This window comes from Enoplosus armatus, chromosome 5 (genome assembly GCF_043641665.1).
Source record: "Enoplosus armatus isolate fEnoArm2 chromosome 5, fEnoArm2.hap1, whole genome shotgun sequence".
NCBI lineage: Eukaryota > Metazoa > Chordata > Actinopteri > Centrarchiformes > Enoplosidae > Enoplosus > Enoplosus armatus.
In genome coordinates this window covers 19,467,995-19,612,173 of record NC_092184.1, presented here as the reverse complement: position 1 = coordinate 19,612,173, position 144,179 = coordinate 19,467,995, and the positions used below count along the sequence as shown (strand labels likewise).

The 144,179-nt window shown below is 40.2% G+C and overlaps 1 protein-coding gene across 1 annotated transcript; it reads right to left on the bottom strand.

Moving 5' to 3' along the window:
* Positions 1 to 71,350: 71,350 nt before the first annotated feature.
* si (sucrase-isomaltase) lies at positions 71,351 to 132,391 on the bottom strand. The gene is made up of 47 exons (XM_070905222.1): positions 132,268 to 132,391; positions 131,816 to 131,901; positions 131,470 to 131,590; positions 129,644 to 129,753; positions 129,184 to 129,335; positions 126,532 to 126,703; positions 125,970 to 126,069; positions 125,207 to 125,319; positions 124,966 to 125,091; positions 122,592 to 122,723; positions 121,964 to 122,083; positions 118,790 to 118,903; positions 118,174 to 118,258; positions 117,401 to 117,518; positions 114,851 to 115,022; positions 113,156 to 113,272; positions 110,626 to 110,780; positions 108,319 to 108,403; positions 104,308 to 104,364; positions 101,460 to 101,584; positions 101,112 to 101,200; positions 100,879 to 100,928; positions 100,161 to 100,352; positions 97,780 to 97,929; positions 97,434 to 97,640; positions 97,099 to 97,253; positions 95,708 to 95,876; positions 92,881 to 92,977; positions 92,184 to 92,296; positions 91,717 to 91,842; positions 90,247 to 90,375; positions 89,934 to 90,050; positions 89,734 to 89,796; positions 89,388 to 89,504; positions 89,210 to 89,300; positions 88,929 to 89,067; positions 88,050 to 88,183; positions 87,880 to 87,914; positions 87,107 to 87,223; positions 81,739 to 81,887; positions 80,887 to 80,971; positions 80,725 to 80,781; positions 79,710 to 79,834; positions 79,148 to 79,236; positions 77,061 to 77,110; positions 74,370 to 74,540; positions 71,351 to 71,428 (listed from the first exon to the last, which is right to left on the bottom strand). Exons 1-47 carry the CDS (start codon positions 132,389 to 132,391, stop codon positions 71,351 to 71,353), a joined length of 5,478 nt encoding a protein of 1,825 aa, XP_070761323.1.
* Between the last annotated feature and the right edge of the window lie 11,788 nt (positions 132,392 to 144,179).

Below are 144,179 nucleotides of genomic sequence, written 5' to 3'. Positions count from 1 at the left end.
TCTTTCCTACACGCATACATACACAGATCATCCAGTATATATCTTGGACTTTGACTAAAATTGAATTTGGTACATGCAAACACACACACACACACACACACACACACACACACATAAAAGTGTAAAATATCAAGCCTATCCAATGCACTTTGACTGCAGTTGAGTAGCCATGTGTTGAAAGGTTAGGTTGTGCATGTAAATTAACCAACAGTAACAGTAACCTTTATTCCACAGACCCACCAACACAGTATGAAATCAACTTCTGAACAAGAGATATTTTGGGCAGTGGAAGATACTGTTTTACTAATCAACAACTAGGCAACAATGTGCGATTCCTCAGATGCATGCATGTCTTTTAAGACTTTGCATTAAATCAGTAATTAGTTAATTTGTCCACTTTTCTGTATTTCAGATTTACATTTAGTTTTCTTCTTTGATGAAAAAATGTAATATATTTCAACATAGTTATTGTTTTGTTTTTTCATTGTAGTTTTTGTTGAATTAACACTGTTACATGGAAAACTATTGTTTCAAATATATCTTTTTTCCTCAAAGCAAAATACCTACCATTATCACCACAGCCCAATGATTGCAATGGAGATATAACAAGGCTCTATACAGGCTTGTATGTGCTGAGCCACTCTGTTTGTGCACATCCACTAAATCTTCAGTGGAGTGCAGTGGCAGAGTGGTAACTGGTAGAAAAATTGACTGATTTCGAGAGTGAATATTCTGATCGAGTTCGATAGGATTCCACCCATCATTGATGTTAGTGGTAAAGGACAAACAGTGCATAATGTTTGGTCAATTGAGGGTCAGTGTTTTGGTTTGCACTCGTGTCAAGTGGTTTGTGGGCTGTTTACTATAGTCAGGGCTTCTGGGATTTTTGGGGCCCCTTTGTAAGATTTGTGATGAGGCCAAGAACTGAGATGCCAATTTCAGGATCCAAATTTTGACATAAGTTCCCTCTTATTACTTAATTAAAACTGTCTTGTTTCTTTGTGCATGTGAATTGAGCATTCATTTTGGCCCCAAATGACAAGACATTTGCCCCTTTGTCTGTCTAGCAGACCTGCTATGTTTGGCCGAGTTTTTGTCATCTCTCTTTCTGTCTGTAACCCTCTCTCTCTCTCTCTCTCTCTCTCTCTCTCTCTCTCTCTCTCTCTCTCTCACTATCTCTTCTTAGAGATACTTGTCGTCAAATGAATTATGTATGAACTGGGCTGTGCTGTAGTCTTTGGGGAGAACAGTAAAACATGCATCCACATCCTCATTCATAAGCTTTGACCCAGATTATGCTAATATCCCCACCCTGCAAACACAACAAAATAAATCCAGTATAACCCCAAAAGCCTGAAAAACCAATATCACAACTTTGCAATACAGTGAGGAGGCATACGTTTTATTGTGTGTGTGTGTCCTAAAAAAATATGCTGTATCTCTTTTTGTCTTGACATAGAGCAACTCCCTATGCGCACACACACACACACACACACACACACACACACACAGCTGCAGGTGTGCATACACACACACATACACACACACACACACACACCGAGTAGGGCATGTTTGTGTGGGTCCATGACATCCAGTAACTCATCCCAGTCTGATTGGCCTTAGTGGAGGGGCATTGTGGTCAGCAGAATAGAAACTGCTTACTCAGTACTTTGTTGAGGTTTCTTTTTAGTTTGTTGCAGATATGAGTGACAGGAGGGTTAGCAAAGAACCCCATGGGTCACAGACCCAGAAACAGTGAAATGATATTACTTCTTCTTGCAGTGTGTTTGTGTGTGTACTGTAGAAAAGAGAAAAACATGACAGGCAAACAGAAAGATAAAGATTACAATGATAACTTCATTTGTTGTTTGCTGTTAGCGGTTTATTGAATTAAAATGATGCACCTTAATGAGTTGTGTGACATTACAATAATTATCAATTATTGCCTACTACATTGTAACCTACGGTATATGTGTTAAATATAAGCTGTCCTGACCTGAGTGATGTAGTGTTAGAGAAATATGACAGCAGATGTCTGGGGAATTATTTCCATGCATTGAATAAACAGTGTAGGTGTAAAAGCTGTTAATTGTTGTGGATGTTAATCAGTTCAAAATTAAACTACAGGAGAATGAATAGTGATGATACACTTTTAGAGAATTCATCATTTCTGTGTAAATCTGACCTCTGAGCAATTAGTAAAGTGTTGATAATGCTGTGAAATAAAATTGACTTCTTGAGTGTTAACATCTCAAGCTCCAACAGGTGTAAGACCACAGAAAACACAGAGAACTGGAGAGCGCTAGATGCCTGAAATTGAAAGATATCCACCCCCTTGAATGGTGCATTAAGTTTAGACAAAACAACGGAGGGACAGTTAACATAGTCCACATTAGAGGTGTTTACGTCAGACACATGCCACTTGTTTGGCACTGCTCATCATGTCTTTCATAGCTCCTGCATATTTAAGCTTAGCTGAAGTACGCTTCGTCTCATTTAGAGTCATGTAATTGCCCCAAAAGTTAAAATATTCATCAGACTCATAAAAACATCACCATTTTACTGCAGGGAGAGGATGAGCTATGCAAAAGCCTTCTGCTCGCCCCTGAAATTGTACATCTTTAACAGGGGATAACACTCTCTGTGAAACTTAGTGGCTTTTCATGTTTTGGAGAAAATTGTCACGTCATGTTGGTAAATTCTCCAAGCGGCCCCATGCAGCATTTGTGAATTACAGGAGAAGCAGAGTGGAAATGGTAGACATGGCCACAGGAAATGTTTCAAGGAAGGGGTTAGTTTTGGAGAAAATAGTCGCTATGAATGTAATTAAATTTGAACCTGAAGCACACATTCTTTGCAATGAAAATATTGCTATATTCATGCTGTATAGTTGCTGAATGATTAGTTCTTAGGGTCATTGCTGTGCAAATGTCTACTGGTGCTGACACTGTTGATTTTTCATTGCTACAAAAGCCCCTTTAGCAGCAGCTGGGTGTTGGATAATCAATCAGTCCACCAACCAAGACGCACACAAAAAAAATAAATTCCAGAAATGTTTTCTAATCGATTCCTAAAACAAACATTGGTTACAGTTTAAAGTCAAGAGCCATCCAAGATGCCAACAAAGACAATTATTTAGTAACGTAGTATGTAGTATTTAATGATTTGTAGGATGTATTTTATCCTTTGAGAGCAATCAACATGCAATGAACAGTTGCCTTTAGATGTAAAACATGTTATTACAGAAAACTCTGATACATGGCTGTGCTGTAAGGGATTAAATTTGATTCAAGACAATGAGATGTTTGTCTGCAAACATTTCTGTCACTGTAATTTCATTTAGGTGGAACAATCCCCAGTCTGTTTTATGATGTCTGAAATTGTGAAAGTGGTCACAAATGGTCACACTGATAAGTAGGTATTAGTTTGAGAAGAAAGGGTGAATGGTAGGTATTATTATCTGGTATTATTATTATAATAAAAAAAATAGAAATACTCCTATTTGCTGACAGCAGTGATGATGCAATGCCAATGACAGTTATAGTTATGTTGACAAGATGAATAATTTCCACTTCTACAATGCGAGTGTTAATGAAGAGATGACGGTGACAGACAGGATGACTATAATTATGACAAGAGAAGCAACTTCTGTAAATCGTAATGATTGCAACCACAAAGACAACTAAGAAAAACACAAGTGAAATGATTATATTCATGAAAATGATGATGGTTTCAATGACGACCGCAATGATGGCAGAGATGCGGGCACACGGCAGTAACAGTTAAGTTGAGCTGTAGCAGCCACTGCCAAGCATTACTCATCTTATAATGTAATGAAAGTGCCTGGTTCTAATGTTCAGTGCTTAACCTCGCCACGAGGCAAGGGCAGCAGCACAGGCAAGAACTGACTAACCAGAACCAAAATATACAGTGACTTCATCTATATGCTGGCTTACTAACACACTTAATGACAAGGACAGACATGCTATGCCAATATTAATGATGTATGTACGGTAGGCATGCATGGGTGCAAATGCATGCGTGTGCTAAATGGATGCACAAAATATTAAGATTGTGCTCTCTTTGTCTCTTGCCTTTTGTCGCTCTATTATGTACATCCACATGCATTAAACATTTCAAACTAATCTATTTTTGGTTGGGGCACGCAAGGTTAAAAGATGCACAGCAGATGGGAAAACCACAGTGGTTCCCATCAGGGACTAATCCTCTCTTTCGCTTTCCCCCTCACCGTCTCCTCTTTACCCATCCTTAATTCTAACCATCCCATCTCTCTATCCATTTGTTCATTTATGTATCCATTCTTCATTAACATACCCTCCATTAATCCCTCCATCCCTCCACCAGTGCCTTTACTTCCCCTTTTCTCAACTTGATTATCAGATTATCATTTGGCTTTGGTGAACAGAAACCACAAAATGGAGTATACAAAGATTATATAGATCAATATACAGCAATTAGCACATAAATACATGGGTTCGTAAATATAAAAATGTCCAGTTCAAATGGAGCTGAAATAAGCTGACCTGCAGCACAAGGTTGAAAAAAGTTAATGTTTTTCAATGTGTGAGTACTGCATTTCTTATATAGATATGTTGCCTTCTGGAAAGACAGCAAAATGCTTTTATGTGAAGGAAATGATGGCTTGAGAACCTACATAATTCACTCTCAAGTAAACATTTGATGTTGGAAATGAGGAGCTGGGGGATTTTAACTTATGGCCTTTTGAGTGCCTTGCAAGAATGTCATGATGGAGATGTACTTTAGCATGATTAAAAGGTAAGACCATTAGAGATTTGCTAATGTTTGACCTGGGAATGGGAGAAGAGACTTTTGATGTTAGCAGGCTTTTACAGTTTCTCACTATGTCCGGTTTAGAGAAAACAGTAGTAAACAAATCAAAGGCATCCTAATTACTCACATTTACCTTGCCCTTTAGCCCCCCTATTACTAGTAGTCCTTTCAGACATTACAAAGGTGTATTCATCTTTTTAGTCCTATGAATCATCAATGATCTGACATGAGTAATTTGCTCCATGTCATTGCAACATGAGTGACTCGTTATTAATTTTACCATGAAATTATCCTATTTCAGAGAGAATTTTTTTTCACATTTCACCTTTGCCGATATGATTCAATTGCACATAGCAAAATATTGCTAATGTCTCACATGTACTCCACCACACAAAATAATAGGGTTCCTTCTTCCTAGAGAGAAAGAGAGACAGTGCAAGCTGTTAATGCTGATGTGTTTGACATGTACTTGAATGTAGCTATTATACAGTAGGTGAGCACTGTAATTTGGTTAAACTCATTCTATCATGCAAAAAGGTATTTCAAAGTCAATTTAGAGTATTTCAATTCGGATGAATTAAAATTGAAAGCCTCATTTTGTATTATTTACTTATTTACTCATTTCAGAACAGCCCTGGGATTGTATGACTATTCATGAATTAGAGTTATTCCTTTTTGTGTGAGTGTAGTTAAATATATGCCTCTGCCAATTAGTTTTCCCCCCCTAAGTGTGTAATGTAGGATGCATATCCACTCTTATTCCCATGTAACAGTGGTAGCCATCACATCAGTTACCCATTTTGCACCTTATGGAAGCATCTTCCATTAGTCCAGCAGACACTTTGCCTTGGGAACTTGTTCTTTCTCTAATGTTCGGAGTGAAACTGGTTGATCACAAGACTCTTCTGGCAGCTAATAATCAAACAAGCCTCCGGAGCAATGTTGCTGTCATAAATAAAATGTGAAAGCGGAACTTTTGATAGTCACATCTGTAGCCCATGTGTGGGGCTGTGGGGGCCGTTGCCAGACCATTTGTGCCATTGGCCTCTTGAGGGTCTGGGAATTTGCATGACTACTGTCTGGATCTGGCAGCCTGAACCCCTAGAGAGGACCACTTTGCCTTTAAATGCTATGGCTTGCTAGTTGGGTATAAAATCTGACAACCACACGAACACACATATTTAAGCACAAAGTAAGAGATGAAATGATGTACACACATCATTAAATCTCCCTGTAAAGACCATTAACATGGGCTTAAAGCCGCAGGGTTACAGCATACAGCTTATAAATGCTTTGCTATAGAGCACACCCACACACACTCGTGATGCTTCAATGAACATTGTCTTCTGATGTCTTGAGATGAGAACATCTGACCCCATTGGATGCTTTACTTGCCTTGGCCCCTTGGCCCCAGTTTTATGAGCCTAGGGAACTGTGGATGATGTGTCCCAGTCCCTTTGATTTGTCTCACTTTCGTGAACAGTGATGGTCTGTTTCCTGGGGCTACTATGAGAAGGATATGGAAAATCCCTCCTTGTTCTCCCTTGATGGTAGATAGTTGAGGTGCGTGGAACCCTAAAAAGAAACCCAAGTCCTAACAGAAGCGGTCCATAAGAAAAGTCAGACAACAAAGTATCCGCTCAGAGATGAAGGGCGGACTTTTGAAACATAGCAGGTGGCACTAAACCATTTGCAGATTTCCATCCAAACCATGTAATTGTAGATCTGCAGCAAACTGAAAGTCATTTATTTATGGCTATTAGTTGCAGAAAGAAGAAATAACACACAAAGATCGTGTATCATTCAATCTCAAAGAAAAGAAACTGACCAACAGAGCAATAGAGAACATTACAGATGAACCATCAGTTTAATATGTTTTCTATGGGGAACCAATTTCAGACATACCAACCATGTTCCATTACATTTCAACACACTGAAAAGTACTCTCCGTGACCTTGGAATATTCAGACCACTTATGTTTTAGCTCTGTTTGCATGACTTTACAAAATCCATGCTGTTACTTTATTTCCATTTGCCCATCTTTTACACCCTCTGGCTACTTGGCGAGTGAAACAGTCCGTCTTTCTGTCTGAGCACTGATAGAAAGACGAACAGATATCTCGAGCACAGGCTTGACGTTGTGGAACTCATATCTCTCCTTTCTGCGGAGGTTGGGCTCTTCATCCCCAGAGCCTAGAGATAGGCTAGTTGCATCTGAGTCACTGCTGGGGGACGGCAGGATAGGATACTGGAAGTGTGCTCGTGTGTGTGTGTGTGTGTTTATGGCCACCCATGCCTGGCTTTAGGCCCTCTGGCTAGCTGCAGCTCAATCTGCAGCTGTCACTCTGCATGGAGTGGGATGGATGATTGACGTGTTTGTGTGTGTGTGATTTGTTGTTTAGGAGCATCTAGTGTGTGTAGAACTCATGGTAGGTTGCAGGCAGAAGTAGGACAACTGTGTGTGTATGTATGTGTGTTGTGTGCGTGTGTTTGTGAGAGAGAGTACCTGCTGCAGGACACAGCAGGACAGTAGTGAGCAGATGGAGTGTTTGATCCAGAACATGGCTGAAGGCGGGTGGGGTGGGACACACACTCAGTCACTCTCTCTTCTCTCATACAAACACACGCCGGCATGAAGATAAATAAAACTAAAACCTAATTTTACATAACACACACAGAGACACATACGCACACATGTATACACTAGCACATATTAGCAAACTCTATAATCACTGTGGTACAACATTTTAGATATTGTTTGTCAAAATGCCTTTTCCTGTACCAGATCAACAGTATATAAATGAATCAAATATATACATACCCAATATATAAAGTAAAGTAAGTAATGCGATGATTCAGTGTGTATTCCTATATGTTACTGATGTCTAAAATACAAGTCCACATCATTTGAAACTTGTCATTTAATGCCAGAAGCACACACGTGTCAGGGCACATTAAAAGCCCAAACAGAATATGAAGTATAATGTATAGCTTAAAATGAATGTGGAGTCTTTTGTGTGTTATTTTACTTACCAGTCTCTCCAGCTAGAGCTGGTGTGTGGAAGACATCCTGATGCTTTTACACCTCAACAACCAGTTTGTGTCCACTGAGACAGCTTCAAGATCACAAAAGATGATATGCACCCAAGGTAGAGTAGTTGAGATTTTCCAATGTGCCAATGGAGCTTGAGAAAAAAATATAAAAAATGCTGCTTTGGTCTAGAGCGCAGCTGGCAGCACTAAACAATAGCAAAAAATTGATGTGATGGATGCTGTCTGCTTTATTTGTAGTTGGTTTGCCCCTAAGTAAGATGTGTTTATGCATTAAACCTGCAGCCAGTAGAAAAAAGATTTTGACATATTTAAGAGTCTACATGGCATTAAAGTATTTCAATACTTAATGCTACAATGCATTTCAACATGACTGAACATGATTTTTCAATGGTTTTACAAAGTTGTGAGGGTGAACCTCACATCTTCCGCAGCAGGAGATGAACATTGCTTGTGGAAAAAGCTTCCCCATCTTTAAGTGGAAAGTCCCCCAGGAAGTTGTTTTCAAAATAGTTCTTAGGTAAATTTATCAAGGCAGAGGAGTGTGCTCCTGCCTGTAAATATTTATTTTGCTTGTGTGTGTGTGTGTGCGCGCGCATGTGTGTGTGTGTTACTGACTTGCTGCACCATATACAGCTCTTCTCCGTCCATGGTGACAACAAGTCTCTTACAAATATGTTACTACGCAAAATAAAAAAATGTCCTAATAATGAGTAGAGTTAAATTACTGGAATTAATTATTCTACAATTTATTGGTTCATTCATATATTGTTATTATTTATCCCGTTGGCTTAATACACTCACTGTCTGGCCCTCTTTTTCTTTCTCTCTCCACGCACATAGTCACACACACACACACACACACACATAAACTCTTTGTCCATGCACATCACATTGACAGATATTCCGGGGAATGGATAACATGTGTTTGGTCCAGATAAGAGAGGAGTTATCAGTTTCTCAGTGTGTCTTCCCTTTAAACACTCATCTCTCATAAACACATCATCCATTTCCATAAAGTATGCATTCCATTGCCACAGTTTACCAACAGGACAGGAGGCAAGAGAGCAGCTTAACATCTCTTTAATAGGAATAGATCAACACAGACCAGATGCCATACAGCTGACTCATTAGTAATGGGCAGTAAGTATAACTTCACCAACATGGTAAGAATACCTACAGTCGAAAAGTGACCTCTCAGCCCATTTTGCCTCAATTCATAAATTAGTTAGAGGATGGCACGAAGAAAGATATGGCTCATTTAGTCTTAAGTGCAAGTGACTGGTACCTGCACCTGGAAGGAGAAAGCTTGTACTGGTTATTTAGTGTGTGTGTGTGTGTGTGTGTCTGTGTGTGTGTGTGTGTGTGCAGTGTCTGATGAAATCTGTGACCCCTTCTTCATTGTCCTTTTATTATATATACTCTTCAGTTACGCAAGGTCTTTACAAATTATTCAACTACAAATCTGGTCTAATGTAGTGGGTTTGTGGTGAAGTTGCATGGTACAGATCATGCTGTTATGATGAAATGAGAAATCATTCAGAAAGCTTTCTGCATATTCTGAGGGAAACGAGGGGCTGTTGACAGTTTGAGTTTTGGTTTTGAAGGTCAGTTTAAGGTCAGTGGTGGTATTCCATAACTCGATGATCTAGCTAATTAATGCTTGTGCTTGGATGCAAAGCAGAGTAGCGAAAGTCCTCGGCCATCTCTCTAGTTTTAGAGACAGTTAGGTCCATGTGGTTTGCCCTGCATCACTGTGTGCATCTAATAATTAATGAGAAACATCTAGTACAGGTGAAATGACCTGTGGCGGGCCAATAGAGGAGGTTCTGATAGAGCTTTGCAGAACATTTCTCTAACTGCTGTTGTCTGTCAAGTATCAGTGACAGGACCCAGAGAGGGAGGTGTGGATTTAAACCTATCTTCAACGCTTTTTCTCCTAACTAAATGAGGCTGTACTGTGTTAAAGTCAGTGGGGAAGTCCACAAAACAATTCTGGCGTCAGTGTCTTGGCTTCTCCAGGTAGGAGGTGGGTGGGATGTAATAGTAATAGAGTACTGCTTCACCATCAACCCTTTGATGTTGCTTATATGAAATTGATACTGTTCATGTATAGTTAAGCTTGATGGGAGGTATATCAAAGGTCTTCATTACCAATAATGTTGGCGGATGGTAGTCCTTCTCAGAAGGAGGATTACTGTTTTGGTGTATTGGGCATATCTTGAAGGCCTTCCACATTGGTGGGTGCTCTGCCAAGGAGTGCGTGAATGACTCAAAAAGGACACTGATAGCTGGTTACAACTGGTACTTTATTTTGGACTGGCCTATTAATAACAAATTCCACGTTCTTAGGATGAAGTTGCAAGTTGGAGAAGGTGACTGATGTGATTAGGATTTTCAAAACCTGCGGTAATAGTCATTCAGTCTCTATGACTTAGAGCATTGTAGATGGCTGCAACCTTATCATCTGAGAAAAATTTAATGTTTTCTTTCATTCAAGGTTGCTGCCAGATCCTTAGTGATCCAGTTTGTTATTAAAAGATACTTCTACAATTATATTAATTGTTTTGTAGGTATTTTCGTGTCTGTACAGGTTATGTAGCTAGTAACAACATCAGTCGTCCAGTCATACTTTATTTCAGTAGTCAGTGTGAAGATGGATAGCATTGTGATCCACAGTGTTGAGGGGGGGTTGTATATGTATTCATGTGCCCATGAAGCTGTTGCTCTTTTCTGAACATTTCTTTCTGTGTCTTTAATTTTCTTAAACACGCACATGCACAGGGGCAAAGTATGGTGAAAGGCTGAGAGGGCACATTGTCATCGCAGAGAGTCGCTGGGGAAATGGAGACACTGAGAGACTGGCAGTCATTAGGAAAAGCAATATGGCTACTGAAATTGCATCATCGTTCTTGCATAATAAATGCCTTCTGTTTGTTTTTACGGTGACTACAATCCATGACTATAGCACATTCAATTCAAGAAAAATTATATTAATATATAAAGATGGAACTTCCCTTTATGGTATTCTGATTTCCAACATATTAGTGTGCTGTGGAATGTAACCTATTTACCAAGTACAGAGCACAATGCCATGACAGGAAATTGAATCTTGTCTTTGAAAAATGGTTTCAAGGCCAAAATAATTTCACCTCTGACCTTTGTTGTGATATTTGAGATAATGAGACAGTCAGGAAAAAAAGAAGCTTGGTTAATTAATAAAAGGTTAGACTGCCTCAACAATGGGAACCTGAAGAAATCTGACTGTGAAGTGTCACACTTTTTGTTATATTTAATAAAACAGACGATATCTCCATTAGCTGAATAATAATCTTTACTTACCCATACAAAATAAAATACCCTGTTGTCCTTGACAAAAGATGCAGCATTTTATCTCTACTCATAAAGGATCTCATGGTTTCATCAGTATCAATATTTGTAATAGGCAACGAAGACATGGTCACTGTTCCGGCTGCATAGACCTCATGTAACATTTTATCTATCAACTAGTAACTAACTAGTACTATCAGCTGTGTGTCCCACTTACCTATTTATCTTATACCTATTAAGGTTAATTAAGGTTAACCGAAGGTTAATTAAGGTTAACCTTAATCCTAATACCCAAAATACTATCGATATAATATAAAATCTGTGTATGTTAATATTTAATGCAAGGCCACATCAAAAGCAAAATTTAATTACTTATTTTTCAGTCAAGGTCATTGTGTGATACTGGGCTGCAGTCCAACAGGTTTTAACATTTACATCGACAAACTTGCTAACATTATCGACCAGAGCCCCTTGGCTCAACCTACAACACTGAGACATTAAATTACATTATTGCTTTTTGCAGATGATTTGGTTTTGCTGTCTCCATCAGAATCAAGATGGAGTAAGCAACACAGAGATTAAAAAGGGACATCTCAATAGTTCTGTTCGCACTGCAAGCAAAATAAAGAAAACATTTATTTTATTTTACACTGCCCTTAAGGAGGTAGATGAAATCACTTTGTCAAAGATAGTCTTGCAACAGTAATGATCATGATGTATTACCAGAGAGAGCGTTCAGACACAGAAAACATTGTGAACAGTCTGGACATCAGTACATCCTACCCACAGTTTGCACCAATGAGAATTGGTGGTGGTAGTTGAAAGACTATTGTCTGCAGTGCTACATATATTTAACAGACCGCCCACTTATAGGAACTGCAAGAAAGAGAGCACAGAGCCAAATTGGTTCATCTTTCCTTGCACCACTTCCAGAAGCCCAGAAATTGATCACAAAACATATGAAAGTCGAACAAAAACACAGCTTTATTCTGTCTAGCCATGACCGAAAAACAGCTGGCATAGGGTAACTGTTGTGACCAAGGCTGTCCGACCAAGTCCGTGGCTGTTGTGGTTACTTTTGCCAAGGATGTGAAGTCTAGACTACAAATAGGTGAGGATGAGTAGCTACATACACAGAGCCTAGTAAGGTTATATGTATGCATTTGTGCTGGGTTTTTAAGCTTTCCCATAAATGTTATGTCCCACATCCATGTCTCTGTTTTTTCCTGTCACTGTCAGGAAGTGACCAAAATGTAAGGGTGCTTTCACACCTAACCTGTTTGGTTTGGTTAAAAAGAACTGTGCTGTGTTTGCCCATTTAGTGCAGTTCTTTTCGTCTGGTGTGAAAACTGTCCATCAAACTCTGGTGCGGATCAAACATTGAATGAATCATTGGATCACTGAAAAGAAAGGTCTCAGTCTGCTTCGAAGCAAGCAAGTATAAGCGACTTATATATTTAAGAAAATCATTTGGTAACCATGGCAAGTATATGCATCAGTACGTGAGACACTGATTGATTCAACAGTCAAAATCACACTGCAGTGTGTTTTTCATGTATCCTCTGTGTACTTTGGCAATTCATTAAGTCCATTAAAATTTGTGTGACATAGCAATCCCACATAATTTTTACCCTTGGTCCATACCAAATAAAAAGAAAAACACCTGTGAAAGCGACCACAAAATTTACTTGCAATGCTTTGCTGTAAGACAGAGAGGCTGGAAAGTCAAACGATAGACAGCAGCATGGTAAAAACAAAAGCACTCAACCCCCCAAAGAACTTTGAGAACCATGGGAGTCAAAACATCACAATTGTGTTTGGAAAGCTAGAAAATTGTACCAAGGGTACCAAAGTGTGTGAAGAGAATGAAATCTTTAAGAGAGTAACTGGGTATCTCACTGGTTCAAATCTAATTACAATAAATTTCTGTCTGGCGATGAACATTATAGTACAGAACACCAAAAAAAGAAAGTTCCATCAACACATTTATTGGACCATAAAACAACATTTCAGTCCCAAGAGGAAACATTGGTTCAGCAGCTTACTGCCAGCTGAGACCTCTGTGAAGCCAACTCCAGCCAGTGCCCCTTGTCAACTTCACCATGTGCTGCCAGAGACCCAGCTTGTCCAGCCAGACAGACACCTGAGAGCTACAGGAGGCTGCCAACAGACTGCAGCTACTGTCCTGCCGTAACCCTTTAACGCACGCTATTGTCGGCACTTTCTTTCATCATATGATTAATATGGCATGTTCTAAACATGAACAACATATTCTTCACTTTAGGTATCTATTCTGAATTACCCTCTCATATTCAGACACTGATCAACTGTGTTCAAACCTACTGTACATGACTATTTATTTATTTTGATTATAAGTCTTTTTATTCCAAACCACATTTGCCACAGAGTCCTTTGAATCTTTTGGTAATCCCACCACAGCAACTACGATCTATAAGCAATAATATCAATACTGGAGAAGACCTCCTTTCATGTGGTGTTCCCCCTCCCAGAAAAGATTAAAGCCTGCAACTGTATATTATGACAGTGGAGTGCCGCTGACAATGATGCTATATATAGGATATATAAAGCATATGGTCAAGTATTTGAATCCTCATCCTGGAGAATACATTTTGTGGAGAAAAGTGGACCTTGTGTGGATTACCCGAGAGGCTGCCTATAGGTATGGTTTCATCCAGGTAGTATGTAGGGCGGCAGATCCTTGGCACATTATGCTCAACATCCCTTACTGTTCATCCAGGCAGGCATCTCAAAAGTGATGCTGATGAACCTGTGGTGTTATTTCATATCCACAGTTGAGGCAAATATACTGTATATCACCTTAAGGTAAAGTAACTTCTTGATCACACTTTTAACTAAACTGGGATTAGCCTTTTTTTGCCTATGCATTATTTTGAATTATGGAAATCCCAGAACTCCAAGAGATGTCAAAAGGACAACCAAAACCTCCCAAGACTTCGCACTTTTTGAGCTGTTCCAAAATGAGGGCACAGGAGATGATGTCCATTACAGGAGGTACTTATTTGGTCCCATGTCTTAGCATTTCAAGTCTGCTTTACATAAGATGCCTTGCCTCGCAGGGTACATGCGAAGGACTGTATAGGTTGAGAGGAGAAAGAGACAGAAAGGTAGAAAGAGATTAAAACATTGCGGCAGCTGTCATATCCTTTTACAGTAAATGACAGTGTTGCCTGTCTTACTAAACACACCCTAGAGGCATGACGCATTCTTAAGATAAGAAATAGAATAATAACTGTGTACATATGTGTGTGTATTGGGAGAGGTAGATTTATGTCTTTTTGGGACTACATCAATGATGCCTCCTCAAAGGGTAAGAGCAAAAGATTAAATCATACCTGCAATCCTTTACATTTTTGAATAAATGAAAACATTAGCCATTATGTTGTTTGCAGTTCTTGGATAAGAATAAATATGATTGGGCGCAGTGGAGGGAGCACAGGAGCAGAATGACATGTGAGTGTTTGTGACGGTTTAGAATCAGCTGCCAGGTAATCAGACCCCTCTGATTGGCTGAATAGCAATGATGGCCAGCAGGGCACTATAATGCAATAGTGTAATCTACACTTTACTAGAACCTGTAGCACATGGGCTCTGTCACAGGATAGGAAGGCGCAATCTCTTCCCATTGTGAAGCATGAACCAGCATGTCCTCCACTGAGACTGAGAGGGCAGTGAACTCACTGCGTTTTCCTGGGATTGGGAGCGGCTCAGACATGGCAAGGTTGCCCCTCAAAGACTGATCTGATCTGATCATGCAGACACGGCAGACATCCCACCTGAATTTTAGAAAGCTAACATGAGAACGGTGTCGTCAGCATACAAGTGGCATAGACAGCTCTGAAAAGTGATTATAATAAATTATGTGGATTGAAGAGAGGAGGAAACACCTGGAGGAAGCCAGTGGTGGGAGCATGTGTGGGCTCTTCACCTCACTTGATATTCCTGATTGGATTGATACCATGCTGCAGCACTGATATCCAAATCTGCCAGCAAAGACTGCAAAATGTGGTCAAAGGCAGCAGAGTGATCACACACCTTGGGTGCTAGGTATTCATAAAGTTTATTGGAATAATTGTATAATCTCACAAGCAAATTAAGTAAATGCTCAGAGGCATCCATGTTTGTATACTTGAAGGGGGACACCCAAAAATGCACTTCACTTGCCTACATAAAGTGACAAAGATGCTGAAGTGATGTTAGGAGGATGATATTTAAATTATTGATATGATGATATGATAATAGGCTGATCATGACGGGAAAAAGTAGTACACAGCACTACAAAATAGGATACATAATCAATAGCTTTAATCCTGGAACGGTCTGTTGTCTGTGCATGTACATGCATATATATTTGTGTATGTGTGTGCGTGTGTCAGTGCGGATACACGTGTGTGTTGGTCTGTTGAGGTGTGAAAATGTCAGCCTGTCAGAGCAGACGCATCAGTGAGAGCAGGTGTGTTGTGACGGACAGGTGTGACATTTAACTTTAGTTTTTATACCAGAAACTCCATCCATCTCTGTCTCTCTCTCTCTCTCTCTCACACACACACACACACACACACACACACACACACACCCAGAGACATTTACACACACACACACACACACACACACACACACATATACACTTATTAGACTCTTAAAAATCCTTGTGAATTGTTATTTAATACTGTATTATTGGAATTATCACTGCACTATGGACTTCTTTTACAAATTCACAGGCTAGATTTGTGAGGTCTATTAACAGAAACGTACACATCCTTTCATTCATTAATTTGCTGAAGAATTGCATAATCACAACTACTTTTATACACAAAACGTGAAATCACTTTATCATTTAAAAGATGCTAAACAATCCATTTGGTGATGTAACACGTTTCACCGCAGCTAAAACTACCCCATGTAAACAAATGTGTTGTTAGCAGTTAATGGGTTAGATCACTTGAGGTGTGTAATAAAATGATTAGATGAAGGCCAAACCTAAATTTGTATGTATGAAAGCAGGTGATAAGGAACAGTAACAGTGCATCCCACACAGTGAGTCTGTTTCTCCCACTTCTTTTCACCAGCCCTATGTGCAGACCCAGAGAAAGACCAAATTGCCAGACAGGTCAGCTGAAGTTATATGCCAAAACTCCCAGACCACCCAGTACTGCATTCTGCAGTGTATAAGGCCAAAGGGTAAGACAAGCTACTGACAGCAGCCCTGCCTTTCTCCACACTGTGGTTATCAATGTTCAGACAGAAACTGGTATAAAGCGAAGAACATCTGTCTTTCACTCAACTCACGTTGCCTCACCAACATGGGCGTTAGGGTGACTGAGGTACATAATGATGTCTTAGCAGAAAAGGGTGAGAAAACATTATTTTTGGTTACACCAAACAACATAGCATTATCTTTATCTTTTGAAGGTGCAAATTGCAGAAGCAGAAGATCTTGGACAGTGGCAGGTATCTGGGCCTGAGATTCTTGTTGGCACACACTACGCAGCACACTGGCATTACATTGGAGCTGTGTTTAGGGGGACCCTGGAAGGAGTTGTTGTGTTGCTCCCACTTTGCTAAGGGCAAAGCTTTGCACTTAATATGACTGGTAATCAATCCCAATCATATCATCCATCAAGGTAAAAAAAAAGAGGAGCCGGTGAGGGTCAATGGTTACCAAACAAGGACAGGAAGTAGCAGTAACTAATGAGAGCATTATGTCAACAAAGTCATCCTTGAAATTGTTGACAAAACAATCTCACCACAAGGTCCACTCGGTAACTGCTCTGGAGCTTTCGATCATATCGCATGAGCAGATTGCCCAGTCACCATGAAAATGTAGATGTTTGCAAATTTCCATTCAGCACTTTAAGAAATCATCTTGCATGTTGACTTAAAAGTTGTGATTGTAAGTTCTTTCTTGACCTTGGTCCACTCAGTAGCTGTTCTGGAGCTTTGGAATTGCCCGGTCTGCTGAGAATGATTGTGTGATACCATCAAAAGCTACTAATGCACCTTATGGAATGAATGAGCTTTCAGTCATTTCAGTTCACTAGTAATTTACAGTAAATTTGCAATGTTTGTTATGAATATTTGGAAGTCATGAAATCATGAAACACAAACAACAATGTGCTTTACATAAGACATAAAATGCATTAAGACAAGATATAAAGGATACACAAGGCGATATAAGAAGACAATATAAAAAGACATAAATATAATTTAAAAAGATATGGATACAAATAGAAGACAGAGAATAACAATTACAGTGTAGCTACAGTGCAGTGTAAGATATGAATAAATAGTCCCGAATTCAATTTGATAAAAGGCAATGGCAAACAGAAAAGTCTTAAGCCCTGACAAACTGAGAGTCTGAGCAGACCTTGAGTTTTCTGGGAGTTTATTCCAGATACGTGGTGCATAACTAAATGCTGCTTCTCCATTTTTAGTTTTGATTCTGGGGATCGTAAGCACACCTGCCCAGGATGATCTGAGAGGTCTGGATGGTTCAGAACAGAGCAGCAGCTCAGAAATGTACTTTGGCCCTAAATCATTCACTGCTTTATAAATCAACAGTATTTTAAAATCAATTATTTGAGTGAGGTGATCCACTTTCCTGGTCTTTGTGAGGACTCAGACAGCATCATTCTGACTCAGCTGCAGCTGTCGATTTGACTTTTTGGAGAGACCTGTAAAGACAGCATTACAGTATTCGGGCTTCATGATGATGAATGCATCGGACAAGTTTTTCAATATCCTGCTGAGACATAAGTCCTTCAATTCTTGATGTATCCTTAAGGTGATAGTAGACAATTGTCTTAATGTTGCTATTAAAGTTTAGGTCTGAGTCCATGACTACACCAAGAGGTCTGGCTCAGTTTGTGGTTTTTAACATTTGAGATTGCAGGTGAGTTCTTCTTTGGCTCCAAAAACATTATTTCAGTTTTATCTTTGTTTAACTGGAGAACATTTTGGCACATCCAATTATTGATTTGTTCAATGCACTTAAACAGTACTTGCATCAGTCCATAGTCACTTGGTGATATTGTTAGATAAATCAGTGTGCCATCTGCATAATTATGGTACGATTTGGTAACATTTTGTTGTTTTCCATAATCTGAGCTAGTGGGTGCATGTAGATGTTGAACAGAAGAGATACAAAAATGGAGCCTTGGGGAACTCCACGTCATTTTTGCTCATATGTGTAATTACCAATCGACACAAAGTAGTCCGTGTCCTTCAAATAGGTTTTGCCAGACAGTCCCACCCAGTTTTCCAGTCGGTTAAGTAATATGTTGTGGTGGACTGTGTTGAATGCAACACTGAGATCTAATAATGCCAAGACTTTAAATTAAAACAATATGTGTCTTTGAGATTAACTGATCATATGTAAATGTCATTCCAAACCAAACCAAACTTCAGTTACTGTAGCTGACAGGCTGGTGTTGGACAGTGTGTGGTACTACCAGCAGTGTACAAGCCAAAGTCTCAGTTTGGAACAGGACAGCCCTGGGAGAGGAACAGTAAAGCTGGTTTGGAAGGCTGCCGCTAAGACAGCTAAGCCACTCAGATGCTTCAGCACCAAACCTGACACCACCATAATGGGAATTATAGAGGGATACCACACAAATCTGGGCTGTGGAGAGGAGGAAGGGGACTAAAAAGGATGGAGGGTGTAACATGTTTGTATTTGTGTGTAGGGTAAACTCAGTGTGTGTCCTTGGGTGAAATGACGTGTGTGTTAAAAGGGGAATACAGTATGTATGTATGTCTAATGGTATCTCTTATACTTCTCTCATAGATGCTTTCTTTTCAAACTGTCTTTCTCTTGTAATCCTAGGACTCAAAATGCTGAACCTCAAGCATTCTGAGAAACTCTACTGTATGTGTTGTACTTGTGTGTGGACCACAGTATTTGAAGACATAGTGTGTGCTTGCATTTAGCATGTGCGTTGTAGAGACAGAGGCCTCTATCTTTGAGGGCAGTTAAACCTCGATGTTTATCAGTACATTTGGTTGTCTCACAAGTCCGACGTTTTAGTACAGCAGGTACTAAAGGGCTGAAAAGGTTGCTCTTAAAAGTAATTAGCTGTTCTTGTAATTGTAAAAAGTACCTGTAAAATGTAATGAACTAAATCTGCACATTGACAGCCCTGCACTCAGTGGACACTATCAAAGAATATAATGGCTCCACTCCTGTTGACTATAAATAAGAAGATTGGCCAACGTGAGGCTATCACCAAAACTGGGTCCTTGGAGAATTTAATAAAATCTGATAGCAGGGTCATATTTTGGAATAAATAACAACCTGCCAGGTGTGAACATTGCGTGTTAGTAGCTAGTGTGGTGTTGTAATGGTGTGTGTAGTGACATCCTGGTACTCTTTCAGCCTTTTAGGGCTAGTGGAGCATTATTTCAATGCGACAGTGAACATTGCTGCTGATTGGTTGGTTATATATATTTCAGAAGGACAATAAGCCATGACATGAAGCACAAATAATATCAAGATGTTGCCAGAAACAAGACTGTTTTGTAGCTTTTTCTAATGGCCAAGCCAACAGAGTATGTTTGGGATGAAATGAATCAAGATGTAACAGGTAGGAAGTAGGTAGATAGACATACCTGTCATGTAAGGAAAGCTCAGCATGCTGGTGAAGTAGTTTTCACATCCGTTTCAATGGGAAGTGTCAAGGAAAGATGAATGATTGATCAGCATGCTGCTGTATAAGGTACAGGCATATATATCATGTCTTAATCATTTTAACTGGCCTTAACTGTAAAGGTCAGTGAAATTAAACTCCTGATGTTGATTAATTGATGGAAACTCTTTGAGAAGGTGACATTTAAGAGTATTGCTTTTTTACCTGCAGTTGTAGACCTCTGCTACAGTACCAAAAAGTCAGATTACTAAGAAAATGATGCAGGTTTAACATGGAATACCACAAGGACTGCCACTGTATATAGTATTGTATCCTAAGCAGTGTAGGGAGGCAGCTAGGTCTGCACGAGAATGTCCTGCAGTCGAACAAACTACATAACCAAAAGTGTGCAGTGTCAGATCTAATTCAAGTCCTTTCCAGCTGACTACATCCTGTGCATGCATGCACACAGACACTCACAGACTTTTGAAGTACTAAGAGTTTTCACTGTTGAGCATCATTTATTGAACTTCTCCCCACAGGGAAAGGAAGGAGACATCCCACTTAACCCAGGGTAGGTCTCACACCAGGAGTGAAGTCTTTCCAAATCACAATCAAGCATTTACACTTGAGACAAAGTCAGCAGCTTCATGAAACTGATACGCGCCTCCAGTGAATAATTTTGACAAGCATTATTTTGTGTTGCAAATTAGCTAAATACTTATGAAGGAACACACAATAATCACTGCAAATAACTGCAGGTGGCTGCTGTGGAATACAAATAAGAGCCACATGAATTTTTCTTTTATATGAAAAAGAAAATACTGAGACTTGTGTCTTACATACAGTTGAAAGGCAGAAACGTCATACTTTTTGTTATATATATATATTTTTGTTTTGATATATTATGTTGGGTCTGCAATGTATAGTATTGATTATTTTATTGTTGTTGTTTGTTTTACTTTAGCATGAGTCATGAATGCTGAGGGGAAGAAAGACGGTCTCTTAGCTTAATTTGTTGAGTACATAATAATAATAATAATTCCATTTTCATTATATTTTGCCGACCATCTTTGTATTTCTTTCATAAGCTCCCTCTGGCCATGGTGAAAATCAAGCGTGACAGATAACAAATGTGTCTTCACATATTGTAATAATGAAATAATCTCTCTCTTAGTGGTCCTAATCCTTTTAAGTGATGAATGAATTGTTTACAAGACTTTATAAGTGTTTTCATAATACAAAAAAAAATTATGACATATCTATCACTAAAAGATCCTCCTCTCTGTCACAACTTCATCCAGCTCTTAGTATTCATTCAGTTGCCTGCTCTGATTTTTTCCTGCCATATATTAATTCTCATGTCATTTGCGATCCAGCCACTCCCTCCTGCCCTGCAGTAACCCCTTTCCTGCCATTCCTTTCACCTGACCTTCCCCGCCCACTCGCTGACCTGCTTACCATTTCCCTAAACAGCCTGGCAGTATATATACAGTACCAGTCTATCTCCACCCATTCCCTGCCCTCGGATTGATGATTCTCTGCCTGACCCCCATCTGGATAAGTTTACCTGTTTTTGACTGTCTTGCTGGTTTTGACTCTTGCCTGCTTTTGACCACACTGTCTTTGTGCCGCGCTTTTGGGTTCAAACTCACTGTTTTTCTGAGCCTTTATACTCAATGTCATAGCAATCATCCTAAATTCTGTCTCTTTCTATTTGTGTGTGTGCATGAGAGAGTGTACGTGTGTTTCCAATTGTCAGGTTATTAAAATGCTTGACAGCCCAGTCTTTATGCATGGTTTGTTGTTATGTATTCATTCTACATCAAATGCAGTCAGACACAGGCTGTTTAGATACAATAACAGACCTGTTTTTGAATGAACAAGACTATTCTTCCACTGATTTACTCAGACTATTGTAAAAAGATTATAGTACAAAATGATATTACCACTCTTATTTTCAAAAAGTTGAAAAGTCTATGCTTGCATGACAACTTCAGTTGGTCTTGCAGCCTAGATTTTCCTTACAGCAAGGTTGGGGAAGTACTGACCAAAGGTATGAAACATGAAGCATCTTCCAATCCAAACAAAGATGATCTTCTTATTAAATGTATTTAATTAAAAATGTATTTATTTATTAAAGTGGCTGGGTTTGTTAAAGCTGAAACCCCTAAGTTCAAACTACAGAAAAGATGACAGAGAATTTAGCTTTTTGTTTTTGTCATTCAACCTCTTTTTTTGTTGTTGCAAATATTCAATGTTCCCAGAGGAAGAATACAAATGTTTTTGTAGGTCCCATGACCTTTACTGTTAAATGCTATTAATAGGCCAAAATGTCTACTTTCACTTTCCTGTTAAATTAAACTGTAATTATACACATTCATGCTTCCCAAAAGGCGAACCCTTTCCATTTTAGACACTTCAGGGCATCATTGTACCAGCATTACATGTTGGTACATTTTGATAGTGAAATCAACAGAGTTAGGTTGAATTGTATAGAAATTACATATTTTCGTTTTCCGAAACCAAGTCTGTGGTGCCCACCTTCAATGCACCAATGTGGAGCCCAAAATAATAAAAAAGAATGCCAATGAAGCACATTAGCCAAATGTTGCTAATACTGGCATTTGTATTGTATTTTCTAAGTAAGTAAATGGAGGTTTAAAAACAGAAGTAGACACAGGGAGGTAGAGAGAGATGAAAAGGAAAAAAAGGGTAGAAGTATTGGAGAGACAGAGAAGGTGGGGGTGACCAATGAATTCTCAGTGGAGTTCTATAATTACCCCATGCCATTAGACGTGCAGTCTATAATTAACCACCTATTTGGATTAGAATGAGCAAAGTCACTGGGAGAGGAAAGAGATAGAAGAAAGAGAGAGCACAGCTAAAAAGAAGAACGTGTTGTGAGATGTAGAAGACAAGAAGAGCAATAGAAATGGATGAATAAGTGAAAGTGAGAGACTGAAGGCACATTTTTGTATTCACTGAGTACAGAAATTATATAATACTAACTAGCCAGCAAATCAACTATATTCATGCTCGTACTGTCTGTGCAATTTTCTGTGTGTAGAAAAGAGACCAAGATGATTTATTACTTATTTGTAATAATATTTGAGTAATGCTGTTAGTGAGTTCATGGAGGTGAGATGATGGACTTGAAGACAGGCAGTGAACCCTCCTTGATGCTGGTGATGGTGCATGGAGAAATGGATTGGTTTCTATTGCATTATCCTATTGGATATAATGCTCAGGAGTAACCAGAGAAACAATAGAGAAACGCATATTGTTGATAGAGAACAATCACATGTGCATTTAACCATGGATCAAGGGCAATGGATGAATACCACACAGTTGAGCCATTGCATCGCTCGAGGCCTCTATTGAAAGAACGGGTTAATTGAATATTAAGTACTGTAGTTACATAAATCCAGTACTTTCAGTTTCCATCTCATTTAACTAATACTAAATGCTTGCATTGCATTGCTTATGCTTGGTAAACAAATTTTATCAGTTTAGAGAGAGAGAGAGAGAGAGAGAGAGAGAGATGGTCCAAGAAGCAGACATAGGAAGACAGACAGGGAGCGAGGGGCAGAGAAAGAGACAGAAGGAATTAGTGTGTGTGTTGAGGTGTGACTGCCCTGCTCTACTTGACTAATGAGCTGGTGTTAACTCAGAGGAAGTCAGAGCTCATTCTGGCTACGCTTGACCCCAGTGCTAACACTAACGCTGTGTGACAGCTACATATACACTGACTGCCACCATCAACCCCAACTCTATTCATTAACTCCCTTGGCCTGAGTGTGGGTATGAGTTTGTGTGTGTATGCATGTGTGTATGCACCTCGCAGAAAAGTGTATCTTACAAAGTCATTTCATTTTGTCATTTCATCGTGAGTCTGAAAACTGCATTGTCAAGTCAAAATGATGCTTCCTAACTTTCCAGCATTCACCATTGAAAAAGATGCACAGTATTTCAACAATGTTTGCTATTGAAGCAAATAATATACATTCATTCAGTCACTGTGATTAAACGTATACACTGAAGATGTATACTTCTCAGTAATATCTTCTGACAACACCTTTACCTGTCTCACTGGTTACTTCAAAAATTCGGTGCACCACCATGTCAAACATTTTTTAAGACCTGTATTATTATTTGAGGTGACCTTGGGTACTGTAAAAGTTGTTTCTAATGTTTCCAAAATCACAGAAAGGTGAATGTGTCGCTCTCATCAAGCCCATCTGGCAGCCATTACTAGCATAAAAGTTGATAAAGCTACAGTACACTACAAGTGCAATTGCAACTTTATATGACAAATGTTTTCAGCTTGTTTTGAAGTTTTTGTGTCCCCTACTGGCAAAAAAAAATACTAATGTACCTTTAATGTATATTTAAGGGTATGCGATTATTATAGTGTGCTAAAAAAATAAATGTTTTTGTTGTTCTTTTTAATTTATGTAGCACATAGTTTTAGGAATTCAGAGATAGTCTCACTTTTAAAAGATTGGGGAAAAAAATGTGTGTGACAAACAATGAGATAGAAGTTGAATGTCACAGAGTGAGGGACCAAACAGGAGTTTCCCTCTGGTCAATAAAGATTCACTTTATTTCTAGCACATGAATGTTGTGAACTTTCAGATAGCTGGCAGGAGAGCCTGGGGCTAGAGGCATTTGCTGTGTGTTCATGAGACCCCCCCCTCAAACAACTGTAGGTTAGACAGAGGAGAAAGCCCCTAAACTAAACAACTGTCAGAGAAAACTGAATTAGACAGGCTTAAATTTGCATTTACTGCATTATATTGATAGGAATTTCAGCCTCTAAAATGACTAAAGAGTTGAATCCACATTCTTCAGAGACAGTGTCAACAAAAACTGAATATAATATGGTTCTCAAGGGTTGCATTGATGTTATATTAGAAAATTGTAGCTAGCTAGGTTAGTTAGATGTACCTAACTGCCAACAAGATGGTCAGATAAGTAAACAGCAGACAGGAAATTCTATTGGAAAACCTAATTTACTGTGATTTTAAAATCAACAGAAGGATGGTTGGCAAACTGGTTGTAGGTCAGTAAGTTGGGAAAGTAATGACAAGCCAGGGCCTTTTTATTTACAGAGTAGCCCAGAGGTAAGAGTAGCTAAACAATGTGCATAGAGGGCAAACATGGTACATTGTTGTGAATTTGTAGTCATGACTCCCCTGGTGTTGTAGTAGGTGGTCTTCTGTAATAGCTTTGACAAGGGATTGCTGTCAGCAGTGTGACCTGATGAGCTGCTAGTCATGGTCCGTATGGCAGCTCCTCGTTTCCCTTGTGTGCCACCGGCTTCTTGGGTTCAGTGTGCACTGTGCTTGGTGCTGCAGTTGTAATGCAGTAATATGGAAGCTGCATTGTGGGGTGCAAGGAATCACTGTCACAATACATACATACCGTACATACAAACAGACAGCTAAACTAAATGACTGAGAGAAAGAGGAGAACTAGGAGGGAGAAAACCCTGACAGATATACAGACATTCACACAGCCAGTCAGTTGTTTGATGATGACTTGTGTCATAACTTTTCCCATATGGCTTGTCTTGTCTCTCTCATCTGCACCATGGGACAGCTGTATGGAAGCTGGGGATACATAACTATCAGGCTATACATATGGGAGCTGTCTGTTCTGGATACCCCATGGCACATCAAAGCTACAGAATCTACTGAATCATCTTTCTACCGCTGAAGCGGCAGAGAGGAGGAGTTACGACTTGAAGTGTTCTCGATGTGCTGGTGGATAAAAATGATGGTGGTGAAAGTGCATACAGAGGTACATAACCTGGAGTTTTATCTAAAATGAGCAGAGATACATTTATTTAATTACAATGTTGTATATAGGAATCCAAGTTTAGGATTTTTAACACAATTGACTTTTCAACCTTAACTTGAGACCTTGACATGCTAAGACTAGTGACCTGCACAAGATTGAGACACTGGCTAGCCTGTAACTCAAACCTCAGAATAACAGGACAACAATCAGCTGTTAAACTTGGCAAACTGATAACATAGCAACATAAATGATTACATTATCACAACACAAAGTGTCTTACAGTACATGCTCAACAACATCTGTCCTGCATCCCGCCCCTTCTCCTCTCCTTTCTTTATTTCCTTCCCTGCTTTCAGCTGCTCATTTATCCACCTGCCCATTCCACCCTCCTTTCTCACCTGCACACCAGTCCCAACACACAATTTTTATGCATATTTATTCATAACTGCCCTGCCAATCAAATACCTGCCATGCAAAGTTCAGCAAGAGTGAAATACCGCTAATATCCAAACATCTCTAGCCCGCATTTGCATGAAGCCAGAAATAATCTCTGGTGTCAACACATGCCAGATTGGTGACACCTCACTCAATTTGGGAAATGACATTCATTTCATGTGGGACTTTGAAGGCTCTTACAAGAAACAGTGCCTATACTTTAAATCAATTCAAGATGACTATACTTATGAGTGCAGACAGTGTGAGGATGTATTTACTAATTAAATATATACAGTATATGTCTGAGCCTCTGATGCCATATTAACGCATTACATACACCATGTGATGAAGGTCATCGTCTCAGAAAAGAGCCTGAATGCCCTGTTGATATATAGCTTTTAAACATTTTTCAATATAATATCAATGGACTGTACATATCCCAAGATCTTATAAAACAGTCAAGTGGAGAGAAAGAGACATAACTGCAGAAGAGTATTTCCAGATGAAAGTGAAAATTCATACCCTGAGTTATGAGTTACAGATACAGAATATATATGCCGACACTCCCATGTGATTGGTGTCTCGTGCAAACTATGTGCTCGCCCACACAGCTTCAACGATTGCAGTATTTCTAGTTGTAGTAGTTGTGCAGATTCCTGTATTTGTGTGTGAAAGAATGTGCATGCAAAAATCTACTTTTTCACATCATTAGAGCAATTCCGCTCGACTGTGCTCACCAGTCAGAGTGCGATGGCTAATTGAGCTATTTAAACTCTAACTTCATTTGATCTCACAACTTCTCACCGTTGCAGATTTTTATGACTGTTTTGCACTATCCTATCGTGCAATTAGATTAATTTAACTGGTTCGACTGTGTCTTCATACTTTATAGAGTAACATCGCCAAAGTAGCAAAGACCAGCCAGTAGCAGGTGGCTAGTGCAATACCTTATGTTTCATCAGTGGATGACAGGTTTCACAGATATGGTGATGTGGTGAGTTTGCTACTGTTTTGGGGACATGGCAGCATGTCAGTAAACTGCAGATTAAAGATCACAAAGAAACTTTTCCTTGAGACATATAGGCCTATTCATTGATGTGCGGCAATACTTGATTAAGTTTAGTGCGTCTTTGGTGTGTGTTTTGCATTGACAAGTCACCAGTGAGTTGGGCGACACATGGGCCTCTCGATGTCCTGCTTGTAGAACTAGGGTTACAATATATAACCTTTCATATTATCGTTTTTTATGAGTGTAAGTCTCTTTTGGTTGCAATCTCTTTCTGTTCTGTATCTCTCTTTGTTTCTTTCTATCTAATTATTCCTTGGTTGTCACACGAACATACAGCAACACATCCGTGCATGTCCACACACACACACACACACACACACACACACACACACACACTGATCAGACAACACTCAAAGTAACTCAACAGCTCTTTTATCTCTATCTCTCATTCTCTCCTCTGTCCTCGCCCCATCCTCCAATCCCTCCCATTGCCCCTGTGCCTGCTGTTCATCCATGTGTGATTGATGGAGGGGTGCATCCATCCCTTCCTCCGCCACTCAGCACTCCTCTGTCCCCAAAGCTCCTCCATCCTTCTCTCTTACCTGCCGTCACCAGATGGCTCACCACCTGCCTCCAACATTCAACAAAAGCTGCAATTACCCTTCATGTCCAACAAAGGGAAACTCACACTTCAACAAATGCACAGTGCACCCACACACACACAAATGCATGATGAGAGTATCCAAATAAGTAACATAAACACAAAAGTAAACTGTGTGACCATGCACACAATCACACACCTACACACATGCTTTTATTTTTTATGTGAATGATTACTCATTCTAATCAGATCAGTCTGTCTTTGTAAACACTTTGAACTGCTGTCGTCATCTATTTGTGTAATATGACATTTTTCCACACTTCTTGATTTATAATCAGAGGGAATCGACCGGGCTTGAGTTCTAATGCTACTTGCATGGTCTGCACATCATCATTAAAAAAAGTGGATGCCAACACATGAAGTACACATACAAGAGGAAGCAGTTGAGGCATGCTCCTGCTTGTTCCTACAGGAATCCACATGAACATCGTCTGACATCGTACATCATGAAAAAAACCTCACATTCAAGCATATATGCAGTCAAACAAGTGCACACACAAGGACACACAGGGAACATGCACATTTACATACACACCTACACAATTGAGTTAATGATGGGTAGAGGAAGCGAGATTTGTTAGAACTACAAGCCTGTCTTTATACCTTTAATGATGGTTATTATTCTGTCATACTGTGACTTTCACTATGCAGACACCTTACTGACTGCAAGATATTTTCCTCCATACACCATAATTACACATGATTGATTATGCATGTTTGTGTGTGTGTGTGTGTGTGTGTGTGTGTCTGCGTGTGTGTCATGGTGTGTGTAGGCAGTTCCCTATTGCTGCTGATAATTACAGTGATGACTGACAGCTGTAATAAACAGAATCACTGCTACACCGACTGCATTCTGTTGCCCGAGGCTGCCAGAATTCAAGAAAAGAAATGCAAAAATGGAAAGAGCTATGAAATAAGTATCATGACATATGTTATTTTCCATCTTAGACCTTTGTTATTGAAGTGGAAATGAAAAATAAGAGCTGTAGGACCATTGCTCAATATGATATGCATAATCTATATCACCTTTTATTCAGCTCACCTTCCTGCATTTCTGAAAAGGTTCATCCTCCCAGAATGTGGCCTAACGCTCACTGTGCAGTACTTACAGTACAAGCCTGCTATGTGGCGTGTATGTGCAATGCAACAATACAACATTGTTTTAATTAGCTGTGTTCATGTCATATATTCGGATTAGTTGAATTAGTTGTGATTAAAGTAAAACAAAGGCATATGTTTCAACTTGAGGAATCTTTAATTAGACCATCTAAAAGAGCAATCTTTCACTGTCAGCATATTTTTGTAAAAGGTCAAATTCTATCAAAAGACTATCAACAGTATCTGTTGAGGGAGATCCCCTACCTGACATACATTTGACATTCTTTACACTGTCATGTCCATGCTGAAATTGCATGAGCCACAAGGAAAAATTTTAATATTACAAAATTCCTAATGAAAAACACACAAACAATTCAAGTTTGACATTCTTTACACTGTCATGTTCATGCTGAAATTGCATGAACCACAGGGAAAAATTTTAATATTACAAAATTCCTAATGAAAAACACACAAACAATTCAAGTTTGTTTTTGCCCGGTGTCTCTCTCTTTTGTCCCCAAACACGAAATCTATTCCTTTCACCTGTCTTGACAAAATTAGCAACACATTCTCAAATTGTTATTCTCAAATTTCTGGAAGTTATGAATGTCTACAGATTTGTATTTTTGCTTAACAGAATCCTTCACACGTAGGACACAATGCTAACAGTGACTGCTAAGAGTTGTTCCACAAAGAATGATTACTGGCGAAGCCAGGCTAATTTCAGTAAATCCCTCCCCCCTCACAAAAACCTCCCAGAAAGCAAGCATATTGTGCAGTCCTGAATCGTCCATGATGAATGTAATTATTAGGACACAGGACTCAAAGTTATCTGTTATTGTAAGTATTGCTTACTAAGTACTGTACGTTTTTCTAAATATGAAAATATCTATATGGCTAGTTTGGTCTATTCATGCCACACGGTATTTCCTTTAAACTTTCCAAATAACATAATCCAGATATCAATACAGTGCTGATTGACGGACTTGTGGCAAACCTTTTTCTAAGGCTAACATAAATTATTTTTGTGGAATTCAGCTACATTGCCCAGATTTCACTATAGCCAGATTAAACTGCTAATTACATCCTTAAAATCTTAAGAGTATGAAGGTTACCAAAGGCTAAAGTGTGCAACTCCAAAATTCCTCACACTTTGTCCATTTTAGTTCTCTATTGGCCCATTTTCTTTTGCATTATGCGTAAGAACTTTCCTGTACGCGCCAGTGCTTTTCAATAAACCCACTTCTTCGAATTCATACTCAAGTGAACATTGATTTGGCCTTATTGAAAAGTGGATCACTTATTTGATGCATGGCCTCACAATGGCTTGAGCCGTCAGTGAAATGTCCATAAAGAAGTAGAGCAATGAGAATTACAGCAGGGAAAATAAAATGAAAAAAGTCCTCGCTCATGCATGCATCACACTGCCTTCCTTCTCCCTTATTTAGTCAATTCCTGGTTATGATGGATATATCAAATATGATTTATTTCCCCCTCATATTTCACATTGCATCTGAATATATATTACTCCAAAGTGATGTTATTGCTGCTTGCAGATGTGGATGCACACACATACACACAAGTACACACATAGCAAGAAGATGTTTCTCACACAGGGAGGCCAATCAGACTTAGCTGTCTCCTGGTGCAGCAATCAACAATGACAGGCAGACCAATTACATCAGTTAATCATGTAATATCAATTATTCCACTCCACAGATCATATACTAATACTACTTTACATATGCAGACACACTTTGACACATTGTACAACAGATAAACATGTATGTGCCCAGTTACGTAAAGCATAAAATATTAACATGTAACTCAGTTGTATTTAGATTTTCCTTGAAAAGAGAACAGAAAAAAAGTAACTATACGTCATTCTAGTTAACTAAGCTTTTCCCACTGCATATTCTTACAGAACTTAGCCCCGTTTCACACTGGCACCTGCCTGTTTCATAGATTCTCAGGGTATAACCCTGCAAACTCGGGGCTAACCCTACTCTGCAGCAGGGCCAGGAAGCCCAAGGCTAAAGTCAGGGTTAGCCCAATGTGAATGTTCAAGGATTGTGCCAGTGTGAACGTTTTCTTAGCCTGGGGCTAAGTGCTGCGGGGAAGCCTATACAGTTATATTTTCAGAATTAATGAATGCACATTACACATTGTTTTTGTTATCATATTGCCCATGTTACCATCATTTGTTGCCTCTTGTTTCTCATTGTTTTGGTCATATTTCTGACATTTTAATGAACACATTATGAAAACACAAAAAAAGAAAAACATAATGGTTTGGGCAAATCTTTAGAATTTTGTAACTGCAAAATAATCATGCATCTAGGAAGCGATCTTTAAATCTCTGAGGAATTCATCACATTTTGCCAATATTTATAACAATCCATCCAGTATTTTTTTTTGTTGTTGTGCCAAATGGCTATGGGGAGGAAATGTTCAAAAGCATTACCACAGATTTACATTTCCCTCTCAAGTTTACCACACAGTGGTACAGTGTGTACCTACGACTTTACCACCAAACCCCACTCTCCCCTCTGACAACTCTATTACAACACAATCAAGGGGGGGTTGTATGGGAATGGAAGGAATCCCACCAAGCTGAGATGGCAAACAGTAATTCTACAGAGCAAATTGAACTTAGAATCCAATTCCATGGACAGATTTGATCTGTTTCTCAGACCTGCTGTCGAAATTAACTAGTAGAGAGCAGAATTGCAAATGAGGAAACACAAAGTATTGTAAGCAATATTTGCAGAGCATCCATTGTAGCCACGTATATAAAGAACATTGACAGTATGTACACCATTTTGTTTATTGGATATTTGCAGCAAATTCTTGGTATGCATACTGTGTATGGGTTTCATTTGTGTATACTTTATGTGCATATATTGCATTTTACTGTAGAATACTAAGCATGGTCTATGTCACAATCTGAATCCAGTCTTCCTTGCACATACTAATCTTTACCTGGGCAACCTGCCCAGACAGACTTTGAAATATTTTTTTATTCTAATTTTAACTTTACCAAATTGTCATTACATTGTGGGAAGATTCTGAACATCTAAAAATGATTCTAACACGTCACCATCTCCAACAAGCCTGTTGATTTGCCTTACATCAGTTCAGAAACTGTATCATAACCACCTAGTGTGATGTGCACAAACATGTATGTGGTTATTCCATAACAGGCAGGTCGGTGCATAACGATGTGGTGACTGCTTCTTTGGAACTTTCGCCCTGTTGAAAACAAAACTTTTTTTATCTGTGCATGTAGACGTGTCTACTGGTTGAAGAACGTACACAGATAAAATGTTTTCGTGTGATTTTGGAGAGTTTTTTATGGTTAAGCGAAATAGCAGCACCATGTGTCGTGCACTGTTGACCTGGCTCATGTAGGAAGATGGCAGGCAGTGCAACGGTCAATTTTGGCACCAAAATTGCAGTGCCATTAGATTTTCAGTGACTGCACCTCTCCTCCCACTGCAGAGCAAGTTGATTTGGAGAAAACCATAGCATATCCTGGCAGGAAAAATATTACTTCCTCTGTCCACTTGCATGAGGACACAGCCACATTAGTATGCCGCAAACATATAGATAAACAATGAAAAAACGATAAATACCTAAAAACAGATTCTTAGAAAGAAAATAGCAGGGAAGAAAATAAACACAGGAAACAAAGAGGGGATGGAGAGTTGTGGTTTTTAGTTCATTACACTTAAACTTGGCGTTCAGTGAACTGTGAAATAACTATAGACTTCCACTCACACTTTTTTGTTAAGACATTTACATTGTGCATTACCGCGGTATTATAGGGAGACATCAGCTGTATCAACACCATCTATATCATCCAGCCTCTGCCGGACCCACTACTCCACCCTGGTCAGCTCTGTCCGGCTCTCTTTCAGCTCTCTGGTGACTTGTATGCAGTTTTTCACAGCCTATCTGTTGTTTTATGCATCTTATACATTTCTTTTTCATTTCCTTTTGCGTGCCTTTAATTACAGCAGTAGCAGTTTTAACTGGAGTGAATTAAATTTAGACAGTTTTTCTCAGGTGGACCTGAAAGGCCTGAGTAATGTTTCGGAGTGTTGTTCTTTTCATTAATGAGTACTTATATGCAGCATTGGGATGTTATTATTTATTTTGTGAGCTTGGTGATCTCAAACAAGTCCCACCACCCACTGTAGTGTGCCGACTGGGCTCTCCTTTATTTCAGAATATGCCTGAAAGGAGTTCCCAGGCGTTGCTTGCATGCCAAAGTACATCAGGCAGCAATTTTAGTACATGCGGATCGTAAGGGCAAATTCAATAAAAAGGGCAGAACAAATATGACCTGTGTTTTCCTGCACATAAATATGGCCCCAGTGTGTTATACTATGTGTACTGTAATCTCTGCCTCTTGATGATGGCACTAGATAAGCCTGAATTATTACAGAAATATTTCACATATTTTAATGTGCTGTATTTGGTTAGAAACAGTCCCCCTTTCACTGTCAGTTGGTGTGTACGTGCTTTTGGTAATGTGTGCACGCAAGAGTGGCTTAGTATGGACACTTATTGCTTTTTCACCTATTTGCATTTGGAGCTTAGATTCAATTAGTTGTCCATTGTTTTCAACTAATGAATCAGTTGAAGTCAATTAAATCCATTGAAAGGCTCAGTAATTGTTTAACACTGCCTCAGGTAATTATGTCATATAAAATACAGTCACTGTCACTTCGTGTGTTTGTGTGTATGTGTGTGTGGGGTCAGAACCTGGCTGTGGGGGCATGGCTGCTTGCAAGTGTGCTGTTGTCATTTACTTATCATTAATCTAAATGCGCTCAAGCTGTGTGTTTTTGTGCTTGTGTGGTATCCAATGTAAGGTGACTGTATGTGTGTTTTGCTAAAGTCTCCCGTGTGCTAGATGTGCGTCGAGTGCCAAGAAGAACAGACGCCCTGGGAAACCAAGGCTCACTGCAGGAGACGGCGACGTTTAATAAACCAATGCGGCTGGCGTGTGTATGCATGCAAGCGTACACACATAGTGTTTAGTGTGTGTTTTAGAGTGCGTGTATGTGCACATTCATCCAGGAGGCTGGATTTTGGCTTGGTAGCAGAGTAGAATTATTATGCCTCCTGGTGAGAACACACATTTTGCCCTTGGGAGGGTGGCAGAGAAATGTGGCCGAAAATGGCTTGAATCACGGAAAAGGTACTTGGAGTTTTGTGCGGTGATGCCGTATGCAGCTAATAGTACTGGATGACAAAGTTTGGACTTGGTATTTGGGAGCAACAACCTGAGAGCCTAACTTGTCCAAGACTGGTTGGTTTTTTGCTGATGGGACATGGTGACATACTGCGGTAAGCATATTGCTTCATTTCCGGTTTCTGTGTCAGTGTTATATATTTCATTACAGCGGCTAATCATCCGCTAACCACTTAAACGTACACTAGTTCTGCTTAGCACTCATAGCTCTCTCATTCTAGCTACTTTTTCGCTAATCTCAAAGTTGTGTTAGCCCGATTCTTTAGTTGGAAGCCCAAGAACAAACTGGAGCAATGTTCAGTTCACAGATGTAAACTTTATTTCGGTCACAGGTAAAGTAAATGCAGCGCTGGGCTCGGAGTGACAGAGCTCTCGCAGGATCTCAGTCAGAAGGAGCCCCGATGTCCGAAAATGATTCACATTTATCTTCTCGGGCTGGGCCTGCCCTGTACAGAGGTTGAACTTACTGAAATAAATCATGTGTGGATGTTGGTGGTACGGCGTAAATCTAACTGATAAAATAGAGGAGTTTCAGCTATCTCCTGCTATGAAAACCAGTTCTAACCAGTCATATTATCTTCAAGGACATACATTGTGCTCAGTAGAAAAGTACAAAACAAGATCATAGGTTCAGTGGAGAAATACAGAATCAGAATACATGATAGCTCGAAACAAACCAATTATAACATTCCCCCTTTTGACATGATTTTATCATGTCAATAAAATACAGGTTGGAACATTATTTCTGTATTGTATCCCAACTCCGTGCAGCAGCCAGCTCAACAGGCCCCCAAACTGTGAGTGACTAACCGCCATGAGTTGCAACACAATAATTCTATTATATCAACACAAATAGAAATATCATAATCGTATAGTGGATATGTCAGCATGTCTTCATTGCAGCCTATATGTATGCCAGTATGTGTAAGCTGTTCTTCCTTGCATTTACCAGCAGCAAGCAGTTCTTCATTTCACACGCATGTGGAAATAGTAAACAGAGCCTTGCTGATTAAACAAAACAATTATACCGGGAATTTTTAATTTTTTTTAATTTTAAATTTATTTTTTTTTTATTTATTTATTTTTTTACTCGTCCGCTCAACGGGAGTCTTCACCTAACGTGGCATCGCCTTTCGCGGCATCGTCTTATACGGCATCGCCTTTCGGGGCATGGGGACAATCAAACTTCTCCCGGCATCGGGCTAACCCCGGAATCAAAAATGTCCTTTAATAATTTAGAAGACAATATGCCTTTTATTCCAGCCGATTCAAACTAAACTAGGACACTTATTCACTTTCCCTCACGTGAGTTTTTTAATTTACATGTGACCATTTCTGTAAAAATCAAACAATCATTAATCATTCTCCAAAAGAAAATTACTATGCTTTTCGCGATCAGAGAATAATCTTATTCAGACAATTTGTTTTTGGTATGCCCAATGTGCAGAAATTTCAAGTAGAAAAGAGGTTTTCTGCTTACCTTTTTGTTTTGCACTGGCATGTGATTGGCCACCACAGAGCCATGTGACATCTTGAGCCAGGTTCAACTTTTCTGACAGACGATCGCAGCAGTTTGTTCACGTGAATTGATATCACAGAGGGCATCAAAGGCTCTTGATTTTGTGTTCCCTTCATTTCATTAGCAGGAGTAATGCATTCCAATGCAGTCTAATGTGAGAGAAAATTCCCTCTAATCCAATTCAGCGAGTGCATGTGATCTTATCAACCTTCACTTACGCACCTTAAACATCTGTTACTAGAGTTTTGGGACACACATGCACACACATTTACTATGTGACTGAGAGGAAGAGCCAAGAGATGCTGTCTCATCCCCTTTCCCTTAAACATACACATTCAATAAACAAAGGGGCACAGGAGAGCTGCTGGCTGCGAGGACTGACTGACTGACGGATGTTTTATGTAATGAATAGACTGGCTTGTCAGGATGTGGGAAAGAGCCAGTGGAGATACTAAAAACAGCCCCATCCCAGTGGCCAAGACCTTAATGATCTCAGCCAACCACAAGACTTCCACAGAAACAATAATAATTAGGGGTGGGCAGCAGATTGATACCAGGTCTGTGTGTGTGTGTGTGTGTGTGTGTGTGTATTTGAGTTTGTGCGTGTGTGTGTTTGTGTGTTGTGCTTGCTTTTGTGGGAGTGTTTTCCTCAGGGGATAAAAATCAATGTGTCACGTAATTGCTTGAGTGACCTTTGCTGATAAGAGACGCAGCCTTTTGAAATCTCTATCTGTCTCTGTCACTTTGGCCATCTTCACCTCTCAACCATTGCTTTCTCTCTGTCACATGCTCTCACATCATTATACTCACACACGCGAACTCTTCAGGAATCACTTGGCTTGTGAAGGCTCTGCATTGATTTGCTTATTGTTAACCCATGCACAACTTAATTCTAATTCTGAACACCAATCCAATCACCTATCTAACATTTTGCCATTTGTTTTGTCAATAATGGGAAGGCCCACTGAAATTATTACCATGACCTTCAATTATTCAATAATACATACTGTATCATTAATCAAGTAGAACTCACAAAGTATGTATTTTCTTTACAGTAGACTTGTAGGTAGGACACAGTTTTGTTTTTAAAGATAATGTTAATATTTAGATCATGTGAGAGCAACTCATAGTCGTATAGCCTGTACTCAATTTGATATTCCAAAATCTAGATCAGGGAGGCCTGCTGTATTGTTTTGGATGGGGACATCTTTCACAAATGCAGCTTTGAGTGCGTACATGGATGGAGAAGCCTCACTCCTCTGTGCCCAGCCTTCTCACATCATGGATAATGCATATCCACTGTACATATCTTTGGCTGGATGTCTTACTCTCTCTAGTATGTTTTGCCTCTCTCTCTCTCTCAACTGCCAATATCTCCGAATCCCCTCTACCCATCCGCCCTTCCTCAAGTTTTTTTCTTCTCATGTGCCTGACAGTTTTGTCATTTACAGCGGTGTGTCGTGTTAAATCTCTCCCCCTGCTGTGGCAGGAGCCTGTGGAGAAGGAAGGGAAAAAAGGGGAGGAGGAGAAATGAACAGAGTGATTTGTCGTTCCAGGTAGTTGCTCCTTTGGGAAGTGTAATGGCCGATGGCTCTTCAAAGTGTCTCCCATCTGTCATAAATGTTCATTGCAGATGGACACATACAACAGCTCACTGTCTGGCTGGGGTGAAGCTGTGTGTCAAAGATCGAGGGAGCATGTGAATGAGGATGTCTCTCTGCTATAGTGTGTGTGCATGTGTTTGTTTGTTTGTGTGTGTTTGTCTGTGGGTATATGTGGGCTCAAACTTAACATTATTTGGATCTACATGTGTGCTTACATAATAGTGTGTATTAGCATGTGTGTGCTAAGTAATTATTTTTGTATGGCATCTTTTTATAACGATATGTACTTATCTGTGCATGTATGTGTGTGTGTGTGCATGCATCTACAATATTTACTGTAATCGCTGAATGGCTGAGGTGGGAAGCAGGCCACAGTGAGCTCTATTACAGTACATAGAAACAAGGAGTGCTTAATACTATTGTCACCTTGCTCTATACTTAAGCTCAAGTAACTGCTCTACATCACTGTTGTCTCTTACACTGCTCTCTCTCCCTGTAATGGTGCCAGTCTTTTTTGTCACACACATTTCCCTCTGTCTTTCTCTCTCTTCCCTCTAACTTTGTCACTTTTCTGTCTCGGCCTATCACTTGCTCCCCCCCCCCCCCCTCCCTCTGTCTCTCTGTCTCTCTGTCTGCTGCGCCACCTGATTTCTCTCTTCATTTCAGTCCTTATCTGTCTGTTTTTGCCTACGGCTTAGTTTTCATTGCAGCTTAAAAAGACACCACTGCTGTAGTTGTCGAATAATTTGTATCATTTTGCCAGAAGGAGCATATAAAACTCCCTGACTCTTTGGGAAAAAAGGCACAGAATTCTGGAAGTACTGGATGGAGCGAAAATGGCTTGAGTGTTTCTTGTCAATCTAACCACAAAATGAGAACCGGAGAAAATCACGTCATTGTCTTTGTCTGCTTTTCTCTGTTTTTGCAATACTGGCACATTCTCCTTCTCATTGGTTATATATTTTAATTCACTCACTCACATTCACTTATGTTATCAGCCACTTTACATATCCACTTAGCCCTGTGATAGAGTGGCAACTTGCCCAGGGTGTCCGTCATCCCATTCATGCCAGCCTTCCACAACCATGATTAGGATAACACACTTATAGAAAAAAACACATGGGCAAATTAGCATTCAATTAGTTTTCAAATAAGAATTTCACTGTTTGATATTAGACTGATCTCAAATGGAGGTCAAATGTAAGATTTGGTTCCAGCCTCTCAGCAGTCTTGGTTAAGGACACTCAAGCAGGGAGGATGCTTGCAGTCACAGTTTCTTGAGTTCCAGGTTCTCTGGTTGAAGAAGGTAATGACATAGCAATACTCTTGAATTAATTTCTGCAACCCTGAATAAGACATTCAACAGAATAAGCTCACAGCACACAGCTTTGAAGCTCACTTAAGCGGGGAGTCTGGTTGTCTCATGACAAATCATGAATCCTAAGAATCAAGGTAGAAAGACTGTCTACTACTTAAAGAGCACTTTCTTGACATATTCAGAATGGAAATCCTTATTAGTACTTCTACATCATTCAAGCATTGTTTAATACAAAATGTAAATTATTGCATTATTGATGGTCTGAAAAAGATGATTCAGTATTCCCTCACTTATTCATTTAATATCACAAGTCACAGTGCTCTGAGGTGTGTGCATGTTTGCTGTAAATAGTTGATGAGGTCTCGTTGTAATTGGTGTAAATATTTCATGGATAGGAAAGATGCAGAAAAACAAGGACTGACAGCCAGGAACGCGACCTGCTTTCTGTTCCTTCCAGGGTCGCACACACACACACACACACACACACACACACATATACTTGCTCTTAGTTGCTCACAAATATCGAACAGTGAGAATATTCACTTACATACACAGAGATGCACACGTACACGTTTGCCCCAAGGATGTGCTCTAAATGCATAATGCAATATTGCGTTATGTTGGTAATGTGTTGTAATGGGAGTTGACCACTGCTGCTGTAAGGGTGGTTACACGGATGTGGATTGAGGATAATAAGACTAAAATTCATGTTACTCAGGATTCTCATCTTGTGTATGTATGATCAAATAATTTCTTATTGGTTTGTAAGCCAGGCTTTTTGTGTGGTCCCTGGAAGAGATGAACAACATGCTTTGGCCCATATAGCTATGAAATACACCTTTACAACTAGGCTTTTATCACAGGAAACTTTCGGACAAAGGTTTTAAATTTTAGAATGCATAAAAGATGGCAAAGTACGTCAACAAGTAACTTTGGTCCCCAGGGTCAAACAATTACAAACAAAGGCTAGATGTCCATTGATTTCTTCCTAGTGTGTTTCAAATGCCAATCAATGGAGTGTTTCAAGTGTTTTGAAGTACAGTTTCTTGTGTTGATTTATTTGGGCATTTGTTTGCTGAGAGTAGACATTTTGTAAAGTGCATTTAAGACATTAAATAGATTCATGTGTCTTATTTGCGGGTCTGTGTGTGTGTGGGTGTATGTGTGTGTCTGTGTCTGTCCATCAAGACATTTGGCAACTATTTAAGGAATTTTTAGGCTTCCCAAACTTGCAAGCATCTGCCCTCCAACTAATGATTTCAGCGAGCAGTGGCAAGGGCAGTAGGGATGTCTTGGTCTTCACTTACGTATGTGCTGTTTACATTTATAAAGGCAAACCTGTGGCACTTGACATACTTCTTTCAGTGTTGCAGAAGAAATTATATAAGATTGACACTTATGTGAGCTATTTGTTGATAGGTTATTATGTTGATAGGACGTAACCACCGTGATGTCACCCATTGGTTTCTGGACTATAGTTTTGAAGACTTGAGTTTGGCATTTGTTTTTTTGGAACCAGAAGTGACCATATTTGGACGAGAGGGTAGAGCTGGGGAGGAGCGATACAGTCTATGGATCTGACTGAGAACCTCAGGAGACTATGCTCGCCCACCTATACTAACCTGACTGTACCTGGCTCCTGCAAACATATATGTGTTGTACTCTTGAGTCATGGTAGCTGAATAGGCAGTTGTGCAAACACCCTTCCAATGCACCAAAGATTGAGTAGGCAACTCCTGCATTTTTTGATGTACATCAAGCCTTCTATCTTCCAGCTTTACATCATCATTGTTGAAAAGTTTAAAAAGTATGTCTTACCATATTAACTGATGATGGACAAATGTGCCTGCTAATCATAAAAAGCAATGGACCCACGGAGTGACGGGGCGGCAATTGGCTGCATCGGATAATTCTTGTACTAACCGATCAGTTTCCTAGTTAATTCTAATTTAAAGGACCAGTGTTCAGGATTTAGTGGCATTTAGCGGTGAGGTTACAAATTGCAACCAACTGAATACTGCTCCCCACACCCCTCCCTTTCCAAGCGTGTAGGAGAACTTACAATAACCTTCAAGTGCCACCAAATTCAAGCTGCCACTTCAACGAAAAAACACAAAAGTCCCACTCTAGAGTCTGTGTTTGGATTGGCTACTGTAGAAACATGGCGGTGCAACATGGCAGGCTCTGTTGAAGAGATATGAAGGGCTCATTCTAAGCTAATGAAAACCCAGTGATTCATAGTTTCAGGTGATTATATACTAATGAAAACTGCAAATAGAGCCCCCTAAATCCTACATACTGGTCTCCTATTGCATTATCCTTGGTTCATCCTCGAGTATGGGTCATCTCAGATCAAATAGAGGCATTTAAATGTGAACAAACACTTTTCTCGTCTAATCTCGAAGAACTTTAAACTTTAAGGTCCTGTTTAACCACATGAGAATTCACCATCATTGCCCCACTACTACTGGCTCACTTAGGCGTATCGCAGGTGGTTGGCACAGAATTACGCTGCAAGGTTTTTAAGAAGATCCAAAACAGGGGACAGTATTTATCTTGCCCTGGCATCTGGCTCCCTTTCAGCAACAGAGTTGAATCTAAAAGTTCAGTGTTTACACTGAGTCACCACTTAATTGGTATACATGTACAATCTGATGCAATCAAATGCAGCAGCTTTGCAATACCTTTATAAACCCTACCATATTCAGTTTTGTCAAGGACTTTTGGATTCAACTCTATGGTCATTTTTGAAGCAGTACATCAGGTGATATTGTATTGTATAATGTTGAAAGATGTTCCCAATATTTGTCCACTTCATTTAGACATATGAGAAGCAAACATTTTAGAAACACTGACACAAAATATGATGCAGTCCACTACACTTAATCAATGCCTCTCTGACACAGGGTCAACAGGTGGGTTGTGGAGGCATTGTATTGTCATGGTCACAGGCTGTCATGTGTGCACATGTACTAATACGAAAGGTCTTAGTTTTAGGCATTTCTTTTCCAAGTGTATCGATTCCTGGCTGATCTATTAGCTGTGACTCAGAAAATTATACTTGAACTTTTTCCTTTATTGGGGTTAAGTCTCTAGGGGTCTTTTGCCAGTCAACCAAATTGAGCTGCTGTTAAATGGAGCTTTTGCCTTCATTTCACATCTTTTTTTTTTCAGATCCTCCACAGATCTCTTGTTTTCAGGTTGATTTAGTTTTCTCAGCTGTTTTCCCACACCACATTTCTTTTAGCAACAGGCAAAGAGAGTCCATTTATATATTTTTTCCACATTTGCTTGCCTCCTTAGTTAATATTTTATATACTTGAGGATATAAAAACGTGTTCTGCTTTCCTCACCAGACTCCAAATGAGCAGTAGCGTCTTCTGCGTATCAGCACCTTCGCAATTTTAACTAACCACTTGCAATTAAAGTGATTGGACTGGGGCTCGTTTTACATTTTTTACTCAGAATGAATGTTTGACACGCTTCTCCAGGAAATTGCTAGGTCTGGCATACCTCAGTTTTGTTCTCAGATTAAGAACTGCACTTCTTCAGAGAGAATAAAAGAGGGAGCGGAGAAGGTAAGAAAGGATAGAGGAAATGAGGACGAGGGAGGAGAGGGAAGTCGAGAGGGATGCAAAAACAAACAATGAAATGGTGCCACCTGCCACTAGATCTTTGAAACATACATGCAACCACACACTCTCTGCAACCACCTACTAAACACATAGACACTCACATGCACACATTCCCCCAAACACACACACAACTACAGACACACACACACACCACCTGTCTGGGTGTTTGGGGAACTATTTAGGCAAGTTGAGCAACGATCTGTCTCATTCATCTCCAGCGTAAACAAGAGCAGTTGCCGACGGTCTGTTGGCATAGAACTCTGGAGACTTTGTGTGTGTGATCAGTTGTTTTGCGTGCATTAGCATGTGTGTGTGTATGTGTGTGCAGGAGTCATGCGACGGACTGAGAGAGAACACAAAAGGGAGCGAGAGATGGAGTGGGGGGGGGGGGGGGGGTGCGGGGGCATGGGGAATGAATCCACTCATGACAGGTGGCTAAAGAGACCATGGGACACTCAAGCCCACACTCCAGCATCTAAACACACACGCACATGTGCACCTGAAACACATAACCACACATCCCGCAACTATTTAGTATGGAATATGTGGGTCTCTGATATGGATTTGATATGGATTGGCAGCCACTTTTCTCACAGAGGCTTTTTAAACACAGACACACAAATCAATCCCCCACATTCATACAGAAATCAATCCTCTGAGTCACTTTCTCGCCGTCTCTTCCTCTCCCTCTCCGACGCTCTCTTACACTCACAAAGGCTGACAAACACATGCACATACACACCTGTCTTAAGTCCCGACAGGGATGGTACAGGAAGCCATGAAGCCAAACCGCAGCCAAGCGTAAACAGTCAATATGGTGCAAGGTTTCCCAAACAAAACTTGCCTGCCCATATCAGCGAATAAAAGTTTTTTTTTCTACAGATCTTCTAGGATATGTCATTGATGAGAGCATTTGAGCTGCTAATACGTGATTTGTTTAACAATAGGTGTCCTGGGTGAAAGTTATAGTGAGGACAATGAGGAAGCAAATTTAAACCTGATGAATGAGATGCAACCTCCCAGAAAACTTCCCTCTGGCAGAAATTAAGTTTCAGTTTATCTCTTAAATCCTGATATTATTTGACATTTATTCTACAATAACTTGAAATTTTCACATTCAAAAAAAATGCACAGCAGTGCTTCACAGAGCGAACCTGAAGAAGCAACATGCAAAATGCATAGTTTGCTCCTGTTTTTATGTAATCTGGCAATAAAATAGTGGCAATTCCAGCATTCTGCTGTGCTTTGAAATATATTATCTATATTATATATTAAATATATAGTATCTTTTATCATCACCTTTATCAAACCTATACAAACTGTGACACACATCCTCTCACACACACTCACAGGAGAAGAAGAGGCAGTCAGTAAATAAACAAAGAGGTTACAAGGCAGACAGAAACTGGAGGCAGAGGTCGCGGAAACAAATGAAGATCAATATAGCAGATAGATGAATAGACTTGAAGAAATATTATTTGTATTGATCAGTGGCCCTCGGGTTGCTAAAGGCGACGACTACCTCATCCCTGTGCAGCCCCACTTTCATCTCCATGTATCCCTCTTGTCATCTCCCTGCATTCATTCTTATCTTCTGCCTCCTTTGCCTCCCACCTAACCCCATATCTATCTATAACCCGTCTCTTCCCCTTTTCCCTTACTTCCATCCAAAGCCCCATTAGTGTGATGTTAGCATCAGTTACACCTAAATACAGTCGAGGGGGATGATGGGAGGAAAGGAGGGAGAGGTGTTGGCAAAGTTTTGGAGATTTATATGTACAAAAGTTTCTATCTGCAGAGATCTGTCTTGAAGTATGCTGACCTTTCAGCTCTACTTGCCCTTTTTTCAAAATAAAAGTTGGTCTGTGGAGGACAAGTTGAGCAGAATAACCACATGACCGACTGATTTGTGTTTGATGTGTGTGTGTGTGTGTGTAGCTGTTTCCAGGAGTTAATACAATACAAAACGTTTGTGGAAGTCTGTGATTGTGTGTGCATTATTATATGTGTGTACTTGCTGTAGAAGAATAGAAGCAGAGGGTTGGTGTGCATGCTTGTGCGTGTTACTGAAACCATTGAGATGATAGATGGCAAGTGACCCACCAGGTCAGTACAGCATCCACATCGCTCATAACCAATCACAACTCTGACAAAACTACAAGATCAATAACCGTGTACTATGTGTGTGTGTGTGTTTCTCTCTCGCTGTCTGCATATGTGTCTGTGTGTGTCTTTGCTCACCACATTCACCCTATCTATGTTTCCTACAGAGTGAATAAAAGTTTTGTTAGCTGGACTCAGCTAAAGGAATCTGACAGTGTACAGGGAAAACCGGTGGTGTGTGCATATATGTATAAATATATCTATCATCATTCAGAATGATTGCATGCATTGTGACAATACAAACATATATTTTGTTATGTGCATACATTTGTTATATCAAGACATATATTATTATAACAAAAATATATCATTCCATTTTTGGAAAATGTGGTGCTGATTTCAAATATTACCCGTCCCAACTGATTACTCTAACAAATGGTTTAGTAGCAGAAAATGGAAATACTAGTAAAGCACATCAAATGTTGTACCTAAGTTCAGTACTTGAGTTAATGTGATTATTTCCACCACTGAGCAAAACTTACAACCTCAGAATCAACATCATTTTGTCCCAACAGCATTAGAAACTGTTGGTCATTAGTTAGCAATGTGTGTGTGTGTGTGTGTGTGTGTGTGTGTCTGTGTCTCTTCAACTGCAGCTTACAGGCTAAAACACAAGTAAAAACACAACATTTGCTCATGCAGGGACGGAAGCCCCTTTGGCAGCCCTTAGGCATGGATACACACACACAAATGCACACACAGGAAAATCGTTGCTACTGTGTTAGAATACTGGTTGAGAGGTTTGGGACAATGGGGTAGATTGTGCTGAAACAGCGATGGCTGTTCTTTGGTACTTTCCCTGTGGATCTCCTAATTTACCTCTTTCTCCATGTCTATTTTATACTTTGCGGAAGCATCTTTTGTCCAGCTAGTGGCAAACACAAGTCAAACCATTTTTTATTCTTTTTTGACAGTTTATACAGTGTGACAATTGTTTGTCATGGCTACACTAGTGCGGAAAAGAGGGACTTAGTCAAACCAAGGAACTTTACCTGCTGCACATTCTGACATTTTCTGTAATGCATTTTATGAGTTATGGTACAGATTACATTCATTCAAGGAGACGTAAGTCCTCATTATTTCCTGTCTCCATTACTTTCTCTCTGGACTTTCAGTGTTGGGCTATATTCACAGTTGTCTGGCATGTGTTAGAGAGTTATCAGATGCACAAGAGTCATGCTAAATACTTAACAACAAAAGAACTACATACAAAGGTGTGACTGCAGGTTTTTACTATTACTACTACTTTCAAGATAAGATAGATATTTGCAGCATTCATCTAATTACCAAGATATCTTCAATCCTAAATAATGACTTTGTTAATCTACAAACACTGAAAATGTTAACTCTTGATATCTTTATCTTCTACATGTACATGTCACAAGATGCCTGTTGCCCATTATTGTTAAATAGAATTCCTCCATATCCTTCTCAAAGCTTCAGTCACTGTTGCATCTGTCCAGTTTTCTTCCTTTATCTCTGTTTTGATTCCCCTTGCAGGCTCTGTTTCTTGTCTTCTTATACTGTATTTTCTCTAATGTTTCCCTTCTTTCCTTTCCCTGTCACTCACGGCACATTTTGTCCTTCCTTGTTTGACTTTGCCTTCTTTCTCACAGTGAGTTTTTCGCCTTCTGTCACACCATGCAACTTCAATACAGAAACTTATAGATATGCACTCACACATCATGGACAACAAAACACACACACACACATGCACACAACTTACACACAGAAATGAGCTATTGGATTCCATTTTAACAAGGGAGACAACGAGGTTGTTTTCAGTCACCTTTCTCTGAAGATATTGTTAACAAGGGGACAGATTCTAAGCTAACAAGGAGGTGTTATCTGCCTTCAGCCCTGCCAAAATCTTTTCCTTCATGATCCACACTCACATACACACAGCCCTCATCAGTCACTGTGGCCATCAAAATGTCTCTAACTGAAGCAGAGATGTGCGCCTGCTGCTTTAACATGTAAACCTTTCATCTTCAAAAAACATTTTCTGTGACCAAAGAAGAGAACAAAGCCTTTCCCCAAACCTTGCTGGAGTTTTAGTTAATTTTGGAAGCAGATTACCCGGCTGGATCACTAAATGTTCCCATGTATGTTTAACAAAATACACACAAACTAACAAAAAACACTCACACACACCACTATTTTCATAAGTGGCTTTCAAAGTGGCCACCATGGATTCAGAAACACTCACAAATTTCCATCCACACAACAGTGACTCACATTCCTAAATACACACACTCAAACACACACATACGCAAACACATACAGCACCCCCGCCAGCCCCAACGGAACCAACGATACACACAAAGTCCGCTTTTAACAAACCACACACCAGTGGCTTTGTTCTGAGCGACTGCTTTAATCTTTAATGTGTTTTGGTTGCTGGTGGCTGCTGATGTTTGGGCCTTTAGATTGCCTCAGACTCTACTGTTGTCACACTACAGAGGTCAGCCCAATAACTTACCTCCCCTGGGCTGAAATACACAAACCACGTCAGGCCAATTACACACACTTGACACGCAAACACACAGGCATGGACATACACATGGACACACACATTGACGCTCACAGAGTTGCACACCCGTGCACTTACCCAAAAATAACACCCCCTCCCACTGACACACACACACACACACACACACACACAGACTGTTGTACTCATGCATCTCCATTCAGTTTAGTGTCTCTAATGCACTCCCTTTTCAGTTCACATCAATTAGCGATGCTTTGTGTAAGTGTTTGCCCTGACCTTTCATAGTGAAATTGAACGTTATGAGGAAAACTCTGCGAGGCATGTCACTGTGACCTGTCTCACAGCTTTAGCAGAACATAATGCATTTTTAAGTGTTGCACATTCAAGCTCTTATAAAATACATATATTTTCCTCACTTCCCCATCTATTTAAACACATCTATGCATACACGCAGTTAGACTGTCATGTAATCACTGTGCCAACATTTTCATGCATATATAACAAGTTATTATAAGTTCATTATATAAAATGGACAAAAAGATAGCATTTTTTTTGCTACACATGCAGACACACACACACACACACACACACACACACACACATACACACACATTAACCTTGATCTTAAGAGAACCAATACATTTCACAGTTGCAGGACAGTGTGTGAAATGGGGACGTGAAACAGGAGACAAAAGAGACATAAGACCAAAAGAATGTACAAAGTACAAGTATAAGTATTTAAAACAAAGTGTACTCCTTTGATAATAACAGCAAAGAACAAGAAAACTGGATTTTGCTTTAATGTTAGTGGTTGATTTTTAAGTCATCTTAGCAAACTCATCCATTATGAACATCCCAAGTTCTGGCTGTCACCATTAGTAGTCCAGTTGCATTAAACAGAGAGCTAAACTTGATTTGTGGATTACTGGGTTTACCAAAGTGCACATTTATACAGTAGCACACACTTTCATGTAACCTAACACATGCATATTGACCACAAACACACTAATGAGAAAGTGTAGTCTTTTACTGCTATTTAAAACAATAATTTATTCGGAGCTGGGGTGTGAGTTAATGGAATTAGTGTTAGTGTAAGCCACAATCCTCTATAGAGGACTACAAAACCAAAACTTTTCCTTCTTTGTTAAGTCATAGACGGTTTATTGACTTAACATTTTTAGAATTGACTGGAGTACATCTACATGACTGTGGATGAAAACACACTAGGTTCGCTCTGTGCACGTCATCACTGCATTGATAACAGATATTGACTCAAGGTTGTTGCAACACACATAGGCATGATTTATAGATAATTCTCATTAAAGTACATTTAGAGGAACAGTTTGGTGTTTCAGCTGAAGGGATATCAGTCAGGTTAGGGATATCCAACGAAACAGCTTATTTTAGAAAATCCAGTATTTATTTGATCAGCACAATACATAATACACAATATTGTGTACACAATGCACAATACAATACATTATTCAGAGATAAAGCTAATTGTAGCTACGGATCTCCTCATCTGGTGATTAAAAAATGGCTAATGACCTTTAACTGTATGTTAAAGGTGGAAATACAATGTACAGTGTATCTACAGTGAGTCATAGTGTACCATTATGTAATACAAGTCTTTTTTATTTTTTTGATGGGGTGTGTTGTTGAGTAAAGAAGAATGATTTGATAGTTATGTCTTATAACCCTAGTTCTATGAACACATGGCTCTGCTAACACATGTTCTGCTACTCGTGGTTCAGGTTATTTTGCTGCATCAAGCGAGTAAATACGCAATGCCCAATGAGAAGTGCAAAAGACTGCATTAGCCTGGTGCGCTAATGGTCAGTGATGGATTAATAAAAGCAAAAACATAGGTTCAGGTCTTGGATCGGGTTCTGGCTTCAAATGTGGCAGTTCCTGTTGGGTTCAGTCGGGTCAGGTCTTACTATAAAAACACAGGCTAGCTTTGGGTCTCAGTTTTAGGTCCCTGCAGACCTCTAACACCTTTTACGAGAACTTAGTAGCATTGAGTGGACAGGCCAGGAGAGACTGCTGACAAACAGATAAGTAGTGACAATAGGAATACGCTTGTTTGGTGATGTTACAACGTTGTCAGCAAAGCCTTCATATGGGCTTACACCAACTGTAGATCTGGGGACACAGTGACGTGGGAATTTGAATGTGACAATCCACCATCACATTCTGGAGGAATAAGTGGCGAGTCTGATGCAGTGGCATGCACACTGCAATTTAAGGAGATTGCTGGAAAAAGGCCCACCGCTGCCACCAAGTATAGTCTGGCCAGTCCTAAGAGGCCAGATTGCTAATCACTGAGGCACATAAAAGAACAGTTACATATGCATCAGACAAACCCATTTTCAGTTATATTATCATCTGCTGTTACTGAAGGACAAGGAATGGGTTGATCTTTGCCATTGTATATGGGCAGCTCCCAGAGGATTGAATAGGCTCTGATTGGCTGGTCATATACATACACATTTTCACAATCCATAGAGGTCAAGCCTAAAAAGTGCAAGGGAGGCCTGGAGACCTCAATCGGCAGAATCTGGAGTATGTCAGTGTGTGTCTTTGGTAGAAATAAAGGCACAAACTATTGTTCCTAATACCTTTCAAATGAAAGGAATGTACCATCATTGCCATTTATGTATTGTAATTCTTGTTCTAACTTCAGAGTACAATCATTTACTTTGTGTATACACTCTTGATCAATTCAAACAAGTTCACAAACAATAAAATGTAGCTACAGCAGTGTGCCAAAGGCACGGCAATGAGCAGTGCTCAAGTAAAACAAACATCTGCACTCGCATTCAGGATCACGCTATCATGAAAGCAGCAGTCAGATTATGATCAAAGGCTTTGCTGAAAGAGTGGCTTTTCAAGTGCTGTGTATGCACAGAACTGGGTTATCATACAAGCACCTGCATTCAGGTCACACATGCAAATAGGAACAAAAGGACAAAACCATTGTACATGGCACACAGGCCAATCACAAACACAGGTCTGCTCTACTGCGGTTGTATCATATATGTGCACATCTGCTCAGGGGAGAGAGTAAAAGAAAGAAATACAAAGGCAGAAGGTACAAGGCTTAGCAATTAACTAACACATCTTCAACTTGATAAATAGCAATGCCACCTTGAGGCTAACAAATGGCCAACCAGTGGAGTGCAGTGACCTTACTGGATATTCATCTATGAGTGTAGTACTTTACAACTTGTCGGGCATACCTTAGCAATGCACTTAGTAATTTAACCAATTTATAATTGCAACAACACTACTGCCCAACTTCAGAGATGCTGTAAGTGACATGGAAGCCAAGCGAAGCCACAGTTAACACCTTCTCTTTATCAAAGAAAGGTTTTAATAAGTAAGGATATACTTTTGAATGATTCTAAGTCATTCAACAAGTTGACAATGAAGCTCACAAACCGACTTGGCTCATTATTGGAAAGGGAAATTGGGAAAAAAATAGGTTGAAGATAAACACTCAAGCAAGCGAACAAGGCATCCTTCATGTGTAATTGCTTCCCACCAAATATAGGAACACAAATTGTGGGAAATGCTGATCAATATAGAGGTATGCAATTAAGTCAGCATGCACACAGTCTGCCAGCCTATAGACATTGCAGTAGATCAATGCAATGTTTCAAACAATTGCAATCTTGTGCAGGCAAACAGACACAAACACGTACACACACAGACAACCCCCAAAGATACTGATTTTTAAAAAAAAATTATGTTTGGAAAGGAGTCCTGCAAAGAAAAGGTTGTAATTATATGAAGTATGTACATTTGATGAAAGCGATAATACAGCGTAATACTTGAAATTTTCTACATTCTATACCTTCATGAATTCACAGATGATTTTTTTTTTTCATATTCTACAGTACAATGTCCTCGGCAGTGCATTGTGACTCATATATGAATGGCTTTCTAAGATATTATATTTTAAACAAGTTCTAATAACATTTTTGACAATTTTGGAATTACAGTTCTAGTCACCTGAGCTTTTGACATCAACATATTACCTTGGTTGAGCTTGGAACAGGAAATAACAGGAAATGCCGATGTTAAACAACATATTGTGCTGTTCTAACACAACAGCGATACCTTTCTTTTAACCTGGGTGGTTGCTTAATGTTTTTCTCTTGACTTTATATGCCCACAGATCATTTGCAGTGTTGCCTTTCATGCGGTTTAATTAAAGATGAACAACCCTCAACTTCATATCTTGCCAAATTTCCACTGTCCTGTTTGAACCATTGACTCAGGTACAAAACACGGCAAGAGAAAATGCTGGTACTACTACTATGGTACTAAATGTGTCCATTTAATAATACCCATTGCTGTGTCAAAACAAAACAAAAAAACAAGTTTGGAGAGTGCTGCAGAAAAGATAGTATAATCCTGAAAACACACTGAAGGCAGTCCAGAGAACAAGATCACAACAGCTTAGTTTATTTGTAGCCCTTTCCCTCCGATTTCATGCCTTGTCAACTGCTCATAGGGTTGCCCACAACATAACAAAATCTGTATTTTGTTTCCTACTTAGTGGCACACTGCCAGTCTACATAAGCCCACAACATAAGGCTGTTTTACCTGCAATGTATCTTTCATCTTAAGCAAATGCATGTTGTAATCTGCATAACTACTCTTGTACACATTTCTTCATTCTTCCCCACTTAGTGGCATTAAGAATAAATTTATAGCAAAAAAAGGTAAGCGCTTGGGCTCAGTGACCTTCAGGATGTTTTTGGCTGATTTTGGAGTTGACCTTAAACTTTATGTGCCAACAGTACATTTTTAACTGCTTTTTACAAAAGCAGCAATGTAGCAGTAATAAGAAGTATAATAACAATAATTAAAATGGCACAAGCCTCTGAACCAACTTTAGGATCAGATTTGTTACCTGATTTCAAAGCCTTTGAAAGTAGACGCAGGATGCACCAAACAATGTGAAGTGACACATAGAGCATAGAAATTGACTGAACAGTCCAACTCAACTGATGCATGATGAATAGCAAATGACATCCACCGATGTATTTTACAAGAGTGGTGAACATTTTCTTGGCACAGGCTCCCTCTATCTGTCTCCCTTGATTTTTCTCAGAGAAACATATACATGTGCACAACTACATCTTGGTTATCCATTATCCATCAAATGTCAGTTTGATCTGCTGCACATTTATGCTTAAGTTTGTGCAGCTTTAGCATACAGTCTCTGGTTCCTTAAATATTGCACAAAAAAGAGAGATATGGTAACTATGGTGAAATAAAGTTGTACTCCTGTTTTCTGTAAAGGTGCAAACATTATGTAAGACTTACAGTACATTCAGACCGACTTTTACACTGATTAATTCAAGTGCACTCGACACCTATAATTTTAAATACAACTGGGAACATTTTGGGGCTGTTACTCAAGAGAACTCTCTGTCCTGCCAGGTAAGAAATAACGCAGACTACACTGGCTGATAACATCAATGTTTATCAGGAATCATAAAACTTTGTTGAGGTATGAATTCCTACTTTTATTCCTTGAGTTGCGCCATATGTATTAAGAGTGAATGTTTTTGTTATCTCTTTCCCTCAAAACTTTATTCTAGTCTCTTTTTTTCCATATGAAATCACCCTAAACAAGGAATTTCCATCTGTTTGATGTGTGTGCTTCTCCCTGTCTCCCTCCCACTTCTTGCATCTCCTTTCCATATTAACAGAGACTCTCTTCTTCAGTCTACCTATCGGTGTAGTGAGCTATTCCTGAGGGAAAGCATGGCGCTTCAACACCTTGCGCTTTCTAAGTTAAAAATAGTGCTCTTCAGCAAACGAAAAGGTTATCCAATTAAAAGTAATTGCCTGAGAAGAGGAATGGATGCACTATTCATCCATGGAAATAAATAAATAAATAATGACAACAAGTAGCCCATAGCGTCTGTTATTGCATTATTCAGCATGATGTCCCCTCAATCTACATCCCCCCTGGTCCTTCTCCAACTCTCTTTTCTCATATTTTAGCATAAAATCGACACATCAAAGATGTTTAACTCTTAATTTAGAGAAAGGCGTGGTAATATGAAACAGGACAGAAAGAAAAAGAAAACTGTCAGACTTTAAGAAATTTCTCCAGAATACACTGAATATAACAATACATAACAAAGAAAGTTGAAGTTGGTAGTGCTACAGGCTCAGAATGAAACACTTGGTCCAGACTGGTGCAATATATTTGATGACAGGGGTCAAAAAAACATTTATGACAATAGTCAGTAACACTGTTCACATCAGCTCTCCTGTCGCTCTGTGAACTGGGCTGTAATCACCACTAGTTCAGTTCTCGACTCCTCATAACACAGTATGTTACTTCACTGAGTAAACAATAGCAGCATACACTGCAACTAAAGTCAGTTCAACAATAAACATATCTGTATTAGTACAACTCTCTTTCTTTACATTTACTCTTTTACGGGTTAAACACTTCGTATATCACCTTTAACTGCATTCACTGGTTGACTTGTGTATTCCACCTAGCCCTGGTATCTGCTTATTCTGCTAGCTGGACAATACAGTAAACCTAGATTTCCAGCCTACCTGACTAATTCTCTTACCTTGCGAAGCAGCTGGATTTGTGAAATAGCGAGATTATGCAAGAATCCATCTTGCCAGGCTTCAAAGTTATGTGCTTGTGGCCGAGCCACAGTGGTTCGGACCAATCAGCATCCTATGAGGAACTTCTGGCAGCTACGGGTGTGATTTAGGTGTGAGACAGCGAGAAGCGACTGTTTGTGCATTCATCTGATCACCTGCCAAGTATGTTTTGAAAGTGCCTGCCCTTTTCCCAAACGGCTTCTAAGGACGACTTCTCAGATGGTTCAATGTAACAAACTATCTGGCGCGTCAGGTTACTAATTCTCTACAAGCTGACAGGATTAGCTCTGCTAGCTAGCTGCCTGTTCCAACAACATTCTTAACTTTTACACACTAAATACAAAGAACACTGTAGGCTATATACAGTGCTTAACAAATTTATTAGACCACCACCCAGTGTAAGGTGTTTGCCACCGCTGCCCTAAATTAACAGTATTGCTGATTACCAAAATATTTCCTGTTTCTGTAATGGTTAATCCACCAGTATGTGCAAGCCAGGCTCTTTAATCAAAATGATATCTTTAATGCTAAAATATAATTATTGTTGTTATCCATGAATTCTCAAATTTACTGTTTTACAAAAAAGCAGAAAGAAATAGTAAAGCACATTATTAATTTTTGATTGAGATGCCAAATTACAGTTATTTACTTGATTTACTTGATTTTTCTGTTACTCCTGAACAGAAAAATTTGTTTTGTGGTTGCAAGAATGCAAGCCGTTATCAGGGCCAAAGGAGGTCATACAAAATATTAAGATTTTTGGTTAATATATGTGAATAAGGACTATTCAGTTGTTCCAATTTGTTATTTGCCTAATAAATAACAATACAACTTTTAGTTTGAAACAAGTTTTTGACAGATTTCTAAAATATTTGTGTTTTCTCATTTTTATGACAGGTGGTCTAATAAATTTGTTAAGCACTGTAGGTCACAATAAAAAGCTAAAATACCACAGCATGATCTACTGGGGTTGGTCTACATTAACTAAACATTTTACCAAACATTACTGACTCTAAGTGATGGTTAATGGTAGCCATTAGCGCTTTTACCATCCTGTGAATTACATATGCCAATCACTTGTGCTAATCTACTGTATTTTGTCAACTTAACAGTCCTCTTACCAGTACAAAACATACATAATAATGACAATGGTCCTCCACCCAACACTGTTTGCTTTGTTATGTTGCCATGGCTTCTGAAATGTGACAGATAAATCAAAACTAGAAAAAATCAAAAATAGAGTAGGAAGGCACACAAGCACTCACATACACACCGATGCAAACTCTATGACACAGTCACGCTCTCTTATTTTCTTTCCCTGTCTGACACACACAGAGTTAATCAAAACAGTACATAAATGGTCTGTAGACACACTAAATCAATAGAGGTCCGTAATTTTAGTCATCACGGTGCAGTTGCCAAACAAAATATGCATGTGAGGAGCAGGAACGCACTGCAGGATGAAGACAGAGAAGAGGCACTTAGACAGAGAGAAGAAACGTGGTCTCAGCGAGGGCCAAAGACGCCGTGCAAGACAAGGAATGCAAAAGGAGAGCAGGGTGTTGAAATAGGTGTGATTGAAAAGCCACAAACAATTGAAAAACCACAAAAAAAGCAAGACACATCAGGAATGACAACAAGCCACGATGAGAAAAGAAAAGAGAACATGGCAGAGAGAAGAAAGGAATATCAATGTTGTCCTCTGTTCGTTCTCCGCTATGCAGTCTTGTTGCCAAAAGTGGAACAGAGTTGTTGCCTCCTAGATTCTCTGCCTCCACCTCTTTCTGTTTCCCTCTTCCACTTCCACTATTAGTCTTGCTTTCTCCCTCCTGCCCTTATTCCTTTCATTTATCCGGCTTCTTTACACGCCATTTTCAACTCTGTGATCCCGCCTTTCCTCTATCTCGCCATATCTCCTCCCTGTTCCTTTTCTACTTTCCCTCTTATCTCCATTTCCATCCTCTTTTCTTTTTCTGTTTATCCCACTGTCTCTCCCACTCTCTAACCCTGTTTTCTACTCCCTTACTCTGCCTTCTGCTCTGTTTCCATCTTTCCCCTCCCTCTGTCAATCATCTCTCTGTCTGCCTCTCTTTTTCCTCCCTACTGTTCCTTCCCCACTCCCTCCAGCCTGTTGCATTATTCAGATGTGCATCTTTCATTTCTTTCCCTCCCTTCATCAGCTTGAGATTTCTATAGGAGGCCACACGAAAGTGAATGGACAGTCTAAGTCTGCCATTTATCCTGATTTGCTGTCAAACATCAGAGTGATGCCTATTCAATATGATGGAGTGGGGCTGATGGGATTGGGAAGGGTAGATGCGAAGGGTCAGGAAGTCAGAGGACATCTTGTCTTTATCTCTCTTCACCAGATGCCTGTCTTTTGGCTTGTGTGTCTTTTAAACAGGTGAACTGCATTGCCATCGAGGCCCTTGAAAGGAGTCTGTGTATTTACTGGAGGGTTGGGGGCAGTTTTATTTAGGGCATACACACACACACACACACACACACACACACACACACATATATATATTTGCCATCATCAAGTAGCTTTGTGAAAAGGTTGGAAAAGTCCTCGTCTCGGAGAAATTATTCTCTTTCTAGTCTGAGTCTCTTTGAGGGAGAAACTGTTTGGGATTGGCAGTGCTGAAAAGGGGCAGTTGTGACCTGAAATCACCACCTCACTGGAATGGCACATACCTGTTACAAAAGCTGCAATGTACACACACACACACACACACACACACACACACACACACACACACACACACACACACCTTGCCACTTCAGCACCATGGCCAGTAGCAGCCTCAGTGACACAGCCAATGCCAACATAGAAGCTTAACTCTCAGCACCTTGGACAGCACTCACTCAAAAGCTTACAGGGCAAGTGCATGTTTGTGTGTGTGTGTGTGTGTGTGTGTGTGAGAGAGAGAGAGGGAGAGAGAGAGACCAAGCCATTTTCATATAAGCTGCTGTGACAGAAAAAAATTTATCAGAAAAAAGGGTTTTATCCAACAATACATGAGGCACTGCTAGCGCATTGTGCCTCGCTCTATAAGGCTGCTGCCTGCCGTGAAATGACATTTGGATGTTCACATGCACAATTATTATATGTAAAAATAAATTCCTTCATCTAGCTTAAGTTGGGTTTATTCTTGATGCAAAGGGTTAGCAGTCCAGTCGCAGATATATCGCATATGTTTTTATCTATAGTTCAGTGTTTGTAGCACCACTGCAACACGAGACAGATATATTGTAAGTTATCAGACCGCATCATGCTTTAATTATATTCCCCTTAGTAAGTGTGTTTACATCCTTTCATTTATCTTGTTATGTGGAGAGACGCTGGGATACGCACGCACGTACTTATGGAACTGTAGCTATATCCATGTAACTATTTTACCTTTTCTCATTACTTATGTAATAAGACGAGTAATGAGACAAAGTGAATGGTATGGAAAATATTATTCAAAGTGATAGAGAGCGTTCGCAGTCGAGGTGGTTTTGCTAGATGTGTCACTGAAAAGGAAAAGATTATTGAGCCTTTCTTCAACTTGCTTAAAGTGCTAATCTCTAAGATTTTTGGGAAATCAAACCCCATTTTTGACATTATTCATGGTCTTAATTGTTTTCTGCAGTAGCCCTTACACCATAGCAGAACGGTATTAAGTTACTGCTAATGTAAACAGAACATCCTACTGCCGCTGCTTCACATTAAAAGCATTCAACTGACAAAACCATTCTGAAAGAAAGGCATTGTGTTTGTCACTACGGTTCACGCTAACCGCGATCGTTCATCAGACCTGCATCTACCAAACAAGACGACTTCTTTATTAAAGCAATGCGAGTTTGTTTGGCTGTGCCGTAAGCAGATACACCAGTTGCTCTTCTGTTGTATTTCTGACAAAGTAGCTGCTCGATGAGTTTTTGCTGTAGTGTCGAACCACACTTGCTGTTACGACGGTAACCAAATCAACCAGGACTGAAATCTTAAGGATTACAACCTTTTAATGTTGTCTTCATTATCAACAACACACTATGCTTGTGTCACATAGATTGCGATTCCCCACACTTACTGCACGTGATCAATTTGCCACCCTGTTGCCAATGAGTGTCCCCCACCAATACACCATTTGGTTCAGTCCAAATACCAAACACACTCACATACACACAAGCCTGTCTCATTTAGATTGTAAGTGCAGTAACATATGCTCATACGTCTTGTCACATCAACCCTAATACACAACCCCTCATCACCAATGTTTCACCCTGCAACTAATTCATGCTTCATATAGCAACACACCATTCACTCAGTCTAAACATATCAACTGGATAGAGATTCACAGGATTCCCACGCTTCATTTGCACTACCAAACATCAAGAATGCTGGCCAGATGGTAAAAACATGATGAGTAATATTAACACCAGACATGTAAACAAAGGAAAATAGGCTTTGATGTTGCAACTAAGACAGATGTGCCAAATTATGACTCAAAGACACAAAATACTCATTATACCTCTGTGTCATGGTGTTGGTACACACAAGGATATAGGAAGGTGAAAGGTGAAAGGTTTTCAAATGGCTTACCAATGGTTGTCCAATTTTGTTGATCAGGTAGGAAGACTTGTGTTGAGCAGATTCTCACAGGGAGCCTTGGAAACAAAATGACTATTATTGTGTAAAGAGCATGAGGAGGACTTAAAAGAGCAAGAATAAAACGTACCATGTAATTTTCTTCATAAGGTAATTGTGAGAGAATTATAGGCTAAGCTTTATTGTTTAGACAAGAGCTCTGAAGATGGTTCATACAATTATCACCGAAATTACTTTGCTTTATTTGTGTAATATGGTTTGATGTAAAATCTTGTCCCCATATGGACAAGATTATATATTTTTTTATCAGTACATCTTGTGGACTTTTTTAATCTTTATTTCTTTCAATTCAATATTGTTCTTTTCTCATTAACCGTTCCTTTTCACAGAAACTGTCTCTCACTCTCTTTGTCCCTATCTCTCTGTTTCGTTCGTGTTTCGTTTCTCTCATCTTCTTTCGTCTCCCTCTTCCCTCGCTGGCTGTCCCCAGCATTATGCTAACACATTTAAAGGCAGGCTCCTGCTGTGCAGAGTAATCCTTCAGTGAAGCTGCACTCCCTTAATGTGTCTGCGGGGCCTGAGATTTCTCCCAAACCGATCTATCTCTGGGATGACACCAGCCCCAAGGTTAAACCAGGGTCACGCACAGGCTGCACAGACACTTACATTTACATGCAAGAGCACACTCACACTAAACACATCGGCACAAACATTAAGTAAAATTTCCACTGTTTTTTGTGAGTTGACAAGTCAAGATTTATATCACTCATAGAGCTAAGAAAATGTGTTAAACTCTGATTGCTGTGTTGTGTATTTTCATATAGACACTAACATAGTGTTTAATTGGAATCTCAAAAAATGACATGCATACACACACACAGCCATATATTGAAACATAGCCATGTGCCACTTGCATTACAAACCATGCATGAAATCACATAAATGTGCATAAGTAGGCAGCCGTCCATAAACATACAAGGATGTCCTTTGTCATAAAAGTCAAACCCATATAACTCAATAAACTCAAACCAATGTTTCAGTAGTCAAACAGTGACATTGAATTAGCGGTGTGTAGTATGATAATTTGATTACTTTCTCCCTCTCCTTTCTTGATTTGATTTTTTGGTATTTTTAAAATGAAAATTAGCTGATAGTCTTATTATGATAATAATAACAGCCTCCAAATAAATAATAACACATTGTAAACTTAACGTTAGCGATTCAAGGTCATCAAAAGACCTCAGTTGCTGAAAGTGTGACCTCCTCAAGAAGGATCACAAAGTTTGTGCTCTAAATCCACAACAAGCACTTGTTCCACTTTGCCTTCCGGTGACGTAAATGGCCGCATTTAGGAAGGATTTGGTCATCATCCCCATCTTAGTTACTGAGGCTATTACTTGCATCAGGATCGGACACAGAGGGGTTTATGTGATGAGGATGTTATTAGACTGCCTGTTGAAGGGAATGGAGGTGTAGGACAGCAGATCCTGCAGGGGTTCAATTCCAAGAATAGCACCGAAGGCAAAGCTGTCTCATGTAATGTACACACACACACAGGCGATAAAGAGAGCAATGGCCACCACTAGCTTTCGAGCATTGATGATTGGTGTGATGTGAGAGTCCATGACTAATGGCACGTCGCCATCCGCTGTGGATGGTGAAGCGGATGGTGACGTGCCACAGGGAGGGCATGATGCAGAAGATTCCGGACCATCTTTACCCCATGTTCCACCATCCACTTATATTGTATATGTAGCCAAAACCTGATATAGCTTATTTGTCTAAGCCAAAAACACGTCAATAAACCACACCATTGCACTATGTGACATGATACTTTATTGTAATGAACGTTTATTTTCAAGTCATATACACTAAAAACTACATTGCCCAACTATTTATTTATTTTTTATTATTATTTAGCCTTTGTTTAAAAAAGACAGTATATATTTGTGATGATTTTAAAGATGGATGTCTTGTTGGAATGAATGGGCTGGGGGCTGAGAGTATGGAAATCTGATGTGGTCATTATTCTTCTCATTTTACCTGCCATTCGATTTTTTATGCGTCTGTTAATATAGATTTATATTGCCACAAACTTGCACCTTGCCAACGGCAGTCGCTGTTTGTGAATGCTGCTTTATGCACCTGCACACCTGTACAGTGACTACAATGCCAGATGCACTCTGGTATTGCAGTTGCTGTACAGGACGCTGTTCAGAACGGCGTTAAAATTTGCCCGCACATGTGTGCAGGTGTATAGAGCGGCGTTCACAAACACAGACTGACGTTTGCAATGCCAGCTAGCAATACAAAACTTACCAACTTATTAACACACCCATAGAATTGAACGGCACGGAAAAGGAGATAAATAGTGACCTCACTGGCTTTCCATATTGGAGGCACAGACAGGTTAGGGAAGTCGGAAAGTACTGAGAGACTATCTATCAATTCTAAAGGAGAATCTAAAGGATGAGGGACTTGTTGACTTATTTTGCTGTCACTGAGTTTTCCATTCCAAGACTTTAAGAGGCCTTCAGAGTTTTTCAGGAACATGGGATAATCTTTCTTTTCATGCCAAAAGACCATTGATTCCTAACCAGCCGTGGACGAGGAGCACGGCAGCATCCAACAGAGTGTATCTATCAGTCCTCATTTATTGACCAAATTGGATATTTTTCTTTGCTTTTAGGACTGAACGTGTAAGAGAGACTCCTGTGATTTTGAACACTGAAAATGTACTCAGTCTGGACTTTTTCAGAGCCAAGGCAGAAAATGTCTTAAAAAACTGGATCACTGCATCTTAAAGTTAAGCAAGGGAATTAGTCATGTGCTTCAAGTTACCCAATGTTCTTTTAATGCAGATAAATGATCTTTTCAGGTGCTGAATGAGAGGAAACAGTTCTTGGAAGCACGTAGCTGGAGTTTGTGTCGCAGAACTTTCTATAACATGATGTCCCCGCTCTTGCAGACTGAATAGCATTTAAATTTGTTTGTGCTTGCTCAGTCCTTTTCTATACTTTCGCACACACACAATTGTGTGTGTGTAATTGTTTGGATGAGCGCATGTGACCCATTTTGTATTCTGCTTTTTATGTTGACATATGTGAGATTGAGCATATGTGTGCGCAGTGCCACCGCTCTCTCCATTCACTATGTATGCCTCCTGTTAAAGCTCAGTGTGCAATTTTGAATCAAAGCTAAGCAGGTGTCACTCTGGCTACAGACAGATGGGGGGACCTCATGCTGAAACCAGAATCCTATCTTCTCATCTTTTTCTCTCTCTCTCCCTCTCTCTGATCTCTCTGTGTTTGCCTCTCTCTCCATTTTTATCCTTGCATCAGTAAAGGCTGACTTTTCACTCAGGGGGCCTTTACATTGACAGTTTTGTATGAATCCAGTGGGGTTTCCCTAAACCTAAAAATTTTGTATATGTGGTATGAATGCTTTTTTCCGAACCAGAAAGTTATCAACAAAACTGCAGATCGGCTGCAGTCACACTGTAGTGCAGTTTATGTGCATTAAGAACACGATTTGTACTTGCACAGAAGTACCATAGAAGCAAAGTAGTCATAGATTCCTAGGAGACATATAATGTATATGTATACATACTGTATATACATATGTCTTTATGTGAAACACAATGAGGCCAGTCTACATACATATAAACAAAATGTGCTTTGCTTTGCTAATAATGCTTTACTACTGATCATTAGAGAATAACATGAGAGTAGTGTTGTGCTCATGTGGCTCCAACTGCTTGCACTATCTCGAACAGTGGTGGAAAAAGTATTCAGGTCCTTAAATTCAATAATATAAGCTATACCACACTGTAAAACGTCCATTACTTTTTCTTAAACCTGCATAAATAGTTTTCCAGGTGACAGGGGGAAATATCTTGGTCTTTAGCTCACACAGTAAATGCTTCGTTTTGTTCACCAGCTAGTCGCTAACTGTGTCTGTCTGCCACTTGGTGCTGGGCAGGTAGTGGTTAAAGGGTTTATCAGAGCCCTTTGACTGACAACAGCTGCCAGCTTCGGCCAGAAACAAGGCTGATGAGAGCTGTGAAATTTGAGCAAACCAGTACAGATGCAGCTGTAAAACCAATACAAAGAGCTGAAAGGAGCTAAAACGCTGCATGAAGCTGAGGGAAACTGCAGAGTTAAGTGATAAATATCTGTAGGTTTGACACCTTTTTTTCCCTATTTTTCCATTCCAAAATGTCAGGTTGTTGGGTGGTCTAGTAAATCTCCGGTAAATGTAGTTTAGTAAAAAGAGTCAGAGTTCTCCTTAAAGGGTGCTGGAGTAGAAGTATAAAGTAGTATAAAATACAAGTAAATAAGTACAGTATTTGAGTAAATGTGCTTTCCAGTGTCAGCATCACTTCCGAGCAATGGTGGTACACAACTTTGATGAGGAAAGTTTTCATTAATTAGAACAACAATAAATAAGTGTGTAAGCAGGTCAGCGGGGTTAGTGTTGTAAAAGACTGAACTTGGGTTTGAACTCAGTCTCCCAGTCAGTTGGCTTCTTTCTCTCAGTATTCCTCCCCACTAGTCTAGTCTTTTTCTCTTTCTCTTCATCTTCTTCCTCTTGTATACACAAACTACAAATCTTTTCCTTCTTCTTTTGTGTATCCTTGGCTTTCTGTATTTCTTTTTTCATTCAGTTGGATGTTTCGCTATCTATAACGTTGAAGCTGTGTTCGCCAATTACTTAAAAACTTTCTCCTCTCTCTTTCTACTTTGTTTCATATGCTGTGCACCCCTTCCTTTATCCGGTATTGGTCCACCATTGTATCTCAAACAGCATGTGTATTTCCTTTTCTTGCAGTCTCTCATTTAGTCCTTCACCTTCCATTTCTCTCACTGTAGATCTACCTACTCTCTTATTCAGCACATCCCGCTCAAATTTTGCAAGTGTCTCTTTCTTCGTAATATTTCTTTCTCTTTTCGATATGTCTCGCTCTCTCTCTCCAACCACCGTCTCTCCTCTCTCCCTGATGAGGCCAGCCCCTCCATGATGATGAGCCCGACAGAGGGTGATTAAAGTGGAGTCTCATCTGGTGGGAAAACTGACCTCAATCAGAACTATTCTACCAAGAGGACGCTCCTCTCCTCTCTGTTTCCCTCCATCCATCCCTCCTACTCAGTATATTCCTGACTCTCATCCACCATCCTTTATTCTCCCTGACCCGCTCCCTCACCATGTCAGTGCTCCCCATCTCTCTTCTTCCCTCTCTTGCTTTCTACTCTCATTTCTCATCTTCCCCCGTCCACTCTCAGTGATCACTCTCAATTTGTCATCATGGGCTGTATTGTTCTGTGATGGTAATCTGTCCCTCTGGGGAACTCTCAAATTTGCTATCATCAGCTGTGTGCAAAAAAAAGTCTACCTTTTGAGAAATGTTTAGTGTTCAAAGTTCTGGATTGTCTTAGATTTGTTTGAAATAATTCATTAAAAAAAAAAAAGAAAATTGTTGGTAATGTGGTAATAATTTAATTTAATCAAACTAAAATATGTTAATTGTACTTTGTCAGTACGAGATGAGGGCCATGCTGTGCAACAGTCAGGAAGTATGCTTTGGTTTGTTTCCTATAATTCTGTTAAGACAGAGATGAATATAAATTAGTTTAATGGTGTGGGATTTTTTTGTTATTTTGCTGTAGCCCACCCTGAAGATAAAGCTTTGGTCCAGGGGCTGGTAAGAGGGCCATTCTCAACAGTCAACAGTATCTTATTTTAATTACAGCATATTGACCAGTACAGTACCACTTAGATCATTAATACCTTATTACACTGTCACAGGTTCACTTGCATTAGGTACTTCACATTGGCTTTGAAAACTACCAACCATTACAAAATGTAGCAATACGTTTTTGTTTTCTTGATCTAGTCCCGAGGAAGAACACAATTTTCTGTACGTATGGAAATAAGGGAATACTTGTGTTTTTTTTGTGTGAATAACTTTTACAGTTGCCGTAATTTCTGTCTCTCTCCGTCCTTTCTTTCACTTTCTCAATTTCACTCCTCTTCTTAAGTATCAAAGAGTTGTTGATCGTGGGTGATAGCATCAGTTCCCCCTCTGGATTGATTGTCTCTGGCTGAGTAACAAGTTGAGAAAACACTCATCAATGTTCACACCTCAATATTTAGCCTGTAATTGCACTATAAATGCACAATTGGTATTTACCAGCGTACATAGGTGTGTGCACACTGTATGTGTGGACATAAAAATGAGATCAATCCCACTGTGTCCTTTATAAATGTCAGTCAGGCACAATATGTGTTGTCATGGCAACATTTATCCACAAACTAAATGAAACACTTTCCCGTTTTAGCTTTGCAATTACTACCATGCATCATGCCTGTCACCCTTTGCTACATTCTGCGACTGGAGCTGAAAATGTAACATGTATTTCCCACAAACATTCATTAGCCCGAGCCCATACAAGTGTGTGAAGTGTGTGAGGGAACCATGTATGTGTCATCTTCTGGGGGTGATTGTATCTACAGAGAAGCTGGAAGTGGATGCTTCAGTCCCCTTGTTTCTATTGTGGTGCTGTAAAAAAAAAAAAAAAAAAGGGGGAGGAAAACCCGACATAAAGAGAGATTTCACCGCCCTCCATGTGTATATAATGAGCAGGGATTATTCTTTCGTTTATTGGTCTGCTTTTTTTCCTGTCCCCATTTTATCAGATGACAGCTACAGGGAGCAGCTGTCACATGTTCTCTTATATTCAGATGAGGCAAGCTCAGTCGCAAAATTGTAATTCAGGAGTTAAGGGCAGTAAGTTTGACCCATTATATATTTTGTATATAATTAGGCTGACGTTTTTGCACAGTCCAAACACTCAAGGGCAGAATGTATTTAGTAGAACGGCCTTTACCCTCGTCAACACTACTGGGCGAGCTTGATTCGAATCTTGACTTTGCTGGCGATCCCGCATGCAGGATGATTTGTGACATTATGCATACTGTCTGGAGTATTGAATTACTTGGCCACCAGAGGCATTTGACTAGCTCTGCTGAACCGGAAGTGATGCAATCACACTGGCCCCATTTCCAGTGATATTTAAATCCTTTTCTGCGTGGATGGTCTGGCCAATTGGCAAATCGCTCTTCCTCTGTGCGTGCCCTGTTTTTGATTTGATTTGTAAGGAATGTTTGTGTGAGTGTGTAAGTGTGTGGGTGTGCCGTTGTGCCATTTGATGTGATTTGTGAAGATGTGTGCGTGTGGCCATCCTTTGGTGCTTAATCCACAATCTGCCGTCTGCCAGAAAGAAATGTCTTTCTTTTCCCCTTAATGCTCGATCCAGAAACAAAATACAAAATAAATATTTTCTTTCTCAGTTTGCACTGATTCATAAGTAGCCCCGCAGTTTCACCCTCCTTTGCAGCAAGACCTAACATGGAAACATCTGATCCATCATTTTGTTCATTTGACCCCACCTAAGGCTCACTGTTAGCTTTGTGCTTAATTGGTTGGTAAGTAATTGTAAAGCAAACAGCCAGAGCTACAAGCTGAACAATATCAGTGTTAATGGTCTGCCACTGCTTAAATTACTAACTTTTAGCAAGTTTTTGGTACATAGCTTGATAAAACAAGGTCAAGCCACAACACATTTTTACAGAGCACACTATTAATGTGTCAGCTTCAGGCCACAATCCTTTCTAACCCCAGTGCTAATCCAAATTTTGTACAGTTTTTGTTGAGAAATGTTCTTTTTTCTCCGCTTGTTTCTTGTGACTTATTTGAGGGAAGATGTGTTTCAGTTCTCGAATGAGACATTTTAAGAGTGATGACAGCGATGATCATGATGATGATGGTGATTGTCGCAAATTATGATTGCCGTGCCACCTGAAGGGGTAGCGCGAGTGTCGACAGATGTGTTTTAATGGCATTTATTAATTATAGTCATTCACTCTAAAATAAAATGGCTGTCTAGTGCTCTCTGCAGATTTATGAATTTTTTTCTCTCTTTCTTTTTGCCCTCGCCTTTTGATGCTGATCTGAATGAAAAGCAGTTGTCATCTGTACCACTGTCACACCTTTATAACAGCCTTTTGTCTTAAAAGGTCCCCTCAGATGGTTCATGTTTTTAATTAACTATGTCTGATGCACATTTCCTCTGTTTGGTGCGTCTTTGTTGTTCTCAGTTTATACAGTCGATCATAAGGAAGGCAGAAAGGAGAGCATTTACTCAAGTACTGTACTTTAGAACAATTTCGAGATACTTGTACTTTACTTGAGTATTTACATTTTATGTTACTTTATTCTTCTTCTCCACTACATTTCAGAACGAAATATTGTACTTTTACTTCATTACATTTATCTGACAGTAATAGTTATAGATTAAACTATACGATTGGTATATAAAGTAGTTGAAATTAGCTCCACCTCTACCAGCTGTAATATTAAAATGCTGCTAGTGTATTGATACTTCGGTAATAATATTCACATAATATGGTATATATGATATAATAACACTCTGAAAGGGACCAGCATGCCTATTGAGTACTTTTACTTTTGATAGATAGTACATTTGATAATACTCTTGTACTTTAACTTAAGTCAAATCTTGAATGTAAGACTATACATATTTTTACATAGTGGTATTGCAATCCATACTCAAGAAAAAAACATATGAGTACTTCTTCCACCACTGCAGTGTTGTGTTGGGTTATTAATGTCAATCATTTATGTACTATCACAACCTGCTAGCGGCCTGTCCATGTGAAATATCATTAATCTCAATGTGATTTAACTAGCCTCAAATCAAGCAGTGGAGCGGAAACACTGCAAAGAAAACCTGATGCAGGTATTGTAATTCTTTTATCAACGTAACATTTCCATACAAGACCTTCATCTGCAATTTAAGATTTTTAACGAAGGAGAAAAGTGGCATTCCTGCCAGATATTTACGTATAATATTGACAGAGGTAGAGGCAAAAAACATAGTGTTTACTTCAAGGGCATGCTGACAAATAAGGATGAAATGAAAGAATGGGATGACAATGCCAAGAAATGGCAGATCAGAGATCGGCTAGGGGGGGTGCACAATACAGACTACGTCTATTATATATATATAGACTATATCTTTTTTTCTTCTTTTTCTTGTTCCCCCAGCTGTCGGAAGAGACTTTCTCTGTGTAGTGCTTCTGCTGAGGTTTTTTTTTTAATCTGTCATCTAAAGATTTTGGGGAGATTTTCATTTTCTTCTTGGTCTAACCACTGATGTTCCTTTAATGCAGTGCAGAAACACTAATTAGCATAGTAGGCTCTCAGAGGGCAGACATGCATGACTTGCTGGTGCGCGTGACTGCCCTAAATGAACGGCAGATTAGTGAAGGTGAAAGGAAACTTGCCTAGCTGAAGTGTGGTGTCAAACACATGAAGTAGTTTGTGACAAACAGGTGAGATTTTTACACTGTGTGCATGTGTTAGCGAGCGAGTGGGTGTGTGTCAAATGGTGAAACTGGCTGTGAGGATCTGGACAGGTAGGGTGCTATTGGGGTGTTGACACAGTAGCTGATGAATTGACAGGATGACAGAAAAAGGTGTGTGTGTGTGTGTGTGTGTGTGGCCTTGCATTTATCATGCTGTGAGGACAAACATCTGTTTACACAGTCACATTGTGAGGACTCGCCTTCCATTTGGGGACAACATGCAAGTAAACATTTAGGGTGAAGACTTGGTTTAAGGTAAGGGTAAAGTTAGGTTTAAGTTAAGGTTAGGTTAAGGGATTAGGATTAGCAAGCAGTGGTTAGGGTAAATCTCCAGGAAATGAATGTAAGTCAATGTAATGTCCTCTGAAGTGACGGAAACACGACGTGTGTGAGTATGCAAAGAACAAAGAATTGGAGAAAAATTAGACAAGGACATCTCTATATTCTATTTTTGTGTGATTAATGTCTTACCTGTATATGACGGGGAGAAGTGAAGAATACATGAGTGAAGAGATTTCCTCTAACGACTCATATTTTCAAGCTGCAGCCTATGTTGTCAAAATGAGAATATTGGATTTTTTAGCAGGTGGCAGCTCACACACATGGGTGTTTTTGCTGTATGACTGTTGCATAAGCCTGCGTACCCCCTCAATAATCACCCAATGCTTTTATCTTGAAGGTGACAATAATTTTGCAAGTCCCCGCAAAGTTCTCAATAGGGACACATGCACAAAGACAAGATATAACGCATACACACTCACATGCATAAGCATACAAAAGTATATCAAAAACACATTAAGTACACATGTTCATGCACACACACATACACACACACACACATAGCCGTCACATCTGACAGTCTTTGAAGTTGTCAAAGTGTTTTCCCTCTCTCTCTCATGTTGTTTTATCTTTTTGTTTCCCCCTTCATCTGTGACACACTTGTATCTGTCAGTCACCCCAGTAACAAAGACACATTGTTACTGCAGCTCATTTAAAAGCATGTTCTCTGGTAAGATGGGTTCCCTTTCAGAAAGTCTGAGAAAAACACATTGATCTATGGACAATAAGATATAAATGAGACTCTCTGTGAAAAGTGTTGGGCCACATTATTTCACTGTATGGAAAGAACGGAATGTTTTCTTAATATATAACTTAGAAGAACTCATCTGAAGATCATGCTTGTAAGAGAGTTGTAGCTGAACTTTTTGGACACTGGATGTCTCTTATAGAGCCCAATCTATACTGGATTTTTGAGACTGATACTGATGTTGATATTTGAGAGTTTAAAACATCTGATAACGAGATTCACCACCTAACATAAATAAACAATCTTAACATGGATCCCTTAGATTTGGTACAGCCTGGCCGATTTATCGCTCTAGCTTTAATGTCGGCCATATGCATACTGTCTGTAAATTTGCTGTATATTCTGTATATGTAAACATAGCATATGCAGTATATGTACAAGTCCGTTTCTTTCTGGGTATACAAATTTTCCTTTCCCCTTATTTTTGTTGTTGCTCCGACACTCTACAACTGAGGCCGGTCAGTTTTTGACATAGGCCACAGACTGCACTCATATTTAGACCAACACTCTGCATGAAATGAGTATTGAAACCGAGATAATTCACTAATTCATGCATAAAGAAACTTAAAAAAAAAAAGTTTGAGCCAAACACATCCAAGCATAAATAGATATGAGATCCCCTTGATGTCTAAGAAGAAAGCCAGATGTGACTGCCCTGTTGTCTGTTGTCTGTAGATTTTACAATATTTTGACAGAAAAGAAAACATAAAAACAGCAACAAATTCTGATGATGATAATGTCAGGGGGGCATTCAGTTTCTCAATAATATTATCATAACAATTGGTAAAACCAGAAACCCTGAGTATATAGTGGAAAAACAGATTGTTGAAACTTGATTGTTTCAGGGTTTTCTCTTCTCTTTGATTTCTTCCACCGGCAGCGTTATGACTACTATATGAATCCAGGAAGAATGCCTACTCAGATCACCCGCTCAATTAGTCCTGCTGGCACTCGTGGGCGGCTGGTTTGTTTTTCGGAGTCAAAACAGAGAACTTTTCTCTTCGAAATTATGTATTTCCTGAAGACAGGGGCTGGAATGACTCATCACAGATCTAAACTTTTTGGACTCAATGACAGAAACACACCGAGACACACACGCACATCCAACATTCAGCAGTAACCCCCCCTGTACATTCCTAACCGTGGAGTGGCGATTACAGTGGAAATCAATTTGAGGTGCCCATGGCTAAATTGATATCGTTACATTTACAGGCTGGCTGAATAATGGATGACTGTATTGTTATGTGGGGAAGTAATGGAACGAGACAAAGCATAGGTAGACAGCTCGCCGCAGGTGAGAGCTATAATTAGTGTCTACTTCCTGGCACACCCACACACACACACACACCCATACATGTACAGAAGCATGCATATCTGGAACTGTGCCCACACATACTGAAATATGGCAGTGGCTCTAAATGCGCTGTAAAATGTAAGCTGCACTTGATAATTCCTGTTTAGTCATTGTTACTCTGTTAGTGACTGGTGTGCTGCGGGGAATCAATCACAGCATCATGCATCACTTGAGTCTAAGCGTTTCCAATGATCAAAAGCAGTCTTTTTGAGATGTTGCATGTGTTCCCTTACACTGGTCATTAGTTCTCGCTGTTTGTTATTTTATTATTAACACCTCTTCACTCATTTTGCACAGCAGTGATGCTTCTGTGTGGTGAAATAAAGGCCAGAACAATTTTATAAAATTGCTCACTCTGCAGGTAATGTGTTGCGGACACAAATTAGGTTAATATTTCTTTCCTCCACTATCGGATGGATTGTGTGACAACAACTGAAACCTTGTTCTTCATAAAAAAGACTAGAATATATTAAAAGGTATTGAGTTCAATTTAAAATCACTAGCACTTAAATGTCTTGGTTGATTTATAAGTATTATAAGCCACAAGGATGGAAATGCAGTGACTGTGAATAGTAAGTCATAGCAAGTTTCATGTTAAGTTTAGCTGCAGTCACTGAAAGTAACAATAGATTATTGTAGTTACTCCCAAAGAGTAACTGGTATGCATAGGTGAAGGAAGCAGCTAGCCTGTGCTATTTTCAATCTCATCATTTGAAAGCGGATTTAAAGGTGCCTTGTGGAGTTTTTTGTTTACACTCGCTGTTACTCACCAAAACTCATCGTGTGTGTCCTTGAGGTCAAACAAACGTGTTGAATACACGTCCTTCCTCATAAAACATTTGGAAACCAGACATTTGTAATCCTGCATTGTTTACGTCCACGTTTACCAGCTTGTAGTCTTCTTCTTCCCTGCCTTTGTTGCAGTGCTGCTTTTCTTGGCACATTACGGCCACCTGTAGATCACTGGAATAGTGTGAAACCATTGGCGGGACTGGGTATCTCGTCACATGCAAACAAAACAGGAACCCACTCACAAATAAAGAGCTCCATAGTGCTGCAAGCGGTCAAAAACTGCACAGGGAATCTGTTTTAATGTCATTTGTAAAAAATCAGCCAACATTATATACAAGTTCTTCAGAATCAAGCACTTTAATGATTTGTAGTTCAGTACTGAGGGTACAAAACAGTTACCATCCATTATTTAATGAAAAAACATGTTATGTTTTGGCATTGTGTTTGCCTGTACTCAATCTGATGTAATGTTACTTAAGGTTTAACAGTACAGTAATGAAGAAAAAACAAAAAGGTTATTTATTTATTTATTTACCAGCAAAACACAAAAACTGGACTCTGTTGATCAGACGCTGGTCGTCCATGTTATGGTAAAAGGCTGATCCACACGAACAGAGTTTGGAGTAGCATCTATAATCAGCTCCTATAAACAAGAAGAAAGATATATGTAGTTCCTTTAAGTATGCACCTTCCTCATTGTAAAACCAGACATGACCAGTATTTCCTACTATACATTGTAATGTATTGATATGGAATTCCAACCTACACATTATCAAGAGCTGGCTGTCTATTTGAAAAACGTTAAAAAGAAATTGTCATCACAATTAATTCATGATGTCTAATTCATTCATGGTAATGTGTAAATTCTTCTTTTCTTTTATATATTTTTCACTTTCCTTATTAAGCTGATTGGTTGCTGCACTGTTCTGTTGGCATGTCTTTAATTGTCCTTTATATGTACAGTATATACAGTATATATATTTAATTTCACTTTATAAGCATATTGCTTCCCCTGTCACATCTGTTTTACTTCTGTTACCTGGTTTTATGCTGTTGTAAAGGCCATGTGCAAATAATATATGTGGAAAATATATGTGCAAGAGAGCGGTAGAAGCTGCATATGTTAGCTTGTGCGTGATAGACTTGTGGTTTGTCTAGGTTGTACTCTTGGTTAATGCATTCTGCATAAACTAAGCTCCCTGCAACCCTGGCACAGCATACGCGAGTATAGCTAATGGCTAGATAAATGGATGGATGGAACTTGCTCAGTGTTTTGTTTTGTTTTTCTTTCAGAGGTTAAATCTACTGAAAATGACAGACGTATGCGTTCCTCCTGCTCTGCTCTTTACCTTGTATCCGAAATAATAATAATGGGAAAATAATCCCATTTCATTCGTGTTATATAAACGGCATGGGTCCCCAGTGAAGTTAAACAAGCCTGGTCTTATACATGTGTTGAGATATTATAAATGACAGTATGAACAGGCTTACATAGTTTCAGAATAAAACATCTGGTCCTGTACCAGACAGAAATAGCTCTCCCACCTCACTGTATTTAAATGACACAGTGCCAGCTGCTTACTGCTTCTTTCAAGTTGTTACCCTATCAGACAATACTTAAGGAGATGAATGGATTGTCTCACATTGAAAAACCACCTATTACCATGCGCATACTGTGTCATCCTCATTTTCTCTCTCTCTTTCCTCCCTGCCCTTCTTCCCTCTCTCCGCCCATATTTCATTCCTCCTGTTTATCTCTTTCACCTCTCTTCTCTCTCTCCATCTGTTTTCTGTGATGCATTCTCTCTCTCTCTTTCCACCGCACTCTGTCCTCCCTTCCCTCCTTTCCAAAGATGGACTGTCTTCCTGTCTTTTCATTATTCTCTACCCATCCTTGCATCCCCAACACACACTCTCAAAATCCCTCTGTCATTCTGACTTTCTTCATCTGCAATTCTTGCCGTCTCTTCCTGCTACTCCCTGTCCATCTTCTCCAAGAACAGTATAAATCAAAGGCTTGAGGGTATTTTCACCTACGATTATTTATGGAGCTGCTGTAGCTATTATATTCGTGCTCCTGATAAGTGCACTGAGTACAGTACACAACCTCGACAAGAATATTTTATCACAGTCCAAATAAGGAGAGAGAACACATGCTATCTTCTTAAACTTGGCCTCGTCTTTGCTTTTTCTTCTGCTTCACACTCTCGTAGTGGTAAACCTCCGTATCACTCAGCCTCCACCTCAAACATATACATGTTTAACTGTAAGAGAGCTTCACAGTAACCTGATGCGCCAGTTGGTTTGTTATGCATCACCAACATCGACCCTACTGAAGTGTCCTTGTGGAAAACACTGAATCCCTTTTAGCTCTAGCTAGACCCTCCGATCTCTGACCACAGAGGAGATTCACACATGGCCACATGGCTTTGTGTACACAATTCCTCATGATTCTCGATCACACTTCTTTCCGCTCAATCATTGGAGCAGAAGATGGAGAGAGCACGAGGAAGTGACAATCATTTTACATGAGCAGCTTTAAAATTGCTGTCCTGAGTCAAGCTCTGTGTTCAGGGGGTGGGGGTGGGGGTGCAGAGTTGATTACAGCTATTACATGACGAAGTGCGGCGCAGCAGGGGTTGAGTTGAGAACCTTGAGTTTTTTTTTTGTTGCAGTGACAGTTTTTGACTAGCAGGGAAATGCTCAATCAACTTGAAAGCTGGGGTGTGTTTATGAAATGTGTGCATGTAATGTTGAAAGAGGCTCTCTGAGCTATGATATGAATCCTCAGAGTGAACTATTAAATGCAATGACACTTATTGTATGCATGTTAGACAGTGATTAATATGTTTATTTTGAGGTTATTGGAGCAGAAATTCAGCTGAGTGCATATGTGGGGTGCAGCGGTACATGTGCATTGTTAACATTGTTCCATTGCCATCAAAGTTTCCCATTCCTGCTAGCAGATGCCTCGGTCTAGTATTTATGTTCTAAATGATCAGTGAATAAGAATCCACAAAAAAACAGGTTGTTATTGAAAAACAATGCCTGCAGTTGATGTTAAACAAATGCTGTGAGGAAATTCACTGTGAGTTGGGAACATTTTTCAGCTTTCTTAAAATGTTTTTCTGGCTTTAAAGCTGCAGTATGATGCATTTAATGGTAAATTAAATAAAACATATAAACAAACTAACAAATAGGGTACACCACACATTATCAGTCAGTTTCCGTCTCCGACTGTGTGCACCAAAATAACCCTCATTTGCCAGAAAACTGGCATTTCATTTATGTTAAGAGCTTTTGCGGTCATAGACCATTTACTGTGTTTGATAACGTTGGCTAGCAGTCTGCAGAATTGCGTTTATCATGGTGAAGCTGGTGCACAATGGCAGAAAGCATTAAGAACACATAATTCTAAGCCTATTTAAAAAACTTTTTTTCAGTTAGAACTCATCCAACTTGTACGATACGAACTGCAACTCGTAATTTGATACAAATACATATTTAGATAACTGCATTAATTATGTCATTAATACATTTACTATGGTGGCTAAATGATGAACAAAACCAAGAACTCTTCTGACCTGAGTGTCCAGGTTGTGCTGCGGGGTCAGTGCATGTGCCGTTCCAGTTGAGTCTGTTAGGATGACGTTTGTGATCTGAGTACTGCCTGCACCCCAAACCTTCACCACACCCAGGATGATCCTGTCAGCATGAGGCAGGCCATTGTGGTTGACCGTACTGGACAGGGTGTTCTGTGAAAGTGTCGGAGACGGGAGGAAGAGACAGAGATGGTTATTAAAAACAAAAAATAATGTTCTTGATTCATATTAAGTAATATCTAATCTATTCTATTATATGCTTCATCTCTTTACTGAGTCAGACTTAATGTTTAAGTATCTTTCTCCATATCATTAGTGTTATATCCTATCCTATATTCTAACCTTTACTCTTTGCTTTGCTTTTAGTAGATAATCTTCTGCAGGGAGGTTTTGATTGTCTGAATAGTTTACCATCTGTGCTTTTTACCATGCTCACACTGTGAGAGACGCATGTGACACACACAAACACAAACACACACACACACATTTGAGGTCGCTGATTATCAATTAATCAAAGTACTGACAGCCCCCTTAAAACTGACAAAGACTACAATGTTCTCACTTTGTAAAAATGGCCTCACTCTGAAGGTCCAACACTCATATGGAGCTACAAATACACACACACAAACACACACACACACACACACACACACACACACACACACACACATCTACATTCAGATAGCCATCCAAAATGGCATACGATCTGCTAATCTGCCAGGCAGCACTGGCCTCATTGCCCAACTTATCCTCATCTTCTCACATCTGCCTGCTCACACATACACCCACACACACACATGCACGTCCACACACACTCACACACAAACACACACACTTGCGCTCTCTTTCTCGCTCTCTCCCCCTTTGGCTGTCAGACAGTGTGCCTGTTTTATCGCTGTGTGAAATTGCTTTGGAATGAGCCTGATGGTAGGCAGAGGACAGCCACAGATGTTTGGCCATGGTAGCTGTATGTGGGTATGTGTGTACTGTAGATGTGTGCATGTACCGTATGTATGTGTATGCGTGTGTGTCTGTGATTAAACGTGTGCTCTTTAATGTGTGTCTGTGTGTGATCGTGTGCCTTTGCCTGGCTAAGAAGCAAATAGGGCTGGGTTAGTCCCATTAGTCCCAGTGATTAGGGAGTGTCTGTCATGTCTGACTCAAAATGTGATCAAACTGCGGCCTGGTAAACACTCACTTCTCACTGAATTTAGCTATGACACTTATGCACACACAACACAAACTCTTAGGGCTATATTTTTGTCAGCAGAGGTGCAAACACAGGCACAATTTCATATTTGTTGTCTTTCTTTATGGATCCATTTTGTTTTAAGTGATTGGTAATGCCAGGGCTCCACATAACAGCACACATGCCAAGGTCAGAGGAGTGATGCAGCTGAGGTTGAATTGATGGGGTTGCACAGTGCCATTTTGGCATTAGATTGCACCCTAAGTTCTGCTGCTCGCATTTGTAAAAAAGAGGTGGTCTCTTTTTTTACCAACACAGAACAATGCTTGTGCCTTCATCAGGCAGACCTTTTTATGCACCTTAGTATCTATCTATATTGTTGAACCCCTTGCCATGTCATAATATAATAATAATAATAATAAAATATTATTTGATGAAGGTAAGGTGTTTGACCTATTAAGCATTGGGTATTCGTCAAATTAGAGATCGTAGATGGAGCGCATGTCATTGTTTATGTTGGATGATGACTACAGATATTCAATCTACTCCAGGAGAAGAGCCTAAGGGAGGCATCTGTGGATTACATTATTGGTAAGAATCACTCATTAATCGGACCTTTAATCACACAGGCGGTTGTATTTTGGTAAGCATTCAAATCTCTACAAGGTGAAACAGGCAAGTGCAACATACATGATTTTTTTTTTGTTGTAATTTTGAAATGTTTGAGTGTTTGTGCTTTTGCCAACCAAAGCCACAAAATTGCTCTTTGTGCTTGTGTTTGTGATAAGAGGTTTTCTGAGCAGGCAGAAATGTAAGTGCAATTTCGTGCCAAAACAAGTACCAGAAACGCAGTGTGATCTGCATAAACACAACCACAGCTGCTCCACTCCAACCACCTCTGTGCGGGCATGTTCTGTTGGAGCCGTGAAAATACTAAACAGGTGTGTGCATAACAAAAGCCCTGCACCTAATGAAAATGACATTGTGACTTCATTAGGGCTGTAGGCTTGGTGACGCCACAAAGCTGAGGTTACACATCTGATTTTAGTGTAAAATTCTACAAATTGACTTGGCAACATCTATCCTACGGCATCTACTTTCTTATGCCACCATCCTAAAATTGTAATACAATAGTAATGTCACCATGACACGCACAAGGCTGCTAAATTGTACATCAAAAGCATAACACAGTGAAATTGCAGTGCCGTGTGAGTTTGTAAATTCTCTCCACTACCTCCCAATTTCAGTTGTATTAAAGTGAGAGCTTTGTCTCAGCCAAAAGGGGTAAAAGCTAAATTCAACCGCCCCAGAGTTAGACATAAATTCTGTGCTAATGGTCTCTAACTGTTAGCCTTTGACATCCGCCTACCACAGGCCTGTTGCATGTCAAAGCATGGGCCTATTCTCCGGTCTCGCTGCATTAATAACAATAATGATGATAAAGAAAAAAAGAGACGTGACATGTAGTTGGCCCCTGAACTCACCGACTCCGCAGCAAAGGAGGTCAGCAGATATTGGTCTTTCTCAACTGTGTCTGTGGAGAGAAAAATGAGAGTGAATTACATTCAGAGCGTGAAATGGAGACAATAGAGGGAGAGAGGAAAGAGATGTGTGACTACCTGAATGAATGAGAGGAACTGAGAGAAGTGAATACATTTGGGAAAGTGAGTTTACATATTGACCACAGGACGTCTTCATATTCATGTGACTGACAAATAAATAATCACCTGATGAGGTGGATAAATGAGTGAGTCAAGTAGTGAAGGGTTACATCAATGAGGGAATGAAACACTGAGTAGCTGCATGAATAAATAAAAACCTGACTAGCTGAGTGACCTGATGGATGAGTTTATGCCATACAGCGCTGACTCATTAACATACTTATCCACGCATTGACTCATCACACAGTATTACCTCAACTTGTTACAGGTTGATTAAATTAGTTTGAACATAGTGCTGGTTGAATGAATGTGGGAATAACCGATGAATGAGTGACTAACAGGCACAGGTGAGTCAGTCTGACTGGCAGCAGAGTGAATAGCAAACCCTCGGAAGTGAAACTCAAACATGCACAACGCAAGAAGAGTAGATAATACAGGTGAGCAGGCGCTACAGCGAGAGGTAAAGCAAACAAGAAAGACATAGGGAGGCTACACTGCAGACAGACCGGGAGACGCAAAAGAGAGGAGCGAGCAAGCAGATAAAAGAGGAGTGATGGAGAGCATATCTCCAGGCAGCGACACGGGGAATTACTGTAATAGTTCCTGTCACTCCCCCTTCTCTGTCATCCCTCGTCCTCTCTCTATCGCTCCCTCTCTTCTTTGTCCCAACGAAAACATGCCTTTCACAGAGGAGTGCATCTCCTCCCAGAAGCACTTCAGAGACTGATTCTGTTCATATATCTGTGTGTGTGTGTGTGTGTGAGAAAACGAGTGAGAAGATGAAGAGAGACTATGCTGTAGTTGTCTGTCTGATGAAAGTAATGGAGAAATTCATATGTGGTTTCTCATACTGTACGTGAGTTTAAGATATACTGGGGTGAAGGTGTGGATTTTCATTTCCTGACTGACTCTAACTCTAACTCTAACTCTAGTATTTTCATCTGTAAATCACAAAATAAAAGAATATTTTTTGTCTGCACCATGCATTCGAAAACTGTCATCCATCAATAATTGTTTTTTGTTTTATCTTAATTGAAACGCTCAAAAGAGATTAACTATGAATTTATTAATGAATTATGTGTGTGTTTGTGTTTTAAATACTGCCAGGGTCAACTAGATCATCATCATCATTGGTCCAATTCTTTCTTATATGAGCTTCAAGCATTTTTAGTAATGAATGTATTGTATCAACTGGGCTTCTGACAACATAAAGTAAAAACATAAAGATCAGCTTGTAAAATGTCCACATTCTTAGCTCTTTATTTTCTCCTGAGAGGTGTTTAGGCTGTACTTGCTTCCAGCTGAATGCTAACGTAACAGGCTCACAATGACAGGCTAACATACTGATATTAAGCAAGAATAGTAACATTTGCTAATTAGCAATAAACACAAAGTACAGCTGAGGCTGATGGGAAGATCATTAGTTTTTCAGGTCGTGGGTCAAAAAACAAAGAACTGGACAAATTAAAATTTAGTGCTAGATGAAAAGTTAAGGGTTTATCAAAGTTATTAGAATTCGTTATTTGTTGAGATATTTCAGTTTGGACCAAAGTGGTGGACAAACAAACGACAGAACGACAATGAACCGACATAGAACCACGCTGCTAGCATGCCTTAGAGCCAAAAATGCATCGCAGTCAGTGCCCAAAGTGTTTGTTCATGACAAGCTATTTACCATCCATGATTTTTACCCATCTATCCTCCCATTTTAATTTCTTATAATCAAGATATGAGCTTATACCAGCTAAAGACTAACTCTTGAAATGAGTAGTGACTATCATGAATACTAAGACCATAAATACACATGTAAAAACATTAAATGATATGCTCGTCTGTGTGTGTGTGTGTGTGTGTGTGTGTGTGTATGTGTGTGTGTGTGTGTGGGTGTTCACGGGTGACCTTTCATATACCTATTCCTTCGCCATCGTCCCAGAAGAGCGATCCTTGAGCAGCTCCATTGTCGCTCAGGGCAACGATCAGTCCTAAAGGATTCCTCCGACTGAAACCAAAGGGGTAGAGAGGGTTATAGCAGATTGCTAAAGGACAACATCTATTTATACCTGCTGCTGAGGACAAATACATTAACATTCCTGCTGGGGGCATCCACCTGATCTCACTGCTGGTAGAACACTCATCACCCTCTAACTGTCTCTCTCTCTCATTCTCACTGCCTCTTTCTTTAACACACACTAATGATCATAAATGCCATTCATTTTGATGAGTGTCGGTCATACATGGCAACCTACCTTTCAATGGAGAAAAAGTCTTTGAAACACTCAAACACAGCAGCAATACATGCACGCATGCATCCCCAACTCCCCATACTATATCTCTGCACAGGCATCGAGGCACAAACAGACAGGAAACACACACACACACACACACACACATACACACACACTAAACACATAGGATGCTGACCTGTAGCTGTGTGCTGTCATGATGTGTCAGCCATGATGTACGTGCACTTACCAGTAATATGTGTTGATCTCTGGTTTCTGCCAGGGTAAGATGTATCCTCCTCTGATATGAAGGTTAATATGGTCCAAAGGTGTGGGCATGCTAACCATTTGGCCGCGCGCTTCAACTTCTTTCGCCTGATGAAAGCAGCAATAATTACATACTATCAAAGCACTAGAAATATAAGACGTAATGAAACTCAGATTCATTCCATTCAACAATTCCTTTGTGGGAAATTGGCATTTGTGAGCTGATAAATCACAAAGTGAGCAGTGAAATATGTGACATCTATAAAGGCTACATCTGAAACATTTCAGTAATTTATTACACACCAAAGGAATTCTTTGCAAACTTTTTTTTCCAATATTTTCCACTTTGTCCTCACTCTCACAGCTTCCTCTCTGTATGCTGACGTGACAAGTTTAATGGAGGTAACCACTCCTCTCCACCACCCCATGCTCCCATTTATACTGTTGTTTCTGTTGCTTTGTTTGGCTTTATGATGCTGTCTAACAGATGGGGAGTCCCCTAGCTAGAAGGAGACAGAACGATTGGATGTTTGTTTTTGTCATCAAGGCGCCTTCTGCAGTTGTTGAGCTGCAGCTCCTTAATGATGTTGTCAAAGATGTCTCTTGTTAATATTGTCATTTGGGTTTTTGTTCTAGTTGTGTTGGTTTGCCTACATACTTAATACAAAATATGTAGACATAAAGCACCTCATAGATGCAGTGCTTTGAATCTTCAACAAAAGATATGATGCACAGATGTATTTTCCTATGATTGGAATATTATCAAAGTGCATCCACATTATGCATACACTAATCAGTCAGTCAGATGTGGTTACCTCTTTCAATAACAGATACTGCATTTGTTCTACAGTGCTATCTACTGTATTGTTGCACCAGGGGTGTGCTTGGATGTGTAGTTGCATTTTCATCTTCAGTATTTCTGCAACACATTAGACACGATAGGGGGGGCTTTGGATTCAGTTAAGATTTTCTCTTTCTAAATGTTTTCATGGACTCACCGTGTGGAAGTCATACCAGCGTGCATTAGGAACATAGCCGTCCACATGCCTGGCACCCTGTCAATCACAAAGTCCGTTAGTCAAAAGTCCTTTGAGTCCAACCAAAAGTAGAAGAGTAAAGAGAAAAGAAAAGCTCAAACGTGTGAGTGCGTGTGTGAATACCTGGTCGAGGGCAGGGGTGATAAGTAGGGCAGGTCCCCAGAGGAACTGCTTGTAGATGTCCCATGTAGTTTTATCCTTCACAAACCTGTGACACACCAGCACAGATGCCATTAAACCCGACTGAAAACATTTTACGCTCTCTCCTGCGTCCTCAGCCCAGACGACTGTTCAAGTACTCATTCAGGATTCAATGGTTTGAAGATGCAAGCCAAATAACCCTGCCAGACTCACCCTGCCAGCTCCTTAAATACCATCTGTGACTTTAGAAGAGTCTCTTAAAATGAATAAATATGTCTCTTTTTTTTCATACAGTTCCACACATTCACATCTGGGAGCTGCCAAGTATTGCCACAGTCATCTACGGTTGGCCTCCAAATAGTCTCAATGGAATTGAAACAGAAAGTGCCTTGCTCAATTTTTCTTACCCTTTCAAATTATTTAAATGAGCAATTGTCACAAACCAGCTTGTTTAACCTCACTTCAAAATGTAAAGACATGTAAATAAAGGGAGATGTCTTTCTCCCATTAACATCTGTAGCTGATTATAGAGGCTTTGATGGTAACATTTCGACAACTGGTTGAAAATTAGTTGGGCATTAAAACAGCTGAAAATCTGAAATCATGTTGGAGCACTTAAATGAAAATCTAAATTGTTTTTTAGTCCAGCAACCACCACATGTGATACTAATGAGAAGCAATGTAGTATAAAATCAAATCTTGCCACCTAGTCAGGGGAAAAGATCCATCCTGTTAATAACTAAATGATTTGAACTAAAGTGATTACATGTAATGCTTGAGCCATGATGTTATCAAAAAAGATAAGACCTGCGTGTGTTGTGTGTCTGTGCTTACTCATGCAAGAGTGGTCTGACAACTGTGCTTCCTTTGGTATGAGCCTCAAACATCAACGTGTACAGGTAGGGCAGGAGGGTGTAACGGATGTTCAGGACGTCCCGGGACGCCGCGGAGAAGGTGGAATTCCAAGCAACAGGATCTTGTCTCTGACAGAAAAAGAGAATAAAAGTAGTACTTACAGACAGGTTGTCCAAAATTAGTAGTAATGAAGAAAAATCTGTGTTAATTATTTAATGTGACAAATTTGTGTTGAAAGAGGATTTCGGCTTTGTGGCCTTTTTTTCACTTTCATGTGCTAAGCTCCGCCCCCTTAGTTACTGTTAAGACCACTAATACTACAGGCTTTCTGTTCTCACACAGCACATATGCAGTTTACAATGATAACAACATCCAATTTTTCTGTCTGGAAATCACTCCGTTTATCAGGCGATCCCCTGGTTGATATATAGGTGGACAACCTGTTTTGGGGAATGCAAAATGCAAAAAGTCAAAACATCTGTGCAACATCCACTGAGAGTGTTTGCATGTAGCTAGAGACAAGTGCTCAGTGTTTGAGTAAACACTGTTTCAATAGATATGCACTTCAAAAGCTCTGTCTACGGTTCATTTCTCTTAGTTACAAGTACAAATACACACAGACATGCAGGGCTATGTGGAAAAATGCCAGTGGAGTATGAATGTATTACTTTTAGATTTGTCTGTGAAATAAATGTACGTTTAGCACACAGCTGCATATTTCTTATCTTATCATTGTGTTTGCAGTGTTGACTCTTTCCTATTTGCATTTCACAACATGAATAACTTTAAAATGTTACCAAGCATGAAGAGAGACTGACAGCAACACTAGCTAGTTTGTAGCATGCCAGAAATACCTGAATGGCCTGCATGCATTTACTCTTCCTGATAAATGATGCCCAAACTATTCTGTCCTACACTGTACTGACATTTACCTCATTTTAATTGGCAACAAGTGTCCCCTTAAGAGACAAGGACAGAAAAAGAGGACACGGTGTACTGCCATTTTGTAGATATGGGCCAATCTAAATGTATTAGCTCATTTTCTGGAACTGTATGAGGACCATAACCAAGTACACACACAACACACACACACACGCACACACACTGAGGATCATGAAGATCTTCAGCTGAAGCGTGTCATCACCATATGCTCCTCCCTATGATACTGTGTGTGTGTGTGTGTGTGTGTGTGTGTGTGTGTGCGTGTGTTTGGGGGACTTTTCTCAGTGCGTTATGTTCAGACAGTTAAGTATGAATCCATGTCTACGTGTCTCCTGTCTTTCAATTTAAGAAGAAAAAATCACAAGATATTATCATAAAAATCATCACAGAGAGTAATAAAATGACATTTTCTTCCCAGCTGCAATTTAGCTGGGTCAGATTTGATAATAGTTATTAACTGTAGCCCAGTGGTTACTAAGTACAGGTCTAACAGCACATGATTGAATACAGAACATTTCCATTATCTTATGACCTAAGGAGTTTACCAGATTATCATTTAATTTTCTGAGGAAATTTACAAGATTGTAATTATCTGGAAACCCAGGAGTTCTTCTACCTGCCTCTCTTTTCAGTAACCCTTCTTTTGCACCCTCATGCCTTAAAATCAGATGTGTTCACCGGGAAGTAATTACCATGGTAAGTTTGTTTGTGTGTGTGTGTGTAAGAAAGAGAGAAACTGATCAAATGAATCTGAGTATGAGCTTGCTTTGCAAACAACAAAAGAGAGGACAGATACAGTTGATGCAATGCAGATACAGTTAGAGGTCACGGGACACAGTAGAGTTCTGCTACCCAACACAACCAACCAGACAATGTATCTAGACATATTTAGACATTTTAGAGATTAAATCAGACATAAATGTGGAAAATTACCACTGATATGTGGACTGACGATTATCTTAAGGTTAGCTACGTGGCCATTCCTTCCCACTATGTCACACCGAACCCAAGAAATACCACAGAAAATATTTGCATTTGTGTGTATGCTGGGATTTGATGCGGCTATATTATTATTTCTTCATATTATTGCTGCTCTTGCACCCTCCTGTGCTCAGGCTGGCTTTAGATACCGCTGAACTCAAAAAGACTGCAGATCCTTTGCTGGCAGCTAATGCACGAGTGAAATATATGAAGCAAACAGGCCTGGTTATCCAGCTAACAAAGTCCAACAAAGGGCAGACACTCAGTTTAGCACTGTGTTCCTCACCTAGCATTCAATTGAGGCAGTCTATACAGATTTGGACAGTCAAAAGCTGGACACCTTGGGCTCTCCACAATTGTTTGGATGCTTTTTTTTTGATAAACTAACAGATTAATCAATAAAAAAAATAGATTAATCAACAAAATAATTGTTAGTTACGGCCCTACAGTCAGCACATTTTTTTGTATTAATGTGATTGTGAACATGAATGAATGAAGGCCACGTTAGCAACATTGATAATATTTTATTGGTGTGTACAGACGGTGCGATATAGTGTTATCATTATTAATGCTAGTCCGGCGAGCACACATGAATGATTTTGGTGTTGCTGCTGTCATTATGCAAGAGATAAGATCACCAACAGGATAATCTCCCCAAAACTTGTTTTATACTTTTTAACATTCAGTCACACAAATCTTGCATGACCTGACAGTTACACGGCTGTCTGTTGGGCCCTCAAGGTAGACTTTTCATCTGTGGAAAACCAGAGGAGGGATTGATGAAGAGATGAGAGTGGGGAGTGCTAAAGTCTGAGAAGCAGACAGAGAATCCATCTTATGAATTCACCTAATTTATGGCCACATTTATAGTGGCAAAAGGCCTTGTGACACACACTGATTGTAGACAGATACGCATGTGTGTGTGTGCGCGAACTCACACGCGTGCGGCTTCAAGGAAAAATGAGGTTATCTGGCTGTGTCAGCCCTTCTCATCTTTTCTCTCCTCTACTTGGTCTTTCTCTTCATTTATCTGTCTGGAATCTACTCCCTCGCCCCATCTCATAAACCTTTGAGTTTCTGTTTTGCATTGCGGAGCTCACATCATAAAAAGAAAATATATTTAGATGAACAATATGTCCCTTTGGGTGAATAATATACATGACTCGAATATGACTACGCCGCTGAAACAACTATTGGCGGAGAACACACCTTGTTTAATTAATTTTGCATTGTTCTGATATGACTGTGGACCCTGCAGTATATTGCTGGTGCAGAGGAACTATCTCAAGGTCAATATTGAAAGTTGTCTGAGGGCAAAGAGACACTAGGCGTGACGGGGCTCTGGGAATGACTCTGCAAAAACTCTCCTCTCTCTTTCCCTCTCCACTGTCTCTGACCTTGTGTACCCTCCGGTCTGGTTTGTGGTGTTAATACCTTGTTGTCAAACGCCTTGTTAAGCAGACTGGAGGTTACAGTCACTAACTGTCTGATGATTGGGGATTTTATATGGCTGACCGGAAAAATAATACAGTTTTTACAGTAGACTACATAAATAGCTGACCTTGATTCCCTTCTCTCCCATCTCTCGGTCCTGGTTTGTGTATTTTCGTTCTCCTCCTCTCACCAAGCACACCTCCCCGCTCACATCCCTATACTGACTTGATCGCAGGAGTTTCAAAATCGGTGTCACCACCATTTAACTTGCTAAATTGCCATCTTGTTATATTCTCCGCCAATTTTATCCCTCGTCATTTTTTTCTCTTTCTCAGTCTCATAGCCTATGAACTTTTCTTCCCCTCCCTGTCCCTTTATCTGTATTTGCTTCTCAGTATTTCACTTCTCAGTCCTTCTCAGTTTTTTGCCTATTTGGTATAAAAACCTCTACTGTTCCACCACCAATTCTCTCTCCATCCCTCTTACTTTTTTGTCTTCCTGACTTTGTCTCCTCCTGTCAAACTGTCACTTTGTGCCGCCCCTCCTGCCGTGTGGCGTGTTTTTTCTGTCAATTTTCTCCATGTTTAAACATCCATTTGCAAGCCATTATTAAATGATTGGAATCATGGGGTGTATGTGTGTGTGGAGTGGAGGTTAGGTGGTGTGCAGTGGTGCCCAGATCACCTTGAGAATTCAATTATATCCCCACTCCATGCCGTTAAAAAGCACAGGCACTGACACACACACACACACACACACACACACAATTGTGTCCTGTCTGGTATTGCAGACTCCAGTGCAGAGAAAGTTCGCCCGGTGGGATCGATCTCCGGACGGGCGTTATTGGATTTCTCAGATGTGTTCCAACGCTCTTAAAGGTCACCACTAGAATGAATGCCACCGACACTACACCACCAAACAGGTCTATCTTTTTTGTGTGTTTGTGTATGTCAGACGCAGATTAAGAGCGAGACGGGTGCAGAAAGCAACTTAGTTTGTATTTTTTGCAAACAGCAGGAGTGTTGATCAATGTTTTTTGTACAACTATATTCATACAACCAGAGCCCCTAACTTCAGAGCACAAGAACATGCTAGCTAAAGTGGATATTTGGTCCACTCTGCTACAGTGAACACCAGCTTGATATCCTTCAAGGCCAGTGTACTCAGCTCTCACACCTTTTCAAAGCATCCGATTCCTTTTGCAGAGTTGTTTTTTCATGCAAGAACATGCACATTTCGAATGCAACAGCTGTACTGTGATGCCTTATTTGTATTAACACTTTTGGATTTTAGTGTTATTACTTATGGGGAATATCACTGTTTTCATGGAATTGTTGGGATTTGTCCTTATATGTTAATGACTTTGAAAACAGAATTATGGATGATTATTGAAAAAAATCTTATTTTCAATTTTATGGTGTTATTCTTTCATATTTATTTGATCATTGGTAGTAGAACAATTTCCCTTAGAAGTGCATCTTTGAGGTGGAAAAAACACAATATACAGTATATTATTCTTTTACCATTATCAGTATACTGTATACTGTGAGGCAGAAAGAATCTGAAGCATGCAGCCATTTTTGTATGTTGTTTCTGTGGTTTGAGGAACTACAGAAAGAGAATTGTTTTCCGACCTGTAGGTGTACCCGCAGGTATTTCTCCCGGGAAAACAGAAGTAACATTTAGTGAGAATTCCCTGGAAATACCAGGATCTCAATTCCCAGCCTTCGAGTAAAACATTTGTGGTTGCAAAAGTCTGACATCATTTTGATGATTGTTTTGATGATCATTCTGAGTTTATGTCAAGTTATCTGGGATTCACAAACCTAACAGTGGTTGAGTTATGGCTCCTAGTTGGCCATTGGCATGAGACAAGCAAAAAATAAGAGCAAAAAAATAAGTATTTTTAGGAAGGAAACTGAATTGAAGTGTGTTTGCAGCCCAGTACATCTGTATGTGAGTGTTTTTCTCCTGTTTTGAATTCACTCACCTTGTTACCCTTGCCGTTGTGGTTGCGTGAGTATGGATAGAAGGCACCCAGCTGCATCCAGCGAAGACACATCTCATACTCAGCTGCATTAAAGAACCCGCATATGTCTGCCCCAGTCTGAAAAGGAGGGTCAGACAAAAAGTGTGTCAATGTGTGTGTGTGTGTGTTAGGAGACAGAGATGGGCTGAGAGATGGGCTTCAAAGAGCAACCACCAACTATAGGAACTGGGGTCACACTACTTTTGTTGCAGGCATCGTGTTTCTGAAGTGTCCTTGAGCATGACACTGCAAGAGTGAGGGATGCTGTGTATCTGACCCTGTGGCTGGGCTCAGGGCATACAAATGATTTACCATACATGGATCGATGAGGTGTCATATTATAATTATTATTAGACTCACTGAGGAGATGAGAGACGACAAAAGGACAGTATGTGAGGGAGAGGAAGAGATAGAAGTAAAGACAAAGAGACCGAAGGGCAAACTAGCAAAGACAGAGAAAGCCAGGACAACAATGTAAAAATGTAAGTTTCATTAAAGACTACTCAATTAATAATAATTAGTTTTTATAGGTCACGACTGACTAGCGCTAGGCCTCTCGGTGGGGGTGGGGCTTGTCCTGACATGCCTCACATTGTATCTCAAGATGTCCTTTGATCAGAGGGCCTAGCAAACAAAATAACATCACTCAGGCCGCTGTAATCTACTTAGAGAGGACAAGGTCACATCAATAAGATTATGTCTTGTCAAAACCAAGATCAGATGATGATACTTACATAAGGGATGCCAAACAGACTGAACTCCATCATGCCTGTACAACAAAGGAAAATGGGGAGTTATGTCAAATCAGTTCTTTTTCTTTTCTATGTTGCACAGTTCGATCCATCACATCACCCCCTTCTCATAAGTGTGCAAGACTATTTACAGTATGTATGTCTATATGTACCTATAATGGATTTGAATAGCTGGTCCCAGCTGGCAAAGTTGTCTCCCAGCCAATGTCCAGCCCATTTTCCACTGGAGGGGTAGGTGGACCTGGTCACCACTATGCCTCTTTTACCTGTCACATTCAGCAGGGCGCTGCACAGAGAAGAGAGACTCAGGGCATTGTCTTACTCATGGAGATAACACACAGACATACATAAAGATAATAGACATAAACTAGCAATGAGTAGAATGTAAAAGTGTCTTCTCCCTCTTAAATGAAGTACATTCATTTTAGAAGCGAATTAGACAATTAATTGTGATTGTTAAATTCCGCACGGCGCTAAAATGCAACAATCCCTAAGCTAAAGCACCTGGGCTCGGGGCCCATTGGTGCCGAGCATCCCAAAGCTCTTCTGCTGCTAACTCTGCAATCTGGCCTCCCTGTGGTAAGAGGGAAATTTCCCCACAAGGACCATTGTAGTTTCACATTGGGGATTATTACCATAAAGATTTGATGAGACTGTATTTCTGCGGATAGCTGGAAGATATCAGTTATGCATCTCCTGAGGCTGCATTTTCTTCCTAAATGTGTTTGCAGTGATAGTTCCTGCTCTTCCTGTTCTCTTTTTTCTTCACCCACATCTGATTTTACTGTGTTCACATTATGTACATTGAGATTATTACGCTAATCTGTCTATACTTTCGCACAATAATATGTTTAAATAAAAAGAATACCTGCCCTCTTACAGGTGACATATTTACTTGTCAAGTGTAAAATAATACCACCTACAACATAGACCCCCAAAAATATACAATTTGGCATACAAGATGACATGCATGCACAAAAACCACAGGTAAACACACAAAGACACACAAATATGAATACATATTCACTTACTCATAGGTGGGCTTCGTGTGGGACCAGCCGTAGAGGTTGTGGACGTCGTAGTGTCTGACTTTCTTTCCATCGCTGAGTATCTGCTCGCTGTTCATGCACAGAGTCTTATGATTTAAGCCGAGATGTTTAGACTCCAGCGCTTTTGGGAGGGCGCATAAACACACACACAAAAAAAACAAGAACATAGAATCCTTTAAAAGGCATAGTCCTAACGTTGATATCATAACTTAATTATCTAATTACAACATGAGGAGAACAAAAAATGTAACCGTGTGTCTTACGTGGCATATATGGAGGGTTCTCTAGAAGTGGATTACCAAGACACTTCCCTCCAGCTGTGCCGTGGACGAAACTGGCCGGCTCATTCATGTCCTACAGATGAAGACAGAGTATATGAAGGAAATTAAAGTGAAATGAGGTAAGGTCACTTTATAAAATGTTTTCTCTCGGGTCACTCACAATCCAGAGGCCATCAAACTTCATGGTATTCTCAAAGAAATCCAGGATTTCTTGATTCCACCATGTTGCTGTACTATTGCGGAAGAAGTCGGGGAATGCGGTGTACGCCCTGTATTTCTGGAAATGGGACAGTCAAATGGAAACCAAGAAATGAAATGCTGAAAACTTAACAACCCAACCAAGTCCAAAAGATCCCATGCATTTTAATTGTTTCTCACTGTATTTCCGTAATTATGATAATTCAGATCCTGTCTGTCGGCTGCTGGGATGTTTAGGCATACTTTCCAATATGTCGGAGGCTAGGAAGTGTTATGTGTCAGTGTGATGAATATGGAAAATATTGTACCTCTACTTGGGTATCCCAGTCCAGAGATTCATCTACTGTGATGTTGGGGTAATCTGGCCAGACCTGCAAAAAAAGATCCCAAATTTTACCACCACACACTATGCAAAAGCATAATTTTGTCTGTTGGTTTCGACCTCTTTTCATCAGTACATGCTTGGGTATTTCTTCACTTGTTTGTTTGGCCATCCATTCCCTCTTACCTTCCCCCACACGATTTCATCACTGATGTTTTTGGGCCATTTGATGAAGACATCCGCTGCGTTACCTCTCTCATAGGCAGGGTAATGTCTTGTCTCATTGCCTGAGATGGCTGGGTCCTGGAATTATAATGCACACAACTCTTGTTATAATACGTTTTGTATTTAGTAGCAGAGAGTGGCTAATGATTCAGCCTTCTCAGATATAAGCTTTAAACATCTTTAATATCTCTGTATAATATTTATACCTGCCCTATGGTTACTGATACGTAAGTGCCCAATCATGTGACAACAGTTTATGATAAAATTATATTACCAGAATGAAGATGAACCTCATGCCCTCTCCCCTCATGTTGTCAACCAGGGCAGGCAGTCCACCAAACTCCGGGTTCAGAACAAAGTCCAGCTGACGCTCCATGTAGTCAATGTCTGCATACTGCACATCCTACAACAGTCGCCAGTTAAAGCTCAAATTAACTGAAGTTAAACTGACTTCAGAAATCAGACAATAATTAAAACAACACATAGCAGTAATTTAAACATCAATATCTTCCTGTATTCAGCATGATGACAGTAAGAGACATTGGTTTTTATTACTCACTTTAGTCCTTAGACTGTTTGCTGCATAATCAACTCCCTGAACTTTATAGCTGGTAAAGAGTGGATACACTATTAGCATGTAACTAAAGTTTGAATGAATGAATGAATGAATGACTGGTGTGAAAACTTTATTATCATCAGCTCAGGAAAAATAATTGCACATTTTGCTACAATGATGTCAAATGTTGGGATTCCTACTAATAGATATGGAAATCTGGAGAGTTTGTCACCCGAGATATGAGAGAAGTGAGGACTCTTATTTCTTACAGTGAGAACAAAACTTAATCTGCTTTGGTTGCCTGGTATGTATGAGGCAGCTGCATTTGCGGCTTCCTTCATTCCAGCTAATGATGCAGGATTCTTTTTGGCTGGCGTCAGCTCCTTGCAGGTTAGGGCTTTGTGAAAACATATTCCAGGGATCACTTGATTATCGATGGAAATTCTGTCCTGCATGATAAAGAGGACGGGATTCTGGCCTGGTTCCACGTGGGACATCTTGCCATGGTCAAACACAATGCTCTCACAGAGGAATATTACTTTCTGTTATGAAGCCCAGATTTGACTGTTAGGTTCTTGTACAAACTAGAAATGTCTTAAGGCTGTGAAACCTACAATGGAATGTATTTCAAATGAAAGTAGAGGTCATATTTCATTAGGTTGAACTGGATGTACCCAGTATAATCCAAACGTGTCTCCATTTTGCTTCATCCCAATAACTTCTTTGATCTAATTTAGTTTTATGTAGTTATTGTCCACATACATTGAATCATTTTGTAAAATATGGGCAGATGCTGTGTTGAATTTAGCTCAGTCCATTCCACTGAGTGCATGTCCCCATACTGTACAACCTACAGTGGACAAGAAGAATCTATCAAATTGCATTTGTTTGGATGTGAGCAGTAACATGATTCCTTGTGTTGAGACACTGATTGAATGAAGTCAGTGTTTCGGCAAAAGCAGGCAAACATAGTGGAATTTAATTGGATAAGATGTCTGTGGGCAGCATCCGCATTGTGTCCTGTAATGTTCTGTTATTTTAGATCGTATTAATGAAATTTCGATACAGGTGGTTTCATATTTTTTTAAATAAACATGTCTTAAAGAAATGGATCAATAATCAATACTCTCTTGCTGTTCTTATCTTGAATTCAGATATCTTAAAATAAGTCTTTGTACAGGAACTTACATAGGGTATACCCGCTTCCTTCATGTCTCTGTATAGATCTGCTATCTCCTTGTCATTGGCGTAACCATAGCGACAGAGCTGGAACCCAAGGGACCAATAGGCAGGTAGAACAGGTCGTCCAATCAGCTGTTAAGAAGAAAAACAAACAAGGAAGTCAAAACAGTTCAGCACAGGAAAAGTTGTTTTGCAGGAAAACGGGACAGTGTCCATAAAGTGTTTGTTTGATTGTGTTTGTGTGTGTGTGTGTGTGTGTGTGTGTGTGTGTGTGTGTGTGTGTGTGTGTGTGTGCGCGCGCGTGTTTAGATAGGCTAAATGAGAGAGCCCAATGAAGCGAGGAACTCCCAGCTGCTGCAGTCCATCAACAGCGGCCCAGGGCCAGACACAAAACACACACACATAGGTGTAGAAGCACACGCTAATGCACACAGTTACATACACAAACAGACCAGAAGTCCAAGAAGACTTACTGCAGTGTACTCTTGCACCACCATTTCAGGAGTAGGTCCAAGGACCATGTAGAAATCCAGGATGCCTCCCAAAGTTCGATAGGTTAAAGCTGGGGTAGGCTGGAAAGTCACATCTGGACGCAAAGCAAATAAAACATTTATGTCCCTTAATATTGTATATGAAGTGGTATGTATGTGTGTGTGAATCCATGTCATGCCACTAAGTGTGTCACAGCCACGTTTTAGCATTTAAAAGAGTAAGCAAGCAGTGCAGGAAGAGAGAAAAAGATTGAAAATGAAGAACAACTAAAACATTTTGTTCTAAATATACAGTGTGAGCCTCTTTATGAAATTTAACTTTCTGAAAATATTAAATTTAAAAATTGAAATAATTTAAAAAGCAGGTTTTAGGTTTTTCTTTCACTTTTTCATGAAGACAGTTCAATTAGACCAGATCACTACATACTGTTGTGTTAATCTGGTGAGGAAATAGCTTTAAATGGACACATAAGACTCTCTGTCAAAGGTTATGTGCTCAAAACATGGAAAATGGCCTCCCTCATTAATACATAAATGCTCACTGCGTATGTATTTCAGTGTGATTGTGTGTGCATGTGAGATATGTTGTTATTGCATTTGCATATGGCGTTGTGTGCAATTCATGTGTATGTGCAAGCATGTGTGTGCCTTTGTGCATGCGTGTTTGTGTTTCTCTCACCCATAGCATTGCTGTTTAGTAGCAGCACACCGTGAGCATCAGCAGTGGTCTCAAGGCCCATATAGAAGGGATGCACTCCATAGCAATTCATCTTGTACTGTAGCAGAGAGAGACGGAGAATAAGAATCAGAAGAGAAAAGTGTGAGATGGGTGAATGTTGGTTAAATAATTGGTCTGTTCTGTTGTTTGTACGAATGTTTGCTTGTGCGCCACTTTGTTTATTCATGAGCATTTCTCTATACACCTGACAGGGCATTACTCATTGTATATATGGATATGACAACAACACTGCTACAGTGGGCTTGCTCCCAGTGTCGTCAACATTCAACAGTCTCCCCAAAGGTAGGGAAAAATATTCCTACAACTATCCTCTATGCAAATGAATGCGCACTGACTGAAATATTTATTTAAATATATCCTTTTTGTGTTAGTTATAGCACCCAATAGTGCTCCCAAATCCCCTAAATTCCTCTGGCCTGAGTTTGAAGACATCAACAGAGATATGGGACATTATTTGGGGATTTGAGTAGCTGCCGGGTGCTATAACATAATCAGGAAGTCCTAAACGTAGCATCCAGAGCATTAAAATTAATGACAAAACTCCGCTTGGCAAATCATAAACAGAGCAGATCTTTTTGTCCTTTTTTAAGAAATAGTTTATAATGCCTACAGTACTTAACCACTACTTCAATCAGCTTGTGTGGTTGAAGGCAGTCATTTATTTATTATTCTACTTTTTTAATTTTATTTTTGTGATAAACATCTGTCTTTTGCAGATGTATGTTTGCAATAGCTGGCACTGATTTTATGCATGCACATACAGTAGTGTGCCTCAGTAATTATGCATATGTAACAATATGTTGTTCTAGTGGGAGTGAGTTGAGCTTCAGAGTGTGGACTTGCTCTTTCTGTAACTACTGCAACAGTCCCAGAGTTGTCTTCAGTGTCTAGATGAGGATGGAACAAGATAGACTGGGCTAAGAGGAACAGATAGAAAGGTGGCGGGGGACAGGAAATCTGCCACTTTTAGATGTCACCGTCCTGCAACGAAAACTCGTGGGCACGTCACATTCCATCAGCCTCCTGCACCTCTGGTACATAAGAAGCTGTTAAACTGTAATATAATGGCTCTGAGGACTGGCTCTGTCTCTGTGTCAGTTTGTTGGGATGTGTGCTTTTCTTGCTATGTGTGTGCTTGTGTCCTTGTGGCCCTGCTACGTGGTGTGATGGCCTGACTGAAGAAGGAGAAAGGTCATTAGCTTGTCCACTAACAAAGAGTGGCAGCCAGTGACAGTGTTTTCTTCGTCTCTCTCTGTCTGTCTTTCTTGATTCCTCACTCACAGACACACTCGTTCAGGGTACATTTAGATGAACTGTAATAGTCCAACTACGGATACTAAATAAAACTGGGCTTGAATTAAGCAATTTGCTTGATGCCTTATAATTACATATTTATGTCTGAGTTTTCCTCAGTTTTCAACCTCAAAACCATTTCGTTCTTTCATGTTGCTGTGTATCCTTGTGGCTATGTCGGTGTTTAAACAAGAAAGACCCATGAGAGTAGAATAAGAGAGCATGCTCTGCATTGCATATGTGTTACATTCACTTTGTTTATTACTCTGTTCGGTTTATGTCCGTTCTTTTGAAGCTATCTCTTTTTTTTGTCAACGGTGTTGCTGCAAAAGGCGATGTAACCTCAGCCAACCTAACTTTATAGCTAAAGGTTAAGATGGTTCCACTGCAAGGGAGCTTAACCTAGTAGTAGCAGTAGTAGTAGTAGTAGTGGCAGAAGTGGTATTTCTATTACTACTACTCTCACTTGCACACTCTCAATCTCTACATGTCTTTGCAAATTACAACTCCATACTGTTGCCTTGTAGTTCGGGGGTGTGGTGTCCCAGGTAACGGTATGAAAAAGGAAAATAGCTTCTGTTGTAACACTATAGAATACTACAGGATCAAATAAATAAGTGTAATAAAGTGACTTAACATGTAATTATCAACAAAAAAAGCAGATTTCATTGTCCTTTAAATAATGTGACTAAATATGAATTCTCTATGCATTCATTTGACTATGATTAATCCGACTATGACCTAATGCAGAGTAAGCTAATCAAAAAATGTGTTTATGTGGCAAACTCCTATTTAGGCAAGTGTTGTCTGAGCCGGTTTAATTTCAGTATATCAAAGACTGTGTAAATACAGAGTCTGTGTCATTCTGTATGCTCTATTTTTTTTTTCTCATTTTCATCCGCTTTCCCTTTTCCTTCTTTTTTTACTCTAATTCCCTTGCTCCACGAGGGGCCCCATAACATTTGTCTGAACCCTGTGGAGCTGTCTTGACAGCTCAGCAATTAGGCTTCATAATGCTGATGCAGGTGGAAACCTCATCCTGTCTGGCCTTGACACCGGTGGGGAAAACACGATGACACTCACTAACCACCGTTCATATCAACAGCACCACATCAAAGTGACACGAATGTGAGAAAGACAAGTTTACATACTGTGCAGGAAGGTTGTTTACAAGTCACCTCTGCAGTCTCCAGAGGGTGTGATGTTAAAGGGATTCAATGCAGGGTGCTCTGTTATATATGCCATACAGTAACAAGCACTAAATTGGTTTTGATGGAAAATGCCAATGCTGCTGTAAACAAGAATTTAGCTCAATGTCAAACTTGCTAATTGAAATCATTCAAACATTCCTCCAAACTGACGCTATGCTAGTAAACTATGCATCAACAACTAAATCTGATAAACATTTGTACTAACCTTTTCACGTGTGTGCATGTGTGTGGGGTTACAGCACTTGCTTTAGTGTTATACTTACACCAGGAGGCTGGTCCTTGGAGAACATACCCCAGGTGTGATAGTTGAGGTTGTGTTTATAGGTGGGATGCTCTGTCTCTCCAAAGCCGTAGACAAACTCTGACGACAGTCTAGTAGACACTTGGATGAACATGTCTGAGAATGTAAAACCTGGCAGCGAGGAGTCCCAACTGAGGAGAGAGACAGAGGATTAAATCAATGAGAGATGTCATGGAGAGAGAGGGGGGAGAGGGAGTTATTGTCAAAGGGAGTTATTCACAATATGTTTGACATAAATAAGCATAATAACCCGCAGGAACTGCAGGCATCCCTTCAACATACTTCATAAATTTTAATTAGTCAAATTTCAACTGACACTTCTAAAAAACACGGAAGGCTTAACTACAAAATAATGACACCCTCGGTTAAAGATACGCTTTGAAAAGACTCTCAGACGCTCGACTGCTTCATGTGACATCATCATGACTGCTGAACAAGAAGAAACTACTTTAGGCGTTGATACACAGGGCAACTTTCCTGAGCATATCTGATTGGGTAACAGTGCCAGAGGAGTTGACTCAGCATTGTTACTTTAATCTCACAGGGGGAAAAAAGAGTTTCTTGCCTGGAAATAGTTGAATATAATTTTTATCCCATGTCTCACTTTATTGCTTGTTAATGGGAGCATCTATATTACCCAAATTTGCCTGGTGAATCACCGCCCTAAAGGGGCCAATTTAAGGGACATCGTGCTTGTAAAAAGAAAATATGGCATGGAATGCATATTCATTTACCTCAATGATTAGGGTAGTATATCATTTATTTATTTATTAAACCTTTATTTAACCAGAAAAACCCTCACTGAGGGTCAAAATTCTCTTTTTCAAGAGCTACCTGGCCAATGTAGGTAGCAATAACAAGGAGTCAAAGTCTAACAACATAAAATAGATTATACAAAATATGCCACTGCATCAGATTTAAAGAGAAATATAATTTTTCCATATTATGAATATTTTACTTTATAAAATCATGGATAAAATTGCCCATACGACTAAAAGATCCCATCCAAATTCCAATAATGATCTGACACTGAAACTTCCAGGTTCTGTTCCACAAGTAAGTAAACCTCATTCAAAATCACATAGACATTTGTAATAACTATAAATAAGTAAACATCCAGCCTTGGATGAATAGCCATACTCAACAGAATGTCATGTGTTTCGCTCCAGCAATCTAATATTGTTTCTTTTGCATTTCTGTTTTAGTGGACTTTCGGTGACTGACGAACCCCATTTCCCATGAGCCTCCGCAGCTCGACAAAAGAGGTAACTGACATGTATATTGTTGATATGAACAAAACAACACGTAACAACAACTTCAGCCCACCTGAACCACTACAACTGAAATACTCACATCTTGGTTCCTGTGCTTTTCCTTATGACCTGGATGCCAAATGGGTTGTTGGTAACAAGGACCTTGTAAAGCCTCTTGCTCTCGTTAGTCTCAGGACCAGCAGGAACCGACAGCGGCACTGGAACCTCGTAACGATCTGTGGCCGGGTCCCAGATCTGTACAGGGAGGAGATGTTAGTGTGTCTGTCTGTCTGTGTTCATGTGGAGCAGGTAAGCAGGACGGATGCATCGAAATAACAAAAAACAGTCAGGGAAGGAGCGTAGGGAGTGACACTGAGAAAGAAGAAACATGATACGCAAGAGAATGCACCACAAGTCGCACAAACAAACACACACCTTGAACTGCAGCATGTCGCTGCTGTGGTAATGAATCTCAACACGGAGTGTGTCGATGTCTGGTGACTCTGGGCGACCGCTGCTCCTGTACTTCTTGTTCCGAGTGATATCCACTGTCATGCCTGAGTTAGTTTCTTTGGCTGCCGTAACTGTGTATCCATAGTCTTTTGGATAGAAGCACCATGGAACACGTTCTATGGTGCTTGTCTGAATGGGGACAGAAAGAAAAGAGAGTATCCAAATTTTACAGCTGTTTAAAAACAAAACTTTTCCGTTTTTTTAGTGATAGAATGTAGAAATAATGTGTGTGTATGTGCAAGTGAACCTAATCTGTGTCATCCCTCACCTTCCAGATGCAGCCTCTGGCCTTGCACTTAGCCTCATCTGCATGCTCCTCTGGATAGCAGTCAAAGCGCTGGTACTCCTCTGCCACCAGTTCCCACCGCACCAGATAGGTCTCCCCCACAGTCAGGGAGAGGCCACTCAAGGATAGAACCTGTGTGTGTGATGAAGTGGAAGAGAAAGGTGGAATGTGGTGATTATAAGATGCAAGGATTCAGTGAAACAGTCCTCTTATGCCCAGACAGGCCTCCTTGAGAGAGAATGTGTGCTTGACGTTGCGTGTGCTATCAATTATGATACAGCTGTTAATTTCCCTCGATGTTTCAACAGCCTCTGCAGGGAATTATGAGTCATTCTCACAACAAATCTCGGGGAGCCCCTTTCACTCCAGTCACTCCAGTCACCATCTGATACATCCTCAGCTGGTGAGTAGACTTCCGGGATCTCCATCAGTCTTTTCCGCTTGTGTCATTTTATTTTGGGATCATGCTTCAGCAACTCTATTGTGTAAAATGCATCTTGCAGGACACTCAAAAGGAGGCGTATTTAGAAAGAAAAAAAGAGCAAAGGGACTGCAGAGGCAGGGATGGGCAGCGAGATGAATACAGAAATTGAAGAGGGAAGGGAGGGAGGAAAATGAGGAAGTTGAGAAAAAAAAGAACGAGAGGAATAAAAAGAGGGCAAAGGGAATGTGTGGGCATTTTACACATGTACTGTGAACAATGTGAAAGGAAGTAAGGCTGTGTAGTACGCAGGAAAGGGTTAAAAAAAAAAGCATAATGCAATGGAGTCAAAAAATGAAATAAAATACAGGAATGTGACTCATATATTGTAAAGTACTGTTCTTTATAACTGTATATGGAACTAATGATGTTTGGCAGCTGTGAGCTATATTCAAGGCCCAGTCCGACTAGGCATACAAAGACTGATGGACATGACAAGCCGGAGCTTAGGTTTAACAGCACATTTACCCTTCACCCCCAGGAAATGATTACCGCTGAGAGTCATTTGATAAATGCATGCTTGTGTGTGCGACCAGAGAGACCTTGAGGATCTACACACACATAGCCACGGCCACACACACACGAACACGCAAATGTACACAAGCACACAAAGCAAATCTATATAGTATGACTTAACTGAACCTCCTGACACTTTATAGACTCCTGCCTTTTGCTCATAACCCTGGCCGTTTACTGAAGGATCATTGCTCTTAGTCATTCTTTCTCACTCTCTCTTTCCCTTTCTCTCACTCACACACACACACACACACACACACACACACACTCAAACAAAGCTTTTACCATCCACCTAATGTAAATTGTTATCATTTCTTACACTTAGGGGCTAACCTTGAAATGTACAGTAATGGTTTCACTCCTTATTGAAACAAATGGCAGACGCCTACAAGAGTGGCCGCTGTAGAACTCATCCACCCTGCACCTGTCCTGCATCTGTACAGCAAGGTTTTCCTGACAAAGTTGAACTACTTGAAAATATGTGTGGAGGTTTTGTCATATGTTGTGCTTATTATTCCAGTATTTATTCAATTCTAAACTACTAATACAAACCACAAAATATTACATCATTTACATAATTACAAAATATTTTTTTAAGCAGTAAAACATAATTGTTTTGGCTGTAATCACAGCACTGACTTATTATCATATAAAAAAAAATTACAAACTTGTTGGCAATTAGTTGACACATTCAGCAGACACTGAGCAACATTAACTTTTATCTCCAGTCGTGTCTCTGGCCACCTGATGAACGTAAGGCCAATATTCACTCTCTGTTTAGCTCTTGATCCGGTCTCCATCAACTCCTGAGGAAAATATCTGAGTCCATAGCTGCTAAATGCTCCACTATGTTCACTACTTAGTCGTTAACTTTGTCTGTCTGCTGTTGTGGTGCTGGGCAGGTAGCGTACAGTGGGTTTTTGCTGAAAAGAGCAGCCCACAGCTGCCGGAGACAAAGTTTGTAAGAGAGGTGAGACTGAAGCACAACAGTAACGTTACGGGCTGTAAAACCAAAACAATGAGCTGAAAGATGTTAAAGTGCTTTGTACAGCTGATGGGATCTGCAGAATCAAGTGATAATTCTGTGTGGGTTCATCACTACAAGCGAAACCCTTCCCATTACACTTAGTCATTTAATCCACTGTTGATTTAAAAATAATGAGCGCAGCCAGATGCCTACATACATCCTAGAAAGTGTAAGAAGGAAATTGATATTGTTAGTTTTGTTACAGTGTCTCTTTTATGCAACATTTTAATGACTTTTCTGAGAAGGTAATTTCCCCTGGCATGAAAAGATTAATGGTTGTTTTTATTTTCCATTTGTGCATGACAATGTCCATGAGCATATGTGTGTGTGTGTGTTTACCTTCTTGGCTTCATCGTACTGTATGTTGGTGTTCGGCACCGTGGTGGTGGAGTTTTCATGTGTTCCAGCGCTAACATGAGTCACAGAGACAGACATGGGAGGATGGGGCACACCCAGGACAATAATGTTCTCAAACTTAAGGTCGTTTGGGTCCCTGTAGCCGGCATGGGTCACCTGCATAGTCAGTACTCCCTATAAGGCAGAGGACACACAATTATATTCCTAATTTGAACCGATTAAAGTTATTGCATGCTCTCAAACTTGTTAATTATTTTTGCATTGAATAGACAGACTGATGGATATAGTCTATTCCAATTTAATCCAACAGTCACAGCTAACATCACTTGCTGTTACGTATACTGACAAAGCAACCAGCTTACAAACTCCCAAAACTCATGTCCATCAGTCAAACAGGTGTTCTGATAGATTTCCTGTCTGTAAACCCCTCACCCCAGTGCAATGCTGACGTGCAGCCAGAACATCACCGGCCTACATTAAACATGCAAGGCAATCCTTAGTGCTGTGTGAAGCAGGAACATGGGGTACTTGATCCGACAAAAGCTTCAGCAGCGTAACATGGATCAATCATGCTTGGTGTTCTGGACTGGGAAAGTCTAAAGTCTCTGGTGGTTTTGAACTTTGAACTTGAGTTCAGATCAGAAGGAATATGTGGGCTGGATTTAAAAAGATGGTGTGGATGCGTGCGAGGGAAACTTACATAGACAACGGAGAACATGTAGTGGATGTGGTTGCCTGTTTTTACTGTTTCTGTAAAAAGACAAAAGAGCAAATGTTAATGTTTGTTAGATCAGTTTGATACAACTGATGCACAGTCACACTGTAGAGTAACTGACCTTCACTTTTTAATGTGTGTGAGCTAACTGACAGTCACGATGACTCATGTGATGCTTTGTGCTTAACAAGATAAGAGCTTCAATTTGGTACACATACCTCTGGAATCTCCATCATCCCAGAATAGCTCCCCAGCTGCCTGGTTGTTGTCATCAAGAGCAACGATCAAACCCATGGGGTTACGCCGACTAGAGACACACACATAAACACACACAGAAGTACAAACACCATATGCACGTTATTAAAATTCAGTGAATAAAACGACTACTAAATACAGGAGGCACAATTTGATGCATTTATGATCATGTACACTTGAGTGAAAATGTTTGTTGATCCGTGTATGTGCTTCTGTGAGTGTGCACGTCACATGTAATTACTGTAATGTGACAGCTTGTTGAGAACATTATTTGAGGTGATAAGTATGTGAATAAGTGTGTGTGTGTGTACCTGTATGTGGTTGTGACATCCGGTCTCTGTGTGGGGAGGATCGCACCACCTCTGATGTGTAAACCAAGCTTGTCAGCTGGCAGATACATATCAACATGATTTCTGCGGTCTGCCAGTCGTTCCATCTGATTGGTAAGACAACAGAATCTATTAACTCACCCAAATTCCCCCATGTGATGCTCTGTGGATAAGAAAATCTCCATACCACCCACTTCAAGGTTAGGACAGTGGCCATAAATTTGCTGAAGACCGGCCTGAAAAATACTGGCTTTGGGCTTCCATGAAATTGCAGTCTCCACAATGCATCTTGACTTTTTCTGAGGCCCCTTTAACACTCAAGCAGAAACGCAATCTGTGTTTGCACAGGATACTACAGTGACTCTTGAGTTACAACAGCATAGTGACCCTAAAAATATTGATGATGACTTTTGGCATCCTCAGCAATAAATTCCACTCTTAGAAATAGCAGATACTCTAACCCGTTTGCATGAGTTTTGAAGGATCAGTTTAGAAAACAAACCTTTTTCTCACTTACCCCCACTGGTATCTAGTCATGCAGATAGCCTTGGTTTTATGTGGCCAAGTTTTTAGTTATTTGTTTACTCTGGTTACTTCACAGACCTCACTTCTGACACTTTTCATTGGGACTACCTTCTACTGAAAAAAGAATAGTTCTTATTATATCTGTTCACAGCAAGGTCTGTGGATTATGCAGTCATGTACTTTGTAATACTGTGAGCTCCATAAATTAAATCACATTAATCTCCATTGTATTTGGGTTACTTCGGAAATATTAGAGAAGAATATCTGAAAATCTAAGTAAATAAAGCCAAACCCATCTACATGTCTATACAACTCGGGTCAAGTACATATGTACTTTTGTAATTTGGGTGGACTGACCCTTTAAGTACAAGTCATCAGTTAAGTAGGTAAAATTGCATGTCCTTAACAACACACTTAAGCCTCATTTTGCACAGTGGACTTGATCACAGTTGGATTTTGAAACATTTTGCTTTCCAAAGAGAAAATGACTGAGTCACTTGAGAAGGAAGTCAAATGTGTTATTTTTGGCAATATAATGATCAAATGTGCTGTTCTGCTAAGAAGCCCTTTTCTAAGATGAGGAGACACAATCCCTTTCTATGTCGCTCTCTCTCTGCTCCTCCACTCATTTCTCTGAGGGCCCAGATAGAGCACAGTTAATTTTTGATCCCCCAAGGACTGAATCCTCAGACCATCCTAAAACAATTTAAAAGTCTCCTCTCTCCATCTCCTCTCATTCTCCTTCTACCTACTTCCTTCTCCACGTCCTGTTATTCTCTCTTGTGGTGCTCTAATTCTTTTTTTTTTATCCCATTTTCCTCCATTCCCATGGAGGTGTGTGTGTGTGTGTGTGTGTGTGTGTGTGTGTGCATGTACCATTTTATGCAGTACAGTAGAGTATGGGCGAGTGTGTGGGCTGGAGTTAGTGGAGCGTCTACAAGCAATTTCAGATCTTATCACCCCCTCATTGTCTGCCTTAAGGAGGTCTTCTCTAGCCTTGTCTTCTCTTCTTCTCCTTATTCCTGCTGGCCAATCCTCCCATCTTCCCACTCCTCTACATACAGTAATTTTCATCCCCCTTTTCTTCTTCTCATCTTTCTGTCTTGTTCCTGCATTTCCTCGCTCTCCACGTCATGTATTGTCCTTTCCCCGACTTTCTCTTTGTTCGACTCCTGTACCATCTGTTTTTGCTCCTTCATCCCTCTGTTTTTCCATTATTTCTTGCGTCTATAACTTGTTTTTCATGGTCATTTTCACTACATCAATACTCCCCCCACCCTTCCATTCTCCTACCCAGATAATCACAGGGGACCAACCGGGACAAGGGGCCGGCGGCAAGACAGCCAATCTAATCGTTCATCTGATCAGTGGGCGCTTTACCTCGCCACTGTGACGCCCAAATAAGGTCCCAACGGAGCACAACACCTCTTTTATCTCTCTGTCAGGGAGATAGTCTCTCTCCTCTCTTCCCTGTCCCCTCTTTCACTCTATCTTTGTCCTCACTCTCGCTCCGTCTTATCGCTCTCGTCTCTCAGTCTCAAACAAAGAACTCGAGGCAAAGACTTTCATGTGATACATGTTCTTTGTGTGTGTGTGTGCTATTTCCACTAATGTAACACAATACTTATAAGCCCCTTTGCAATCAGTTTTGTTGAGTGCCACACATTTATGTCACCAATTAATTAGGCACACCTGTACAATCCAATGCATTCTAATACAATAACCCTGCAATTAATCCTGTTTCTCATCCCATTTTCCTGTTTATTGTATTCATGAGACTTTTCTTAAGACTGTATGAGAGAGATGTTGATTCAACTCTATGGTAATTTTTAATGCCTTGTAGTTTTGAATCTGAATGCATTATATTATATTAAGGTTTTTTTAATATTCTGTCTTCTTCGTGTGTAAATTGGGTAGGAAAAACACACGAAATACTGTCATACGGTGCTATTTAATTAAAGTATAAATTGAGTTTTCTCACATTGCGTATTAGACAGAATTATTATTTTTTATTTATGGCCATCACAACATAGAAAAGAATGCTATTCATGTTATGTACACTTAGCTTGGAGAACGACCAGTTTGCTGCATGTGAAGTTGCTTTTTAATCTCTAAAAGTGTTATATATAACTCTTGATGAATATGATGATATTTCATCATCATATTCATTAATGTAAAGGTATAACAACAACAATTTTACCGGTTCATAATTATAATTTTCACACTATCAATGATGGAGAATGAGGACGAAGAAATGGACGTGTTTTAGAGGGAAACTACTTTAAAGTGAGCAGAATAGTCTTACCGTCTCATAGTCATACCACACAGCATCTGGGACATATGCCCGCACCTTGTCCACACCCTGCAGGAAACAAGAACAAATAATATCTTCATATGTGTACATATTTGGAACAATGACCTAAATGCTTGTTTTTGCCATTAAATACAACATTATCCACCTCTGACTTGTGGAGTAGGCATCAAAAGGTGTCACCTTTGTGTTTTGTGTGAAAGCATGTCTGTGTTTGATTCGTGTTTGCAGCCTGTAACACCTGCTTTAGCTCTCTGCACCAATCCTTTAATCTTACAAGGCTATGCATGAGGAGAGAAGCTGCAGTACATCACAAAGCATGGGTTTTTCTCGCTTGCTATAAATCACTGCAATTTAATAATAAAGAAGAAGAAAATGTTACCATCAAGGAGAGTTATTTTAAAACTGCCTATCATCTGATATAAAGTTTCCACATAGCCCTTGTGACATTTCAGTCTACAGTGCTATGGTGCAACAGATGATGGGAAAGACAGCATCAAGCGGCGACTGATAGGTGACACCCTTTGATGGCTTAAGGTGGTGGACGGACGGGAGCAATCAATAGAAGAGCGCCAAGCCTTTGATAGCGTTGTCACTTCCCCTGCTCTTTCTGACAGGGCAGAATAGAGGGAGAGAGAGATAAACACAGAGAGCACAGCGAACAAAGGAGCAAACTACAGGTCCTTCTCAAAAAAGACCAAATTGTGAAATACAGTATGTCAGCTGTGTAGGCCAAGGCCGTCTGTCAAAGGCACTGATGGCACCAACATCTCGCTCCCTATCTCGCTGTCTCTCTTCAGCTGCATGTCCTATTTTGTGGCCCTCTGGGGCCTGTTATTAGGAACAAGAAAGGGGGGGTGACAGGACGCCAAGAAAAAATAAACAGGCAAGAGAATAGGGAAGGTAGGATAATTAAACAAAGGCAAAGAGCAAAACTGTGAAAGACTATGCAGAGTAAAACATGATAGAGACATATTGCTATAATGACCTGCTAACCAAATGGAATGGCTTAACGACCTCTTTGGGGGCCACATTCGCAGTTTGAGGACGTTCACCTGTCACTACGGCTACACAGCCTGTGGGATGACAGCCCGAGGAAATGAATGCTCCCCCTATACCTCGTTTTCTGGTGTCTGATTTGCTCGCGGCGCCTATCACTCACCACGCTGACAAATGGGAAGGGACTGCAGGACTTAGCATGGCTGCTAACTGTGATTGAGAGGGACAAGGCGTGAGGCCTGTATCCTCATTTAGAGTACTGAAGCTCAGTTAGCCATAAGGTAAGATTTGATCAGGTGGGCCAAAGATTCATACTGGCAGAATGATCAGATGGTAGCTGAGGTAGATGAGAGGGGCAGAGAGAGACACAGGGAGAGAGAGAGAGGGGTTGGGGGGGGTAAGAGAGATGGGATGAAATGAAATGGGATCACAGGGGTGAGTTGACAGCAGCTGATTAAGAGAATGCAGATGAGATAAGGGAGTCAACGTTTGATGAAAGGATGAGCTAAAAAGAAAAGGGAGTAATGGGCAAGAGGAGGGAGAGTGGAAGCATGGATGAAGACCAGAGGCGATGACAGAGAGAGAGAGAGAGAGAGAGCAGGAGATCTCCCCAGTTTATCACAGAGATCAAGGTTAAAGCATCGACTGATCTGAATGATAGAGCAGGAGCATCATTAGAGAACGGGAGAGGCAGGCGGACAGAGCGATAAATAGAAAGAGACAAGAGAGAGATGGGAATAATGAAAAAGGAAAGTGAAGGTAGGATGTGCAGGGTTGTTAAAGATCAGCCTGTGACCTTACTCGAGTGGCTGACACTATCTCTTCATGTGGCCCTTCACAGCCTGATGCATCTGTAACAGATAGTACACACTCTGTTCTCAATGCCTGCCCTTACCATGGCTTAAACCACAGCACCACGGCTCAGCAGCACCCTGTCTCCACAAAAGATGAATATTCAGCCACATCGGATCCGTCATTCGGAAATAATCCTTTTCGAGTGGTGTAGCAGAGATCCGCAATGCTTCTAAAGCTTGTGTCCATGTGCTACACTGTGCTGCTATGTTACTTTTTTACGGCAGATTAAGGTTTTCATGTCAAAACACCACAGGCCATGTTTGGTAATCAGATGTTATTTGCATACATCCTGGGGAAAAAGAGCTCAAACTTAATACGTGAGAGAAGATAAAAAATCCTAATTTTATTAATTTTATAGGTTATATCGGCATCCAGAAGTATGAGATACTTGATGTAAATACTTTACATTGCTCACTAGTTGTCAATGAATAACAGTGTGTGATTTTATGACTGTATTGGCTATATGATGCCATTAATGTGGCATTTGTATCAGATACAGTCTTTTGTTTGCTAACTTGTACCTGTTTGGTATTTCTCTGCCTGCCATGAACTTCAGTATGCAGAAGTAGGAGAGAAGGTTCAGTATGGGGTCTTGTCAGTATTGATAAAGCAGCGTGGTGCACCTTTGGTGTTTTGCTTGAGTTTGGTTTGACCCAAATTCTGGCCACATGAACAAATGTTACTCAAAAGCTTACAAACTCTGTTTGTGGATGATATGTTTGCGGAATTGATTTTAAATTTGAACTCCCTCAAGCAGAGAAAAAAAAGATAACTTTCATTCCAACTGTACACTGTACATATGGCTGTGGTGTGAATGACTGGTTTCGAACATAGAGCTGTCAGAATGTGCCATGATGCATTAAGTGAGAACTGTAGGGCTGAATGCATCCTCTTTACGTGTCAGGGACTGGTTATTAGATTCCCCCCTATAACAAAACTGCCCCCAAGGTTGCTTACAGTGTCACACAAAGAGTTTCCAGATGAGGGCAACATGGTGAGCAAACGTTTGATCTAATTCCTGAATAAGTTTATCTAACGGACTGCAAATCCATTCATTTCTGCACCATCGCAAGCAAGGTCATAATGTTCCCCCTTGGAGGAATTTGCAGACATTTCCCTCTGTTCAATTATCAGGGCACTTTGATGCAGGGCACATTGCTTTTAAAGAGGAAGGAAACGAGCGGCTGGTCATAATTGATGCCAGCCCTGAACACACCCACTTATAATGGATTTCTTTTTATCCTATCCTGTTGAGCTGTGCCTCTGGCCTTAAAAGGATCCAAAGTAGGTGCACTTTTGACTGCTATTTGCCATTGTCTTGTTTGTCTGTTTGAGCCCGCAAAAATAACAACCTGCATAGTCACCTTATGGCCCTTCTTTTCCCCCACCCTTAGGACAGCTCGAACCCTGAGGCACTGCAAGCATAGACCCTTCACTTCTTGTACTAGAAACTTTTCCACATCACACTGATTGAAGTTACTTTATCCCTGGCCCACTATGAATCCAATTCGCTTTCCACTATTCTGTAATTCACAAGAGGCCATACTAAATTGCTTATTAATCAGGCCACTTTGACATGACCGCAATCGCTGTGTATGCACACATACAGATGCACGTACAGGCACGCACATTTACATGTACACACAGGCGCACGTATACACACACACACACACACACACATACACACTGAGACAAACATGCACAAACACACACACACACACACACTTCTATCTACACTTCTAATCTGCTAGTAATGAGGTCAGTGCTCTCATTAGAGCTGAGAGAAAAGAAGGAGGATATGAAAGAGAGAAGAAAGAGGGATGAGAGGAGGGGAGGGCAACAAAGAAAATCCCATGTCATGTTTTCCCAGTGGAGGTCAGAGTGTGTGTGTGTGTGTGTGTGTGTATGACTGTGTGTGTGAGTGTGTGTGTGAGAGTAACTCATCATCTCATCTGCATCATCTGCAAGACACATTTCTCTACGTGCTACATGTATGTTCCTATATGTATGGTATATGGTAGTTTCTGTTTCTAGATGTGATAAAGTGCATGCAAATGGATTGTGAGTGAGTAGATGTATTATGTACATGTTCATATATGTGTGTGTGTGTGTATTCTGGGATGTTTTTGTTTTGTTTGCGTGTTGGCTGACCGGGTCCAGTACAGGTGTGATGAGCAGGTGTTTTCCCCAGAGGAACTGACGGTCCACTGTCCAGGTGGCCTTGTCAGAGTAGAACCTTGGGAGTGACAGAGAAGAGTATAGAATCAGTTATTTATAAACATTATGTTTTGGAAATGCATATTTTAGACCAGTGGTTCCCAACCTTTTTCTTAAGGGACCCCTATTTTATCATTGTATATACACTGACGACCCCTACCTCACATAAACAGGGGAAAAAGTAGCCTACTTCTTTTGAAATATCTTTATGTTTATTTCATTATATTTCATTGCATAAAAAACAATAACAGCACAGAACCATTAACTGTACAATTAAAACTAGTAATTTGTATGAAATTCTGAATAGACAATTTCCCGTAGATATTGCAATGTAAAAATGAGTGAATGAATTAAAATGAATTAATTAAATAAATTAATCTAATATAATCCTGCATTCCGAAGTGCAAAACATGCTAAAGGGAGTATAGTTAAAATTCAGGCAGGGCACTGAAGTTAGCTATTTGCAATATCCTTTACAGTGATTGGCTCATTCTCAGCTGTGTGGCTAGTAACGTCCAATCATATTCATGCAGGTGTACAGCGCGGTCATTACAACCTGTCGGTTATAACTCTGGTGTTCAGGCTTGTGTCAAAGCTGACCCGACACAGTCTGCGCTTCTGGGTTTGGACGACTTTTTGAAGGAGTAAATAATGGCGGCGCGGCGAGGTCAGCTGGTTGTCAAACAGCGCCACTTCAGACGCCAGGACAGGAGCGGAGTTTTCCTGTGTTTGCTGTGTGACCGAGACCACTCTGTCAAGGAGACTGTTCACCGGATTTCCGCTCACCGTTTTACCGGGCCCTAAGCTAAGTACCTGCTGCTGTGCTGCGTGTGCTTTTACTCATTGCTAGTGACATGGCGTGTTTTGGCTCAGTGCTGGTCGCGGTTTCTTGGCAGTGCCAGTCAGCTACCTGTGGCTGCATTGTGTTCGTTGTTGGCTACTTGGCTCAGCTTTGCTGCTCTGCTGTTGCTGTTCAACATTCAATATGTGACGAGCAGGAATGATTGGCATTTATGGCTTCTGCATGCTTGTGCGTGTGATGTTGTATTGCTGGCTGTTCAGTTTGCTATCCTGCTGAGTCTCCGTGTATTCATTTGAAATCTCTGTGTACTAATTTGCATTGGTATTAACCAAAAACCGAAGTTCATGTTACAGTTGAGTTCATTTCTTGTGGTGTTGTCGACAAGTGTTCGTCTTGTTGCTATTCATAGCATCAATATTATGTTGGTGTATTCTGTACAAGTTATCTACTGCATGTCTGCCCGCTCTGTAAGAGCGCTCCCTCCCCTGAGGTTTCTTCACCCCCCCCCCCCCCCCTTTTTTTTAAAAGATGAATCTTTCCTTATTATTCATTATCGATTATCTCAATCGAGGGTCTGAGGAACAAGGGTGTCCCTATGCTGCACAGATTGTAAAGCCCCTTGAGGCAAATTTGTGACTTGTGATATTGGGCTTTATAAATAAAATTGACTTGACTTGACTCAATGTCCAAAATGATCATTTGAATACTTCTGTATGGGCTGCATTGGTTTTGGGCACGTTTTCCGCTTGAGGTTTGGAGTTGATTTGGGACGTTTCTTTTAACTCATGCATGCTATTTTGCATGAATAGTTACAGAATAGTTTACTCAAACTTCGTTCATGGTTTTTCATCAAGATAGAATATAAAGTTTACCTCCTGCTCTTTGCTATTTTGACTTGCACAAAGAGGAGAGGAGGCCTGGCTTGCATAAGAGCAACATGGTTTTCTCTACATCTACATCTCCTCCACAGTCTAGGCACATTTTAGACTTTTTCCCTTGTATCAAGATTACTATTAGTACCTCGCTAAATCGTTCATCTGAGGTAAACTGCTAGAGCTGCTGTGAGAAGGGCTTTGCTAGCATTCAAATGGAAGTGCAACATGCTGTTGTTTCACATAGCTTACATGTAGTTTAGAATATTTCCCTTCAATTGGGATACTGCTGCATGTTTATCTTAGGCTGGCCAGGATGTTGTGAAAGGGCTTTGCTAGCATTGATTTAACTGAGATTGATGTTCATGTATGTGTTTATTAAGGGGGATTATCTTTCTCAGCAGACTCCTCGTTGCTGCTCTGATTCTGCGAGAGCTCCCTCGAACCCGCCAAATCTAACTGTCTAACCATTTGCTTTAAAAGGTCAGTTCCTTGACGGAAGTGTCTTTAACTGAACTTGTATCATGAGGATTTGACAGTACACTTGAAATATTTTGAATAACTTACTCGTGCATGACAGGTCGTACAACAGTCTCCCCTGTGGTGTGGGCCTTGTAGAAAAGTGTGTAGAGGTAAGGCAGAAGTGTGTAACGTATCCTCAGGTAATGTTTCGAGCTCTCCACCAGCGTTGAGCCAGGGCCATACGCAGCTGGATCCTGGGGCTGGAGACAGAAAGGTGGTTTAAAGCAATGGGGTTGATGAACGAGAGAAATAAAGCGTTGTCCTTTATCCACAGGGGGAAAAATAGAAAGAGAGAACTTGTTTGAATGAAGGAATGAATTATAGGGAAAATTAGAGAAATTGCAAGAAAGCATCAATTTATTCATGATGAATAAGTGGACATTAACCTTATTTATAATGATTAAAATGGAAATGAACTTTACATAGGACTAATCTAAAAGCAGAGTTTGCAAAGGGAACGAGAGAGAAACAAATAAAAGGAAAAAGTGTGTGTGTGAGAAAGAAACAGAAGTATGATTTAATTTCTATGATAGTGGAGAGTGAGAGGGTGATTAGCTGCTAACAGGCCGTGCTCCTCTCATCTGGCTAATCATTTATGCCCTCGGCACCTCTGAGAGTGTGATGAGAACTCTATGTGTGTGTGCGTGTGCGTGTGTGTGTGTTTGGACTGGCCTGCATGGCCGTGTGATGAGAGCCATGATTAGGGCAAAGCAAAGGTCACACATTAGCTGTCTCGTTTAGTGGAAATCGTACTTCAAATTCATCATCATCATGTCCCTGTCCTCCAGCAAATATACCCCCTCCTCTTTCCAACACACACCATTTCTTAATCGACCCCCCTCCCCCCATTCCCTATTTCAACACTGTGCTATTTTTGCAGCTGTGATGAGCATTGAAATGTCACATGGAGAATATTGCGACGGCATCAATTTTAACGCTATTCAATGCTGGAGACCAACTTTTCTCCCAAGATATTTGTGTTCATCTACAATAATAGCTCAGTATGGAACATCACTATAAACACTGTTATAGGCTCAGCAGGTGCTTTTCCTGTGTCTCTCTGTGACATTTGCTTTGATCTGACGTGTGACATTTAATTTTATAGTGTGCTTGTTAAAGATAAACATAAATATCACATTCAAATTATTATTGGACCTGTTGAGAGTTGTTGTCAATGAATCTGGTCTGCTTTGGCCTAGAATGATTATGGATGATTTACATTTAAGACATTTTATGGGACCTGTTAGCATTAGCCTCAGTATTTTAGCATGATATCATCATCAAGGGCATACTTAACTTCACAAGGTTCTCGTTTTAACGTCAACATCAAACATTAAATAGTCAGCTGTACACAGCGTTTCAACCAACTCATGAGCTAATGTTAGCTTAATTAGCCAGCGATCTGATAGATCACCTTACGATAGTTATCGTTTTAGCTGACAAAATGTCACCATGAAGCCTGCTTTTGTCTGCGTCTGTCTGGTGTAGCAAAAGTAGGACAGGGCGATATAGTTAATAATTTTATCACAATAAAATGTTTCATTTCTGTCTATCTATTTTTATTGGTCATTTTTAATGACATAAGACCAGGGGTGAGAAAAAAGGCTGAATTTAACCAATTTATTTTAAATTGGTTAAATGATTGGCTATTTGCGCGTCACTAGCATGCTTTGTTATCAAGGGATATGATAGGCTGCTGCGGGCCAGGGTGTATTTGTTATGTGCTTTCATGGCGGTTTGCATTTAATGCATTTAAGTGAAACTATTGAACCTTCTATTGAACAATTTTCTTATTGCTATTGATGAAGTGTCTATCGCCCCTATATATTACTATTGTTTTATTGCCCAGGCTTAAGCAAAAGTAACTAAGTAACTGGTCAATTACACTTGCACTGTTTTTCTAATGTGCACTCATCATCACACAATTTGTCACCTAAAATCTCAGGCAAATCAAGACACTAGGAAAAACCTCACATGCTACTGCTGGAGTTGAAGAGGTGGTACTTTATATGAGCGGAGAGAGACAACACTACCCATTCAAAGGTTAGTTAAGGGTCCGATGTCTATGGGGACCACCTCAGATGAAATTGCCTTATGATATTTTACAATATGCTGGCAGTGTATCTGCCATATGGCACATCATATTATAGTAATTTGACATCATTTAGCATTAACGTTATCTTTTACTGAAGTGTAAAATCTCAACCTCTTGATGAGTATCAGTGTGGCACTGAGCTTCTGAGCTACGTTTTACTTCAGGCTCAGATGTTCCAATACCCACTGCAGCTATAATGATTTTCAACAGCTAACATTCCCAGTGTTAAACCCAAAATCAGAGCTCCCGCTGCTCCCATTTTATAACACAGTTGTACTGGTACTGGTATGATGGCAATCTCCATGGATACTGACAGAAATTTCTATTTTTAACCACTTTGAGTTTATAGCACCTATACAATGTTATGAAATGAAGGGTATACCCTGCAGCGCTTTAGACCAAACAATGGCTGTGTGATACATAAATCTAAAAACTGACAGTCTAATATAAGAATTGTAGAACAAAATGCCTTTACAGTACCTTGTAGCCCTGAGCGTTGTGGTTCCGGCTGAAGGGATAGAAAGCTCCCACCTGCATCCAGCGCCGACATAACTCTTCACTGGAGTCGTCAAAGAATCCACAGATGTCAGCTCCGATCTGAAACACATGAGGGGACGACAGCTTGACATTTAGCCAGAACCTATGGTATATTTCTATTATCTTTAAATGTTAAATTCAGTGTATTGGCATCCTACAGTTGGCAGGCCATTTCTCAAACTCAGAGAAAAGAGGGATGCCGTGGATTTCAAGTTGAAGTACGTATGTTGAAACTGAAATCAAATAAAGTAGATCTATGTTTATTGTAAATGTCAATCCAGGCACCCCCACAGTAGTATAAAAGTGGCACAGTGGTGATAGCTGGCCACATACATGTATTTGTCTTTTTAAAATGTCTGTCTTGATGTCGGTTCAATTCAGTCAAGATTTACTGGCAGACCGTAGACATGGACGGTGATCTTTATTTACATTAATTGCACAATGGAGTCCAAGAAAGAGACTTCAGTCAAAGGCCAGTCCACAGAGACAGCTTGCTTTCTATTGTTTACTACTGGCCACATTTTACAACAGACTCAATAGGGGGGAATCGATCCAAATCCCATTTCTCCTGCTGTCTCTCTTTCTGTCTTTCTTTCGGTTTGTGTGTGTGAGCGTGTGCGTGCGCGCGTGTGTGTGTGTTGGTGCTGAAGAACCTAAAATCTGCTTGACACAGTCCCACCAGGATGTAGTTGGCATCTATAAGACCACCTGACGTGCACAGCTGGAGGAGTGCGTGTGTGTGTGTTTGCGTGTGCGTTCGACTCCGACTCCCTGTTGTTTTCTTACCACTGTTTGGACTCCGGATATGCACGACAGATACACACATGCAAGTACACTGTACAGAGTACACTCGGGTACTGACTAGCAGTGTGTTTTTTCGAGGTTATGTTTTTCAACGTGGTGATGTTCCTGCAAAGAGAACCAGTGTTCTTCCAGACAATTTAATGGATCTCATTCCAGGCACACTTTTTCTTGCCTGCCCCTCTGTCTTAATGCTTATGTCTGAACATGGATCTCAATTAGCAGCTGAATCCTCTTTAAAAAGGCAAAAGAGAGACACAACTGAATGCCAGAAGTACATGTTAACTCAACTGAAACACAGAATAAGAGCTGTGACTGGCTGTAGCTAACTTTCAGAGCTTTGTTACAAGATCTTTCTTGAGTGAAGTGTTTTACCAAATGGCATTTCTGCCTCTTTCATAATACTATCTGAGGGGAATCTGAGCCTCAAGTGAAATGTGCCTGTATCAATGGATATTTGCTACAAAATGAACCAGACTGCATGGAGCTCATGGGTGCCTGGAGGTTTTTCTTTTTCCCAACCTAACTTTTTCTTCTGCAAGTGCGCCAATGACAATATCAAAGTTGACAGGGCTACAACACAAGACTGCAAATAGCACTTACTACACAAGTAAAAAGGCTTGAAATTAGGTCCAAATTAAAATGCTAACATTGAATTTTATGATGTGGTGTTCTGGTGAATCTGTAGGTCAAGTGAAAAACTGAAAAGATTACTCCTTACAGTCCTTGTAGTCCTGTCATGGGAACCAGGTAGAAATTTCTTTTTTCCTGTCAAACTCACTTACTTTAAACGTAATACGAACAGTATTTGCCCTTCTGTGAAGGTTTGCTACTCACATAGGGAACCCCAAAGAGCCCAAACTCTAGCATGCCGGGGATGGCCCATTTTATGTCGTTCCAGTTGGCAGCATTGTCCCCCAGCCAGTGACCCGAATATTTTCCAACACCTGGGAAGGAGGAGCGGGTCAGCATCAGGGTACGGTTTCCTCCAAACACTCTCTGCAGAGCTCTGTGGGATGGAGAGGAGGCAGCAAGGAGAGAAGCAGAACAGGAGGGGGGGGAGGGGGGGGGGGTCATTAAGATAAAAAGGACAGAGAGAGAAAGGGTCGTTCAAACAGCACAAGGCAGAAACAGACATCAAACACATACACAAACACATAACATGCTCACAGACGAAAACAAGATAGAGAGATATTGGATGGGGACAAAGCCAGAACTAGTAGTACTTTTTCTTCCCCGTTGTACATTATTATTTTGTTTGATGAGGGAAATCGAAGCAGCATTGATTTCCATGACAATACATAGCCCTGATGATGTTTACAGAATGTGTCTCCTTCCAATAATACATTTTAATTAGTGGACAGAGGGAGAAGGGGGGAGTGAGAAAGGAGACAAACGAAAGATGAGCTAGTTTTAATACCAAAGGAGTGAGTCAGCAAGTCGGCCTCAGAAGGCTTATATTTCATGGTCTCCATGTGTGTGTTTCTGTATGTGACCATGCGCTTGTGCATACATTTTGTGTGTCTACAGTATATGTGTGGTTGTGACAAGTTAATACTGTACTAGACTACACCCTTTTTCCGAATATCGATGTCCATATGTGACAGCCAGCTAAGAACGTGAAAAGCCTTTCTCTATGTATACATCCAAGTAGTGGGATGTCTGGCAGCCAAATGTCATCGCAATCTTTTAAGATGTCACTTTAATATAAAAACAATAAAATAAAACAAATACTGTGCCATAATAATATCATTGTGAAAGAATCTCTTCTTCTGCCTCTGCAGACACAGTACTAAGCAATGCTGAGGCTACGTTCAGGGAAAACGTAAAACCTGAAAGGTTACAGTGGCATTTTATTCAAATGGAATGATTTTTATTGTCATCTGAGGTACATCTGAAAGTGAAGTAGTGATGGTAGCGATGAATCAGCATAAAATAGCTGCAAAATATCTCAACAAGTGGGGGAAAAAAAGGTGAAGTGACTCTTGGAATACTGACATGAGATAAACAACCTACTGTTGAAAGTTGAATGCTATTAATATTTTGGAAATTCAGTTGTCTTGAACAGGCACCATCTTTGCTAATAGTTGACTTTTAACTTCAACATGAGATACTGTATATCTCCCTCACAAAGGGATGTGCATTGCATTTGTTTAGTTTTATGGGGTGTTAATTTCCATCAGGCAGAAACCCATTAGTGCAGGTGTGTGCTGCTTTCTAATTGATGCAATTTCCCATACCATCACCATTAGTGCATATTAACATTCTGGCAACTGATGCCAACTTTAGCCTTGTGTGAAATGACTAGCTGAGGGCTTTGAGACTATAGAAATTCTGGCGAAAATAAATGTGTCTACAGACTTTATACCTCTGTGACATTTAAGTGGTTTGTGTTTTTGTGCAGCACTTGCTCATGTGCCAGGCTTCCACGAATGAAGTCATATGACTACCTTGACTGTACTACTTTAATTGTCTTTGAAGGATGAATCTGAAGTGCTCTGGTGAACCTCCTCTGCTACTCTCTTTTTCAAATTGCTCTGTGCTCATTTACAGAGCTTAGCTACATGAATTTTAGACCCACCTCACAGTAGCATCACTTGTGGTACCCAAGCACAGTTACAGATGCAAGGCAAACTTTATGTAGCATGCTTTATGTAACTTAATTGGCTTTACAACCATTAGCATAACTTGATTATAGGATATACAAAAATTGGTGGGCCACCTGCATGCACGATGCACATGAGATTATGCATTGACTGAAAGGGTTTGTGGATAAAACAGACCAAATGTTTGTACTCAAGCTAGCATATGTGCACTCAACTGGCATATATCCATGTATTTCCATATATTGATTATAACAATACCAACGTATTGAGTATTCTGGCTATATATCAATGAATTAAGCATGAAGCAGGTTAAATAAACTTTAACCTGTTTCATGCTTTATCAATTTCCAAATCTCAATACTCACATTGATGCCTCTCTGTAGGTTTGTGTAAGTAATGGGCCCTTAAACTGTTTCAGACCCAGAAGAGAAATTCATTCAGTCACCCTGGGAGCCGGGCTCATTAAAACATATTTCTACACTCACATGGGACCCAACTTGCAAATGGTCTGCAAGAGTCACAGGCTAAGATTTAGCGGAGGGCATAAGTCACTGCAGTGCACTGAACTGACAGATTTGCATGTCAGCTCCACAATCCTGTTCCAGGGCCATTTCTCAAACACCTCTGATTGTACAGCACTTGAATTTAAAGATTTTGTGTGTTACACTGTTTTGACCACACACAGTCTGCCAATGCCTCATTGCTCCGAAGGGGTGGCAGTAAGTTGGCCTCCATAGCGCCAGCTGGCCAAACTCCTGTCATTGATTGTGAATGCACTCACTTTTCAGTGGCCAGCACCATAGAGTAGCCATACAGACTGTGGACATCATAGTGGTTCCCCCAGGCCTGCTTGGCATCCATACACAGAGTCTTACTGTACATCACCTCATCCAGAATCTCTGGGGGAGAGAAAGGAGAGATGAAGGAGGTGAAGAGATGGGGTAAGGTGAGAAGAGTTATGGAATGAATACAAAATACACGATGCAGGGAGGTAAGGAGAGATGTGAGAGGAAAAGAGGCAGAAGGGGACAGACAGAAAGAGACATTGATATATACGGCAATAGGAAGTGGGAACAATGAGGAAATGAGAGACGGAAAGAGCAATGGAGGAAGAGGATGACTAAGGAGGAGTGCAATAAAAAGGTGGCGTCAGGGGAGCATGCCTTTTCCAGTTATGATCATCCTGTCTGGGACACAGTTGGAATAAAAGACATGGCAGAAGAGTCATTTTCAGAATTCCTCACCAGGGACCCACTATTTTAGATGAGTTTTCCTCTGGACCTGAACTTACTTTATGAGCTATTGTGGCAAATTTATCAACTTGTGCTCAGCATTTGGGCTTCGAGCTACAAGCCTATAACATTCTGTTTTTCTTTGTAGTGCGGTAACCTTAGAAATCTACAGTTTATGAGAACATACTACTTGTCTTGTAAGCAAGGGCAAACTCACAATGCTGTCAAGGCAACACAGATATAGTGGACATTAAAACTGTATAAGAACAGCAGGCATTTAGTATTATTATGGCTCAGAGCATAGAAAGAAATTGCGTCTTACTTGGAGTGTAGGGAGGGTAGTTGAGGTTGTTATCAGCACAGCCCTTGTTTGAACCTTTCTTGAAATTAGCCACCTCATTCATGTCCTGCAAGTGCATCAGAGAACATTATTATTATATGTTTAAACTAATCATTTTAAGTTGTTATTCCAATTATTTACGACATGCTGTAGCAGTGTTGGGAAATCCACGACTCATCCACTAAAATGATAACTCAAATTCAAATCTAACATTCCCCCCCCCCCCCCTGATAAATATTACTAAAGAAACCTGGGTTGAGCTAAGGTGTTTTGAAGTAAAATGTTAAATTGTGTGTACTGCAGCAAACAGCCCGAGTAATGAGTGAGCCAAATCCAAATTTTCAGCTGAGGAATCATTAACAGTGCAATTTGAATTTCAGCCTGTTTTTTTGTGTCAGCCTGAGTTTGCTGCTCTTTATTGGCCTCAGTGTTCAACCCACAGTGAGGTAATTGCCACTGAAAATTACAAAAATGTAAGCTCACTGCCCCTGTGTGCGCGTAATTGGCTGCAGAATAATGCCAGTTTCAGAATTTTCTGTTAGTGAGCAGCTAATCAGTGAATACACACCTTCATTTTACGTATTTAAAATTGACTTACAATCCAGAGGGCATCATGTTTGATCTCCCCGGAGAATCGCTCATACTCATCTACCCACCAGTCGATGCACTTTTGGCTGGTGTAGTCTGGAAATACAGTCTCTCCTGGCCACACCTGAGAGGGAGAGAACGTAAGATGGTACGTGTTCAGAAGCACTTTTTAATAGTTTTGGAAAAAAAAACTCTGAGAACATTAGTTTGGCATCACTGTGAGCTCCCCTGCTGACAGTATTCACATCACGCGCATTATACTTTTTTTTGGAAAATTCTAGTTCTTTTCTGCAACATGTCTTTAACCCAGCAAGAATCTAGCCTGCATGTAAACAACATGATGGGGCATGAAGCAAAAACGAGGCCTTTGGAAATGTCAGAAATGAGAAACAGCTTTGAGATGTGGAAATTACAAAGAAAAGGGAACGGAAGAGAGACGGAGTGAGGGAGGGGGTGGGACTGATGAGCGAGACGGAGAGAAGGAAAAGGAGAGAGGGGAAAGAGAGACAGACAAGTTGAGGAAGAGAACAGAGAGGAGAAATCGATAATGCAATAGAAATCTCTAGACGTGACTGTGTGTTAGAAGTCGTCCTTAATGACATGTATTGAGAAAAATGATTAATCCACAGAGAAAGGACATTTTGTGTGTGTGTGTGTGTGTGTGTGTGTGTGTTCATTTCTGTGTTTGAACCCTTCTGTAGAGCATAGTAGATATTAAATCTCAAGGTTGCTCCACGCTTGCTATATTTTACCTTTTATTTCCACTGCCAATAACTTTACAACCCAGTTTGTAGCAAAGACATGAATCATAATTGTGTACGCTCACGTGCCCACACACACACACACACACACACACACACACACGCACACACACGCATACACACATGCATAGATTTATAGGCAGATGTTTTTGGCAGGTGGTCAGAACTTCAAGGTCAGAGCTTATTGATAGTCCCTCGCAGTTGCCATCTTTCTTTTTACAGTCATTTCTTCCGTCCTTTTAACTCCAGATTTTGTCTTTCTGACGTCTCCAGCTGCTTACTAATGCTGACACCCCAGTAAACACTTTCAACAAATCTGCCGGTATTTGTAGCTGCATATCTCACTCCATCTTTATGTCTATTTGTCTGTTTTTATGCTCTCCTGTCTGTTAGCCTGCCTATCTCTGTCTGCCTATCTTTCCCTCTACCTGTCTCGATCTGTCCCTCTGCCTGCCTCTGCTCCAAAGTGTCTTTCTACCCTCCCATCTTGTCTGTCCCTTTTTTGTGTTTACCTGATAATCTGTCTTTTTGTCTCTTGTCTCTCACTGTTTCTGACTTCCTGTGTACCTCCCTGTCACTCTACCACTCAGAAAGACAGCCAGTCTGTCTCCCCTGTACATTACTCTCTAATCTATTATTTGTGACTGTCTGCCTGCCTGCACCTGCCTTTTTCTCTGCCCGTGATTCTGTCTGTCATTCCTACCTTTAAACCCACATACACTCCTTTCTCTTCCCGCTGCTATGTTTACTCCTGTTTTTGCCTCTGCGCTCCGAACAGAAATATTATAATATATGTGCGAGGAAGGTCGTGCTATGATTTTACTTGCACGCTGAAACATATGGGCCACCAGGAAAAGCTTTTATCCTTATCTTTGCGAGCAATTAGCTGTCTTAAAAGCAAAATAAATACCAGCCTGTCGCTGTATCTCCTTTATCACTGAAACAGCTACCGCAAAGGTCATTCTGCAAAGACCCCACTGTTTTCATAACCAGGACACATACATTCATATGGAAATAAACTGGAATCAATTATAATCACACACATGCGTGCACAGACATGAAGCACAAACAACCAAGAATGGCTTTTCATTTAGGGAAATGGATACACATAGATGCACACACAGACTGACTTTATTTTTCTCTCTCTCTGTCTCTCCAACACACACACACACACACACACTTGCACACTTAATCTGTGATGCGGTGATGCAGAACATTTTAAGATTAAACACTAATGCGGAATCAATGCATATGTTTGACCTGTTATAAACAGCATGAAAAGGCGATTAGCCGGGGGACTGGGCCTAATCGTGTGCGTAATCAAAAGCAACACTATAAAAGCATGGGAGCAGCAGACTTTTACCCCCCACCTCCAGCCCTCTCTGCAGGGTAGAGCTTTTTAAACATGTGCTCTGTGGGGGGAGAGGGATCAAAAATAACATACTGGAGGCTTGAACTTCCATTAGGGAATAATATGGTTTTGATGGAGACTGTGGAGACCCAGTCACACATACACTTGCGCACACACACACACACACACACACACACACACACACACAGCAGATATATATATATATATATATATATTTATTCTTGTGTTGCATAATATGTTGTATAATGCAACACTCAAAGCATGTAGCAGAAGGGACAAATCTTGATTATTATCGACCATGTATGTACATTTTATAATGCAGACACTCTAATCATATCTTATATTAACCATATTGTAGTTGCCATGTACAGCTATTGCAGGGAAGAGTAATAATAAAAGTGTCAGTGAATGTAATGGGGTATTTTTAAGAATTTTCCAACATTACTGTTCAGTCTGATAATATTTTTACATACCGTGCCTGGGCCTAACTTATCCTAGAGCAAGTCTTAGCACAAGCTGGTTTAAGACTGCTGCTTAGGGACTGTAGCTGACTGAATATGTTTTGTCAACCACATTATTCCGAGTATAATATACATGCTGTAGAGTTTAAAATTCCCTGTGATGCCATTAGGTGCATCTGGCAATAATCATACCATACTGAGTTTATTTAGCCTAAATCATATCTGTTGCCATTTCTAAGTTAAACGGCGAGTGAACCTCAGCCATATGTATGGCTTGTACTTTTGCTGCATGGTGTACACATCGTGTAATAATATATAATGATTAACACTTGCATTACAACATTAAGGTTGACCCATGTAAGACTTTTTTGCAACCTGATGACCCGAATATCACTGTGACAAGCCATTTACTCAATATACAGATGTGGGACATTCGTAGGATGGAAGCCTGGTGCTAAAGAGGCATTACCATCTGGAGGAGGGAAATCTTTGCTTGAATGGAGATAAGTATCTAATTAAGGGGCCACTAAATGTATTGTTTTATCTGTATGCATGCTCCAGTTCTCTTTTTGCACCCAAATGCAGCTCACCTCTCCTAGCAGAGGAGTTTTCCCATCTGATTCAGTGACCCAGGCGTTCTTCTCAGTCCCGCGGTCATAGGAGTCATATGGAGCATTCCCAACCCTCTTACTGGTGGCTACTGCAGGATCCTGGGGACAAAGGAATACACTCATAAGATGTACATTTACTGCAAACTACATAGCACTGCCTATGTGATAAAAGTTTTGAAATTCCTGTATTAGAAATTTTCACTGGTTGGTTGGTGTAGATGACTTGTATGGAAAAAAAGAAAAATTGGTATCATGTTCAAGTGATGCGTCATCATTTTGCAACATTGTGGGTTATATGTCAGCGTCTTTGAACTATGGGTAAGCTGATCATTAATGGAGTCAGTGATTTGACCTGGACTTTACTTTTATGGGGCTGAAAGCTCCTTTAGTTAAATTATTCTATATTGTCAAACGTCATTACAGCTGGACCAGCACCAACATTGCCCGTAATACACAAATAAGAATGCTACCAAATAATCAAATAGAAAATACAAGAAATACAAGGTTAATTGTTGTTTTGTTGTTTCACAGAGATATTTAAAGGTTACATTTTCTGTTAAAGCATCAAATTCACAAATTGCTTCATCCACAATGAAGTACTTCTTACCAGGATGAGGATGTATCTCTGTCCCTTCTCATGGAGGTAGTCGGCAAACTGAGGCAGCTCGCTGAACTTGACTTTGTCATAAGTGAAATCTTTCTTATCCTCCATGTAGTCAATGTCAGTGTACTGAATGTCCTGCATGGGAAGAAGAAAACTGCTTACTGTATGGGCACCTCATGTTCATGCAACATCTGTTAATGTGCAGCTCAGGGATAAAATAAAGGATTCCATTATTATCCCCCCACCCCCCTCAAAACAAAAATCTTGCTTTGACAATGTCTTCTGGAAAACAGTATGTTACATGAATAACTTGATGAGTTTACTTAAAATAGGTTAGATTCATTAGATATTCAAAGCTTAATTGGAAGTGCTAAAATGCTGGCATGGCTCAATCATATTTGCATCTTACATCAATGTAATAAATTAAAAATGACTCTTAATATCTCTTAAATGTATCTACTCATGCCTCCTCCTAACACAGTGTATTCCCATTTCAGCATGGCTAATAAACACACTGTTAGACATTTGCACTGTGAGCCTCACTGCTGCTAACTGCTAGCTTGTCTGTTGACCTGCCTTTGCTGGACTCGGAGACTTGATGTGAGTGCAAACAACTTGGTTAATGTGCTGTTAAACCTTGGGAGGACAATGGGAATGTTAACACATTCTTTTTTTTTTTTTTTTGTCAGGGTGTGACTTTATGCTCGCTCTCTGTCTGTCTGTTGTCTGCCAAAATCTACTTCATATCGATAGAGCAGATGGTTTGGAAGGCTCTGCCAGATCCTTCCTCTAATGGTAATCAGCTCCAGACGTATTAGGGAGAATGTGATAATGCCCTCTGTGGTCTATCTAATGGTTATCAAATATGTCCCTGAGTACAGCAGGAGAGGAAGCAGCTGCATCCTAATGTCTTTGGATATGAAAGAGAGATTGGAGAATATCAGAGTGAAATATTGAGATGGGTTAGAAATTTGTTTGTATCTGATCTTTAAATAAGACAGAGTTCAAACCACGTCCTTGGCTGGTGCAGGCCTTGCTGAGTTGTGATACGGTTGAAGTGTTTTATGGGGACATATAAAGATTAGGATTAGGAGTTTACTTTAGTAATTAAGGAATGGAAAGTACATCAAACGTCCATGCTGTGTGTGGAAGGGACTTCTTATGGTTACTAGTGGCAGGCCCAGACGAAGATAAGCAGTGAGGCTCATTCCCAAGAAAATGTCAACCAGAACGGGTATTTATCAAGTGTCTCGGAAAGGAAGAGGTGTTGGAGTAGTTTTAACATTCAGATCAGGATGAATGAGATAATGAAGGGAACTCGGTCGATTGATCTTTGATCAGCGCTAACATTCAGTGATGCTTGAAAAATAGTTGTCCCGGGATTGAACCTATAGAGCCCAGCAGACTCTCCATTATTTGACAGAAAGCTGGATTACCCCGCCTAAGCTAAAGGCCATCCCTATCACTCTGACTGTCTGTCCAACTCCTGCTTCAACCTTCATATCACGTCTTCACAGATAGTGTAGTGGTTAAGGCTCTTGCCTCTGGAACCACACAGTAGTGCATGAGTGGTTCAAATTTAACAAGGGGTGCACAAGGTGAAGTATCGATTTCCTTCACTTTCCCCCTTAAAAAAGCTATACAGCTGTGGTCAAGAAATCGCTATTTATGCATTGTCACAGACTGTTGGTCTTCGAAGTGCATATTTTGTCCTAAGAAAATCTCTCAGCATTTCACATCTGAGATCAAATTTAAAGACCAGCCTCTGTTTTGTCCCCTTTTTGCATTTCTTGCTTTGCAAAGAAAATCAACGACTGAAATACAAAAGACCAAAGACAGACCAATACCAAGAAAAACATGTTGCATGTTTTCATTTCCCAGACTGTTGTCGATTGTTAACCATCTTGTGCTTCTGATTCTTTGGGTGGATTTCATCATGTAGTTTCTCAGGAGCAGATTGCCTATTTCTCTTTGTCACGGCATCAGAGCCATATGAATGGACTGGAGAACTTGCAGCCCCACCTTTACACCTAGTCTGATATGAGTTTATTGTGCATTTTTATTGTGATAATAAACACATGGCAAACAAAGTGTGACAATAATTTATACGCTTGAGATTTACAACATAGAGCGAAGATATTGAGCGTGAAAGTACCAAACACATGAGGGCATTTGTGCACCTGAAATCCATGATATATCATGGACAGCAAGATGATATTTGTAAACACAGTTTTTCCACATTTGTATCACAAGAATATGAGCACAAAATCACAGACTGCAGTGGGGGCAGCAGAATTTTAGATTTTCTGATATACTGCATAAAGACAGCCTAAAAATGAACAGAAAAAGAAAGAAAAGCAAGCAGACAGGATCTTACATATGGGATGCTAATTTCACGGTTCCTCTCCACTGTTTTCTTGACCTCACTCAGGCTGCCGTAGTCCCACCGAGAAAGCTGGAAACCCAGTGACCAGTAGGGAGGAATGACAGGCCTGCCAATGAGCTGGACAACACAATAGAGCATATTGTTAATGCAATTACAGCGCCAAGGCAACTCACAAACCACTCTTGCACGACTGACTTGCCCAAAAAAAAAAATGTAAATATTTGTGCCTTACCACTAGGAACTCCTGCACCACTTGTTCTGGTGTGTCTCCAAAGAGAATGTAGAAGTCAAGGACTCCTCCAATCGTTCTGTAGGTCACAGCAGGAGCGGGCTGCAAAGTCACCTCTGAAAAATGAGAGAGATGGAAACAGAGATGGAAACACCTCTCTTAATTATAAATCATAACCCTAAAATGCCCTCACACAGTTGTGAACTAGCAATACCTCCATTTTGAGAGTTTTCCTCACCTGTTTTTTTAATTATTATTCTTTTGAGGACTTTTGGTTCAAACATAAACAAACGCATATCATCTTTGTATCAGTCGAGAGAAACCAAAACATTTATATAAGGAGACTGTAGACGTGAGCAAGAGAAACATGTCAGCAGGCGCTCGCATTGCTTTCAGTCATCTCCTTCATAGAATAAAACAGCCATGCAATATTCTCTTTGTTTTGTCAGCACAATTTTTTGATTGAGGCAACAGTATATCCATTTGTGTTAGGAGGATGAGGCATAACTGATGGCTCATGTGACCTTGAACCATTTTTATATTTTTTTTATATTTTTAATGTCCACATGTAATTGTTTGGCCATTATCTGTCTGTCTTTGGTATGTATTCTATGTTATTTTTTACACATTGCTGCCTTTTCACAACAGTGTCTCGGTGTGCTTCCCTGAGGACAGTGTCATTGTTCATGTGCTTGCACATGCATGCATTCACAGGTTTCTATGTGCCAGCATGTGTGCTTACATGTGTTTGTGTTTTTATCTTTACCCATAGCATTGCTGTTCATGAGGAAGACACCAAATGACTTCCCGCTCTCATCTTCCAGACAGAGGAAGAAGGGATAGTGTCCATAGAGGTTATGGGATCCCTGCAGGGAAGACATAGGGAGACGGAGGGATGAATGGACATAGGCAGGAGGTGTGAGGCGTAGGAGGCATGTGGGGGACTTATTGAAGCTGAGGGGGTGACGTCACTGCCTAATCAGCTTACAAGGCATTCAATTATAAGCCCTATGGGAAGGAGAATACACATGTTGGGAGCACACGTAAACATGCCACTTACACACACACACACACACACACCGTAGGTAGACCCTTCAAGTATAAGCCTTTGAGCATGCAATATGTCTGATTCAACAATAACCCCCCCAAAAAAATCATTGCATTAAAGAGATTAACATATGAATAGATACGTTTGTGATGTGTATGTACATGTGCATGCACAAGTGCATAAGTATCAATGGCATTAAAAAGTTATTTATCCAGCTGTGTGTGTGTGTGTGTGTGTGTGTGTGTGTGTGTGTGTGTGTGTGTGTGTTTGTACTCCCCACCCCGTTTGGGAAGGCGTCTCTGGTGAAAATGGGCCAGGTTTTCCAGTTTGTGTCATGGCGATATTGTCTGTGCACATGCTCTCCCAGGCCATAAATATTATGGGATGGAAGCTTAGCAGACAGCTGTAGGTACTGGTCTGCAAACACCAGTGGGGCCATTGTAGTGTCAAACCTGAGTGTGTTTAAAAAAAGAGGACAACAGGAGACAAAAACACAACGGTTCACCACTAGGAAGTGAGAAGACAGACAGATGTGAGAAAGATCAACAGGATGTAGAAAAAAAGAGAGAGCAGGTGAGAGAGAAAATGTGAGAGACCAGGAAGTAAGAAAGAAAGTGAGAGTGAGATGCAGCGAGAAGAGAGAGTGGGAGTGGGAACGAGACAAGGACGTGTGGAGGAGTTGAGTTGTAGAAAGAAAAAGCAGGGAAGAAGACAGACCATCCCATCAAGCTCTAATAAGCCCTCTGGGTAGCATTTCTCTAGCCTTCAAAACAAGACATACACTGGTAGTTGAAATACTGAGCTTGCTCTAGCTGCTTACAGCTGCCAAAACAAAGCCATAGAGACAAAATGTACAAGTAGAGGTTGCAAATGCAGTAAATATACATAGCTATTGAATAGTCATGACAACACACAGAAACACCCAAATAAACTGAAATAAACACTATTTACATGAGTCTTTAAACATATGACATGGCTGTCACTGTCAATTGGAGTCTAGGATGACCAGAAGTGGCTACATTAGTATTAAGTGAACATGTCTGTTTACAAGTAGCTTTTAGTACAAGAAGAGGATGCTGAGGTCAAAGAGCAGAATGATTTTGAGTATAATTACTCCGTGTGCACTGCCTCTCTCTCTCCATCTATCAATGAAACTTTAGATATCTGGGGAAATTATACCTTAATGAACAACTTGTTTTAAATGTTTTTATGGTACAAAATATTACAGGCCTACTTTATGAAAGAAATCCTGGTATTCTGCTTAAATGCTAGTGAACACTTTCCAAAGAACGTGTAAAATATTCACATTTCATTTGATGGTGTGGATGTTTTAAAATGGGCTTTTGTATCCCTGCAACTGGCAGAAACTATTGTGTTGACCTCAGAAGTTTAGTGAGTTTCTGTGGCTGTCCTTCCCTAAAAACATATGGTGATTATAATGCACCTTTTGGAAAGTATAATCTTAACAAAAAAAAAGGAAACCTAAAGTCTGACCTCTGGCCTGAGTGCACCACAAAACACACAGAGTGATAATTGTGATTCACATAACAAGTGGCCTCATAAAGACATTTATAGGAGCAAAAAAAAAAAGAGCAATTTTAATTACTAAATTAGCTGCTAATCTTCAGAGCAATCTCATTGATTCTGGTTGAAGGTCATGTGCAGTGTTGAGAAAGACAATACACCGGTAAGTGATGTAAGTTAGACGAGCCAAAGGTTGTTATGTGATATAATAATCTTTGCAGTGTGACAACTCAGGATAGTGAAGATATTTAGCTCCGCAGTAAAGACAAACACTGAACAAGAATAAGAATACATGGAAAGAAAGCAAGTATTGTTGCCGCTAAATGTTTGGTCACGTCTGGACAATATATAAGTGTCGATTAGAAATGTCAAAAGAAAAGCTTTGGCTTTCACCGACTCATAAAAGCAACATCTGAGTCATCTAGATTAAAGATAAACGTTTGCCTCGCAGGAAAATTTGTTATGCATCTGAAATTTCAAATCAGCTGTGATTCACAACAACAGAACACTGATGTGTAAAACAGCATTAATGTATGGCGTTATGGTATGTGCATCAATGACAAAAATTAGGGTTTTTGTGCCATCACAAGCCCACAGAGTGCCATATTTTATATAGCATAGATGATAATAATGGTTTAATGCCTTTTGTTTTTTATAGGAAATGAGTGACCGTGTGTGTGTGTGTGTGTGTGTGTGTGTGTGTGTGTGTGTGTGTGGGCGGGCACACAGCTCTTAAAGGTAATTGATCACTGCGATGTCACCCAGGGCTCACCAAGTGGCCTGGGTTGACATGAACATAATTACTTGTTGCTGCGGGAAACTAACGTAACACAAGAAGGTGTTACGTGTCATTATGTGGAAATAGTGCATTGTAAGGAGATTATGTGGCGCACACACCGCCTTTAGTATTTCTGACATAATTGCATCAAATGAGATCCAAAGAATCAATGTTAATCTATTGACTACTGTCATTTCTCAGTTCTGTAAGGTGATGGTGAGAGGACTGTGAATAACGACTGTAAGAGAGAGAAGCTAGAGGTGAGACACCAAATCAAATATTCAACAGCTCACTTTGTATTATTATATTTTTGGGAACTATGACACACACAATCTACTGTGAACATAATTTGCAGTATCGTCTTAATAATATTCACCATAACAATCTCTCTCTACAGGGGCAACCATGCAATAGTATATACTCAGCATATGTAGTATATTACAATACATAGCACATGCACATAATGTTATTTTTTTTGAATATACAGTTTGCATAGTCTGCTGTATGCTGTAATTCCTTCACTGTCCACATGGCAAACATTGTGATGTTATAGTTCTGATAAACAACAAACCCGACCAACACAAACAAATACACAATGAACCCACCCACACACACATGGTGAGCACTCACAGGACTTTTTTGTTCTCCTTCCTGCGCACAGTGAGGCCAAAGGGGTTGTTTGTCATCTCCAGTGTGTTGCCGATGGGGCTGGATGGGTCACTGTTGAGGCTGCTGATGTGCTCGTGGGGGACCTCGAACCTCTGCCTGTGGGCATCATAGATCTGAGGAGAGGAAACAACCGTACAGGCAGTGTGAGCGTGGCCTCATATCTCACGGTCATGTTCGTACTTTGTTGTGTATATCGCTATTTATGTTCTCTTTTGTTCTGTACAGCATTTGTGTTAAACCTGCTTTGATAAAAAATGCTTTTGAAATTAATTTGACTTGACTAGATTTATCTCACAATTTCCTCTGTTGCTGTCAAAATGTCTGTGTGTGTGAGTATGTGTGGATGTGAGTGTGACTTTGTGTGCAAGCTAAAAAGGTGTTCAACAGAGAGAGGAGAGAGAGAGAGAGAGAGAGATGGTACCTTAAATCGGAGTCGATTGTTTGACTGCATTTCTGCGTGAAATGACAGATCTTGTATATCAGCCCCAAATAAAGAAGGAGAGGCCATTCTCTTCAGTTGGGCTTTCATTACTGCAAAATTAAACACATCACAGTAGGAGGGTAAAGGTTATAATACAGTAAAAATATTTATTCAAAGAAATGTATTACATTTAACTACTTAATCCCCCCCCCAAAAAAAATGTAGAAACGACACAAAAATAGTAGTATTATGGTGGGACTATAGTGGTTGCAGTTTTGGCATTGTGATGATATTTTGAAGTTTTGTGGTTTAAAGGGATTTTATGATATTATGACCACTCTTTTACCAGTTTCCAACGGTAATAAAATCTGCCTTTGATCACTTTTTATAGATGATAGTGATCAAAAAAATATAAGGTCAACAGTTAACATGTGATATCTTGTTTGTTTAATTTGTAAAAAGTGTCGCTATGACATGTTGTGGTTTTACATGTGATTATGTCCTGCACTTTCTTGGCTGGGGGCAGTAACCTCCTGAAATTTATGCTAGTTGCCTGTAACGTCATTGTGATGACCAGACTCCTGGGAAGTCGAACTATTTCTGGATCTCTAACAAAATTCTGACCAATACTCTGTATTAATATTCATAAGACCTAAGGCTTTGGCTACATACACGTAACGTATGCATCTTTTTACTGGCTACACTTGCAGCGCACGTATGTAGGGTTGTGTGAGTCACAGATAAAAGATGCTGGAGCTTTCGTTTTGGGATTGTGTCTTCAGTTTTTGGACACAGCACAGCGCTGTGAAACTTTTTTGTAGCCAAAACGTTAAACGTGAGTGGTCTATTTTTATCAGAATTTGCCTCACTGACATCCAAGCTCCAGAGAATAATTGTTGGATGAGCTGTGCACCAACAGCATTAGTTATACGTGCAACACAAGTGCATTAAAGAAAGCATTTCATCATAACATGACAGATCTATTACCTACAATGATGAGTGAACTGCAACAATAAAAGCAAAAAACAAGCAAGCAACAGTCCTCAGTTTGAGCACTCATAAAATGCATCAAGTGAACTGGAATGGGAATCCATTCAAACACAGATGTATTCCCAGGTTATTCATTTACCAGCATGATCAAAGGTTGCAATATGCTTACAGAGTCCTCAGTTGCCTCTGAGGTAACTGTGGGTAATTTGCATAGCAGCCTTGAGTGATAGCATGGCAGAATGCATATAAAAATATTTGAAGACAGTTAAACTTATATAAAAAGTGCTTTCATCTTTTATGTATCAGTTCAAGTCCTTGTTGAGTAACATCAAGTCTTTCTCAGGCAGACCAAGAGAAATGATTGTTTTTGATAAAGCTCCTCTCAGTCTAAGCATTCACCATTTTTCAATGTAACCACCTTGTCACAAAAAACAAGCAAATATTGTTTTTTTTCTTTTCAAAAAAATTTTCTTATGCTATTCAAACAACTTAAGTGAAAATGTTGTAGTTCAGACTTTAAATGTCCAATGGTTTTTCTTGCATTTACACAATAACTGAGTTCACATAAGGCAGTGAAATCAAGCAGAAAATGGAAAAACCTGCATGCTGCAAAGTCAATCATGTTTTCTGATTTGCCATGTATGTCATATTTCACAGAAAACCATGCCTTAGGCAAAGTAAGTGAAAAAGGATGTGAGGAAGACAGACGCACAGACTGAAGGAATGGGGAGCAGTTAGAATTAGAAAATAAGCTAAATAGAAGGCCAAATATTTTCATCAATCGGTGAGCGCACGAGTGGGAGAGCAGGGTGGAGAGTGGGGAAAGAGGGATTTACCATAAGGATTCGGTTGCTCCACTGATTCCACTGTGTATCCATGGTTGGTTGAGAAGAAACACCAGGGGACATTTCGCTCATCCAGTGGACTCCAGCAGCATCCACGCTGCTCACATTTGTCCTGTTCAAGTAGGAAGGTTGATGTTGTTATCATCCACATTGCTGCTACTATAAACAATGTTGTTATCACTGTTTTCATTGTGGCAATACAAAGAGTAAGAATTGAGTTGTATTAGTTGTAAGAAGAGCCAGTCATCCTTCTCAATGCCCATTCTGTTCAAGGTCTTTGGCAAAACTTTCTCCACAAACATTACTTTGAATTCTTGGAAATTATCGTGACTCATACCTTTGAGGCTCCTGCATCAGGGAAGCAGTCTACTCTTTCAGCCAGAGGAATGTTGGGACACTGAGGGACGAATACTTCAGTAGTTTCTGCCAAAAGATGAAATGTTTACTCAAAACAGAAATTCAAAGCAAAAACTCAGTAATCTTACCATGATAAGTTAGTATATTCAGTAGTTTAAGAACTATACCCATGTGAGTAATGCAAAGCCCTCTAGTGGCTGTAGTAGTTATGTAGTTAGTACCAATATGTGGTGTTGGTATCTTTTAATGAGCTAGCTAGCCTGCATAAGACAACTTTGGAGATGCCGGAAGGCATGTTACTCCTCTTTTTGCAAAGGTTTCATACATTTAGGGGCAACATGGTGAAGGTTTAGGACTAATGTTTTTTAAAATGTGTTTAAGTTTTCATATGCATCTTTGTGTATATAAGTTTGTGTAAGAGTGTTCACCTACCATCTTTAAGGACCCCAGGTTCTCCAGTGACAAACAGAACTATGAGAGTGATGGCCACCACAGACATCAATGTGAACATGACCATTAGGGTCACCTCCAAACCTGAGAGCCGCCTTTTCCCCATCTAACACACACAATCGCATGTACACACACATACACAGAGAGTGATTACAAAGGCCAACATCATTAACACCCAATAATGACACCAAGTTTACTAAAGGCAAGGTCTCAAAGGTCTCAAAAACTTCCCTGCTTAATGAGGCCCATTGGCGGGACACGCATACACACCAACACACACACAAAACAACCAAAATATAGTAAACACTGATCTGACACGTACATATTTTCCTTGCATTAACCTTGGACTGAAGTTGAGAAAAAACACTAACCTGAAAAGGAAAGGGAAGGAGAAAGAGAGCAAAACTTTGAAAAGAGAAACAGGGAGTTGACACAACTGCCCGACAGGCCGGGCCTAGTCTTTGTAAAGGCACCCATCATATCACTCATGCAATTAGGCTTCACTCCAATGTACTCTTGGAGACAAAAACAAGGTGAATGTCTGTGTGTGTGGGTATGTGTCTATTTGGTTGAATGAGAGGCTTATAGCCATCCGGTTTAATGTGCTGTGAAGAGCAGGCGAGGGCAAAGAGAGAGACGGAGAGCCAAACGTGTGCATGCCCTCCTGCACATCATACAGAAGCACCTAGAAGTGCCTGCAAACATGCAGTGTAACACCGAGACACAGAAAAAGACACACAGACGTTCGTAGAGTACAAACCCTTTAGCCTCTCCCGTCTTCCATTTAGCTAAGTGCCTAAAAATAGCTTCCACACATAACGGCATCATCATTTCACTTCTCCCAACACAGTCATTTGATACATGTAGACACACACACACACACACTTAACAACAAACAGGGGCACTTTATGCCTGCACTGTTGAGGCTCCCATGAGTACAGGCAGTTTAGAATATTATCTGATATTTCATTTGAACTTTTACTTTATACCTTTTAGTTCACTGGTTACTTGGAGACATAAAAGTTAATGTCAGCCCAAGGGGAGGTTTGTCACCTGTAATAATGTTCAAAACTGGCATAAAAAATGTGGATCAGTGCAGTGTACATCAAAAAAAAAATCTGTCTACACATCAGTATTCAAAGCCCTCCGCCGACATCTGTTCCTCAGGGCTGCATTGCAATTTACAGTGGTTTATTTACTCTACTGGCAAAGAGCTACACATAACCAACATTATCATTAACAAACTTGGTCAGAGTCTGTCCACAGTAATGTGGATAGAACTGCATAATATAAACATCTGCAAGCTGCTGAAAGTTGAAAAAAGAAAAGAAAATGATGGCCGTGAACTGAGCAGTGATCTGTAAGTCTGTATCTAGAACATAAAGGATTTTTTGAATGTAATCACTTTTATTTATTCATCATTATCATATGTTGATGTTGTTGTTATTAAAAATGAATCCCACCAGCATCACAGTAATAATCATCCAGCATCAAACTGCAAATAGTGCTGTATCATCAACAAATGCTATAATATATATTGTAGAGTGTTTACTTATTGTTGAGTATAATAACTGTAATATGAAATGTAGATGATTCGTTTTTGAGTTGAACAGCTAGAGAGTCTGCCACTGCAGTCTTACCTTAGCTCTCTTCAGTGTTCAGGGCAAAGTGCTTCTGAGTTCAAGTGAGATAGCACCTTATAATCCACAGGATGTATTGTGGTCATGGGGGCTCACCACTCCTTTACTGCTTAGTGTGTGTGTGTGTGTGTGTGTGTTTTACAGTCTCCGCATGCAGACCCCAAAGCCATAAAATGTCAGATAACCATCTACAGTCTCAGAAAACAACTGCAGCCTAAAATCCTCATATCAGCTTGTTACAATCAATCCCGCTATCATGTTTGATTCCACAGTGCTTATGAGTGTGTATGCGTGCATGTGTATTTGTGTGTGCTTGCTTGCATGGTTTTTTACACAAAGATTATTGTGTATTTTGTTTTAAGCTGTGACTCAGCACGGTTAATATTTACCCCACTGTAACCACTTCTCAGACACACACATTTATTTTATTTAGCCTACTGGTTTCATTAGAAACAAGCAACTCATTACAATATATGATGGTAATATATTGTTAATGTAACAGATGATACTGGAGTCACTGTATCTGTATTGTTACATGTGGCAGCCATCAGGCATGGTAACTTTACATGTTTGATCACATGCAGATCAGCTACTGGGACTCTTATGCTTCAGCACCCATCTCTGCATGCAAAATTTGTGTGAAACTACTCAGCCATCGGGATGATCTGCTCGACACCAGCATTTATCTGATCCTTGATCAGTCCAACCACTGAATGATCTGAATGGGTGAGGAAGCAGCGTGAGTTAGAGTCAGTGAAGACGATAAACCCTTTGTCTCACTCGTAGTTCATAAATATGATTCATTCATGTTTTTTTGTTAAACAACAGCTAAACTGTTATTGTTGCGACTAAATTGCCAAAGTGCAGAAGTTACTCTTCATCTGGTATTTTTGGCCGTTAGCAAAGCGCTTCGGGTTAATTACCACCTACTTCAGGACTGGCCAAATGTGGCTAAATGTAGGTGTCTCAAATCTCATCTGGATTTTATCTGGATACGAGACACTTGGAAAATGTGTAAGTGGTATATGGTAGCCAGGTTATCACCCTGCCTTCAAGTGTGGCCGTGCTGAGCAGCTATAAACACATTGTACAAACTTGTTTTGAGCATAAGTCTTAAACAAATACAGAGTAAAGGCAATAAGATATCTCATTACTTCTGCATGTAATCACAGAACTAGAATTACCATGTGTAACTATTGCTCATTTTCACATCGTCTTTGTCTCCTAACAATGCTCCCCAGGCTTTGTGGGGTGAAGACTGATGACTGCATCCTCTGCTGTGACACCAGTACAATGCCACAAGCATCATCACGTAGCAGGTCAGCATCCATGATGAACACCTCTGGTCGTCACACACGTGGGGGTCGATGGGACTCGCAGAAAACCAAAGCAGACCAGTTAACGCAAATAGTTCCGCTCTTTGTGTTCCCAAACAGTGATTAAATGTGACGGCATGCAGTGTCCGTTTGTTCGACAGGGGTTTGCCTCTGAACATGATGTCGTGAACGTGAGGTGTCCTGGGCCTGGAATTTAAAGTGCCGAGAAAGAGTTAAGATTTTCTGTGGACCAGCGCCATGGGCTCTGTGCAGCCTTCAAAGGCAGAGCTGAAGAAACTCCACACTGCCTGTTGATTTATTTTGTCAGGCTAGGAAGGACTGCAAATCTATGGTTTATATTATGTACAGTTTCTATGGCCAGACATCCATCCATGCCAATACACTCTGCAGTTTGGTGATGGCATCAGTCCATGTCATCCCAATGAACAGAATGGAGTGCAATCATCTGCTCTTCCAACACAGAGCTTGATTGCCATGTACCATCGATCGAAGAAGCCAAGATGAGCTCTGGGTGAGTGTGTGTGTGAGAGAGGGTCCGTGTAGGTGAAACGGCGAAAGACAGTGGGGTAGAAGGGCTTTCATAACCGTCTCCATAATTCTTAAGATACCATGTGTGCAGCAAGGGTGCCTTTTGTGTGTGCGTGCATGGAGATGTCGCCATCTGAGTCCTTCTCTGATCTTTCTGCTCACTCTTTTCTCTCCTCACAAATCCAATTCCACTCTGCCACTGCCAATTTCAGGTGCTTTCCCTCCAGAATGCAGCGCCAGCCGATTTCAATAGAACAAACTGAAATTGGCAATTCACTCCCCTGTATCGATCCAGTCACTTTAAAACTCGGCACTCAACATTGAGAGCTGCCAACCAAGTTTATATATGAGTGCTCATGCCGTGTGTGTTTGTTTGTTTCTGTTTGTGTGCAAGCGGGTATGACGAGGAACCCTCATCACTATCCTAGAGAACCAGTACCTGGATTGTGTCCAGATCTGCATTAACCACTATTTTACCAAGAAGCTATTGAAGCTACTTTTAGACAGCTCGACCATTACCTGCTAGGATGCTTTAAGTTGGAGCACGTGCATTTTATTACATTTGCAATGTTTTATCATGTACATTTTGTAACTCTGTTCCTTCAAAGCACAATAAAACACTCTCAAGGTCTCAATATAAGTATAAACACTGATTTTTATTTGGCCTTGGCTCTCTGACTAAGTCTCTACACTAAATTATTCTCTCCAGTGATAAATGCCTGATGTACTAATAATTGACCACATGAAGGTAGAGCAAATGTTCACTCTGGAAGAAGACTGTTCTAATGCACACTGTCAGTCTAATGCTTGTTTCCATGCTGTGACTTTGTCTCTGTCACACAGTCAGTCATGTCATTCCCATTTATCCAAACAAACCACAAAATAATCACCATGCTGTTGCTGGAAATTAAAACTTATTTGCTTGTCTGTCGTGTGCAAGGGTAAATTTTGTAATAATTTGTTTGCACAAATCAGTAATTCTTACCCTTGAACAGCTAAATAAGTGTGCATGAATCACGTCACATGGTTGGTTTGAACACCCAGTTTGTTAGCAGCTAGCTAGAAGCTATGTTACAGTGTGACGTTCCCCTGAAATACCTGATTTAATTTCCACAAGCTCATATTGTCAGGTTATTGCATTCAATCCATTTGTCCCTGTCCACTCTGCACTCTCTCTCTCATACATTTTTTAAATGGACATTGTTTGGACACTCATTGCTTGCCCTTCTCTGGCTAGCTTTGGCTGTTAAGTGCACACATGCTGCAGTGTAATACAGTGCAAACAGCCACATGGAGTTTTAATTTAGACTGAGATACATGGCAATACAATACTGTGAGTTTTGGCTGTTACCCCTTTGACATTCCCATATCTTTGGTATAACAGATTGTTTCTGTTCTGTCAATTTTTGAACAGAATCACTTAATTGAGGGAACAAGTTTCAATTAACGCACATGATTTACTACTTTGAAGCCACAATGGTGATACGTGCACACACATTTTAACCCTGTTACCTGCTAAGGGCCTGTAGTGTCCAGCTGTTGTCTCAGTGCTGCTCCTTATGCGCTAGATCTCCACAGCAGCAACTCCTTTGTTGATTCACCTCTTCACATGGAGGTTCCACTTCCAGCCCGTTTGGTTAGCATTCTTAGAAATTACTTGGTTCCCATACATATAATTTCGCTTATACCGTTGCTTGGAGACCTTGTAGCAGAGTTGATTCCAGCTGCTGACTCCATGGTGGTTTTTGTAACCAGAGTGAGTCTGCTATTTAGGATTAATGCATTTGCTTAGCGGATTAAAATGTGAACAATAACACATTATAGTACATTCACATCTAATAAAGAGTCTCTCTCAAGAAATCTGCTATTTAGCAAGTTGTTTCCTTAAATGTAGGTCAGCCTCTTTAACAAGCATCTATGTCCTGATGGTAGCATAATGGGGAGATGTATTTACAGTCCATGCAAACATGTTAATCAGACACCAGCCTGGTGTCCTGGGCTGTTTTTATGTGAAAATGAAAGCATGTTAGCCTTGTGTAAGGCTGGTAGAAGAGAGTTGGGCTGAAATAATAAATGATGTGCTAGGTTGTGCTTGTATTGGCATTCAATTTGCATTGAAGTATGTTGGGTGTCCCACTGCATCAGCATTTACCCACACTATGTTGTAATATGGCTTGTGATGGCAAAGCGATAACCCCTTCCTGGCACAGGTAAACTGCTGCCACAGGATAATGGCTAGTGGTGGAAAAGCCTCACAGAAATCAAGCCCAGTAAATGGCAACATAACAATGAACAGTCCATGTTGTTATAGGAGACAAAGTCATCAAGCAATTATACTGTGGTGTTGAACTGCAGTTGTTCTGTGTGTGTGTGTGTGTGTGTGTGTGTGTGTGTGTGTCTGTCTGTCTGTCTGTCTGTAACTGGCACCAATGGCTGCACAAGCCATAATATGCAGGTGGCCTATCTAAGTGTTCCCATTATGCATTTTCCCCATAAGCATGGCACAGATGTTAGACGCCTATGGGGGACAAACAGCATAGTGAATGAAGAGGAAAATGCATATGCACAAGCACACACACACACACACACACACACACTAGGCTTCTGCTGCGTCACTGCTAAGGGAAATGTCTTCCGTCCCTGCTGTTATTCCCTGCATGTTTTGACAGGAATATACTCACACACACACTCCCACTGGCACGTGCACACACACACTCATAAAATAATGAGTATGCTAACAACTGTCAGTGTTAAGCCTTGATAGCTGCTTTAAATGCGCTCTGTGCTGGATCTGGTATAATCATTAACCACTATTTATTAGTGCGTGTTCATGTTATTATTCCCGTTCGGTGCAAAGCTCACCAGTTGCTATTATCTGTCAAAAGAAGGTGGGAATATTTCTAAGAAATCTCCTCCTCACTGTCTTTTATCAGCCATGTTATGAAACCCGACGGTGACCTTTTGAACTCCAGAAGGCCTGGAGTTCAGTAGAGCTGTAGAATATTACACAGGAAGCAGAAAAAAAGGAAAATGTCTTGCTCTCCTTTCATGTGTTGAGGTCTCGAATTTACTACGGCTGCTGAGCTGCTCACGGTCTGTGGAGTATCAATATTTCATTATTTCATATCTGTGTGCTGAGCAGAAGAGGAAAGCGTGCTGTGTGTGCACGTGCACACAAAAAGATTCTTTAGTTCTTGGACGACTCCCCCACTTTACCCCCGCCGTTCTCTCCGATTGCAGAGCAGATCTAAAAGCTAATATAATCTGACAGCTAATTATCTTAAATTGAATGTGCTGACGATAGCAAAATAGTCATGCCATTAAAGGATAAACACTACACAAACAAAACTCACAGTCATCCACAGATAATGATTTCATTCAGTATATTCACTTTTTCTCCCTCCATATCGCCACTGAAACATGACATATGCTACAACCATTCAGAAAGATGCGCTAATCAACTCAGCAACAATCTCCTTGATCTGGAGTTATGAGAGACGCTGAGATTTCCAGTAAAGGTAAACCAACTTTTGTTGACTTGTTTTATGCATAATGATTGATGTGCAGGTGCATTTAGTAGTCACCACCTCCTGCTCTTGCAAACATCTGCCCTGCTGAAGAGTTCCCTCCAGAGGTGCTGTTATGCAGCTGATCCAGTCCTTCAGCATGACTATCTTTCCATGGTGATCAGTAACACTTGATAGATTTTGTAGGCCCTTATTTGTCACACAACATTATGTCTTCTTGCATGTGCTTTTCTTGTATGTGGAGATTAATGCGTGTAATGCCATATGTGTGTGACCTTTCTAGTTTTTGAAAATGGTGTTGCATTGTTAAATTTTGCAGTTGCAGCCCTATAGAGCTTTCACAGCAACTATACTCTCTCATCATGTCTCTGCCTGTCAGGCAAACTCAAAGAAGAACAGATAAAAGAAAAACATCAAGAAACTAGGGGAACCTTTTTGACAAGTTGCTGAGACACAATCTTTCTGGCTCTATGTGTTTGTATAGGAGTTGCACCTGTTAACATTTCTCTATATCTACAATTTCTATTACAACCTACACATACGTGGGAAATGTGAATATGACATTGATGTTTTAGATTATTCATCAACTTTAACTGTATTCTTGGTACACAGGGATGTCTGACAGTCATCGTCCTATTTTATATTTTATAATAGATAAGATATTTAAATTATCTTGACATTAGAAGAATCATCTTACATGTATTTTCTCCAGCCTTTAGAGATATGCAGTATATCAGCTATTCTATTATTATGCAGACTATTAATCCTAGAAATTAATCTTATTTCTGCCTGACATAGAAGTTATGTGAATGTTTTAAGATTAGCTCTAAAATCTATGTATAGTGTAATGAAAAAAAATCATAAAACACATTTAAATGAGGATCTAGTTTTCTATGTAATTCTAAATGCATCAATGCAGACAGACAAAACTAGACCTTTTTTTTAAGGTCAGTAAAGTTTAAAGACATACTTAAATATATTATTGATCATAATTCAAATCATTATTGATGGCTTTGATCAGACAGAGAATGGATAGCAATGGTAAGATCTCTGATAACACTGCACCACAACAGAGTCCCATAAATAATAAATGTTTCAGACAAAAAAAACAACTTAATTGCATACTTGATGTTGTAAAATAACAACATGTTGGTCAAACATGAATTAAAAACCAATTTTTGTACCATGAGATTCCAATTTGCTCAGTTTTCTAATCAAATTAACATCATCTCATTTAAAGTTCAATTAGCTGTTATATCTCTTTTTCCCCCCTCTCTTCTCTCTCTCTCTCATCAGGCTGGGAGTCAGGCTGTACGGGTAGCAACAACGAACCTCCTCGTTGCCATGGCAACTCTGAGCGGGTGAACTTTTGTCAGGTGCCAAGAGCTTGCTGCAACAGAATAGTGTTGGTTATCTGCGTGTGCCCGTTTTGTGTGTGTGTGTGTGTGTGTGTGTGTGTGTGTGTGTGTGTGTGTGTGTGCGTGTGTGCACACTGGCACATGCTGCCACTGTGAGTGTGAGGGTTAGCAGGATAGAAAGAAAACAGTGTGCTTATCTTTGAGAAAGACTGCAAATCCCCCTTCGGTCTGTCACTCTCACTCCTCCTGCAGCGTGACTCTCTTTCTCTTTCTGTCTCAGCTTCTCTCTCTGTATCTTCCATTATCTTTCATTTAGAAACACCATTGTTGCATACTTCTCCCTATCACTGAAAATGACTTAAAGGGACTACTCATCTTTGTCACCCCCCCCCCCCCCCCCCCCTCGGCTGCTCACCTGCTCCCGTGTCTTTTTCTCCCTCTTTCCCTCCTGAACACAAGGAAACAAAAAACTTAGTGTGCACTTACCTATTCCCCTCCCTCGCCCTATTCCATGATATGCCGATTCTTAGCTCTCAAAGTACAGACTGTATTGATCTTTCCCGTCCTCTCTCTCCCTCTCTCTGTCTTTCTCTGCTCCCTCTATCCATTATCTTCACTTCATTCTGCTCTTTTCTCCTCCTTCCTCCCTCCTTCTCTAATGACCTCTCTGCTAATTCAGAAGCTATGAAGAGTTATGGCATATCTCTATTTCTATATGACTGAAACGATAATTCGAAAAACCAGTTACTCTCCAGTGAAAGTTAAACAGCATACAGCACTGCAGCGGAACACAAAAATGTTCTTTTAAAAGCGTCTTGTGGCGTCGCTGCTGCATGCAGAGTTATCAGAAAGATTTTGGAGTGAAACGTGTGTGTGTGTGCGCACACATGTGTGCGTGTCCTAAATTAGGTGAATGACTTGTTGTTGTTGTGTGGCTCTGCCTGCCAACACAGAGGCCCTCTCTTCGACTTCACTTAATCAGTATGCAGCTCCTCTCTGCATCACTGTCCTTGTGTTATAAATACTTAGACACACACTCACACACAAAAAGGCAGATAAACGCACACACTTCATCGAAAATTCTGTCCCTGACTTCATCGCTGTCCTTGTGGTGTAAATATAATGCATCCAGAGTCCCAAACACACATGTGAATGTGTGTGCCCCCCTCTTTGATTCACACATCAGAACACACAAACGCAGACACATACATGCACACAAACACACTCACTTCGGGATGATAAATAAAGCGGTGCAAGCTCAGCAGTAACCCTTTGCCATGTCAGGCTTTACTGATGTCTGGTTCAATCCAGGGGAGTGGTTCAATTAGGTCCCACAAAACCAATCTAATCTGAGACCCACAACAAGACACAACACACACGCAGCTGTGAGAGAGAATTTTCTTCTTTCTCTTACATACAGTGACTTTTCTGTTTCTTCAGTTGAGCCAATTGTCAAAAAATAAAATAAAATGTACTCGATCAAATCATCAAAATGATGGTGTCCCTGCTATTCACCTTTTGGATTACTCAAAAAGAAAAGACAGCGTCTTTCAAATTTCAATTTATTTGACAAAACATGAATGGGGGAGGCCAGAGATGAAACTTGAGAATCAGAGCAAATAAAAAAATGGAATGACTTAAAACTATTGGAGCAGTGTTAGAACTGAATATAAATCAGAAATTGGCAAGATAATAATACTGGAATATGAAAGGTGCTGTCTTTAACTTTGATGTTTTCTCAACGAGGATGATGAGAAAGGTAAAAAATTAGAAAAGAAAACCAAGCCTCTTCAATTTCAAACTTCCTCTGATAACACAGGCAGGATTTTAGCTCGCTGAAGCGTGTGCTGTCACACTGACAAGTAAAACCAGAAGTCACACACAGAGATCCCAAATCAGGTCTTTGCTGAAACCTGAGAGAAACAGCCACATCTAATCACCAAGGTATGCGGCTTTGTGAGTGACTCACAGGCAGTCCCTTCACAGTTTGGACTTATTACCTCCACACATACCCTCCCGGTCCCTTCATACAGGATTTAGAATCAACTCATACTCGCATACATGCACATGCATGCACATCAGGCATGCAGGCACGCAGAAGAAATTTTAAACCGTGAGAGAGTACATTAAGTAAAATGCACTTTCCATGTCATTCCAATACTGGATGTGTGTGTATGTCTTATCTTCAAACTTCAGATATTTTGTAATAATGACAATAAAGCACGCTGAACTGAATTGAGAAACGCATGAGCCCGGTCATGACTGCAACTCTGTAATCCTCTTCTTTTTCTCTTCAATATTGAAAATGAAAATACAAAATGTATATGTGTTTTTCTCAAGAGCCTCTATCCCATCCTGTGACCCACTGTATCCTGGTTTGTGCTACTTCCCTCTGCCTGCCATAGATAGCCTACCGCCTTTGGCCACAACCTCAATGTCAGTCCTCTCCAACCTCCTGAAGACCCTGGCTTTGTTTGCTTGTGCATGCTTGAGTGTTTATTCATCCAGTTAAGAGTCCAAAAGTCCAAAATGGGGGGGGGTTGTTGTTTGTCCTGTGACTTCTGCCCTCTCCACTCCTCCAAGATGATAAATTTGTAAACACTCTTTGACGTTTTCACTCTTGTGTGATGGCACAGGCTCAGATATGATGGGGGCAAACTCAAGATAAAAGCTTGAAAATAGGCGTTAAAGGCTATTCTATTAAGTTAAACATGTATTTTATCTTTCAGGCAAATACACGGGAGTATCCCTGGAGATCATCAATAATATTCTGCTCCTAGTTTGACTCACCAAAGATCACTCCAACATAAATGCTCCATCAAATGCTCTTCAGTATCGTGTGTAAGATTGTGTACTGCTGAGACCACTACGCTTCCATCTCCTGCATGAGATTATATGTGTCAAAGGGTTAATTGTGTAAAGTAAAGTAAGGAGCTTTAGGATTAAATTAAAGGTGGAATGTCTTCCTTTAAGGTAAAGCACTATAATGGTATGAGCTAACTAGGATTTAAATGAATATGGAGCCGTATCAGATGGTTATGGTAGAAGAAAAGGGGACTGCAGGTTTTAAATGGGCAATATATAATGACACAAAATCTCCCATCTACATGAACTGTAAGAGAAAATGGGATTTATTCTTTTTGAACAGGGGTTATTCAATGTAGAGAACTGTCTATCAACACAGTATCTTTTATAATGTTTTCTTTCATATACACCTCCACTGTAATGAAATAGTTTGACATTTGGGAAAATACACTTTTTCGCCTCCTTGCCAAGAGTTAGATGAGAAGATTGATACCACTCTTATATGTGTCTGTTAAATAGGAAGCTATGGCCAGCAGCAGATTATTTCACGTCAGCATAAAGACTGGAAGCAGTTAGTGTGTCACGCCTGGCCAAGAACTAGCCCAGCACACAAAAACTACAACTTTTGAAACAAACAAGGTGTAACACGTTCATTTTGTGTCTGATTTTTTCTTTGCAGGGCAGAGTCACGCTCGCTGT

Coding starts and splice junctions, on each gene's coding strand:
- si (XM_070905222.1), bottom strand. CDS start 132,391: ATGGGGAAAAGGCGGCTCTCAGGTTTGGAGGTGACCCTAATGGTCATG. Junction 101,201..101,459: donor GATGTCACAACCACATACAG/GTACACACACAC, acceptor GTGTGTCTCTAG/TCGGCGTAACCCCATGGGTT. Junction 87,915..88,049: donor GCTATTCAAATCCATTATAG/GTACATATAGAC, acceptor TTTGTTGTACAG/GCATGATGGAGTTCAGTCTG.